Here is a 129,017-nt window from a genome sequence, read left to right as displayed (position 1 = left end):
CATTAGGTCCTATGGCCATTCCCCTTAAGCACTTTGATAACTCTCCCCAGACCCACAGCACTTATCCTTAATACTCCTCTATTTTTCCTATCCATAATAGATTTTAATGTCTTGTAATTACTTGTATTGTAATGACTTGAAAACTCCTTGTGGCCAGGGATCGTGTCTTCCAAGTCTATTATATAGTACTTTCCCAAGTTCTTAGTTCAGTGCTCTGCACATAGTAAGCACTCAATAAAAAACATTCATTGTTTGATTGATAATGGCCACGTGTCTATGTGACCTTGGGCAAGTCAGTTAACTTCTATTTGCCTTAGTTACCCCATCTGTAAAATGGGGATTAAGACAGTGAGCCCTATTTGAGACAAGAACTGTGTCCAACCTGCTTATCTTGTATCCACCTCGGTGCTTGGTACAGTGCCAGGCACATAGTAAGTACTCAAAAAAAACACAAAAAATAAAGAAAAGGTCCCCCAAAAAAGCCAATGCATAATGTGAAGGCCTGGTCCTGCAGGGTGAAGACCACAATCAATCAATAGTATTTACTGAACACTTAACTACATCATAGAGCACTGTCTTAAGTGCTTGGGAGAGTAGAGATAGTAGATAAGATCCCTGCTCACAAGAAGCTTATAATCTGCAAGGAAGGCTACCTTTTACTCATTCTCTGGGCAGAGCTACACAGAGCCAGGCACACTTTGAGTGATTAGTGGTAATGTTGGTATTTGTTAAGCGCTTACTATGTGCAGAGCACTGTTCTAAGCGCTGGAGTAGACACAAGGGAATCAGGTTGTCCCACTTGGGCTCACAGTCTTAATCCCCATTTTACAGATGAGGTAACTGAGGCACAGAGAAGTTAAGTGACTTACCCAAAGTCACACAGCTGACAAGTGGCAGAGCTGGGCTCCGAACCCATGACCTCTGACTCCAAAGCCCGGGCTATTTCCACTGAGCCACCTTTTGCATCACCTAATCTGATAGCAGAGCCAGATTTAGCAACAAGGTCCTCTGACTCCCAGGCCTGTGCTCTTTCCACTAGGCCACACTGCTTCTCTTGGGGGAAATGCCTCCACTTGTTTGGTTTGCATCTGTAATCGCCAGGGGATAACCCAAATCCTGAGTAGGAGGGATCGAGTGACCTACAATTCCAAGTAAGCTCACTGTGGGTAGGGAATGTGTCTGTTTATTGTTATAATCTCCCAAGCGCTTAAGAGAAGCAGTGTGGCTCAGTGGAAAGAGCACGGGCTTGGGAGTCAGAGGTCATGGGTTCTAATCCCAGCTCTGCCACTTGTCTACTGTGTGTCTGTGTGACTTGGGCAAGTCACTTAACTTCTCTGTGCCTCATTGACCTCATCTGTCAAAGGAGGATGAAGACTGTGAGCCCCACCTGAGACAACCTGATTACCTTGTATCTACCCCAGCTCTTAGAACAGTGCTTGGCACATAGTAAGTGCTTAACAAATGCCAACATTATCATTATTATTATTATTATTACAGTGTTCTATCCAAAGTAAGCACTCAGTACATACGATTGACTAACTTCCTTCATAATTTGATAAATATCAGTCTTGTTCCTTCTCAGTCTTTCTAGTTCCAGAATGAAGAGCCCTGACATTTTTTCAGTCTGTCACCATGCAGTAATTTCTCCATCCCCCCTTATCCTGGTGCCCCATTTGTGTAGCTTTTCCTGTTTGTTCATGTCTGTTTTTGGAAACAAAAAGTGCACATCATATTCCAGATGTGAATGTTCTATGGTTTTATATTGCGATCAAATGTTCTATGGTTTTATATTGCGATCAAACCCTTTCTTGTGTTTAAAGTTTTTTTGTGTGGCATGGTTGTGCATGTGCACTCTCTCTACCTCTCTGTCTCATAAACACGCACACATAGAACTGTATGTTCCTTGAGGGCAGGGATGTCTACTGATTCTATTGTGCTCTCCCAAGCACTTAATATAATGCTCTGTACAAAGTAAGTGCTTAGTAAATGCCACTGATGGATTAGACTACTGTTACGAAAGAACAGTCAACACTGACTCCAGGATCTTTCCTGAGTGGCGACTGCAAGCTCTGTGTCTATCATTAGGAAATTGTGACTTTTTTTCTCCCAACATGAATTATCTTGCACTTGCATTTGTATGGATAGGTTATCACTGTTTTTCACCTCACACCCTCAGCTGTCTGAGATCGTCCTGGCTTTTAGCCCCAGTTGTGTGTCATTTGCCACCCAGAGGAGCTTAGTGTCATCTGCCAACCTGGAAATCCTTTACGACGATTATTATAAATATTATCGACCTTTGCATAGGAATCTGCAGGACCCTATAATTTAAACTTCTCCAAACTGGAAAGTGACTGCTTCTTCCTCCCACCTGATTTCTCATCTTTCAGCCAATTTTCTCTCTCCGACAGAGCACCCTTTCAATCCCATGACTGTTCAGTTTGGGTTGACATCTTGTCAGAAACTTTGTGTGAATCTTAATCTAATATGTCCAATGGTTCCCCTCTCGACATGCTGGTTGAACCCTTAAAAGATCTCCAGCAGATTAATTGGGGAGTCAGTGTGGTCTAATGGAAAGAGCCCAGGATTTGGAGTCAGGAGACTTGGGTTCTACTCCTGGCTCTGCCACTAACCTGCTGTGTGATCCTGAGCAAGTCACTTGAGTTCTCTGGGCCTCAGTTGATTCATCTATAAAACAGGGTTAAAAAGTACCTGTTCTTCCTTTTAGACTATTAGCCCCACCTGGAACAGAGCCTGTGCTGATCTGATTATTTTGTTTCTACCCCAGTGTTTAACAGAGGTTTTGGCAGTAAGTGTTCACTAAATATAATAATTACATAATTTTCCCTTCCAAAAATTATGTTGTCTTTTTTTCTAAGTGTGCACTGGTTCATATCAATTCTAGGTTTGGAAGTGAGACCTACCAGTCTAGAATTCCCAGGATCATGTCTAGTGATTCCCTTTTCTAGCTGGGAGTGGCTTTGGCATCCTTCTGGTCTTCTGATAATGGAGCTCTTTATAATGATAGATATCCACTTTCTCCAGGAGACTTTCCTCTCTAGGTTTCTTTAGAACACCCACCCAACCCTGGTGTTGGGCTTGCAGCTGACTTAGCAATTTGATCCAGCTCCTCTGTCCTGTCTGCCCCAGGGAAAAAAAAATAGTGTGGGATTCTTTAACATCTTCCTCTGTAAAGACCAAACAAAAGAATTCAGTGTGCCTCTCAGCCAACTCCTTCTCATTTTGGAGCTCACTTTTTATTTCTTGGTCATCAAGCGGTCCCACTAGTTTCCTGTTCGAAGAAGCTTTTGTCATTATCATTGGCTAAGTGCTCTTCGAAGTGCTCTTCAAACTCTTTTTTGGCTTGCTTGATTTCCTGTTTGTACCTGTGCTACCATCCTTTAAGGACTTTCCTCCTCTCAGTTAATCAATGGTATTTATTGAGTGCTTACTACTACTACTATGACTACTACTACTAATAATAATTGTGGTATTTATTAAGCACTTACTATGAGCCAAGCACTGTATTAGGCCGGTGGAGGCACAAGATAATCAGTCTCTGTCTCTCATGGGGCTTGCGGTCTAAGTGGGAGAGAGAACAGGTATTGGATCCTCATTTTACAGATGAGGAAACTGAGGCACTAAGAAGTGACTTGCCCAAGGTCATAGACCTGGGATTAGAAATGAGATCTCTGTTTCCCCGAGCAGCGCACTTTCCTAAGCATTTGGGAGAGTACCATACTCTCTTCCCTGCTTGGGGGTTAAATGGGGTGCTTTCCGTTTGTGAGTGAATGACTTTCACCACATCTGATGGCCTACTTTACCCTACCACTTAGACAGGCAGGGTTTTGGTGGAGTTGCCTAGCACAGGGAGGCTGGGGTGCCATTTATCTTGAGATGTGGCTTTGGCAAGTTCCACCCCTGGGACTCTCTGAGGCAGAGAGTGGGGCCGCTGATCCAAAATTTGCTATGTCCCCAGCTGCCCTCTTGCACCTCTGCTGAAATCTACAGGGTGGGACTCCAAGAGGGGCTGTCAGGATAGATGTGAGATTAGGGCTTTTCTGCACTTGTTTCCATTTTTCCAGCCTCTGTTCTTCTCTCTGGACCATGGCCAGTCTGGTACCTTTCCCTGACCCGACCTTGGGTGAAATTCTTTATTCAGGCCTTAATCACTTCCTGTCTAGACTGCACTGCACTTCCTGCTTTCATGGTTTCCCCAATCCCTGTTTTCCCAACATTGAGGAGTTTTGAATGTTGCAGTTTGGTCTTTGGCCTTCCTTCATCCCCTCCATCTTCTCCCCATATCTCCTGATGGGTCCCTGGCTCCTTGGTTTCCCAGAAATTTCCTGTCTTTTAGCTTATACCTACTGTCCCTCCCTATCAGCCCAACCCAACCCCCTCATATAGGACACTTCTGTGTGACTCCGTCCTCGGTGAGAGGGGATAAGGTGAAACCCATGCTGCTCCTAGGATGCAGCCCAAACCTGCTCACTCCATTGTCTGAGGTTCTGAGTCATTTCCTCCTGCAAATCACCCTTAGAAACTTTTGTGTTCTATGAGCTTGCAGAATGTATGCCCCTTTCTTTTCCTCATGTCTCCTAAAGTGACTTTTAACCCACCCCTTGCACCCCAACTCTGTCCTCTTCCATTCACCCACCTCTGGGATCCCCCACCAGTTTTCCCACTGGCCACAGCTCAGCCTCGCACACTCCATTCAATGCTGTTGCCCAGCTCATTCCCTTAATTCCAGAATCCACACAATGTTCAAAACTCCTCAGGCAGCTTCAACCGGTAATGCTTCTGGACTGCAAAGATTCAGAAGCGAAACTGCTGCTTCCAGCCTTCTCACCTGACTCAGTTCCTCCTCCTCTCACCCTCACCACACCCCACTCAAAGTGTTTCTGATCTGGGCCCAGCACCCCCTTTTGAGAAGCAATGTGGCCTAGTGAGAAACAGTCAACAATCATATTTATTGAGCCTTTGCTATGTGCAGAGCACTGTACTAAGTGCTTGGGAGAGTACAGTACAACAGAATTAGCAGATACGTTCCCTGCCCATAATGAGCTTAGGGTATAGAAGGGAAGACAGACATTAATATGAATAAATAAGTAAATTATCATATATAATTTAAAGAGATGTATTTAAGTGCTATAAGGTTGGAGGTTGGGCGAGTATCAAATGTCCAAAGGTCACAGATTGAAGTGCATAGAGGACGCTGAAGTGAAGAGTAAGCTAGGGAAAAGAGGGCTTAATCGTGGAAGGCCTCTTGGAAGAGCTGTGACCTTAGTAATGCTTTGAAGGTGGAAAGAGTGGTAGTCTGGTGTACAAGAAGGGGGAGGGAGTTCCAGGCTAGGAAGAGGGTGTGGGAAAGGGGTTGGGGGTGTGAAAGATGAGATCAGGGGACAGTGAATAAACTGACCCTAGAGGGGAGAAGAGTGCGGGCTGGGCTGTTGTAGGAGATTAGTGAGGTGAGGTAGGATGGGGCCAGCTGATTGAGTCCTTTAAAGCCAATAGTAATGGGCAGCCATTGGAGGTTCCTGGGGAGTGGGGAAACATGGACTGAATGTTTTTGTTGATAAATGATTTGTGCAGCAGAGTGAAGTATGGCTGGAGTGGGGAGAGAGTTGCAGTAGTCAAGGCAGGATAGCATAAGGATCAGCATGGTAAGAGTTTGGAAGGGGAGGAAAGGGTGGATTTTAGCACTGTGGTCTAGTGGATAGAGCACAGGCCTGGTATCAGAATGACCTGAATTTTAATCCCGGCTCTGCCAAGTGTCTGCTGTGTGACTTTGGGTAAATCATTCAACTTCTCTCTGCCTCAATTACCTCATCTGTAAACAGAGATGCATTCCTACTCCTTCCTAGTTAAGCTGTGAGCCTCATGTGGGACAGGGACTGTGTCCAACCCGATGAATTGGTATAATAATAATTCTGGTATTTGTTAAGTATTTACTGTGAGCCAGGCAGTGTACTAAGTGCTGGGGTGGGTACAAGCTAATCGGTTTGGACACAGTCCCTGTCCCACATTAGGCTCACGGTCTTAATCCCCATTTTACAGATAAGGAAATTGAGGCATAGAGAAGTAAAGTGATTCCAGACAGGGAGCTGGGATTAGAGGCTGCGTTATGCTGCTTCTACCTCAGTGCTTGGTACATAATAAGCACTTAACAAATTGCATTAAAAAAATAAATTAAGACTGTGCATGGCCCCCTGGGTGAGGACACATTGTGGAACTGTGGGGAGGTCAGGCTTTACCCCGATAAAATGCCAAAGGTTTGAAGGTTTGGGTAACTGCTCTGGTATCATTCAGAAAGGGAGAAGGTGACAAATTTTTCCCCATCTCTAGGTGGCCAGTGCTTTGAAGCTGGTCCTGGATCAGGCTACCAGTCTGGGTTTATGGAGAGGGAGAAGGCAGTTGAGAGCTGGAACAATTAGAGCTGTTGCTGGTTGTAAAATCTGGCCTATTATCTATTTGGGCCAGTGTTTGTTGGGTGTATATGCTGGGTGATGCCCTGAGATGGTTTGTGGGTGGGAGAGGAAAAGGACATTTTTAAACCAGTTTATTCATGAAAAGACCTTCTCTCAGAATCTTCAAATCCCTTCTCCTTGGGCCGAGATTGCTTGCGGAAACCACCTTGTCTAACCCCCTGCCCTTGGGCCAAGATCCTTGGGCCAAGAGAGTTGTTCCTAATGTACTATCCCTTCAGATGAGTTTCCAGATCCTTCTCTGCAGCCCTTCCCAATCCTCCCTAATAATAATAGTAATTATGGTACTTGTTAAGTGCTATGTGCCAAGCACTGTTCTAAGCACTGGGGTAAGTACAAGTTAATCAGGTTGAACACAGTCCCTGCCCCACATGGGGCTCACAGTCTTAATCCCCATTTAACAGAGGAGGAAGCTGAGGCCCAGAAAAGTTAAGTGGCTTCCCCAAGATCACAGAGCAGATATGTGATGGAGCCAGGATTAGAACCCAGGTCCTTCTGACTCCAAGGCCTGTGCTGTATTCTCTAAGCCATGTTGCTTCGCTGTCCTGCCCAGGTTCCCTCCCTGGAGATGGTCCTGGGAAGAAAAAAGATGCTTGGGAGGTCTCCCTGGACCTCCCCACTCCAGAGGGCCAGGTTTCGGAAAATGGGGCCAGACCATTCAGAAATTCGCTTGCTACTTTCATCTAAGTTTTGTGAAGCCCAAGAGGAGTCAGGGGCTCTTTTTCCTGTTTCTTTCAGGGGGAGGAGGGGATGCGAGAGCAGGAATAGCTATTCCAAGGGTCAAGGCTGTGTCCTTTACCTTCTCTCTGCCATTCAGGAGAGGCTGGACTAGCCCTTGGGTGGACTGTGTTCCAGCTGCATTGTCTTTTGAGAAAGAGGGCTTTGGCAAAAACCTGAACATACATCCCCTGTCCAAAGGTGAGACCAGTGAGCTTTGATCCCGGTATGAGACTGGCTTTTTGTCCCCGCTGAGGGTTCCAGCTACCTCCCCATCCCATGGGGTTGGCCTGCATGGGACCAATCACTCTCAGCTGGATGGTCTGCAGTGCTGAGCGCTGTCAAGGGGGAGTGTGGGGAGGGAGCGTCTGAGGCCAGTGCCATGCACTGCTCTGACTCCAGTCTGGTCATCTTGTCTTCCCACTCAGGTGACCCTGTTCGTGTACTCTGACCTGCTGCTCTTCACTACAGAGGATGAGCCAGGCCGCTGCAATGTTCTGAGGAACCCGCTCTACCTCCAGAGTGTGACTCTGCAGGAGGGTGAGTATGTGGGAGCTGTCCCTATCCTGGACCCTCGCTCTCTCCTGTCCATCCATCCATCCATCCATCCATCCATCCATCCATCCATCCATCCATCCATCCATCCATCCATCCATCCATCTGTCCATCCGTTTATCCCAATGGCTCCCCAATGGAAGGTCTTGCGCTCCTGGGGGCTGCACATTGTCCCTGCTTTGGGGTCTCTTACTTCCCTGACTGCACCCCTGTTAGGATCTGAGCCTTGTTTGGGGAATGACCTGGGACGGGGGATCCTTGCCCTACTGGGGCCCTGATGGTTGGGCTCCAACATGCTCACTGAGGAGAGTGTGAATGAACGCCGAGATTCTATTTACATTGGCACTCTTGTCCCCTCCCTCATCTAGGAGAATGGGAGGGGGCAGGCTCCAGGGCAGTACTGTCCTCAGCATGCTGATGGCTTAGTGATGGGAAGGTGGGAATGAGGAGACCAGAAATCCCATATAAGAAGGATGATTCCAATTTTGGCGGCTCTGAAGGCCCCATTAGGAAAGGATTTGGGGCCGGGGACAGGAGGGCACCCCAAAGCCTTGGCCATAGTGACAGTGGCCCGGCAGCCTCCAAGAGGAGGAGACACTGTGCAGCTTTCTCCTCCTTTTCTGCTGCTCCTATTGTTGCTGGATCAGTCCACCCTGGGGCTGTGCCTGGCAAGATCAAGTGTGGCTGGAATTGAGTGGTTCCAGCCGGTCTGGCAACTCCCCCCGCTTGGCCCCAGGGAGGGGCCTCTCAGTTAAGGAGGTAGAGGGGGTGCCAACCGCAGTGACTGCTGCTGCAGTGGAAGAGAAGGAAGAGGAGAAAGGAGCCTTTCCTTGCCTCCTTTTCCTCCTTGCCATTTTAGGGCTCACCCCAGATGCAGATTAGAAATGGGGACAATAAGCAACAGCTGCTTGGCAAGTCAGCCTCAGTTCCCTCTTTCCTACCTACCTCACTCCCTTTTCTCTCCAGTCACCTTTTTTTCTGCTCTCCACCTCTTTGCCCCTTCATTCTCTCTCTCCTCATCTAAATCAGTAGATCAGCGGTATTTATTGAGTACTTACTGTGTGCATGAGTGCCTAGGGAGACTACAATACAATAGAGTTGGCAGACATGATCCCTGCCCACAAAGAGTTTACAGCCTAGAGACTTCGCTCCACTTCTTTCTTTCTTCCCTCTTTTTGCCCTTTTCTCTGACCCTCTCCCTTGGGGACTGGGAATCTAGCCCCATGAACTGGGCAAAGAAAGCTAACATCATGTGACTGTGGGGCACTTTCTTGGACTTGCCATCTCATTCCTGCCTGAGAAGAGAGGCTGCCTCCTAAGCCCGGGTCTTTTCCCAACTACACTTTAGTGGCGGTTGTGGTGGTGTGGCAGTGGCTGTACCGTGCGGATAGGGTGGAGGGCCTGTGCTCTGAGGCTTAAAGGCCCTTTTTCTGCCAGGCCATGCTAGATCTCCAGCTTCCTCTGACCTTTGATACCCAGACCTCTTTGTCAGGTGCTTTGAGAGCCCATTGTGCTCTACCTAGCTGAGTCAGGCCAATATCTGATTTAGCAGTAGTGGGCATCTGAGAAAGCGGCTAAGGTGCTTTGACAACCTGGATTCTTTTTTTTAATTTTATGGTATTTGTTATGGGGTGTTTTTTTTAATTTTATGGTATTTGTTAAGGGGTAGATACAAGCTGATTAGGTTGGACACAGTCTGTGTCCCACATGAGGTTCACAGTGTTAATCCCCATTTTACAGATGAGGGAACTGAGGCGCAGAGTAGTGAGGCAAGGAAGTGGCAGAGCCAGGTTTAGAATCCAGATCCTCTGACTCCTGGGCCCCTGCTCTATCCACCAAGCCATGCTCCTTCTCTAAGGGGCTGAAATTTCCTGAGGTTTCTGAAGGGGCTGAAATTTCCTGAGTCTCCTCCCACATTTTTGAGGGCAACTAAGGTCTTCTGGACCAGGGTGATCATGGGCCAGCAGACAGCTGGGCCAGCCACTCTCCAGGCACATCCTTTGGAGGGATTGTTTCAGGGGTGTGTCGGGGGGGAGGTGATGGGCATAGATGGAAAGCTGATGAAGGCAGAGCCCTAGTTTCAGCTACTTACCTTCTATTACTTATTTATATTAATGTCCATCTCCCCTTGTATACTCTAAGCTCGTTGTGGGCATGGAATGTGTGTGTTATATTGTTATATTGTCCTCTCCCAAGTGTATAGTACAGTGCTCTGCACACAGTAAATAATAAATATAATTGACTGGCTGACTGGCACCACAAGGAAGGAGGCAAAGGGCTAGCTGGTCCGCACTGGTCCCTGCCTGTGGGGTCAGCAAACAGCACACTTTTACCTGGAGCCCGGGATGGAGCAGAGGCACCTGGGCTTGCCTGGCCAAAGGCCCTGGAGTGTCTCCAGGAGATAAGCCACACTGAAGCCAGATCTTGGTCCCCCCAGTCAGCCCCCAGTCTCCCTTTGCCCAGGGGCTCTGCAGAGCGTTCCACAGTGGCCACACGGACATCTGCCTGCAGAAATGGGATAAGGAGCTGCTGGTGGCCAGTCCTCCTGTAGCTGGACAGATAGGGTCCTGGAGCCATTGACTAAACTCAGAGGAGAGGGAGGTGGGGGCGGAGGTGGACGGGAGGATGTGGGGGTGTGAATGGGTTTAAAATCCAAACTTTCCATTGGACCCTCCCCCATGCAGGGAACTTGAATCCGGCTGGGAATACATGTTCTGAGTTTAGTTTGGCGCTTGCGGCCTCTGCTCGAGAGGGACTTAATTTCCTCTCTGGGCTTTGGGAAAAACAAGGCTGTTTGAGCACCGAGGCCAGAGGAGGGGGAGAATGTTTTTATGTTAAATAATTCTGTGCCGCCACTGCCTGTTGCTACAGGAGAGTTTCCTGACTGTTTGTGGTCAGAAGGCTGTTTTGTCGCCTTAAACACACAGGCAGTGTGTGAACCTCGGCTCCCGCTTCTCTGCAGGAAACGGCTTACAACTTTCCTCTATCCGCCCTGGGCTTTGTTCTCCTTGCAGCAGCCTGCCCGGGCCAAAGTTACTGTACCCGTTAAGTTCCCAAAAAGAGAGAATCCTGGTTTGGGTGTCTGTCCTTCAATGGGGGTTGAGTCGGCTGGAGCCACTTGGGCTCTGCCTTGTTCCTTGGCTGCTCTGCTAGGCCCAACGCCCTGGCTTGTAGCTTCCTGGTGCTTGGGACCCTGGGAGCAGGAGGGTCCAAGGAGCAAGGGCCTTGTTAGGTCTCTTTACAGTCCTCCTGGCTTTCCCTTGTGGCCTTTGGACTTTAGCCCAGCTGGGCCCTTTATGTGGCTTCCAGCCATAGCCTGATTCTCCAGTCTCAGGGACTAGTATACTCTAGACTGTAAGCTCTTTGTAGGAAGGGAATGGGTCCATTATATTGTTATATTTTACTCTCCCAAACACTTAATATAGTGCTCTGCACATAGTAAATGCTCAATAAATACCACTGACTAACTGAATGACTAGTGTCTTCAGACCCTTCCCATCCCCTGAAGCAGAGATCTCCCCCGCCAACCCCACTATCTCCTCTCTGGGCCTCTCTGGAGTTAATCCTTGCAACCTGTTTCTTGCCACTTCAGCCTCCATCTCCCCTCTCCCTCCCTCCCCAGTGATATTTATTCATTGCCTACTGAGGGATCTGCAGTGTACAAAACACTCAGGAGAGTGCAACCCACCAATAATATTTATTGATCTCCTACTATGGGCTAAACCTTTGGAAGTGTCCAACAGTAAGAAGTCATGTTTCCAACCCTCAAAGGGGCATCTTCTTTGCATCGATTCCAGGAGCCTCCACGTAGTTTCACAGGGCTTGAGGAATTTGGGGTTCATTCATTCATTCAATTGTATTTATTGAGCACTTACTATGTGCAGAGCACTGTACTAAGTGCTTGGAATATACAATTCAGCAACATACAGAGACAATTCCTGCCCAACATAAGCTCATAGTCTGGGCAAGCACCCTGGCCCGGCAGGGGTGGGGGGTAAGGCAGAGGCTTGGTGATGGGTTCCGGGCCCCTCCCAGATGTGATTCAAATAATTATAATAATGATGATGATTATGGTACTTGTTAAGTGCTCCCTATGTGCCAAACACTGTACTAGTACTGGGGTAGATACAAGTTAATCAGGTAAGACACAGTCCCTGTCCCACATGGGGCTCACAGGAGAGAGTAGGATTTAATCTGCATTTTACAGATTAGGTAGCTAAGGCACAGAGAAGTGACTTGCCCAAGGTCACAGCAAACAAGTGGCAGAACCAGGATTAGAACCCAGGTCATTCAAACTCCCAGACTCATGCTTTATCCACTAGGACACACTGCTTCTCATTTTCCCTGAGATCCAGGTTGCAGGGAGACCCTCCCTCCTCACTCCTGCTGCTGGGCATGGCCAAGCTCCCGCCACCCCCCTATCTCTGAAGCAGGCTTGGAGGGCTGCAGACGGCTGACTGGGGCCCACTAACACTGTTTTCTGGTCATTTGCTGGAGGCGAAGGTCTGGCCTGGGAGGAGTTGGGTGACCCTGCCTGCTCGGAGCAGTTCCTTGCACTCGGGGTCAGCAGGGACATGAGCGTGGAGCTAAGTGGGGAGGAAACTTTGTGGTTTCACGTTCAGTTATGGTGGGACTCTCTGAATGGAGGGCGAGTTTCCTTTCTCCAGCTGAGGCCCAGTGACCTGTGAGCCTGTGACTTCCTCCTCCTCTTACTCTGGCCAGAGACTGTTTCCTCTCCAGTAGAGGCTGGGCAGCTGCTGCTGTGGCTCCACTGCCGCAATAAACACTTACCCCCTCCTTTGTTGCCTCCCTAACAGTCATCTGCAACTTTTTGCACGCTAATGGCTTCTTCCCCACTGCTTTCAAACATACCCATGTCTCCCCTATCCTTAAAAAAACCCCTCCCTTGACTCTACTGCTCCCTCCAGTTATCACCCCATCTCTCTCCTACCAAACCTCTACACCCCATGTCTACACTCACTATTTCAAATTCCTCTCCTCCATATCTCTTTCTAACCCCCTCCAACCTGGCTTCCAACCCCTCCACTTCACAGAAACCACCCTCTCAAAGGTCACCAATGATCTTCTTCTTGCCAAACCCAACAGCCTTTACTCCATCCTAAATCCTCCTCGACCTCTCAGCTGCCTTTGACACTGTGGAGCACCCCCTTCTCCTGGAAACATTATCCATCCTTGGCTTCATGGACTCTGTCCTCTCCTGGTTCTCCTCTTATCTCTCTGGCCATTCATTCTGTCTTCTTTGTGGGCTTTTCCTCTGCCTCCCGTCCCCTAACTGTGGGGGTCTCTCAAGGTTCAGTTCTAAGTCCCCTTATATTCTCCATCTACACCCCTTCCCTTGGAAAATTCATTCATGCCCATGACTTCAACTACCACCTCGGTGTGGATCATACCCAAATCTATATCTCCAGCCGTGATCGCTCTCCCTCTCTGCAGCCTCGCATTTCTGCTGGCATTCAAGACATCTCTACTTAATAATAATAATAATAATGGTGGTATTTGTTAAGCGCTTACTATGTGCAGAGCACTGTTCTAAGCACTGGGGGGAATACAAGGTGATCAGGTTGTCCCATGTGGGCCTCGCAGTTTTAATCCCCATTTTACAGATGAGGGAACTGAGGCCCAGAGAAGTCCAAGGTCACATGGCTGGAAAGTGGCGGAGCCGGGATTAGAACCCACGACCTCTGACTCCCAAGCCCTGGCTCTTTCAACTGAGCCACGCCGCGTGTCCTTCCATCACCTCAAGCTTAACATGTCCAAAACAGAACTCCTTATCTTCCTAGCCAAACCCTGTCCTCCCCCTGACCTTCCCATCACTGTAGGTGGCACCACCATCCTTCCCGTCTCACAAGCCTGTAACCTTGGTACTATCCTTGACTTCTCTCTCTCATTCAACCCACATATTCAGTCCCTCACTAAATCCTGTCGTTCCCATCTTCACAACATCACTAAAATCCAGACTTTCCTGTCCATCCAAATGCCAGCACATTAATACAATCACTATTCTCTCTCGCCATGACTACTGAATCAGCCTCCTTGCTGACGTCCCAGCCTTCTTGTCTCTCCCCACTCCAGTCCATACTTCACTCTACTGCCCAGATCATTTTTCTACATAAACGTTCAGGACGTGTCATCCTGCTCCTCACTAAACTCCAGTAGTTGCCTATCTACCTCCGCATCAAACAAAAACTCCTCACCATTAGCTTTAAGGCACTCAATCACCTTGCCCTCTCCTACCTCACCTCGCTGCTCTCCTACTTCAACCCAGCCTGCACACTTCTCTCCTGTATTGCCTGCACACTTCTCTCCTGTATTTTTAACCTTCCCACTGTGCTTTGATCTCATCTCTCTGGCTGCTGACCCCTTGCCCATGTCCTTTTCTTGTCCTGGAATGCCCTTCTTTCTCAAATCCAACAGACAGTGACTCTCCCCACCTGCAAAGCCTTATTGAAGGCACACCAAGAGGCCTTCCCTGACTAAGCCCCTCCTGTCCTCTTCTCCCTCTCCCTTCTGCCCAGGGAGAACAGGCCAGCCCAGTGATTCTTTTGCTTAGCTAATCAATCACTGGTAATTACTGAACACTTACTGTGGAAAGAGCACTGTACTAAGTGCTTGGGAGAGTACTATGCAATAGAGTTGGGAGGCATGATACCTGCCCTCAAAAATACCAAATACCACTCTGACCAGCCCCAGCGGCAACTGCCCACTGCCCAGACCCAATCACTTTTGGCTGCTTTCTTACCAGACCACTTCCTTCAGCCTGGTGGACTCTTCCAACCCCTGTCTCCTCAACCTGAGCCCCAGAACTTTCCCCCTCCTCCTCTTCATCCTAACTTCCCTCCCGTCCCCTTCCCCCTGCCGCCAGACTGTGGTATAAGCCAGATCTGCTCCCCCCTCCCTCCTCACCGCGCCCCACCGCCTTCCCCCCCAGCCCGACACCCCCCCACTCCCCGGCAAGCACTCTGTGCTGGTTGCCTACTGATTGAGTGGCCCTGAAATGGGAACAGGCAGAGTAGGGCTAAACAATTGAGACATCTCCGGTTCTTTGGGAGCCATTGTGAAGTTTCCTGCCTGCTGCACACTGCCCTGGGCCAGAGCAGATCTGCCCAGTCTGCTTCACAATGCTCTGTCTTCCTGCCTCTGAGCCCAGGCTGTGTGGCCCCACGAGGGGACAGCCCTCCCAGCGCTTCTCCCTGGCCCAGGACTCTGTCCTCTTGGGACGACATGGAAATTTCCACTGAGGAAAGGAATGGTGCTCTGCAGCCATGCCTATCCCAGAAGGAACTGTGTGCATGCGTGTGTGTGTGTGTGTGTGTGTGTGTGTGCGCGCGCATGTGGACCTGTGAGTTGTGCATGTTTTGTGTGTGTGCATGCATGTGTATGCTGGCTCTGCCACTTTCCTGCTGTGTGACCTCGGGCAAGTCACTTAACTTCTCTGTGCCTCAGTTACCTCATCTGTAAAATGGGGATTAAGACCGTGAGTCACATGTGGGACAGGGACTGTGTCCAAACTGATTACCTTGTATCTATCCCAGTGCTTAGAATAGTGCTTGGCACACAGTTAAGTGCTTAACAAGTACCACAATTATTGTTATTATTAGTGTTTACTGTGTGAGCACTGTACTAAGTGCTTAAGGGAGTTCAATATGACAGAATGGTAGATGTGATCCCTGCCCATAAGGAGCTTACAGTTTAGAGGGGGATACAGACATTAAAATAGATTTTGGAGAGTCTGGGAAAGGGACTTCCCATGCATTGATCCCAGTGCAGTCGAGGTGTCCGGAGTGAAGAACAGGGCAGGGGGGTGAAGTGGGGCGGAGCTGGCACGTGGGCACTGGACAATGTCGTCCAGTGGATTACTCCTGCCCACCCTGGTTTCTATCTTCTTGGGTCCATGAGGAGCCACTCTGTGGCCAAGAATGTCTCAAGGTCTTTTCCAGGAGCCTGCCCCCAGCCTGCTTATTCCGGACTTGCCTGTTGGCCTGTAGAGGGCTCTCCTCAGCACTCCTCCGTCCTTTCATTCATTCATTCAATAGTATTTATTAAGCGCTTACCAAGTGCAGAGCACTGTACTAAGCGCTTGGAATGAACAAGTTGGCAACAGAGACAGTCCCTGCCGTTTGACGGGCTTACAGTCTAATCGGGGGAGACGGACAGACAAGAACAATGGCAATAAATAGAGTCGAGGGGAAGAACATCTCGTAAAAACAATGGCAACTAAATAGAATCAAGGTGATGTACATTTCATTAACAAAATAAATAGGGTAATGAAAATATATACAGTTGAGCAGACGAGTACAGTGCTGAGGGGATGGGAAGGGAGAGGGGGAGGAGCAGAGGGAAATGGGGGGAAAAGAGGGTTAAGCTGCGGAGAGGTGAAGGGGGGGCGGTAGAGGGAGTAGAGGGAGAAGGGGAGCTCAGTCTGGGAAGGCCTCGTGGAGAAGGTGAGTTTTAAGTAGGGTTTTGAAGAGGGGAAGAGAATCAGTTTGGCGGAGGTGAGGAGGGAGGGCATTCCAGGACCACGGGAGGACGTGACCCAGGAGTCGACGGCGGGATAGGCGAGACCGAGGGACGGCGAGGAGGTGGGCGGCAGAGGAGCGGAGCGTGAGGGGTGGGAGGTAGAAAGAGAGAAGGGAGGAGAGGTAGGAAGGGGCGAGATGATGGAGAGCCTTGAAGCCTAGAGTGAGGAGGTTTTGTTTGGAGTGGAGGTTGATAGGCAACCGCTGGAGGTGTTTAAGAAGGAGAGTGACATGCCCAGAGCGTTTCTACAGGAAGATGAGCCAGGCAGTGGAGTGAAGAATAGACTGGAGCGGGGCGAGAGAGGAGGAAGGGAGATCAGAGAGAAGGCTGACACAGTAGTCTAGCCGGGATATAACAAGAGCCCGTAGCAGTAAGGTAGCCGTTTGGGTGGAGAGGAAAGGGCGGATCTTGGCGATATTGTAGAGGTGAAACCGGCAGGTCTTGGTAACGGATAGGATGTGTGGGGTGAACGAGAGAGACGAGTCAAGGATGACACCGAGATTGCGGGCCTGAGAGACGGGAAGGATGGTCGTAGCATCCACGGTGATAGGGAAGTCTGGGAGAGGACCGGGCTTGGGAGGGAAGATGAGGAGCTCAGTCTTGCTCATGTTGAGTTTTAGGTGGCGGGCTGACATCCAGGTGGAGACATCCTGGAGGCGGGAGGAGATGCAAGCCTGAAGGGAGGGGGAGAGGACAGGGGCAGAGATGTAAATCTGCGTGTCATCTATGTAGAGATGGTAGTCAAAGCCGTGAGAGCGAATAAGTTCACCAAGGGAGTGAGTGTAAATGGAGAACAGAAGAGGGCCAAGAACTGACCCTTGAGGAACTCCAACAGTTAAAGGATGGGAGGGGGAGGAGGTGCCTGTGAAGGAGACTGCAAATGACTGGCCAGGTGGTCACCAGAAACAAGAAAAATTGAATCCCAAGTCAAGCCCAAAGCTGATGTTTATTTTGTTTCTCCTTTAAGGTACTTCAGAAGACCTGAAGTTCTGCGTGCTGTACTTAGCCGAGGTGAGCCCTGGGTCTCTGGAGGGCAAGGGATAAAGTGGGAGGGGCCAGATTGGCTGTTTAACTGGGGATCCAGTAGGACTGAACTAGGGGTTACCTAGAAGATGGAGTTCCCCACCGTTCCCTGTCTGAGTGAATCATCAGTGCTCCTTCCCCACTGCCACAGCCCCCAGTGGGGTAAATCATTATCTGGCCTTCCACTGGAGCGGCAACATCCATTATCCTCTGCTTCTGGAGGGCTCTGTCTCTTACCTGGGTTTGGGTGGCCCTGTTGGGTTTTAGCATAGGTTGCATGGCAGTCAGGCTGAGAGTGATGGCCAGGACAAGGAACCCAAGCTGCTTCCTGCCTCATCCGGAGTCCAGGTTGATTTGAGGCTGATGGCTCTGATGGATACCAGAGCTGGAGCAGTCTAGGACCCGTGGAGGAACCTGAGCCCAGACCTTGACTCCTTTCTGTTAGTGAGGTAGGGGGAGGGGAAGGGACAGTAGTGACTCTCCTTTCCTCTGCCCTCCTCCCCTTGCACCCTGGGCACACATGCCTTGACTGCCTTTTGCTGCTGCCCATTCCCTCCAGCCTCCTGGGAATTCCCAAGTGAATGATGGCTGCCTCCCACCTCCCCCTTGCCATCTCCTACCACTCATTCCCTCCCTCTTCTTTGCCTTCGATGTGGCTGGGAATGGTTTAACTCTCTACCGAGGACGTGCCAGGATTGGCACTGCCACCCCAAGAGGCTCAGCTGGGAGGCCATTGTAGAATCAGAAGGATGTGGGTATTTGGGCCATTGCCTTGACCGTGCCCTGATCCCCAGAGCTACAGGCCACTGGTGGGGGTTGGGGTGGGGCCAAGGCAGACTGCACTGCAGTGCCTGGGATGCCTCCCCCTCTCCACCACCCTCCTGGTAGTGAGGGGCAGATTCTTCTTCCTCTCCAGTCTCTTTTCCCTGTCCAGTACAGTTGTTACAGTGTGCTCTCCCAGGTGCTTAGTACAGTGCTTTGCACACATTATGCATTCAATAGATACAATTGAGTGAATGAGTGGGCACAAAAATTGGCATCCTCACACTTGGGGCTAAAACCTGGTAGCCATAGCCTTAGAAGGTGATGAGAAAGGGAGGCACAGGTCCTGTCCAAACCTGCTCACCCCCAGACCCCACTTTACAACCTGAAATACTTTCTAGGCCCTTGAAACTTTCAGTCCGGCAGAGCCCTGGGACAAGGCATGGCCCTACTGGAGGAGTAGCCCAGCACTGTGGCAGACCATCTGGCCAGAAGGGGCTCTTGGGTTGCACAGAGTGGGTAGGGGGATGACATCATTTCCCTCCCTCCTCCCCACCTGGCTGCAGTAGCCCAGACCCCTCCGGTGCCCCCGAGGCAGACAGAGAAAGCTTGTCCCCATAGCCCCAGCTGGGAAACAACCCCATCACTTGTGTGTCCGATCCTGTGCTCTCTCCCGCCGGCACCACTCGGCCCGTGGGGGCACAGAGCCCTACTGTGCAGACGGCTCAGTGCGCTAGCCAGGCACGGTGGCTTTGTGCCGTGAGGGCATCGTGCTCACTTGGAGTGAGTCTGCTGGGTGCTGCGCCTCACCATCTCCCCTGGGATTGGCTGACCATCTGAAGATGTCATATGGTACTGGGTATCGGGGCCTAATCCTTCCGGGGCTAAGGAGGGAGAGCTCTCTGATTTATCTCCTCAGCCCCTCACTGTGCTCCCTGCCACCCTTTGGTGCCCCATGTTTCCTATCTATAATAATAATAATTATGGTATTTGTTAAGTGCTTACTATGTGCCAAGCACTGTTCTAATCGTGCCAAGCACTGTTCTAATCTAACCCAATGGACCACCTATGCCCTCTCTTGCCACTGTCATGTGGGTGTGGGGTGGGAGTGGCTGGGATCCTGGATGCAGTGGCTATTTTTGACCCCTGGATGGAGGACGTGGCTAGTCCTCACCCCTCAAGGCACATGCCCCCCAGAGAGGGCCTCCTAAATCTCTTGTAACAGGGTCACCATGGTTCAAGGACCTGGCCAGGCAGAGGCTAGGCTCCCTTGGAAGCATGGTGATCCCAACACAGTGGAAGGGCTGGGAAAGGGTGGTTACTTGATAATGATGGTATTTGTTAAGTGCTTGCTATGTGCAAAGCTCTGTTCTAAGCGCTGGGTGGGGGGGATGATACAAGGTGATCAGGATGTCCCACGTGGGGCTCACAGTCTTAATCCCCATTTTACAGATGAGGTAACTGAGGCAAAGAGAAGTGAAGTGACTTGCCCAAAGTCACACAGCTGACAAGTGGCGGAGTCGGGATTAGAGCCCATGACCTCTGACTCCCAAGCCTGGGCTCTTTTCACTGAGCCACACTGCTTCTCTGGTTACATGGGTTGCCCTGGCTTCATGCTGGCCAGCGGGATCCCGGAGCAATGCCCCAGCTCCTGAGCGGCAATGATGACACAGTACCCCAGGCTGGAGAAGAGTCCACTGGCAGGGGCTACCATGGGGTGTCACAATAAGAGTGGTTTTAGTGGGAGAAGGTCCAGGAGGGAAGCGGAGGCAGCCGGAATTTCGGTTGAGAAATGATTGCCCCACTGGTATTTGAGCTTTGACATGTTGTGAGGCAGAACAGAATGGGGATGAGGGCCTCAGACAGTGAACTCATAATGGAGAACTAAAACAACTAAACTAAAACAACACTTCCTGACCATTGCTGCAGAAGCAGTGTGGCCTGGTGGAAGAACACTGGTCAAAGAACACAAGTCCCAGCTCCTCCCCTTGTGACCCTGGACAAATCACTTCACCCTCTCTGCCTTAATTATGTATAAAATGGGGATTATGACTGTGAGCCACATGTGGAACATGGACGGTATCCAACCTGAATATTTATCTACCCCCAGCACTTAGTACAGTGAGTGGCTGACAGTAAGTGATTAACAATTCTATGAATAAACAACAGCATAGAAATAATTAATATAATTGTGGTATTTGTTAAGCACTTACTATATGCCAGGCACTGTACTAAGCACTGGGGTAGATACAGGCATATTAGGTTGAACACAGTCCCTGTCCCACATGGGGCTCACAGTCTCAATCCCTATTTTACAGATGAGGTAACTGAGACCCAGAGAAGTGAAGTGATTTCCCAAGGTCACACAGCAGACAAGTGACAGAGCTGGGATTATTCATTCATTCATTGACTAGTATTTATTGAGCACTTACTATGTGCAGAGCACTGTACTAAGCGCTTGGATTGTACAATTCGGCAACAGATAGAGACAATCCCTGCCCATTGACGGACTTACAGTCTAATCGGGGGAGACAGATGGACAAAAACAAGACAACTTAATCATGGTAAATAGAATCAAGGGGATGTACATCTCATTAATAAAATAAATAGGGTAATAAAAATATATACAAATGAGCGCAGTGCTGAGGGGAGGGGAAGGGAGAGGGGGAGGAGCAGAGGGAAAGGGGGCTTAGTTGAGGGGAGTTGAAGGGGAGAATGGGGAGGGAGCAGAGGGTGGGGGGAGCAGAGAGGGAGCAGAGGGAAAAGGGGAAGCTCAGTCTGGGAAGGCCTCTTGGAGGAGGTGAGCTCTCAGTAAGGCTTTGAAGTAGGGAAGAGAGTTAGTTTGGCGGAGGTGAGGAGGGAGGACATTACAAGACAGCAGTAGGATGTGGGTCAGAAGTCGATGGGATAGGCGTGAACGGGGGATGGTGAGGAGGTGAGCAGCAGAGGAGTGGAGTGTGCAGGGTGGGCAGTAGAAAGAGAGAAGGGAGGAGAGGTAGGAGGGGGCAAGGTGATGGAGAGCCTTGAAGCCCAGGGTGAGAAGTTTCTGTTTGGAGCGGAGGTCGATAGGCAACCACTGGAGGTTTTTAAGGAGGGGAGTGACATGCCCAGAGCGTTTCTGCAGGAAGATGATCCGGGCAGCGGAATGAAGAATAGACTGGAGCGGGGAGAGACAGGAGGAAGGGAGATCAGAGAGAAGGCTGACACAATAATCCAGTCGGGATATTATGAGAGCTTGTACCAATAAGACAGCTGTTTGGATGGAGAGGAAAGGGTGGATCTTGGTGATATTGTAAAGGTGAGACCGGCAGGCCTTGTTGACGGATTGGATGTGTGGGGAACCCACGTCCTAACTCCCGTTATGTGCTAGCACAAATACCATAAAAATATAATAAGTACTTAACAAGTACTGTGAAAAACAAAGAAACAAAAAACCCCCCCCACTTTTGACGTCAAAGAAAGCTTGAACCATAAACTCTCCCAACTGTTCTCCAAGGCAAACGGTTGATTCTTCCTCCCTTCTTTGGTTTTCTTCTTCCTGGTGAAAGGTCTCCCATGGAACCAGTTGCTCTGGTAGAAAAGCAATACTCCGGGAAGTTGGAAGGGGACAACAGACGCTGACCCTCAGCAGAGCAGTGCACCTCAGTCAGCACTATTTATTGTGCACCCATTTGGGGCTGCAAGCTATAGCTGGAATTAGAACATGAGGAAGCCATTGGAGAGAAGTGACATTTGAGGGAAAGAGGTTGGAGATACTTGAAAGGAGCAGAGAGAGAGAGGAAGAAAGGGAGAGGAGAACAAGCTCTCTCATTCATTCCATAATATTTATTGAGCACTTACTGTGTACAGAACACTACTAAGTGCTCTCTCATCACGTGAGGGGGCAGATCTGAAATGAAGTAGGAGGGCCAATGTGGCCTAATGGAAAGATCATGGGCCTGAGAGTCAGAGAACCTGGATTCTAATCCTGGCTCCAGCACTTGTCTGCTGTGTGATGTTGGTTGTGTAGTTCTCTGGGCCTCCATTTCCTCATCTGTAAAATGGGGATTCAATGCCTGTCTCCCTCCTACTTAGACTGTGACTCCATGAGGGGGAGGGACTGGGCCTGACCTAACTAACTTGTATCTGTCTTAGTACTTCGTAGAGTGCTCAACACATATCAAGCACTTAACCAAATAATTATTATTTTAATAATAATAATAAGGATAATATGAACATCCTGAAGAAGGAGAAAGAAGCGAGAGGGGTTGGAGGTGTTGAAGGAGAGGAAAGATCTTACTCTTCTCTTTGAAAAGTGCAGTGAATTGTTGGGCCTGGGGGGAAAGGGGAAAGGAAATCTATCCACTCCATCCAGAGCCCACAGCCCCAGTTTCTAAACAGGACCCACCTATCAGGGGGTTTCTAGCTAGAGTTTTAACAGATGTTAGGGAATCCCCTGCCCAGGGATTACTGGCACAGGCTGGGATGGAGAACCCCAATCTGGACCCATCACGAGCAATGAGACCTTTGATTTCTCCCCGGCTCTGAAACAGGGAAAGCACATTTCCACTTTGCCAACTGGGCCCTGCTTTATTCAGAAGATATGATTGTCCTCTGGTGCCCAGGCTCCAGAACTCTCTGGCCTGACTAAAGAACATTTATCCCGTAGTACTTTTCGGGGAAGGAATTTCCAGTCCCAGGTGAGAGCTGTGCCCAGCTGGAGGAGAGTTTGGTTCACTCTGTGTTCCAGCCAACCTCGATGGTCTATGAAGTTAGGGAGAAGGAGGCCGTGGGAATCTAGAATTTAGAAACTTCCTCCTGACTGAGAGTTTCAGCCTGTGTCCCCACTTCACCCTTCAGCCTTTCTCCAGTGTGGCAATAGGCGTCAGTCTGGACTAATGACTTTCTGCTCCTCTCTGCCTCCATCCATCCTTCTTTCTGCAGGGAAAAGGATGAGTGGTGAAATGGCCAAAGAGCGGGGAAGGTTGGAGCCAGGACGCTACTTCTGCAGGCCCTAGGCCACAAAGAATATGGGCACTCTGGTTCTTCCCGATAGAGAGAATTTAGCCTTTCTTTCCTGATATCCCAGAGCCCTATGGAACTGGTAGGGAAGGAGAATGGTGTCTGGGAGTTGTCATCCCCTAAACTGGGCCCCTCCCCCAGGTCAAGCTTAAGTCAAAGCTCAGGCCTCGTGCTTGTCCTACCCCCAGAGCTCAGTCCTCCCTGGCATTGCACTGAGACTACAGGAGGGATGGGACTCAGGCTTCTTCCACTCTTCCACCTTTGGCAATTTCCCATCCTTCTTCCCAGGTCCTTTCCTCCCTCCTACATCTCAGTGAAGCCCAATCTGGGGGAAACTGTCTAGATTACACCAGGTGCTGGACATCGTAGCAGTCTTCCTGGTGATTGAAATGACCTCTTCAGCCTGGAGGGGACACACCACTGAAAATCCATAAAGTCTGATTGGCAACCTGTGACCGAGGGATGCTGTGGGTGTGTTAGTCCAAGAGTGTGTATGGTGGCGAGAATGTCTGTGTTTGTCCATGGGTGTGTTGGGGAGGGGCTGGTAAGCCTAACTCTCTCCTGATGAAACTCAGTATCTTTGGTAATCAATTCATCATTGTTATTTACTGAGTGCTTACTGTATGCAGAGTAGTGGGCTAAGTGCTTCTGAGAGTTGGTAGGCACATTCCCTGCCCCCTAGGAGCTTGGTTTATCTCCTTCAAACTTTTCCCAAATGACTTCCCCATCCTCCTTCTGAGGGCGAAACTCAGGCAATGATGTGGCATTGATTGAGCACCCATTCGAGGTGGTACACTGTACGGGGAGCTTTGAAAGTCCAAGATAATCAAGCAGCCCATTCACCAGGCACAAGGAGCCAGTCCTCCCACTTTGCAGAGGGATATGCTCCAGGGGCAACAGTCTCTGCTTAGGAAACTTAACAGCAAGTTTTGGACCCTCAAACTAGCTGACCTTCCACTGTGGGTTGTGGAGGGGAGTGCCGATGATCTGGAGGCTTCAGGAGGCAAGTAGAGGCCAAGGACCCAGGGGTCCCTGAAGCTGGGTGGCCAACCTCTCCTCCTGCGATGCCAGCTTTCACTCTCAGCTTCCACTTTCAGTCCTTCCCCTGGAAAACTGAATCCCAGCCACTCGAGGGGCTCAGGCTCCCAGCCTGCTGATAGGTGAGAAAACATGCTTTTCCAAGGAGAAGTGCACATAGCTTAATTCTATAGCAACTTGCAGGAATCCTGGTGGTCACTTTATCTGCAGCTGAGCGATGGCCCCTCCATCTGCATCCTCCCTCCCATCTAGGCTGGCTCTAGTGCTGCCAAGGCTGCAGCCTTTGATGGAAAACAGCTCCCAGCAGTGGCCGAAGAAACGCAGTCGGGGCCAGCTGCCGGCGGACCCTTATCGAAGCGCTGTCCGGCCCAGAGCCAGGAGGGAGCCGGGAGGGGAGAGCCTGGGCACCACGCTGTTGAGATGCTGTTGAGCTGGAAAGCAAATTGTATCAGTGATGGGTCTGGGAACGGATTTCTGCTCAGGCTTCTTGCTAGCCTCCCAGGGTCAGAGATTTTCCCCAACCCTACAAAGTGTGATAGGTTCTACTCGAATCAGGCTATCCCCTGCCCACTGGGCTGGGCCTCCTCAGGGCCCATTGATTGGTAGCTCTAGAGATAAGGAAGTCTTCTGGGGTCACCAGTCTCAGGAGCCTATGGGGCACCCACAATTGGGTGCCCAACCCTCTGTGCCCCCTTCCCTTCCCAAAAGAGGCTGAGCCTGGTTTTGAGTTAGAGGCCAGGAGCAGGCCCCACCCTCTCGGGCTTGGTAAGCAGCCAAACTTTGGGGCCTGGCAGGGCACTGTGGTCTCGTCTCTCTCTCTCTCCCAGACCCAGGTATGGGAGGAAGCACTCTGTTTCCTCTTGGGGAACATCTGCTCCTGGATCTCCTTGGCCTCCCTAGCATCCGTCTTTTCTCCTCTTGCCCTGCTGTTACTCCCCAGCGTGGCCAAACGCTTCCTTTTATACTGTCAGTCCAGTTTCTAGCTGTCCTGACCCCTATCTGGTTCAGATTTGGTACCAAGCTTTTCCACCTTGGGTCAAGTTCTGCAGCTTGGACACTATGTCAGACTTCCTATTTTAGACTTCCCCTGGCTTGGGGATCCAGGGGTTCTGTGGTGAAACACTTCAGGATTGTGGAAAAGACCACCTATGATAATGCAATCACATGTTACTGTGTGCTCACCATAGCATGTATATGTTCATCTCTGTGCTGGAGAGCCATCACTGGCCACCCTAATCAATTAATAACATTCATTGGATGTCTAACTCTGTGTGCTGAGTACTGAACTAAGTAAGGGCTTGTGAGAGTACAGGAGAGATAACAGATGTAGTCCCTGCCTCAGGAATTTACAGTCTCTTCCCCACTAACCTTCCTTTTTTTATGGAATTTTTTTAAGTGCTTAATATGTGCCAGGCACTGAACTGAGTACTGGGGTAGATAGGAAGTAATCAGGTTGGTCACAGTCCATGTCTCACATGGGGCTCACAGTTCCCTTGAGGGAACTGAGGCTCTGAGAAATTAAGTGACTTGTCCAAAGTCACACAACAGACAAGTGGTGGAGCAGGGATTAGAACCCAGCTCCTCCTGACTTCCAGGCCCATGCTCTGTCTGATAGCCAATGCTACTTCTTGTCTTCCTATCTCCACCCCTGAATATTGCCCCTTGTCTGAACCCAGGGCAGCAGGGGGAAGCCTTGGGGTTAGTTTGCTGACCCTGGTGCCCCAGGAGGAAGCTGTGCCTCTAATAGACTTTCCCACTTTTGGAAACTGACATCGCCCATCCCTTCCAGGGCCATGCCACAGACTGGCTCTGAGAACCAGGAGTGGAGTGATTGGTTTCCCTTGCTCCCGGGCACTGAGCTAGTTCTGACTGTGGCAGGCACTGAGGGACCCAGGAGTTGGCCCGGCTGCCAGGTGGTGACCTGAGCCTTGGATTAAAGATCTGGATGCAGCTGCTACCTTGGTGACTGCATGTTTCTGGGGGTTGCTGGACAGAAGCAGCGGGCAGGGGTCATCCGGCCTGTTGTACTCCCAGCTACCCAGGTGTCCTGCTGGAGCGGCTTCAGGTGGAGATGGGAGTGGGTGGGGGGCGATCACCCAGGGCCACCGTGCGGGTTCTTGCTTTGCCATCAGGCAGGTTCTTGGGAGAACTTTGCCTTCCCGAGGTCTGATCTAATGTAGTGGACAGGCGAGAGGATGGGGGGGGCCAGGAGAGATGGGCTTCTCTTTTAGATTGGGAGACAGATTGTGTGAGGAAGACCTTTTCACCATCTTCCAGGAGAGGATTGCATCAAGGGCCTCCTGGGTATTGGCCCTCTGGCGTCCACCCCCGGCCCTCCACTCCCCAGAGGCCTCTGCAGAGGCTCTTAAGCCTATTAGAATCTATTGATTGCTTTTAAATGATTTGTGCTCTTGTTCCCTGGGCTCAGACGGTAAGGGCGCTTGTCACAGGATGCTCTAGAGATCTTAATGGGGCTGCTGACCTGGATGACCCCCTGGAGTCCCTGTTTAAGGTGGAGCCTTTGAAGTGCCTGTGTGGGCGTCCCAACCAGTCAGGGGCACTGTGCTCTGCCACCCATTGCATTCCTGACCTGGTCCCTGATCTGGCCCCTGATCTGGGCCCTGGGACAATTGCCTCGGGCCCTCACTGGTTGTGGGTTTGTGTGTAGCTGTGGTGCCCCTAACTCCACCACTGTGTGGGGAGGCTCAAGCAGGAGGAGGGAAGAGTTGGGTCCCTGAAGCTTTCAGCTTTCCAACCCTTGTTTCCCAGCTGGCCAGGGCTAGCCAAGAAGCACATGGTGGGAAGGGGGTTTGCAGGAGGGGTTAGGTGCTACAGATGTGGGGGGGCTGGACATCAATCTTGGGGAGGCACATCAATCAATCAGTGGTATTGAGCACTTAGTATGTCCAGAGCATTGTACTAAGTGCTTCAGAGGGTACAACAGAATTAGCAGATACATTCTCTCTCCACAATTAGGGTTTTGACTCTTTTTTTTAAATGGTATTTGCTACGTGCATACACACTATTCTGTCAGGTTGGATCCAATTGCTGTCCCACATGGGGTTCATGGTCTAAATAAGAGGAAGAATCCCTGTTTTACAATTAAGGAAACTGAGGCACTGAGAAGTTAAGTGACTTGCCCAAGGTCATACAGCAGATAAGTGGCAGAGTCAGATCCTCTGACTACCAGCCCCTTGCTCTTCCTACTAGGCCACCCTGCTTTCTGGTTGAGTTAGGATGGTTTTCACTCCTTGGTGTTGCCAAGGGCTCCACTGAAGACCTCAGAGATCACTCCTTTCCTTTAATGCTGCTGCTCACTGCAGCCTTTGAATAAAGTTCTTAGTCCTCTGCAGGTTTCAATCCAAATCCCCAAGCCCTCGTGCCCAAGGATGTTCTCACCATGAAGTAGCTGAGCTAGGTCCCTCTCCAGCCCCAGGGTGCGGTCTGTGCTGCACTTCAAGTTGGAGCAGCAAAAACTACACTCACCTTTCAGGGAGAGTGTGCCAGCTGGCTACTTTGGACTGGTCCTGATGGTTCCAGCTGCCTCCCTCTTCACGGAACAAATGCACACTTGTGGCTTTTCCCATTTGCTCTCATCCCTCTGAGATGGGCTTGGGGAGTGAGGGCTGAGAAAGCAAAACAGCCAGCAGGCGTGAGGAGTGACCCCCTTGTCTTCTCCACTTTGCTTTACGTCAGAAAGCCGAGTGCTTATTAACGCTGGAAGCCTACACGCGAGAGCAGAAGAAGAGGGTGTGTTGGTGCCTCTCAGAGAACATCGCCAAGCAGCAGGAACAGCTGCAGCAGCAACAGCAGCAGCAGCAGCGGCGGCGGCAGCAGCTGGTCACGACTCCTCCGGGGGGAAAGGTAAAGGGGATGGAAGAGCCGGCTGGCTTGTGAGCACTCGGGACCACCTTGTCCACAGGGACTCAGGGCTGGGAGCATCTCCAGGGGAGCCCTAGCCTTGAGCAACAGGTTGAATTGTTGAGCCACAGAAGCAGGGCCATAGAGCCCAAGTTACACCCTGTCTGGCAATTGGCTGCTCCTCTCCCTTTGGGCTTCTTGGCATAGGCAGAGAGGGGCCCGCTGTGGTCCCCCTTAGCCTGCTGAGTCCTGCCACCTCGTCAACCATTGGCTGCTGCCCTACTTCGGACCGATGGTCCTTCTGGGCTCAGCCCAGTGTGGGTTCTGGCCAGAGGCAGGACAGTGCGGGACCAAGATTGAGGCCGAGCCGGGACCGTGGGGGCCCTAGGGTGGCTCCTGGGCCTGGGGATTCCTTAGATTTCCCCTGGAGCTCCATCCTGGCTTGTCCCTGCCAGGGTTGAATCCTTGTGAGCCTTACCCTGGCTTGGGGGTGGGGTCTGGAGAAGACAGGGCAAAGGAAGAGTGGAACTGTGCAGAGTCCAGCTCTTGCTGGGAGGAGAGAGGAGCTGGTTTGCTCTGGGGGTTTCTGGGCCTCACCTTTTCACCACACAGCTGAACAAACCCCACACCTAAAACAGGTTCCTCTCCTGGCCTCTGGTTCTGCCATTGGGCTTTGCTGAGGTGGCGGGGGTGGCGTAGTCTCATTCCCCACCCCTGCACTGTGCTTCCCAGGTGATTTTGGAAGTACCTTGATCTGCTGGTGTCCGTGCAAATGGCTGTGTCCTCTGATTCAGGCTGACAGAGAGCACTTCCTAAAGTGAGCCTGCCTGGGTGGGCGGGCTGTTCCATGACCAGTCTCAGGGCTGCATTTCTGGTTGAGCTGTGGTCAAATGCTTACCCAGGCAGGGCTCTGGCCCCTGCAAAGGGAGGGCCTGATGGGCAGCAGACCCTGTGGGTGTTCTGCCTGGGATGGCTAAACCACTGTGGCCCACCTCATCCAACAAGGTGGGCAGGGCAAGAGACTCAGGCCTTTGGCTTTAGCCTGGGGAAATGTCCTGTCTGATTTATTCATGTACAGAGCTGGGAGGAAGGGTTTCCTCTGTCCTTTCTGGGATTGGCACAGTTTCCTCTGAGGCCGTGCGCGGGAGTTTGTGCGGTGGCTTGGCCTGGCCGAGACCTCTCCCAGTAGCCAATCTTCTCTTCCTGGCAAGCTCCGTTGCATCCACCTGACGTGTGGCATGAGAGGGCAGCTCGGCCTTGTTACTCGTAACCTGGGGGCTTCATGTGGTGGTGGATAGAGTGTCCTGGAAAGTTTGAACCCGCGAACATGAGAATACAAGGGACAGCTACTCCAAGCACACTATGTGGCCAGGAGCAAGGGCCCCTCACTGGCCATTTTGGTCACACTCACACTCATAGCTGCATTTCACTGTCAGCGTTGGTATCCTGGAATCTGCAGCTCAACCACCCATGGCCTGTCAGAAGTGACCGACGAGCCTCGGTCCTGAAACTTCGGGACCGAGAACCCATTGCAAGAGATTGGTTCCGTGCCTAGTAGTTTGCCAGTTGTGGCTGGAGGCTGGAAGAAGGGCAGGAATAAAGAGGTTGTGGTCACTGGCTATGGTAGTTGCCCAGCTGGCAGGGAAGGAGACTCTCTTTTTTTGCTCAGCTGTGGGGAAGGGCAGACTGGCAGGGTCTGCTGATGCCCTCTCAGGTGCTGGACCCCCAACTGACTGAGCCCCTGGGTAAGCTGTCTCATGTATCTGCTTGCAGCTCCTGAGCTGAAAGGGAGAAAAGAGTTTTGATCACCATCTTGGCTTTGGAGGGCTTTGAGTCTCTCTTCATGACAGTACAGGGAACAGGGAAGGGCTGCTGGTCCCCAAGGGAGTGGCCCCAGAGGCTGGCAGGGTGAATGGGAGAAGGAAGGAGGAGAGAGGCTCTGAATGCAGAATGCAAATGGAACAGACCTGGGAGGGCCTTGGGTGGAATCAGGGACCCTCCTGAGGCTGGGCCCTGAGATTGTTTCGGAGAGATCAGGGTGGATGGGGGAGATGGTGGCTTGGAACTGGCGAAAGCAGGCCAGAAAGCTGAAAGGGGAGGGGACCCTCACTGAAGAAAGCCAGAGCCCCTGTTGTCCTGAAGCCTGGAGGGGATGTCCTAGCTGCACACCCGAAGCTCATCCAGAGCCCTTTGAGAATTAGGCCTTCCCTAGTCACTTTCCCAGCCCCGGTAGCCTGGTCCTCCTCATCTGTCCATTTCCTCCACAACCAGGACCATTGTCAAAATTTCTCTGTCATCATAAGCTTTCCAGGAACCCCACAGTCCCAAGCAATCAATCAATCACATTTAATCAATCATTTATTGAGTGCTTACTGTATGCAGAACACTGTACTAAACACTTGGGAAAGTACAGGATAACAGAACTTGTAGATACATTCCCTGTCCACAGTGAACTGACAGTCTAGTGTCTACAGTCAGACCTTGGTCCTTTCCCTCTTTATTTTCTCCTTTCTCCCCATCCTTTTTCCCCCTACTCCCCCACTCCATGGCATCCTCCACTCCCACAAGGGTTCGAGTGGGCCCTGGGCTCTGGATGGGGCAAATTATACCTTAGGTGAATCATGAGGGCTGAAGGCCCAGGCTAAGACTGCCCAGTTGTCCTGTGCTGTAATCAGAAACAAAAGACAGACAGTGGCTGGTGAGGTGGGGTCCCCGCTTGGAAAAGTGGGGCTCAGTGGTAATGGTGGGGAGCAGGAAGGTGAGAAGATGAAATCAAACAAGGGGACGGGGGAGAGGGGAGTGACTAGAGGAAAGAAGGAATCATTTGAATTGATAGAGAAAGATCCAAGTGGGGGAGATGATTTTGAGAGGAGGAAAATAAATTTTAGTCAAAAACTAACAAAACTTTCCCAGTAGTAGGAATGTTTCAGTAAGGAAACTATCTTCTCCTCCTTCTCCCTGTCCTTGTCCACTTCCTTTTCCTCTACTTCCTCAGCAGACACCATTTATTACTTTCTCTTGTGTACCTACCTCTGTGCTCAATGCTCTGTGGAATAATTCGCACAATGCCGATCTACTGCTTATGGGTCAAGATGCTGTGGACCCACATTAAAGTGGGCTTGTTCAAGCCTAGAATTGTGGTGAAGCTGAAAGCTGCTCTGAGCGTGTATAAGATCGCGCATGCCACTGGTGGTGTCCCACTCCACTGCCCTCTGCCGACACTACTCCCTCACCCCCACCCCCACCCTTCTACTCCAGTGGGAGGACCAGGCCTAGACGTGGGCGAAGCTTTCCTCAGGAGCAGGGTCCCAGCACTAACTCAGGCTGCTTTTCTGGACTGAAAATGAAAATGGAAAGGCTTTTTGCAGACCCCAGAATTTCCCCATTTTTCTCTAAGGTGGCATGGCCCTGGTGCTATTAGGATTCTGTCAGATGCCCTTGGCCCCGTCTGCCCTGCCCCTCCTCCCGACCCTCTCACCACCCCTAGCCCAAGGACTCACAACCCGGTAGAGCTAGAGTTGGGGCAGCGGAGCGCTGAAAGCCCAGCTGCGGCCCTGGCTGCCGGCTAAGTGAGAGGGTGAAGATCCGCAGATCACTGAGCTCAGAAACCTGGGTGAATTCAGATGAGTTGAAATGAACTTGCACCAGTGGAGAGAGCGCTAATTCCAGTTCTGTCTGGTTCCACAGAAACTCCACCCCCACAGCTCTCTCCAGCAGGAGACAGCGCCAGCCAACTCCACCCCTGAACCCCAGGAGAGAAGCCTTTCATCAACGCCACAGACTCTCTTTGGCTGAGCAAGCCCAAGGGCGGGACTCTGCTTCTGGCAACTTAACCCTTCCTTGGGGGCCCCGCTGCCCAGTAACCTCACTTCGACGGCAGGCACTCGCAACCAGTCGGCCCATATGGAATCCGGGGCTGTGACCCAGAGGAGACAAATCTGAAGGGGCCTAATGGAAGAGTGCTTCCAACCAAGGAATTCCCTGCGCTCTGCATTTCTTGGCATGCATCACCCTCCCCGGAGACTGGAGAGGGAAGTCTCAAGGTAGCGGAGAGCCACGGGGCAGACCCTCCTCTGGCTCCCTGTTGCAGGAAGTGAGCCGGCGCCTCAAGAGGGCCTGCTAGGGGCGGGGAGCTTGTCAGGACTGTGATGAAGGAAGGCTGCAGGCCTGGAGAGAGAGGGGTCCTGTCCTTGGATGGCATTGCTGAGCCGTGAGGCTGGCAGAACTAGGATTTCCCCGTGGTCCACAGACCAGCCCAGTCAACAGGTGTGGTCGAGGGATCGGGGAGCTTCCATGTGCCTTGCCAGGACCAAGACTTTGTCTGTGCCAGGAGACTGAAGTAGCACATCACTTGAGGACATTGAACCAGCTCCAGAGTTGAAGCTTTGAAGAATGAACTGTCTTTTCCAGGACTTCATGCTGAAGTCCTTTTCTCATGGGACCCCGAAGGTAACCCAATCAAGAAAGAGAGGCCAGAAGTAATCCTTTTCTCTCATGTTTCCTGAAACCGCTCCATTTGTTGAATGTGAAAAGGGAGGGTTGAGAGGCCCTGGAGAATGATTTGATCGGCTGAGAGGCGCAGTGGCTGTGGCCAGTCCCTGCTGGCCATTTCCCTCCAATGTCAAAGGCTAATGGCCGGGAGTCCTAGGAGGCAAATCCACCCTCTGGGTGGTAATGGAAACAGTGCTGTCCTGCCCCCTCTGCATCCTGAAGCCAATGTTGTAGCTGGATGTCCCAGGCTCCTTTTTCAGTGCACGAACTCCTCCTGAGGTCAGGAGAGACTCATCATGAAGACAGAAAGCCCCCCTGGGTTGCCCCTGTATTCTGCGGTGGACTAGGTTCTCAAAGACCATTTTTAGAGGAAAAGTCTTGTCTGGGCCCAATGGAGCTGGAGAAATCCCAAGCTTATGTCAAGGGTGTTATATGCCCGGCAGACAGGCACCTCCATTTCTGCCTCAGCCTTCCTGAGTCTTTGGTGTGAGCACGTCCACATGATCGATGCCAGCTTGGCAGTGCAGTGGTTTGTGTTTTCCAATACAATAAAAACCCTAGTCGTCCCTTTGTCTGATTTGCCTGTACTGCCCGCAGTGCCTCAAGTGGATCAAGGGAGTCAAGTCTGGGAGCCCTGCCCCTGCTGCTGCCGAATGACTTCCAGATCAACCCTGGGGTCTCATTTAGCCTCAGGCCCTCCCTTTCTTTCCCTGGGCTGTTGAAGGCTAGTGGGGAAAGGGGCGGGCTAAAGCTCCAGCCAGTCTGCCAGTCCCTGTAGTCCCAGACCTAGAGAATGTGCTTTGGGGACTTTAGTGAACAGGCCCCAAACCTGAAAGTTCTGGAACTTTTAGGGGGTGCCAGCAGCTCTGTTTTCATGAGGGGAGGTCCACCTGCTGGACTGTGGCGGGTTTGGACCCCCACCCAAAAAAGGGTCACTCATGTGGGCTTCCTCCTGGCTGGAATGGGCCTCTCAGTAGGGTTTTTGGAGCCCTGGCCAGTCCTGCTTTCCCAATTACCAATCTGTTAGTCAATTATTAGTGTTTATTAAGTGCTTATCTGTACTTAGTGCTTAGGAGAGTAGAATAGAATTCGTAGGCATGATCCTTGACCTTCAGTAGTTTATAATCTAGCTGGGCAGACACACCAAAATAAATTATGGACAGAAAGAATTAATAAGGTATAAAGGTAAGTTCATAAATGCAACAAGGGGGTGGGCTGTGAGCATTTTGGCAGTTCCGTGCTACCCAAGTACTTAATGGGCAGATGGGGGAGGATATAATGTGGAGAGTTGAGAGGTTCGTTGGGGAAGGCCTCCTGGAGGAGGGCTTTCCTTTCAATCTTCTCTGAGCCCCAGAGTTGGCCACTCAATGTTGGGGCAGCAGAATTAGCGGGCTGGGAGCTGACCTATCTCTATCTCAGGGTGAGGAGCACTCACTGAGGGTGGGGGTTGACTGCTACTAATAGTTAAAGTGTTTTTGAATTGGTTACTCTAAGCACTGGGGTAAATGCAAGGCTGTGAGATTGGACAGGAAATCCTACTAGACTGCAAGTCCCTTGAGGGCAGAAATTGTATCTTGTTACTCTGCCCTGCACCCAGTAAGTGCTCAATAGACAGAATTTATTAAAGTAGAAGGGAGTTCCCGGAAGCAGCGTGGCTCAGTGGAAAGAGCCTAGGCTTCAGAATCAGAGGTCATGAGTTCGATTTCCGACTCTGCCACTTGTCAGCTGTGTGACTGGGCAAGTCACTTCACTTCTCTGGGCCTCAGTTCCCTCATCTGTAAAATGGGGATTAACTATGAGCCTCACGTGGACAATCTGATTACCCTGTATCTCCCCCAGCGCTTAGAACAGTGCTCTGCACATAGTAAGCGCTTAACAAATACCAACATTATTAGAGAGCCAATCATAGCTGTTGGGCGTGGAGGCTTGGTTGTCAGGGGCCAGTGAACGGTGTCTTTGCCAAGCATGAAGCGTTAGTGGGTAGGCAGCAAGTCACTGTGCTGCCCTCATCCCCACCTCCCTATTAACCCCTCTCCACTCCCCTCTTTCCCTCCACCTCACTTCTAGCCCCCTCTACCTCCCTCCTCCCCTTCTTCCCCTCTATCTTTCTCCTAACCTCCTCCCCCTCTCACCTTCCTTCTAGCCCCTTCCCCTTCCTCACCTCCCCTCTAACTCCCCCCGAACTCCATTTCCCCACTTACCCTTTCCCCCTATTTATACCTTGAGCCTGCACATCCATCCTGCCTTTGCTTCCAACTATTCCAGGTTTCTTTCCTGACTCTCCCATCCCCTCACTGCCAGGGAGGGACAGAGAGAAGGCATACATTGCAGATAAAAAGACTGAGTCCCTGAGGGAAAAAGGAGCTGGTAGGAGAGAATAACTCTTTGAGTCTCTGTCTAACCTGGGCCTGGATTCTGGAGCCGTCCCCAGGCTATGGGAATCAGAGCCTCCACAGGTGCTGAGAGGAGGCTGAGCTGGGACTGCCATTGGGCAATATTATCTGCCTCCTCCAGGCAGCAGGGAGGACTAATGCTGATCTGACCCGTGCAAATTTGGGCTTTGATGACTGAACCTGCACAGACCCTCCGCCCGGATCTGCACGGAGACAGCTAGATGCACTTTGATTTCATTTGATTCTATTCAGAAATGACATTAAATGGAAAGCGAGGCTCAAGAGAATTACATTTCTGGGAAGGCGGAGAGCTGGCTGCCTTGCTGGTGACCTATACTGTGTCTGTGAGGCCAGGGGCAGCTGGGGTCCTGGAGAGGACTCCAGGCCCAGACTCAGCAGGTGAAAGGGGCTAGAAGAGCAGGAACACTGCAACAGTGAGTAGTTGTGCTCTTGAAGCCTTCTCCTGGCCAATGGGGGAGAAGCAGGGATAGAACCGGGAAGGGTTTTATCACCAGCTTTCCTGGGCTCCCAAGCACCAACACAACTAGGGCGGGGACGAGAGGGAGGAGACCCTGCAGGGCCACACAAGGACGAGTGGGTGTCACTCCTTCAGCTGGCTCAGGACTCTGCAACCTCATTCCAACCCACAGCTGACCCTTGGGGACAGTGTGTTGCTGTAGCTCTGACTAAACTAGGTCCCCAGGTTTTGGCAGTGCAGACCCTGGTCCCCCAGCATAATGGAGCATGCGGTGAGGAGCATGGACCTGAGCTCCCCAGGAAGCCTCCTTGCATCAGTAACTGACTGAGGCCAACCACCAGGACCACCACCATTCCTTCAAGAAATATCACTGAACTGATTCATCTCCAGCACCAGCTTCTCCAGATGGGTCCTGAACCACTGCTGTTCAGAATGAGCAATGATGCACCATCACCAGCCAATCACCTTTGAAAATCCTAACTTCAGGAAGAACTTCCACCACCTCACCTGGATGTCAGCCTGCCAAGACTGCAGGGCCTTTTTTTCTGATGGTCTAAGTGCCCTAGTTCATTGTCAGGAGCCAATCACACTAGGGCCATTGAGTACCAAAGGATCATTGGTTCCTGTCCTAAAGAGATTTGTCCTGTTTTTTTTTGGATCTGCATCCCCTCCCTCTTATAAAATGTGTTATTTCCTAGTCTACTAGTTTTACCCCTGCCAGCTCTGTGGGCTTTGGGGACATGAGCCTGCTGGTTTACAAGTGGCTTTTTTTTATGTGAGCATGCATGATTCCAGCCTGCCCTGCCACCCTCCAGATGTAGGGCATCAGGGTTCTTTGGCAAAGGTCAGAGCTGTCTGCTTGAGGCCCTGCGACTGTGGGAGAGAGACAGAGTTTGACTGGCTCTTGGGTGCCCACTGCATTCAGCCAATGATGATGAGAGACTCTCCACTCCACATGTCCCTTTCATTGAGGTTTCTGTAATTGGGTGGAATTGCCGCCGGAATCCAGAGCATATTCAAACTGAACGACTGAGTTGGTGTCAAATGAATTTCAGATTCAGATTTCAACCTAAAGCACCAGACATGTTTCTGGAGAAATCTTTGAGTCAGAACTGTTGGCTGTCCCTTGGGCAAAAGGGGAGGGTGTGGGACCCCAGTGGGGACCCCCAGTTAGTAGCTCCTAAGGTGTGCTCCCTTTAGGGCTTTGCCCCTTCCCCTTTTATTCTCCTTCTCTCGGACTTCCTTCTTCCCTTCTTCCTGTCGCTTTTCTCTTTCGCCCGCCCCACCTGCCCAGACTTTTTGGTGAGGGGAAGAGGAAGCCAGGCCTCAAGCAGCTTGTTTTGCCAGGTGACTAGATGTCTGGCCCTCAGACTTGTTCAGTACAGCCAAGATGCTCTGCCTCTGACACTCTGTGACCAGGAAGTGGACTCCCCCCCAACCACCACCCTGCCCCTTGCCCCCAGGCCCTCCTGCCACTTCCTCTCCAGCTCAGTAGGAAAATCGGCCCTCTGGCCCACCTGTGTTCTGCAGGCTTGTCTAGAATCCAGGGCGGAGCCTGGCTGAGACACGTTACCGCCACCAACATTCTCAGTGCGTCAATTCCCCATCACCAGCGGACATTTACCGAGAAGTCGTTGGTGGGCCAGTACCCCAGGCATCACCTGAACTTGGGGAGTAGCCACGGCTCCCATCCTCAGAGAATTTGCAATCTAAGAAGGAGGCAAAAGGGAACCTAAGGACAACAGGAACATGTGTGACCATGTTTGACTCTTAGAGACCCATCCCATTACTCACACTACTTAGGGCAGGTAGATACACATGTAGTAGTTAGGTAGGTAGTGGATGTAGAGAGGAGAGCATGGGAGGTCTTCTAAGGGAAGCATTGGAGATTGCTCAGGCCAGGAAGGTAATTCTCACCTATGTCATTAGTGTTTAGTACAGTGTTCGGTACACAGAAAGCACCCAATAAATACTATTATTACTAGGGAATGGATTTGAACTAGTGGAGCAGGGAGGTTGTGCTGCGTTAGGAGGATGAAGGAAGATAGAGAAGTGGGGCACAGTGATTAGGTTTGTTAAGCGCTTAGTATGTGCCAGGCACTGCACTAAGTGCTGTGGTAGATACAAACTAATCAGGTTGGACACAGTCTTTGTCCCACATGGGGCTCCCAGTCTTAATCCCCCTTTTACTGATGAGGTAACTGAGGTACAGAGAAGTTAAGTGACTTGCCCAAGGTCACACAGCAGACAAGTGGTGGAATTGGGATTAGAATATAGGTCCTTTTGATTCCCACACCCGTGTTCTATCTACTAGGCCAAGCTGCTTCTCTCTGAAGATTCTGCTTGTATCTTAAATTCCCAATTCCCTTCAGGCGGGTACTCCTTTCACTTCTTGGAACTTTAATAGATGGGCTTCTGCCCCATTCATGGAATATTTCCTTGATTGGATTTGGAAAAGGGGCAGGATGGGTGTGAGTGGGAGGAGAGTTGCAACCAAAAAACTGCCACCCCAGCTACCAGCCCCACAGTGCAGCCTGAGGAGTGTTGGCCATGGGGCAATAGCTGGAATCTGAGAGGCCATGGTGCTTAGTGGTCCTGTGATGTTTTTGTGCGTCCAGGGATAGGGACCAGTCTGTGTACATACACTAATGGAGCTGAGTCTTAGTGTGTGTAGAGGAATGGAGATGAATCTTTGTGTGTACAGCGATGAAAATGAGCCTGTATACATACACTAGTGGGGACAAGTCCTTGTGTATACAGGAACAGAAATGACCCTGGATATATATAGTAATGGGGCTGAGTTCGTGTGCATAAAGGGATAGAGACAAGTGCTTAGTCCAGTGCTCTGCACACAGTAAGCTCTCAATAAATGCAATTGAATGAGTGAGATGAGTCTAGGCATAAACACTAATGGAACTGAGTCCAGGAGTGAACCAGAACAGAGATGAACCTGTGTATACATAATGGTGGAACTTAGTCTATGTGCAGACAGAATATACAGTAATGGGACTGAGTCCATGTGAATACAGGAATGGAGACAGGTCTGTGTATACTAATGAAGCCAAATTTATACAGGAATGGACACAAGTCCATGTGTGCACAGGATTAGAGATGAGTCTGTGTACATTACGAATTCATTCATTCAATCATCTTTATTGAGTGCTTACTTTGTGCAGAGCCCTGCACTAAGTGTTTGGAAAGTACAGTTCAGCAACAAATATGGAGAGTGGTCCATGTGTGTACAGGAGTAGAGATAAGCCTATGTTACAAACCGAACTGAGTCCATATATATTCAAGAATGGAGACAAATCTGTGTATCTATAATAATGGGGCTGAGTCCATGTGCGTTCAGAGATGGAGAGAAGTCTGGGTATATACACTAATAGGACAAATCAATGTGTGTAGAGGAACAAAGATGAGCTGATGAAGCTGAGTCCATGTGCATATATTCTCCCAAATGCTTAATACAGTGCTCTGTACACAGCTAGTTCTCAATAAATACAATTGATACAGGAATGGGTACAAATCTGTGTACTAATGGGTCAGAGTCCACATGCATACAGGATGAAGAAAAGTCTGTGTAAATAATAATAATTATGGTATTTGTTAAGCGCTTACTGTGTGCCGAGCACTGTTCTAAGTGTTGGGGTAGATAACAAGGTAATCAGTTTGTCCCATGTGGGGCTCAAAGTCTTAATCCCCCATTTTACAGATGAGGTAACTGAGGCAAAGAGAAGTTAAATGACTCACCCAAGGTCACACAGCAGACAAATGGTGTAGCAGAGATTAGAACCCTAATCCTCTGACTCCCAAGCCTGTGCTTTTGCCACTAGGCCATGCTGCTTCTCCATACACTAAGGGTCCACCTGTGTAAAGGAATGGAGACAAGTCTCTGCATATACACCAGTGGAGCTGAGTCCATGTGCACACAGGAACAGAGATGAGTCCCTGTGTGTACAGTAATGGAGTTGAAACTATGGACATTCCTTACTGAGTCTGAATCCCGGCACATTCAGGAATAGAGAGAGCAGGGCCCTTGTCCGGAGACACACGGAACCTTTGCCATCAGCTTAAAGAGGCTGAGCAGGGATCTGGAGAATGGGGATGACTATTGTTTTCCCAGTTAGGGAGCATTTTATGGGCTTGATGCTGACTGGTAGAGGGGCTGGTGGGGGCGAGGGGTGGGACTGGTGGGTGGGAAGGGGAGTGGCCTGGTATCCAGGAGGGGAGGGGCTGAGCCCTTGCCCCTGGGCACTGCCCTTGGAAATGCCAGTGACCTGCAGGCAAAATAGCAATAGCAGGGAATAGCTGAGCTCACCACTGCTCAGCAAAGTTTTCCAAGTGTGCTGGTTCGGCTATAAATTCCCGGTTGCTTTGTGGGAACTGAACGAGTGTTGGGGCCAAAGCGAATCACCTGGAACTTGCAAACCTCAGTCTGGGGAAGAGGCCTGCTGTGAAGGCAACTCTAAAAATAGCCACTGGGATGGAGCAGAGCAAAGGAGGAGGTGCAGGTCAGAGTGCACAGAAGCCTCTGGTCTGATACCTAAATGGCTTATCTGCATTGGAGAGCGGTTCCCACCCCCCACCATCCCGCCACACCCTCCTCCTTCCACAAAGAGCCAGGCTGGGCTCTCTCTCCCCAGATAACAAGGCTATTTTTTCCTGCTGTTTCATCAGAAGACTCCACATTTGGAAAGGGTTTTTTCTCGTTGACACTGGCAACTCTCGTGGAGCCTGGGAAATACTTTGGGCCGGATGCGAAGACACTTCCTGCGAAACCGCCTGCCGCTCTCCTTGGCCCGGGCGAGAGGCCCCTTGGCCTTGACCCCTACCGAAGTCCTTATTTCATCTTCAATCTCTTCCCATTCCAGGACTGTCTCTCCCTCTCTGAGCCGTGGTGCTGCTACCTAGGCTGGGCTTTTCTGGGGGGAGGGGGGACCTGGCCACCCCCACCATTCCTGAAGCAGCGTGGCTCAGTGGAAAGAGCACGGGCTTTGGAGTCAGGGCTCATGAGTTCGAATCCCGGCTCTGCCACTTGTCGGCTGTGTGACTGTGGGCAAGTCACTTAACTTCTCTGTGCCTCAGTTCCCTCATCTGTAAAATGGGGATTAAGACTGTGAGCCCCACGTGGGACCACCTGATTCCCCTATGTGTACCCCAGCGCTTAGAACAGTGCTCGGCACATAGTAAGCGCTTACCAAATACCAACATTATTATTCCTCCAGCCAGTTGGCCATCAGTCAGATGAGCCTTTCTGGCAGAACTTCCATTATGAGGGGTCACTGACTCATTCCTGCCTGGTTCCTGGGTAACCGCTGTTGGTAAGCAGGGCTGCCCCCTGGTCATTTATGGGGCAGCCAGCCGGAGTGTGGAGGGAAATCCCACCAATTTGCCTGGAGGATCGAAGCATCGGAACACTGAAAGGGGTGGGGGACGATAAGGAGGCTCAAGGTAACAGGAATTAGTTTTTTTTTCATTTAAGTCCCAACCAGGTGATAGAGTATGGATCTTTTAGGGAGTTGCAACTCCTCGTGGGTTTATCCCAGTGATGTGTGACTGCTGCTTGAAGTGCCCTCTGGGCACAGAACTCTGCCTTCTGGATACCCCTCCCAGCATGCTCTGCTCCTCTTCTTCTAAGTGCTGAGGGCAGCTAGAGGAAACATAGACACTCTCCCTAACTTCCTAATGGAACCAACCGAATCAACACAATTACAACAAGCAAGCCCACAGAAGTTAAACATAAGTGGCAGGATCATGAAATATAAAAGATAGAAGAACATAATCAATTGTATTTATTGAGCACTTACATTGTGCACAGTACTGTACTAAGCACTCGGGAAAGTACAGTAGAACAGAATTAACAGACAGGTTCCCTGCCCGTAACGAGTTTACAATCTAGAAGGAGAGACAGACATTAATATGAATAAGTAATTTATAATATATAATTTGACAGAACAGAAACCCACACCAACACGTTATTACCGAGCTATCTACTCATACTCAGGGATTTTTGGAATAGCAGAAGCATTGGGAGCTAGGTGGGCTTAATCTGGCAAGGTTTCTAGGAGGAGGTGGGTTTTAATGGGGGAATGGGGCCCAACTGGTCAAGTGACTTCCAGCACTGGGTTTTCTGAGCCCCTGTGCTGCTTGCAGAGAGTGCATCTCCCATCTGATGGGCAGACGGTTGGACTGCTTTCCCCAAATCTGCTAGGCATGTTCCCTGGGAGCTAGGCCCCTGGCCAGGTATCTGATATTTCCGAGGGGTGGGATTAAGAGTAGGACCAAAGCACTGCTGGTCCCTTGGCTCCCTTTCTGGAAAAAGATGCAAAGCTCTGCCTATTCTCTGCAGGCCTCCTTCCCTGGCCAGCTTCCCCTGGGTAGTCCAAGTCTGGCCAGCGAGTCCAAAGCCTCACAGGGCTTTGAGAAGCAACTGGCCTAGTGGAAAGAGCCTTGGCCTGGAAATCAGAAGATCTGGGCTCTAATCCCGACTCTGCCACTTAGCTGCTGTGTGTGACCTTGGGCAAGTCACTTCTCTGGGCCTCAGTTCCCTCATCTGCAAAATGGGAATTCAATACCTGTTCTCCCTTCTATTTAGACTATAAGCCCCATGGAGGACTTCAGTCAATTGATCAATCACTGAGCGCTTACTTAGTGCACGGCACTATACTAAGCGCTTGGGAGAGTTCAATATAATGGAGTTGGTTATTTAGTGTCTTCCCCAGTACTTAGTACAGTGCTTAGTATATAATAGGTACTTAACAAATACCATAATTATTATTATTTTCAAGGGCTGCTCTACATCTGATTTCTGCCATTTTCTGCCCACACAGCAGGGAAAACAGCAGCCAAGTGAGGTTGGGTTGGGGTTGGGGTGACGGTAAGGCCCAGAACTCATAATAATAATATAAGTAATAATAATGGTATTTGTTAAGCATTTACTATGTGCCAAGCACTGTACTAAGCACTGGGATGGATATAAGCAAATCAGTTTGAACATAGAATGCGCTTATCCCCATTTTACAGATGAGGTAACTGAGGCCCAGAGAAGTGAAGTGACTTGCCCAAGGTCACAAAGCAGACAAGTGACAGAGTCAGGATTAGAATCCAGGTCCTTCTGACTCCCAGGCTCGTAATCTTACCCACCAAGCCATGCTGCTTCTCCATTTAGGCAGCGTGGTGCAGTGGAAAAAGCACGGGCTTTGGAGTCAGGGCTCATGAGTTCGAATCCCAGCTCCGCCACTTGTCAGCTGTGTGACTGTGGGCAAGTCACTTAACTTCTCTGTGCCTCAGTTCCCTCATCTGTAAAATGGGGATTAAGACTGTGAGTCCCACGTGGGACAACCTGATTCCCCTGTGTTTACCCCAGCGCTTAGAACAGTGCTCTGCACATAGTAAGCGCTAAACAAATACCAACATTATTATTATTTAGGCACCATTCTCAGCAATGGGGTAGATTCAAGTCAATCAGGTTGGACATAGTCTCTGTCTCCACGTGGCCCCCGATCACTGTCCTCAGCAGCTTATGCTCTGTTGGTTCCTTCCCTTCTGCCCATCTGTTGTACACACTTGCCTCCATTTCTTCTCTTCTAACTCCCTTCTTAGTGCTCACAGTCTAGAGTCCCAGAGGATCCTGGCTCCTGGTCCAGGGCCAGTTGTTAGTGAGCAGTCTGGAGCAGGGCTTGTTAGGGTTAGATCATCTTGCTTGGAGTTCCGGTGGGCCTAGTAGGAGGCTCAGAGCCAGAAGTGTGTCTGTCGACCACCCAAGATAGGGCACTTGGGAGAGTCTGATACATTAGAAGCAGCATGGCTTAGGGGAAAGAGCATGGGCTTGGGAGTCAGAGGACCTGGGTTCAAATCCTGGTTCTGCCACTTTTCTGCTGTGTGACCTTGGGCAAGCCACTTAACTTCTCTGTGCCTCAGTCACCTCATCTGGAAAATGGGGAGTAAGACTGTGAGCCCCACTCAGGACAACCTGATTACTTTGTATCTATCCCAGTGCTTAGAACAGTGCTTGGCACATAGTAAGCGCTTAACAAATACCATTAGTAGAGGTAGTAGTAGTAGCACATAGATCGAGTAGATCTCTGCCCACAAAGAACCTACTTAGACATATACTCATGTATATATGCCCATTTTCTTCTTCATCCTGCCCATAAATTATCTGTGTCTGTTTTCCCTGGTAGACTGTAAACTACTTCAGGGCAGAAATTTACTTGATCTGTGTAATGTATCGTACTCTCCAAGTGCTTAGTATAGTGCTCTGCACACAGAAAGCACTCCATAAATAGACTAGATTCTAAGACAGTTAGTTTGTCCTCTAGACTCCAAGCTCATTGCTGGGAACGAGTCTGCTAATTCTGTTATGTTGTACTCTCCCAAGTGCTTAGTACAGTGCTTTGCACACAGTAAGTGCTCAATAAATACTATTAATTGATTGATTAGATATTGATTGATTGGTGGGCTGGCTGTCCTGCTGGATTCCCACTTCCATGGCTAGGGATGGGCCACCCTAAACCCCCAATTCTTCCTTCCCCATCCCTGACTGGTTTCCCCCCACTCTCCAACCAAAGTGGCCCCACCAGGGACCACTCATTGATGGATTGACCCAATCCTCCCCCACCCCTTAGCCCCCGGGGAATTGCTGGATTTTCCATCTGCATGGCTTCCCGGAGAGAAGGGTTTCGGGGTGATTACTTGCCCCCGGCCTTGGGAGGAAACTTTCTTTGTTTCCTGCCACTATGCAGTTTCTATAAGTGCCCACTGGTGCCTCTGTTGAGTGGTTTGGTGAACAAATAAGCCCCAGATTTCCAACACATTCAGACTCTTCCTTCACTCTGATAGGAATCTGCTTTGGAGCTGGAGCTGGGACAGTACAAAGAAGCGGTAAAGTAATGTAGTTAAAGTGGACCAGAGGGGCAAAGTTAATCGATCAATGGTATTTTTTGGCACTTCCTATGTGCAGAGCACTGTATTAAGCACTTGGAGAGTACATTACAACGAAATTAGCCGACAAGTTCCCTGCCCATAACGAGCTGAAAAATAAGGGAAATCACATTTGTTCAGGTAGAACAAGGAATTGTAGGGAAAAGAGTATAACGTGGACTTCACATCTAATCTGGAATATAATAATCACAGCAATAACAATTGTATTATTTATACAGGTATTTAAGCCATGTTTTAATCATTGGTATTGATTGAGCACTTCCTGTATGCAGAGCACTGTATTAAACACTTGGGCACTTGGGAAAGTACAGTACAATGGAGTTGATAGACATTATCCCTGCCTACATGGAGCTTACAGTCTACACCAGAAAGTTAATAATAATAATAATAATGTTGGTATTTGTTAAGCGCTTACTATGTGCCGAGCACTGTTCTAAGCGCTGGGGTAGACACAGGGGAATCAGGTTGTCCCATGTGGGGCTCACAGTCTTAATCCCCATTTTACAGATGAGGGAACTGAGGCACAGAGAAGTTAAGTGACTTGCCCACAGTCACACAGCTGACAAGTGGCAGAGCTGGGATTCGAACTCATGAGCCCTGACTCCAAAGCCCGTGCTCTTTCCACTGAGCCACGCTGCTTCTCCGACTTGCCCAAGGTCGCACAACAGGCAAGTCGGGTAGCTGGGATTAGAACCCAGATCATCTGACTCCCAGCCTGTGCTCTTTCCTCTTGCAGCCTAAAGGCATCCTGGAAAGGAAACTGGCAGCAGAGAATCAGTAACATCTCCCCGGTGGAACTGAGAGCTGAAGAGTTGCCAAGGGCGGGCAGAATCTCACATGTTAGGAATTGAAAATGCGCAGACCCAGTCATTGATGTTGTGTTGTCCAGACACACTGGGCTCTCTGCTGGCCCTGATTCTGGATTGCCTTTTCCAGAACCTTCCATGATCCTACCTGGGACCGGCAGGCAGGGGTCTGGGCTTGGTTCGTGTTGGTGGATGGGTACACTGTGGGTCAGGGACTCTGGTGTCCACTCAGGCAGCTGGGCTGCCTGCTCTGATGTGAAATGGAAACAGTGTAGGTTCAGGAGGTCCAGGCAGTTGGAGGGGGTGGCAAGAGGAGGGCGCCGTGAACATGCCCCATATGCCACATCCTTGGCACCGTTGGGTCTGGAGAAGCACTCAGGAACTGAGGAGAAAGCTGCCCCTTGGAAGTTAGCCATAGTCAGGGGTAAATCTGGGGGTGTGAGAGGTAGGGAGAGTAAAGCTGAGCTGTGGTTGGAATAGGGCCAAAGGAACAGGTCCTGAGAGGGTGAGAGCAGAAGGTCAGAAAGCTGTGGTCTTTATTTTATTTTGTTTTATTTCATTATTTTTTTAATGGTATTAGTTAAGCACTTGCTATGTGTCAAGCACTGTTTTAAGCACTGGGGGAGATACAAGTTAAGTCTGACACAATCCCTGTCTCACATGGGTCTCACAGTCTAAAAGGAATAGCTATTGAATCTCATTTTACAGATGAGGTAACTCAGGCACTGAGAAGTAAAGTGACTTGCCCAAGGTAACACAGCAGGCAGGTGGCAGAGCTGGGATTAGAGCACAGGTCCCCTGACTCCCAGAACCATGTTCTTTCCACTAGAACATAAATGGTAAAGACGACGGTTGGTTGGACACAACCGGAAAAAGTGGAGCTTAATAAGAGCATGCCCCCTGGAGTGGGGTTTTCAAGAGCACTTTAAAGTCAGGGAAAGCTGTGCTTGGTGGATTTCAAGTGGGTGGAAGTTCCAGATAGGAGAAAAAGGGTGAGCAAGAGGCCAGAGGTGGGAAAGTTGAAAACAGAGGTGGGAGAGTGGTCTCCTGAGGAAGTTGTGTTCCATAGCATATCAAAGGGGTTTTCAATAGTCTAACCCAAGTGAAACCTGTGCAGGGGGTCAGATAAAGCAGCAGTGACTGAGAAGCTGCTGAGAGCTGGGCATAACTGCTAAGAGTTCCTGGAGTGATGCTATAGTTTGAGACATGTGAGGCTTATCTGAGACACTTCAAGGAACAGGTATATATATATATATATATATATATATATAGGTATTTGTTAAGCGCTTACTATGTGCAGACCACTGTTCTAAGCACTGGGGTAGATACAGGGTAATCAGGTTGTCCCACATGAGGCTCACAGTTAGTCCCCATTTTACAGATGAGGTAACTGAGGCACCGAGAAGTGAAGTGACTTGCCCACAGTCACACAGCTGACAAGTGGCAGAGCCAGGATTTGAACCCATGAGCTCTGACTCCAAAGCCTGGGCTCTTTCCACTAAGCCATGCTGCTTCTCTAACAGATGAGGTGGAGGAACTGAAAGGACACCGTTTGGCAAATGTGGTGAACGGGCAGGACACGGGATGCTTGCAACAGAACCATAAAGATGCTGTGGAGTCTTTAGCTACTGCCAGGATACATCCAGCACCTAGTAGGAGTAGTAGCAGCATTTATCGAGTGCCTACTTGGGGCAGCACACTGTCCCTGCTACATGGGAGGACAGGATAAAAAAGTGCCACCTTCCCTGTCTCCTCAAAAGGAAACCTAGCATCCAAGTCTGAATCTCCGGTCTCCTGATGGCCCAGTCAGTTTTTCCTTAGGGTCCATCATGACCTCACTCTGGTAGTGTGAACCATCAAAATGGCTGCCACATTTCCGTGTGGTCCTGGAATCCCTGGATTTCCTGGCTGCCTGAGTGCTCGGGCAATGGTGGATTCTCTCACTTGCTGCTTGCCATGCTGTGTTCTGTCATGGGTTCACCCTCTTAATCAATGGGACTGAGAGCTCCCTTAGGCCCTTTCATCTGCGATCTTCCCTTTCTAGTGATGTGAGTGATTTCCCTGGGCTGGCTAGGGCAGCCGGCAGGGCTCTGGGCCCTATCTGCTCTGATGGGACTGAGCGGGCACCCGCAAGGCTGTCAGGGCACCACCACCATGAAAACCCAGGGGAGCAGAGGGATAGGAGATAGTAAACAGGTGTACCAACTCTTTGTATTATATTCTCCTAAGCACTTAGTATAGTGCTCTGCACAAAGTATGTGCTCAATACCATTGATTGCTTGATTGATTAAGCCAGACAGAAAAGGATGCCCAGGCATGCCCTTTCAGCATTTTATTCCAGGCTCCCACAAAGTCCTTCTCGTGCAAACACCGGGGCAGGGATGAAAGTGTAGCTCTCCCCTCTGCCTGGCAGTCAGCCCCAGTGGCCCTGGTTCTGCATCCCAGACCCTTGGTTACTGACCTGCAGTGTCTCCACACGAAGGGACAGCTTCTGGATTCTTAGGGCCTAAAGTACATGGGACAAAAGTCTGGGGGATGGACAAGGTCACCGCTCACAGCCTCTTTCACCCCCAGCGGAAACTGCAGACAGTTAAGGGAGGACAGCTAGCCCAAGCCTGGGTTTTCTGCCTAGTTGGAAAATGAGACTTTTGCATGCAAACTAGCCAGATATAGAGGTTGTGGTAGGGATGGTCGCCAGATTCTGGGCCTGTAAAATCACCCCCCTGAGACCTAGAGGAAGAGTAGAGGAAGCTCCAGGGAGCGCCTCACTGTGCCAACTGCCATGGGCACAGTGTGCCCCTGGACCAGAGTAGGGACTATGGGATGTAGGGAGCTGGAGCCGGCAATGTCCTGAGAGCAGGGCAGGGAGTTACCTCGGGTTGGCCCCCTCCTCAACCACTGTCCCCCTCAAAAAAAGCGATTTGAGTTGAACTGTAAGTTTCTTGTTGGCAGAGATCCTGTTTAGCAACTCTAGAAGTATTGTGGCCTAGTGGATAGAGCACAGGCCTGAAACTCAGAGAGTTTTAATCACAGCTCCACCACTTGTCTGCAAGTCGCTTAACTTCTCTGTGTCTGTTACCTCATCTGCAAAATGAGGATTAAGACTGTGAGCCCCATGTGGGACGTTGATTGTGTCCAACCTGATTAACGTGCATCTGCCCCAGCGCTTAGTATAGTGCCTGGCTTATAGTAAGTGCATAACAAATGCTATTAAAAAAAAAACCTCTACTGTATCGTACTGTCCCAAATACCACAGACTCACCTACTTGCTTCTTCCTTTCGTGTTCTGTCTCCATGCTGCTTCAGCGCCCCCCCCCGCCGCAACCCAGGTAGCCTCTTTCCCTCTCCCATCCCAAGAGTCAGCTGTGGTCCTGGTGAGTTCTGCTACCTCAGCTGTAAAAAGCAGGCCCCTGAGGGGTCCATCCCCAGAGTCCTGTCTGCTTGGGCACTTCCCATCCTGCTGTGCCAGGTCACTGCCTGGCTGGGAAGAGTCTTCACCCCAGTGCCATTGACTAGCCGTAAGCTCATTGTGGGCAGGAATGTGTCTGATATATTGTTGTGCGGTAGTCACCCAAGTGCTTAGCACAGTGCTCTTTGCACAGTAAGTGTCAAGAAATATGATTGATTGTTGATGCTCATTTATCTCCCCGTTTTCCCCACCCCCATATCCCTCAGCACTGGTTGGCCAGCTGGTTGCTGGAGGAAGGAGAGAGGAGAACCAAGGGAATGAGAATGAGAGCAGCCAATTGTCATGTGTCCAGCAGTACCCCTCCCCCACAGTGCAGTGCTCTCCCTGCCACTCACCCAGCCAGCACTCTCCCTCCCGGATCTCCCTCCCCCTCCTCCTCAGCCTCCTCTGGCCAAGGCCTATGGCAGGGCCCCCTTGTACTTCCGCAGAGGCTGAGGAGGCTGCGCAGCTGCACTTCCAGCTCACCCTCTCATCCTCCTGCTTAGCCTAAGAGTTGCTCATTAGCACCTGAAGAACATCTGACTGAGACTGTTAAGCCAGTCTTGGGTGTTTGGGAAGGAGGGGGGGGAATCCATCCTTCAATTAATGCTATCAGTATTTTTCCCTATGATAGGCCAGGGCAGACCAGCATAAATCCTCTGGTCACTCTGAAGAGGACTCCCTTCCCTTGCTGGTAGTTCTGGAAACACTGGGAACCATCAGGAAGGGGATAGGAAACAAAGCAAAAGACCCAGTTCTGCCCCATTAGAAATCACATCACATCTGCCCCTGGAATACCATGTGTTGTTCTGGCTGCCTCATCTTGGGAAAAACCAGAGCTAGAGAAATTGTAGGGGAGGGCCCCTGGGATGCTCAGGGGGGTGGAGCAACTTCAGATCAGGATAAATTGAGGTCAGAACTCTTCAATCTGGATGCAGACAAAAAGGTGACTGGATTGAAGGCTAGTAAACAAATAATCTCTAGAATCCCCCTCTTCCTTTCCATTCAAACTGCTATACCATGCTGATTCAAGCACTTATCATATCCTGCCTCGAATCCTGCATCCACCTCCTCACTGACCTCCCTGCCTCCAGTCTCTCCTCACTCCTGCTGCCTGGATCATTTTTCTAAAAAATCATTCTGTGCACATCTCCCCACTCCTCAAAAACCTCTAGTAGTTGCCCATCCATCTCGGTATCAAACAGAAACTCCTTGCCATAAGCTTTAAGGCATTCCATCAGCTTGGCCCCTCCTACCTTACCTCACTCATCTCCCACTACAACCCAGCCCACACACTTCACTCCTCTAAAACAGTCCTGCTTATTATATCTCAGTTTCATCTTTCTCATCACTGTCGTCTTGCCCCCCCTGCCTGGACTCTTTCCCTCTTCATATCCAACAGACACCACTCTCCCCAGCTTTATATCCGTACTAAAAGCATATCTCCTCCAAGTAGTCTTCATTGATTAACCTATGTTTTTCCCATCCAATTTGCCCTTTCTTCTAGTAATTATTATTACTGTTATGGTATTTAAGTGCTTATTATGTGCCAATCTCTGTTCTAAGTGCTGGGGTAGATACAAGGTTATCAGGTTGGATACAATCCCTGCCCTGCATGGGACTTCTGTGTCACCTTTGCATTTGGGTCTGTATTCCTGTAGCATTTTGATACCCCATCCTTAGCCCCCCACTGCACTTGGGTACATAACCTTATACTATGCTACTTCCTCTGTCTGTAATGTATTTTAATGTTTGTCTCCCCCACTAGATTGTCGGCTCCTTGGCAGGAATTGCATCTGCCAGTTCTAATGTATTGTACATTCCTAAGCATTTAGTACAGTGCTCCTCACACAGTAAGTGCTTAATAAATACCATTGATTGATTGATTAATTAGTAGGAATGGGAGGTACAGGGTAAACATGTGATTGTTGTTCCCTAAATTCCCTCTCCATGGACGAGGAAATTTACATAAACTGAGGAGTGTCAGCTTCAACACCAGCACAAGCCAGAAGCCTGATCCTGTGGAATCTGTTTCCCCCAAGTAGCCGGGAACAGCAGCAAGGTCCGGACCTGTTTGCATAGTCCAGGAACTAGCGGTCCTTGCTCAGACTATGGTAGTGAGAGACTTTTCAGCCTGATGCACATCATATTTAGGATGTTGACAGTGAACTTTTCACTGGAAAGGGAGTGAGTCATGTCATCTGAAATGTGCAGAGCTATCAGACACCTTGTAGAGGAGGATGACCGACACGTGGTCCCGCTGAGTATTCTGGGGGGGCTGCTGTCACGGACTGAGGGAACATCAGGCTGATCCAAGAAAATATCTCCCACGGCCACAGTTCCTGAGCTAGATGACTTTGGGGATAGGCTATTGACTTAGAGTAGAAACTGAAGTCAATTCTGGGGAGGTTTTGTGGGGTTGTGGGGAGTTCCAGGTGGTTATTGCACCTTCTTGAACTGTTTATGGAAGCCGTTATTTTTCCATCTCTCCCATCCAGAAGCACCACGTAGTGGTGCCTGGGGTGGACCTGCAGTAGCTTAACAGTAGAAGAGGATTTCCTGGATTGTCGATTGAGCTGGTTGCACAGTCAGTTTGCCCTCTCGTTCTATTGAGCAGCGCCTGTGACTTTAATCTTTCTCTCTCAGCCTGGCTCACCCAAGGCAGAAGGAGCCCAGCCAGAATGCACTGAACCATATCTGGCTCTCATGGAACATTAGCGAATGGGAAAGGTGCTGATTTGGTGCCAGGTCCTCACTGAGTGTGAAAGATGGATGCCTCTCTTGCTCGGGAGCAGTGTCCTAAGCCACCAGGGTCCAGGCCAGCAAAAGCTTGGCACACTAGCTCTCAGCGAGCAACTGGCCAGGACCCTGCATTTGTGCAAATGCTGGATAGTTAGAGCTACAGTGTGTGCGGTGTGGTGTGTCTGTGCCAGAGAGGGGAGAATGTGAGAGAGTGTGTCTGAGAAAATGTTTGTGTGTGTGAGTATAGCAATTGCAACTTTGTGATTCAGTCCCTCTGCGGGGTGAAGAGCCATCGTTTCCTTGGCTTGAAATCTTTAATTTTCCCCAGTTTGATCGGGACAAGCCTGGGGAAGGTTGCTGAGATCAGAAAGGTAAATTACAAGGAAGAAAGGCGGTTTGGGTTGTGACTTCACATCCCGTAGCATCAGATATGACAGTAGTTTAGAAGACAACTATGTAGTTTTGTTTTCAGGAGCAACTAAAATTGGTTTCTTCCTTTCCGTTGCCAGAGGGCAGGACGGGCTGGGAAAGTGGGGGGGGCGAGGCGGGGGATGGGGGGAGCCAAGGCTGGAGGAGTCATGCAAGGGTTTGAAAACGATCCATAGATCAGGAACAGAGAGCTAGCTGCTCGCTGCTTTTATCAGCAGGTAATGGTCCTCTGGGGAACTCGGGCAGCTCCATAAATAGCACGGCGGACACAAAGACTCCCTGCCTAGGGACCCTCTTGCATGTGTGTGAGGCTTAGCGTTTGACAGCAACACCAGGCACTGCTGCAGCAGCGGCAACAGCAGCAGCAGCACAGCACAGCTCTCTGCTGCCAGAGACTCTGCTGGAGCTCGGAGGTGGCCACGGTCCGGACACAGGCATCCTTCCGCCTGGCCGAGCTTGTGAGCCCGCGGCTTGGAGGCTCCTGCTGGGAGAAACTGGATGTGTTCCCCGTCTCTCAGGACCACGGGCTGGAGCTAATTGCTGGGCACAGGAGTTGGGTATGTGTTTGGAAGAGTTGCTCGCTCACAGACGCTCTTTTCCTCTTCTCTGAGTCGGCCATTGATGCAGATGCTTCCCGAGCCGGACTGGGTGGGTGGCTTTGTGTCTTGTGTGGGTGGGTTTGTGGGTGTGTGGGTGTATATGTATGTCTGTGTTGCGGAGGTGACAAATGGTTTGTTTATAAAGCACCCAGCTCCACTTGATTTCCTCGTGGAACTTGTTCCCTGCTTTCTGCCTTTTTGGTCTCAGCTTGTTGGGTCACCTCATTCCCAAGTAAAGGGGAGAACACCATATTGCAGGTGGTTACCAGGCAGCCTCGTGGTGGGGCTCTGACTATTGAACAACTTTGCAAGTGGTGTTGAGGCAGCTGGGTTCAGAGGCAGCAGTTGGGAACTGAAGGAACAGTTCATGCCATGGAGTGAGGCTTGCCAGGTGTCAGGGAGGTGAGAAAGTCTAGGGTGCAGCCCGAGTGCCCAGTAAATCTTGATTTTGCCCTGGTCCTGGGCCCCTTTCCTTCCCTCCCCCCGAAGGGCACCTTGCAACCCAGCAGGAAGGAGACAGCTGACTGGGAAGCTTAGCTGGGTCCTGCCCGAGGCCACAAAACAGTTCAATGGCCCGAGCCGACCGAGACCCAGGCTCCTGATCTCGCACCACTTCCCTTGGAGCAGAGCTGAACTGGAGCATGGCAGGTGCTTCTCAGTCTCTGGCTCCACTGGGCAGGAGCTGACCTGGAAGACTAGGAGAGTTGGGGAGTCTCGGGGATCCTTCCAGTCCATCGATGATGTTTCAGCACAGTGACTGGAAAGGAGCAGAAAGGGAGAGGAAAATCTCTGGGGCTAGATGGGCACTTGTGGCAGGACAAATCCCTCCTTGGTTTCTTCTTCATCATCATCATTATCATCATCATCGGTATTTATTGAGCGCTTGCTGTGTGCAGAGCACTGTACTAAGCACTTGGGAAAGTACAGCCCAGCAAAATTAGAAGAGTGGGGGGTCAAAGAAATAGGGGTCGTGTCTCACTTGGTCCAATTAGCCATATGATAAAGCTGAAGCCTTGATTTTTCTCCAGTGTTCCAGCCAGCCCCAGCCAGCCTCCCCTTCCCCATCCAGGGGTAGCCCTGCTCTGGCTGAGGTGGCCCACTCCTCCTCCAGCCTTCCCTCCAACACTTATCATGCCTGTTGTTTTCCCCAGGTAGGAGGGAGTCAGGAGGCTATCGCTTGGTTCCTCCCTCTGGCCAGCAGAGATCTGGGGCCCTTGGGACTGTCCACTGCACTGCTTCCTCTCCCCCATGTTGGTCTCCTCCTGGGGATCCCTGTGGGACTAGGGATAGATGTTGCAAGTCACCCTTCAGGAGCGGGAGTTCCGCTGGAGGTTGCTTGCCTTGCACATGGTGTCTGGAACTCTTCCTTCTCTTGTCACCTTGCCCGGCCTGAGCCCCCTGCCCCCCAAGCTGAGGCCCTGGCCAGATCCCTGGCTCTGGGGAGCCCTGCTTGGACAAGGCAAGGACACCACCTCGACACTGGCTGGTCAGTGGATCCAGGTGGCTTTGGTTCCCGGAGCCACGGAGACATTTCGATTTGTGGTTTAAAGATAAATTCGGGTGTCTGGGGCTTGGGGAAGGGAAGGAGGGGTCTGAGGCTGGGGAAGGGACAGAAAAGACAGAAAATTGATCTTGGGAGGGGTTATCGGTCAGTCAACCAGTCAATCGTATTTATTGAGTGCTCACTATGTGCAGGGCACTGAATTAATTGTTTGGGAGAGTGTAACTATTTAACAGACACATTCCCTGCCCGCAATGAGCTTAAAGCCTAGAGGGGAAGACAGACATTAATATTAATAAATAAGATTACAGAGAGGCATATAAGTGCTGTGGGCTGGATGAATAAAGGGAGTAAGGGCAACGCAGAAGGGAGTGGAAAAAAGGAAAAGAGAGCTTAGTTGGGGAGGTCCTCTTGGAGGAGGTGTGCCTTCAATAAGGCTTTGAACAGGGGAGAGTAATTGTCTGTCGGATATGAAGGGGGAGGGTGTTCCAGGCCTGAGGCAGGACGTGGGTGAGAGGCCGGCAGTGAGATAGATGGGTAAGTAGGTAAGCATTAGAAGAGCCAAATGTGTGGGCTGCATTGTAGTAGGAGAGCAGTGAGGTGAGGTAGGAGGGGGAAAAGTGATTTAGTGCTTCAGAGAAGATGGTAAGGGGTTTCTATTTGATGCAGATATGGATGAACAACCACTGGAGGTTCTTGAGGAGTGGGGAAACATGGCCTGAACATTGTTGTAGCAAAATGAATCTGGCAGCAGAGTGAAGTATGGACTGGAGTGGGAGGAGACAGGAGACTGGGGGCAGGAGGCTGAATAGAGTAATCAAGGTGGGGTACGATAAATGATTGGAAATTAACATGGTAGCAGTTTGGATGGAGAGGAAAGGGTGGATTTTAGTGATGTTGTGAAGGTCGAACTGACAGGATTTAGTGATGGATTGAATATGTGGGTTGAATGAGAGAGAGAGAGAGAGAGGAGTCAAGGATAACATCTCTGGCTCCTCCCAGCACTGCTCCCCACCACCGCCCTCAGAAGGTGTCTGTGTTTTTCAGTCTGATAGATGGAGGAATTCTGAGGCCCCAGGCTGGCCTGAGCCAGGCTTCTACTGGATCCAGAGGCCCTCTGGCACCAGGCCTTGCTGCTGGGTGGGAGCACAGAGCCCAGAGCATGGCAGGGGTGACAGCTCTTGACACGGCAGAGAGCTGCTACTATCTCCTCAGCCTGCGGATGCTCAGGATGCGGGCAGCGGACCACTCTGGCAGCTAGACCCGACCTTGCTGGCAAACTTCAATAGCAGTTGTGATCAGGCTCAACTAGAACCCCACAGGATCAGGAGAGGCTGTGTGCTAAGTGTTGGCGAGGGCGGGGCCTGTGGAGTCTGGGATATGGTTAGCTTGGGCTGGGGTGGGGCAAGCTTGGCCTGGGATCTGGCTAGCCAAGGTTGGGAATTGGGCTAGGGGAAATGATTGGTGTTTGTTTTGACTCAGCCTCGTGGCTTCACCATCTTCCTAAACCATTCTATCAGTCAGTGGTATTTACCGAGCTCCTACTGTGTGTGGCACCTATTGAGGTATAAGAGAGCTAAGCAGACACAATTCCTACCTTCCAGGTACTTACAATCAAGTAGGAGAGATGGGCATTAAAATAATTTTTAGGAAGAGAAGGAATAGTGGCTTTATTTTTAAGTTAGTGCTTAAGTAATAGGACATATAAAACTATAGGCCCTATCCCTCCCTCTTCATATCCAACAGACATTTACTCTCCCCACCTTCACAGCCTTATTGAAGGCACATCTCCTCCAAGAGATCTTCCCAGACTAAGCCTTCATATCTTCTTTTCCCACTCCCTTCTGCGTCACCTTGATTTGCTCCCTCTCTTCATCCCCCCTCCCAGCCCCACAACCATTATGTACACATCTGTAATATTTATATTAATGTCTGTCTCCCCCTCTAGACTGTAAACTCATTGTGGACAGGGAATGTGTCTGTTTATTGTTGTATTATACTCTCCCAGGTGCTTAGTACAGTGTTCTGCACACAGTAAGCTCAATAAATATGACTAACTATAGGGTACATGAGGTATGTATAGAAGTGCTTTGGGTGTCTGTGAATGCACAAATGTGTAGGTAGTGCAAAAGCACTGAGGTGGGTAAAATGAGGCATGTAACCCAGGGGGAATAAAAATGAATCAGGGAAGATCTCCTGGAGGAGGTGTAATTTCAGAAGGACTTTGAAGACGGGGAGAGCTGTGGCCTGCTGGATTTGGAGTGGGAAGGAGTTCCAAGCAGGAGGAAGAGCAAGAGTATTATTTCGGAGGTGGGAGAAATGAGAATGAGGCCTGGTGAGAACGTCAGCTTGAGGGGAATGAAGAGGGTGGGCTGGGGTGTAGTGGGAGATGAGAATGGATAAGTAGGAAGAGAGAGCTGATTGAGTGCCTTAACGCCAAAGGTTAGGAGTTTGTGCTTGCTGTGAAGAAGAGTGGGCGACCATTGGAGGCTTTTGAGGATTTGGGAGATGTATGCACATTGATGTTTTAGAAAAATAATTCATTCACTTATTCATTCATTCAGTCATATTTATTGAGTGTTTACTGGGTGCAGAGTACTGTACTAAGCGCTTGGAAAGTACAATTTGGCAACTGATAGAGACAATCCCTGCCCAACAGTGGGCTCACAGTCTAGAAGGGGGAGACAGACAACAAAACAAAACAACTAGACAAGCATCAATAAATGATCAGGGCAGTTGAGTAATGTATGGACTGGAGAGGGAAGATACTCAAGGCAGAAAGGCTGATGCAGTAGTTGATCAATCAATCAATAGTATTTATTGCTCACTGTACGCTTACCCTACTAAGCACCTAGAGAAGCCATGTGGCTTAGTGGAAAGAGCACGGGTTTGGGAGTCAGAGGATTTAGGTTCTAATCCCAGCTTTGCCACTTGTCTGCTGTGTGACCTTGGGCAAGTCCCTTAGCTTCTCTGTGCCTCAGTTACCTCATCTGTAAAATGAGGATGAAGACTGTGAGCCCAACGTGGGACAACCTGATTCTTGTATCTACCCCAGCGCTTAGAACAGTGCTTGACACATAGTAAGTGCTTAACAAATACCATAATAATAATAATAATATATAATAAACAATTAAACAAATTTGTTAATCAATTGTTAATTGTTAATTTTCTTGATAAATATAATAATCAGTAATCAATAGTAATGCATAATGATCAATATGATTGATTGATTGATTATTGATAAGTAGAAGCAGCATGGTCTAGGGGCAAATTCATTCATTTATTCAATAGTATTTATTGAGCGCTTATTATGTGCAGAGCACTGTACTAAGTGCTTGGAATGTACAATTCAGCAACAGATAGAGACAATCCCTGCCCAATGTCAGGCTCACAGTCTAATCGGGGGAGACAGACGGCAGAGCAAAACAGAACAAAACAAAAACAATACAACATTGTCATGATAAATAGAATCAAGGGGGTGTACACCTCATTAACAAAATAAATAGGGTAATAAGTCATATATACAAATGAGCACAGTGCTGAGGGGAGGGGGAGGGGGGAAGAGCAGAGGGAAAGGGGACTCAGCTGAGGGGAGGTGAGCAGAGGGTAGAAGGGGAACAGAAGGAAAAGGGGGTAGTTCAGTCTGGGAAGGCCTCTTGGAGGAGGTGAGCTCTCAGTTGGGCTTTGAAGAGGGGAAGAGAGTTAATTTGAGGAGGCAAAAGCTTGGGCCTGGAAGTCAAGAGGACCTGGGTTCTAATCCCAGCTCTGCCATTTGCTTGCTCTGTGATTTTGGGCTAGACACTTATTTCTCTCTGCCTCACTTTCCTTGACTGTAAAATGGGGATACTTGTTCTCCCTCCTGCTTACACTGTGAGTTCCACGTGAGACAGGGACTGTTTACAAGCTAATTAATGTGTACCTATTCCAGCACTTAGAGCAGTGTTTGACACATAGTGAGTGTTTAACAAATACCATGAAAAAAAAAAGTTCCTGGGCCAGCATGGAGGCAGTTTGGATGGAGAGGAAAGAGTTGATCCTGGAAATGTGTGGAGGAAAAACCAACAGGATTTAGCAACAGACTGAATATTGGGGTTGAAAAAGAGGGAGAACTCGAAGATAATGGCAAGTTGGCTTCAGAGTCAGGTGGAATAATGTGTCGATTAAAATGGGAAAGTTAGCTGGAGATGAGGATTTGGAAGGAAAGATGGATTTGCAGTTTAGTTTTGGACTTGTAGAGGCTGAGGTGCAGGATGTTTCTATATTGTAAACTTCTTGAGGGCAAGTATCCATTCTACCAAGCTTTTTGTTCTGCACTGTCCCAAGCACTCAGTGTTGAAAACACAGTAAATCCGGTTGAGATAGACAGGGTGGACAGAGTTGAGGGAGTGGGTCTCTGAATCCAGAGATTAAAGGTTGGGTAGGGAGACCAACGGGGACATGATGACCTGGAATAAATGGAGGGTGCCTAGAGCTTGGAAGTTTTAGTAAGGCAGAGGGTGGTTTGGCTTGAAGGGAGAGGGTGGTTGAGATGGCAGGGGAGGGGGTTGTGGTTGGAGAGTGAGATTTCAGAGTTGGTGAGGTTAGAGTAATGATGATGAGATCCAGGGTGTGTTCACAATGGTGGTGGGTGAGTTGGAACAGGGTGGGGGTCTAGCTTCTGGCCTGTTGGATCAGCTGCTCTAGGTGCCCCTGGTGCCAGCAGGTCCTCCTGCCACTACCTGCTGCAGTGGTGCTGAATCACCCCGTCCTGCCTCCATCCTGGCCCCGTTCTGTCCCCATTGTTGGATTCCAGCTCACCGCAGCAGCAGGTGGGTTCTATTCTGGCTGCCTCTGGGGGATCCTGAGCCAGGTAATAATAATAACAATAATAATAATAATGGTATTTGTTAGTTGCTTACTATGTTGATGATGGTATAATTGTATTTGTTAAGTGCTTACTATGTGCCAAGCACCGTTCTAAGCACTGGGGTAAATACAAGGTAATCAAGTTGTCCCACATGGAGCTCACAGTCGTCATCCCCATTTTACAGAAGAGGTAACTGAGGCACAGAGAAATTAAGTGGCTTGCCCAGGGTCATATTGCAGACAAGTGGCGGAGCCGGGTTTAGAACCTACATCCACTGACTCCCAGGCTTGTGCTCATTCCACTAAGCCATGCTGACAGGTTTTTTCCATGCCTCATTTTCCCCACCTGTAAGGACCCTCCCTATAGGGTAAGGGTGATTTCTATATCATACTTTCTGCTTCTCAGGATGGATGGGTGGATATGGGGAAGTCACAGCTCAGTACATTCTCCATCTGCCAACACTCCCATTGCCTGGCTTCTGGAGCCCGGGTCAGGAGGGGTGGTGGGGAGAGCATGGTCCATAGCTGGGAGAAGGAAAGGTAAGCCATTTGACTATCTTTCAGCAGTATTGTCCCCTGCCCAGGACTGTGTGAATGTGTGTGTAGGTGTTGGCAAGGGGGTAGCAGGTGTTTTTGAATGTGCCTAGAAGAGGGAACCAAAGCTTAGTGGGGAGCCCAGGGACCTGACTTGTCCAGAAAGGTCTCCCTCCCCTTCTTTGGCCCCTTGCCCCCTCTCCCTGGAGCCCTTTGGGCTGACCCTGGCGCTTCTCTGTCCTCCCCACCCCTACAGAGGTAGGGGGCTGAGGGGAGCTGGGAAGAGATAGGTCCAGATGTAGAGGTGGGATTGGTGGTGGAGCACAAGCAGTGCCGTCTCCAGGATGTAATCACTCTGGGGAAACCGAAGTTTGTTTACCTTTCGGTCCCAAGGAGCAGAGTGGCTGGTGCCACCCAGGGCATTCTGCAGTGCTGTTGGTCTGGGGAGATACTGATTGGGGGATTTCCACACTGCAGCCCACTACCCAAGCAAAGACATTTTGCCCATTTTGAGGATCCAGTGAAGTCTTTGCCCACCCAGGAACCCCCTAGGAACCTCAAACCCAGGGTGAAATCCAGCCTGGTATCCCACTGACAGCAGGGAATGCCGTTGGTGTGCTGCTTTTTGGGATGGGCTGGGTGAGATATTAGGAAGGGGATCCTCTCCCTACTCCTCCTTATCCCTTTAAGAAGAGCAGAAGATATAGCTGTGACATCCATTTCCCTTTTCTCGGCGGATCCCCTAACCCAAGGTTGGTGGCGAAAGTTCCTCTGGGAGGAAAAGTTGAGCTTTGAGAGGGCTAGACGATGACGATGATGATGATTGATGATGATGATGATGATGATGATGATGGCATTTGTTAAGCACTTAAGCACTGTTAAGCACTATTCTAAGCAGTGGGGGAGATACAAGGTAAACAGGTTGTCCCACATGGGGCTCACAGTCTTAATCCCCATTTTACAGATGAGGCAACTGAGGCACAGAGAAGTTAAGTGATTTGCCCAAAGTCATACAGGGACTGACCCCTCCTACTCAGCCTCATCCCTGCCCCATCCCCTCCTGGAGCCTCCTGGCTCCCTCCTGTCCAAAGGGCAGTTGGACCAGCGCTGATGGGCCCAGGCCACAGCGGTCTGGCAGCCATCCAGAATGTGGGTGGGCAGGGGCCTTGAGCCCACTCTCCGCTCCCTGGAGGTGTCAGGACTGAAGGGAGGCGGGAACGGGTGCGAGGTCCACACTGGAGCTTCCTGGTCGGGAAAGGCTTATTCCAGAGAGGCCCCAGCAGACCGGGCTGGTCCAAAGACCAACTGAAAGAGGCTGGGTTTGTCCCAGGTCTCTCAGTGCCCTCTGTCTCAGAGGTGAATGGGGTGGGGTTGGGACTGGCTTTCCCAGTCCTGGCCCGAGCTCGAGAGTGTCCCGTAAGACTCTGCCCTGGGAGGCGCGCAGGGAATTCTGCTGATCGGCTGCCAGCTCTGGGATGCAGCTGACCCTTAGTTGGTCCTGGGAGGTGAGTCCGGCTGGCCTGCCCACTCCAGTGCTGTTTGGGCTAGCTTTGTGCAGTCTAGCAGGGGAGACAGACACTAAATAATAATTATAATGATGATATTTGTTAAGCACTTACTATGCTTCAAGCACTGTTCTAAGCGCTGGGGTAGATGCAAGCTAATCAGGTTGGATACAGTCCCTGTCCCACATGGGGCTCACAGTCTTAATCCCCATTTTACAGATAGGTAACTGTGGCACAGACAAGTGAAGTGACTTGCCCAAGGTCACACAGCAGACAAGTGGCGGACCTGGGATTAGAACCCAGGTCCTTCTGACTCCCAGGCTCTATCCACTAGGCCATGCTGCTTCGTTGTTAAATAATTTACAAGTAGGAGGGAGGAGGAAGGGGGTATAAGGATAAAAGTGAGAACTTAGGAAGTAGGTCACGATATGTACTGAAGAACTACAGGTGGCTGGGAGTACACAAATGCTTAATTGTTAGGTGGCGGGCAGATGCTGACCTGGCAGTTGGGGGCTCTAAGGAGATTAGATCAGGGAAGGCCTCCTGGAGGAGGTGTGTTTTCAGAAGGGCCATTGATGATGGGGAGAGCTATGGTCTGGTGGATTTGGATGGGATTGGTGTCCCGGACAGGGGAAAGAGAGCAACAGATCAGAGGCAGGAGAGATAAGTACAAGACACAGTGTGTAATTTAGCTTGAGAAGCATTAAGGTTGTGATCTGGGGTGTAGTGTGAGAAGAGTGTGAATAAGGTGAGAGAGAGCTGATTGAGTGCCTTGAAGCCAATGGTCAGGAGTTTGTGATTTCAGAGGAGAGAAATGGACAACCACTGGAGGTTTGGGAGAGGTGGAGAGATGTGTACAGAGTGATGTTTAGCGTGGCTCAGTGGAAAGAGCATGGGCTTTGGAGTCAGGGCTCATGAGTTTGAATCCCAGCTCTGCCACTTGTCAGCTGTGTGACTGTGGGTAAGTCACTTAACTTCTCTGTGCCTCAGTTCCCTCATCTGTAAAATGGGGATTAAGACTGTGAGCCCCACGTGGGACAACCTGATTCCCCTATGTCTACCCCAGCGCTTAGAACAGTGCTCGGCACATAGTAAGCGCTTAACAAATACCAACATTATTATTATTATTATGTTTAAGTAAAATAATCCAAGAGCAGAGCAAGGCATAGACCAGAGAGGGAAGAGACTAGTCAGGGAGATGACTGAGAAAGCTGATGCAGTTGTCAAGCTGGGATATGACTAGCATCCAGGCACTTGTGTTGGCCACTTGGACAGAGAGGAAGGAGCCGATTCTGGAAATGTTGTGGAGCAAAAATGGACAGGATTTAGTGGCAGACTCAATATGGGGGTTGAAGGAGAGGGAAGAATGGAGGCAATGCCAAAGTTGTGGGGGCTTCACAGATGGGGAGGATGGTGGTGTTCTCAACCAGGATGGGAAATGTAGGTGGAGGAGGGGATTTGGGACAGACTCCTCCTTGCGCCTCCGTGGTTCCCCTCCTAGACCCCGAAGACATGTCAGCAGGGGCATTTTGCACACATTTCTCCCTCGTTCTCTGCCAATCACACTGTGCCAAACTGGATTGCTTGCTCCCCTGTGTCTGCTTCCTGCTGGGAAATTTTGTCTGACTTGTGACTTCCCATTTGCCTGCAGTCTTCCCAAGCTCCCTGCCCCACTGCTGTCCTAAAGTCCCACCTTGGGCAAGGTCCAGATGCTCTTTCATATCAGTGTCCATATCACACCAGTGTGGACTGAGCCTACAGTGTGCTGAACACTATTGGACACTTGGGGGGGACATACAAAAGAAGAAAATGACAGGGTCCCTGCCCTCAAGGAACTTAGAGACTAATGGGAGCAATAGAGGCTATGGATAAGCATAGTTCAAAGTGAGCAACTAGATAAGAATAATACCCCAAATAATACATCTTGTTCTATCACCCTTGTGGGGGGCGTTGTGTTCTCACTAAGGCCTGGGGTTAAGAACAGCCTGTTGTGTTGCCACATGATAGTGCAAACTGTTCTTTTCTACACCACAGCCCGCTGTTTCCAAACATACTTGTCTTTTACAAATGTTGTTCCAGCTAAGCTTATAGTGAAAATTCACCTTATGACAGAACAGAATGTAGACCCAGGTGATAAATCAATCCATCTCAAATGTACAGACAGATACTCACAGCCTGAGGGAGATGGGTGGCTGATGGGAAAGAGGAGAATCAGGAAGGTGACAGGATTAATCGGGGAAGGAATCCTGGAGGAGGAGGAGATGGTTTTTGAGGAGAGCTTCAGAGGAGGAATGATGTGATTTGGTGAATTTGGAGGGGGAGGACATTCCTGATGCAGGGAAAGGTGGGAGCAAGGGTCAGGGATTGGACAGTCACACGTGAGATGCCAGAAGCAGGTGAGCTTGAGAAGGGTTAGGAGCACAAGCTGGGGAGCAGTGAGGACAGAGGTTACAACAGGAAGAGAGGCCTGAGAATCCCATGGTGTTTGGTTCCAGTCCCCTCAGAACTGGACAGGGGTTTGGCCAGTGTGGGAGTACAGCACCTTGGCCCTCTTCCCTGCCCTTCCTTGCCCTGCCCAAGGAGGAAGGAGAGAAGGGAGCAAGCCTCATCCCTCACTGCTCTCTGCTCCCAGAGGCCAGGCTAATGCCCTAGCCCCATGGCAGGGGCATCTCCTTGCCTTCTGACCCAAAGAGGAAACTGGGGGCCAGCCCTGGGGCCATGGGGAATGAAGGAGGGCAAGTCCAGGTGACGCAAGGGCGTTTCCAGGAGGCTAGGACAGAGGTGTCAGTGCCCAAAGTGGAACTCTCAGATCCCTGGGGAAGAAGACTTTCCAAGTTACCTCACTCTGGGTGGAAGGCGGACATGAGTGGCTGCTTCGAGAGCTCTTCTGCTTCTCCCAGGAATAGGAAGTAGTTTCAGAAAAACCTGAGCTCCCTAGATCCCCAGCAGCGTGAGCCAGCAAAGCCCAGAACACTGGTGGCTCTCAGGGGACTGAGGGAGCAGGGAGCAGCAGGGGCAGCCTCCCTTGCCCCAATGTCCCCAGCCCCCAGGAGGGAGTTGAGAGGGCAGAGCCTAGTTAATAATAATAGTTGTGGTATTTGTTAAATGCTTACTATGTGCCAGGGACTGTACTAAATGCTGGGGTAGATACATGGAAAACAGATTGAACACAGGCCCTATCCCACATGGGGCTCACAGCCTCAATCCCCCTTTTACAGATGAGGTAACTGAGGCCCAGAGAAGTGAAGTGACTTGCCAAAGGTTCACACAGCAGACAAGTGGCAGAGATGGTATTAGAACCCATGACCTTCTGACTCCTACGCCCGTGCTGTATCCAATATGCCACGCTGCTTCTGGTAGGCATCCCCCCTTCGGCCTTCTGAGTGGGGCCGCCCAACTCCCCCAACTCAACTCCCCTCATTTCCCCAAACCACTTTTTGGGTGCAGGAGGGCACTGGATCCCAGGGAACCAGCCCAGCTCTCAACAGCATGAGAGATTTCTGACTGCACCCCATGATCAAAGCTGACCCTCACCCAGGCAGCAAGGGGCAGAATGGTCTAGTGGAAAAAGCATAGACCTGAGAGCTAGAGGGCCTGGGTTCTAATCCCAGCTCCCCCACTTGTTTGCTGGGTGAATTTAGGCAGTTCATGTAACTACTCTGTGCCTCAGTTACCTCATCTGTAAAATGGAGATTAAAGCTTTGAAGTCCCATGTAAGACAGGAAGTGTGTCCACTGTGATAATCTTGTAACCCCAGTGCTTAGTACAGTACCTGGCCCACAGTAAGCACTTAACAAATACCATAGAAAAAGAGAAAGTAGAGGAATAGCTTGGACTCTCCCTGGCTAGGCTGGGGACTCGACCCTTGACTCTCATGTGGTACCAACCCATTTCTGTTTTCCTGTTTCAGAAAGCCACAGGGCCAAACACCATTGCTTCTGCTTCCTGTTTTGAGGGCTGGGGAGAAAGTTCCTACTTGGTTACCACAGTTGGTGTGGGGGATGAGGCGAGCGGGGGCTGGGGCCAGGCTGGGGCAGACTGTCCTTCCCAGAGAGCACGGTGGGCCAGGCATGAGGAGCCACTGGCCCAGTGAAGCAGATGCCATCGGGGACAGCCTCTCTGGAAGGTCAGAGTGGTGGCAGCTGTGCACGCCTGCAGAGAGCTGTTAGTAAGTGATGCTTCTTCTCTCTGGGTTGTGGATGGTGGGGTGGCTGGGGGGTGGAGGGGCGGGGAGGAGGAGAAGAAGAACCTGGAAGCAGATTCCTCTCCCCCGTACGCTGCCCCCCACCAATCCATACTTGCCCCTACCCACCAGGTAATTCTCTTTTACCCTGGGAACTGCCTCCAGGACCTCAGTTTCTACATCCATAGAATAGGTCTCTGACTCATCCCTCATCTCATGTTGAGAAAGGCAGCAGTGATCTGAGGGAAAAGCAGAAAGGAAGGGTAAGGTGGGCTGTGAGTCTTTAGCCTGTGGGAGCTTGGAGCCCACGTGAAAGAAATTCCTCATTCTCCCTTGGGTGTCCTCCTCCAGCTGGGCAGCAGTTGGCAGAGTCACAGAGTTGCCATGCACAGCCCATCACAAGGGGATTGGCTTGGGGAAAGTCTCTGGGCAACTTGTTCTCAACTTGTGTGGGCCAATGCCCTGGGGGGTGGGTCTGTGCCCTGGGAGGTGGATCTGTCCCCTGGGGGGTGGAGCCATGCTCTGGGAGATGGATCCATGCTCTGGGGGATGGATCCATGCCCTGGGGGATGGATCCATGCCCTGGGGGGCCCTGGACACACCTGGCACTTTCAGAGGGATCCTGCCCCCACACTAGTACCCAGTTGCTGGTTTTGGAAGGGAGAGTGATTGATTCTCTCCTTCTACAACCCAGCCCACACTCTTCACTTCTCTAGTGCTTAACTTTTTCACTGTGCCTTGATCTCTCCTGGCTTCCTGCTGAGCCCTGGCTCATGTCTTATATCTGGTCCGAAACACCCTCCCTCAAATCCACCAATTACTCTCTCCTCACTTCAAATTCTTACTGAAGGCACAGCTCCTCCAAGAGAACTTCCCATACTAAGCCCCACTTTTCCTCATCTCCCACTCCCTTCTGCATCTCCCAGACTTGCTCCCTTTGTTCCTTCCCCCGTCCCTGCCCCAGAGCACTTATGTATGTATATATGTATAAATATGTAATTCATTTATTTATATCATCTGTTTATTTATATTGATGTCTGTCTCCCCGCCTCTAGACCATGAGCTCATTGTGGGCAGAGATTATCATTCTTTATTGCTGTATTGTACTTTCCCAAGCACTTAGCACAGTGCTCTGCACACAGTAAGCACTTAATAAATATGATTGAATGAATGAATGACGACCATGGGACTGAGGGGAGGAGGAGGAGGGCCTGGGGTGGTAGGGAGTCTCAGCAGCTCTTAGGCACAGCCTTATCTACTCTCAGTATCTGCTTAGAATAAACAAATGGTATTTATTGAACACTTACTGTACTAAGCTGTTGGGAGAGTATAGTACAACAGAGTTGGTAGGCATGATCCCTGTCCACAACGGGCTTAGAGGTTGGAGGAACAGAGATGGGCCGATTTCCGCCCGATTCCAATAGGGTGATCAGACCTCCAGCCTGGACCGAGGGGCCAGAAGGAGAGGCAGCCTTGGCTTGGGGCCCCAGGATGAGGCAGGCAGCCCATCTCTGCCTTGGAGTTGTTTTGGAGGCAGGTGGAAGGGGAATATCCCAGTTTCAGTGAGGTGGGCAGGGAGGAGTAGGGGTGGCAGTTGAATCCCATTCTCCACACGGTCCCCAGCCCCTCCCAGTAGGCACACTTGTCCTTTGCCCTCCCTCTGCCTGGGGACATTTGACACCACTTGGGACTAGGCTCCCCTCAGTGGGTGGGTATCAGGGCTGGATGTGCCTGGGAGTGGGGAGGGGAAGATATGCCAGGTCAGGGATGAGGCCATTCATGTTCACAAGACCTTCAGGACAGCAGGAAGAATGTTTGAGGGAAGGGAGAAGCAGCATTGCCTAGTGAATAGAACACCAGCCAGAGAGTCAGAAGGACTTGGGTTCTGATCCTGGCTCCACCAATTGTCTCTTGTTCATTCATTCAATAGTATTTATTGAGCGCTTACTTTGTGCAGAGCACTGTACTAAGTGCTTGGAATGAACAAGTCGGCAACAGATAGAGACAGTCCCTGCCCTTTGACGGGCTTACAGTCTAATCGGGGGAGACAGACAGACGAGAACAATGGCAATAAATAGAGTCAAGGGGAAGAACATCTCGTAAAAACAATGGCAACCAAATAGAATCAAGGCGATGTACATTTCATTAACAAAATAAATAGGGTAATGAAAATATATACAGTTGAGCAGACAAGTACAGTGCTGAGGGGACGGGAAGGGAGAGGGGGAGGAGCAGAGGGAAATGGGGGGAAAAGAGGGTTAAGCTGCGGAGAGGTGAAGGGGGGGTGGTAGAGGGAGAAGAGGAGCTCAGTCTGGGAAGGCCTCTTGGAGGAGGTGAGTTTTAAGTAGGGTTTTGAAGAGGAGAAGAGAATCAGTTTGGCGGAGGTGAGGAGGGAGGGAGTTCCAGGACCGCGGGAGGACGTGGCCCGGGGGTCGACGGCGGGATAGGCGAGACCGAGGGACGGTGAGGAGGTGGGCGGCGGAGGAGCGGAGCGTGCGGGGTGGGCAGTGGAAAGAGAGAAGGGAGGAGAGGTAGGAAGGGGCAAGGTGACATAGAGCCTTAAAGCCTAGAGTGAGGAGTTTTTGTTTGGAGCGGAGGTTGATAGGCAACCACTGGAGGTGTTTAAGAAGGGGAGTGACATGCCCAGATCATTTCTGCAGGAAGATGAGCCGGGCAGCGGAGTGAAGAATAGACTGGAGTGGGGTGAGAGAGGAGGAAGGGAGATCAGAGAGAAGGCTGACACAGTATATAACGAGAGCCTGTAGCAGTAAGGTAGCCATTTGGGTGGAGAGGAAAGGGTGGATCTTGGCGATATTGTAAAGGTGAAACTGGCAGGTCTTGGTAACGGATAGGATGCGTGGGGTGAACGACAGAGACGAGTCAAGGATGACACCAAGATTGCGGGCCCGAGAGACGGCAAGGATGGTCGTGACATCCACGGTGATAGGGAAGTCTGGGAGAGGACCGGGTTTGGGAGGGAAGATGAGGAGCTCAGTCTTGCTCATGTTGAGTTTTAGGTGGCGGGCCGACATCCAGGTGGAGACATCCTGGAGGCAGGAGGAGGTGCGAGCCTGAAGGGAGGGGGAGAGGACAGGGGCGGAGATCTTGTGTGACCTGGGGCAAGTCACTTAGCTTTTCTGTGCCTCAGTTATCTCATCTGTAAATGGGGATCAAGAATGTGAGCCCCACATGGGGCAGGGACTGTGTCCAATCTGATTAGCTTGTAACTGTCCCATTAATTAGAACAGTGTCTGGCAAGCAGTAAGCACTTTAACAAATGCCATAAAAAAGGGAGGGGACTCTCCCAGGCCTCCTGTGTGTCCCCTGCCTGATGTGTGGATTCTGAATCTGGTTGAAGCCACACTGGACATAGGCCTGAGTGGAAGAGGAAGTCCTTGACTTCCCTTGGTTAGGGGGAGTGTTACCCTCATGATGGTTTCATGCATGGGAAGTAGTGTGGCCTAGTGGAAAACATGGGCTTGGGAATCAGAGGACCTGGGTTCTTGTCCGCTGTGTGACCTTGGGAAAATGACTTCATTTCTGTGGTTCCTCATCTGCAAAATGGGGTTTGTCATACTCCTTCCTCCTTAGACAGCAAGTCCCCTGTGGGACAGGAACTGTGCCCAACTTATCATGTATATACTCTGGCACATAGCTCAGTGCTTGGCATATAGTAAGCGCTTAATAAATACCATAATCAGTCATCATATGTAGCTTCTTTTTGCTCCAGTCGTGTCATGGGAGTACCCCTGCTTCAGCCAAAAATGGTCATAAAGGGAGAAGCTTCAGGGAGTGCCTCAGCCAGGCCAGGCCAGCTTTGAGCCAGCTCTGCCAGGGTCTGGTGCTGAATGGAGCTCACACAGTACCTCCCTCCCTCCCATCCCTACCATGGGCCAGATAGGCATTCCCAAGACAATCTGGGAAAGGTCAGTATGTGGGGTTAGAACAGGGATGTAGGTCCTCACTGACAATTAGGTTGATGGCACTTGGGCCACTCCCATTTGCAAAGTCTTTCCTGCCTGCCCTTGCCCTGCGCCCACAGCTTTAGAACAGTGCTTGAGGCATAGTAAGTGCTTAACAAATACCATAAAATAGGAAGGGCAGGGCAGGAGCTATTACTCCCCTGGACTCTGCCCCTCTCCTCCCTCCCCTTCCCTAAGGGCTGCCCCTCAGGGCACTATCTGGTCCAGAAAGCCCCATTCCTGGAAAGGGCCTGGTATCATGGGAACTGGACTGCAGGCAAAGGAAGTGCAATTCTGACTGGCTTTCAAAACCAAAGCTATGTGGTTGGTTCAGAGGCCAGTAGTCGCCAAACTTGCAAAATTACTTTCCGGTCCCACCTCCACTTCCACTTTCTACTACTGGCTCTCTCCCTAGTTGGCCACCTGGAGCAGAGACCGAGCCTTCTGGAAACTGACAAATAGACCATGGGAAGGAGAAGCAGCTCTCAGCTGCCTTTGACACTGTAAACCATCCCCTTCTCCTCCGCACCTTATCTCACCTTGGCTTCACGGACTCCGTCCTCTCCTGGTTCTCCTCTTATCTTTCTGGCTGTTCATTCTCGGTCTCCTTCGCAAGCTCCTCCTCCCCCTCCCATCCTCTAACTATAGGAGTTCTTCAAGGGTCAGTTCTTGGCCCTCTTCTGTTTTCCATCTACACTCACTCCCTTGGTGAACTCATTCGCTCTCATGGCTTCAACTATCATCTCTATGCATTCATTCATTCATTCAATAGTATTTATTGAGCGCTTACTATGTGCAGAGCACTGTACTAAGCGCTTGGGATGAACAAGTCGGCAACAGATAGAGACAGTCCCTGCCGTTTGACGGGCTTACAGTCTAATCGGGGGAGACGGACAGACAAGAACAATGGCACTAAACAGCGTCAAGGGGAAGAACATCTCATAAAAACAATGGCAACTAAATAGAATCAAGGCGATGTACAATTCATTAACAAAATAAATAGGGTAACGAAAATATATACAGTTGAGTGGACGAGTACAGTGCTGTGGGGATGGGAAGGGAGAGGTGGAGGAGCAGAGGGAAAAGGGGAAAATGAGGCTTTAGCTGCGGAGAGGTAAAGGGGGGATGGCAGAGGGAGTAGAGGGGGAAGAGGAGCTCAGTCTGGGAACGCCTCTTGGAGGAGGTGATTTTTAAGTAAGGTTTTGAAGAGGGAAAGAGAATCAGTTTGGCGGAGGTGAGGAGGGAGGGCGTTTCAGGACCGCGGGAGGACGTGACCCAGGGGTCGACGGCGGGATAGGCGAGACCGAGGGACGGCGAGGAGGTGGGCGGCAGAGGAGCGGAGCGTGCGGGGTGGGCGGTAGAAAGAGAGAAGGGAGGAGAGGTAGGAAGGGGCAAGGTGATGGAGAGCCTTGAAGCCTAGAGTGAGGAGTTTTTGTTTGGAGCGGAGGTCGATAGGCAACCACTGGAGTTGTTTAAGAAGGGGAGTGACATGCCCAGATCGTTTCTGCAGGAAGATGAGCCGGGCAGCGGAGTGAAGAATAGACCGGAGTGGGGCGAGAGAGGAGGAAGGGAGGTCAGAGAGAAGGCTGACACAGTAGTCTAGCCGGGATATAACGAGAGCCCGTAATAGTAAGGTAGCCGTTTGGGTGGAGAGGAAAGGGCGGATCTTGGCGATATTGTAGAGGTGAAACCGGCAGGTCTTGGTAACGGATAGGATGTGTGGGGTGAACGAGAGGGACGAGTCAAGGATGACACCGAGATTGCGGGCCTGCGGGACGGGAAGGATGGTCGTGCCATCCACGGTGACGGAGAAGTCTGGGAGCGGACCGGGCTTGGGAGGGAAGATGAGGAGCTCAGTCTTGCTCATGTTGAGTTTTAGGTGGCGGGCCGACATCCAGGTGGAGACGTCCCGGAGGCAGGAGGAGATGCGAGCCTGAAGGGAGGGGGAGAGGACAGGGGCGGGGATGTAGATCTGCGTGTCATCTGCGTAGAGATGGTAGTCAAAGCCGTGAGAGCGAATGAGTTCACCGAGGGAGTGAGTGTAAATGGAGAACAGAAGAGGGCCAAGAACTGACCCTTGAGGAACTCCAACAGTTAAAGGATGGGAGGGGGAGGAGGCTCCAGCGTAGGAGACCGAGAATGATCGGCCAGAGAGGTAAGAGGAGAACCAGGAGAGGACAGAGTCCGTGAAGCCAAGGTGAGATAAGGTATGGAGGAGGAGGAGATGGTCGACAGTGTCAAAGGCAGCAGAGAGGTCTATGCAGATGACACATAGATCTACATCTCTGCCCCTGTCCTTTCCCCCTCCCTTCAGGCTCATAGCTCCTCCTGCCTCCAGGACGTCTCTACCTGGCTGTCTGCCTGCCACCTAAAACTCAACATGTCCAGAACTGAGCTCCTTATCTTCCCTCCCAAGCCTTGTCTTCTTCCTGACTTCCTTATCGCTGTGGATGGTACTTCCATCCTTCCCGTCTCTCAAGCCCGCAACCTTGGTGTCATCCTTGACTCCGCTCTCTCATTCACCCCACACATCCAATCCGTCACCAAGGCCTGCTGGTCTCACCTTTATAATATCGCCAAGATCCACCCTTTCCTATCCACCCAAATGGCTATCTTACTGGTACAGGCTCTCATAATATCCCAGCTGGATTATTGTGTTAGCCTTCTCTCTGATCTCCCTTCCTCCTGTCTCTCCCTGCTCCAGTCTATTCTTCATTCCACTGCCCGGCTCATCTTCCTGCAGAAATGCTCTGGGCATGTCACTCCCCTTCTTAAAAACCTCCAGTGGTTGCCTATCGACCTCCGCACAAAACAAAAACTTCTCACTCTAGGCTTCAAGGCTCTCCAGCACCTTGCCCCCTCCTACCTCTCCTCCCTTCTCTCTTTCTACTGCCCACCCCATAGACTCCGCTCCTCTGCCAGCCACCTCCTCACCGTCCCCCATTCTTGCCTATCCCGCCGCCGACCCCTGACCCACGTCCTCCCGCTGTCCTGGAATGCCCTCCCTCCTCACCTCTGCCAAACTAATTCTCTTCCCCTCTTCAAAGCCCTACTGAGAGCTCACCTCCTCCAAGAGGCCTTCCCAGACTGAGCTTCCCTTCTTCCCTCTGCTCCCTCTGCTGCCTCTCTACCCCCCTTCACCTCCCCTCAGCTAAGCCCCCTTTTCCCCCCCTTTCCCTCTGCTCCTCCCCCTCTCCCTTCCCCTCCCCTCAGCACTGCCCTCATCCGCTCATTTGTATATATTTTTATCACCCTATTTATTTTGTTAATGAGATGTACATCCCCTTGATTCTATTTATTGCTATTGTTTTAATGAGATGTCCCCTTGATTCTATTTATTGCTATTGTTTTTGTCTGTCTCCCCCGATTAAACTGTAAGCCGGTCAATGGGCAGGGATTGTCTCTATCTCTTGCTGAATTGTACATTCCAAGCACTTAGTACAGTGCTCTGCACATAGTAAGTGCTCAATAAATACTATTGAATGAATGAATGAGAAGCAGAAGGGAGCAAATGTTTTCTAGGTCCAGCGTTGACTTTCCCTCAGGCCTTGGGCGGGCCAGGGCTTACTCCAAAGCCAGTAGACAGGCCCCCCCCCAACCCCACCCCCACACCTCCAGGCTCAGGGGACTGGGCCTCAGGCCATGTGTAGCTCAGAGAGCTTTGCAACCTGCCCTTGTTCCTCCCTTTTCTGCCTGGGGTAGCTTACCTTCTCCTCCCCGTTTTGGAGGCATAGAAGCTAGGGCCCAGTCTGGGCAGGGGTTTCCCAGCCATGCAGTGAGCTAAATCCAGGAATTTAATAATAATAATGAATAATTAAAACAATAATAATTGTGGTATTTCTAAAGTGCTTACTATGTGCCAGGCACTGTACTAAGCATTGGGGTGGATACAAGCAAATTGGGTTGGACGCAGTTCCTATCCCAGTTGGGATTCACAGTCTTAATCCCTACTGTATAGATGAGGAAACTAAGGCCCCAAGAAGTGAAGTGACTTGCCCACGTTCACACAGCAGGCAGGTGATGGAGCCGGGGTTAGAAACCAGGTCCCTCTGACTCCCAGACTTGTACTCTACCAACAAGCAAATCGTGTTGGACATAGTCCCTGACCCATGATGGGGCTCACAGTCTTAATCCCCATTTTACAGATACGGGAACTGAGGCACAGAGAAGGTCACAGCAGGCAGATGGCGGAGCCGGGATTAGAACCCAGGTCCTTCCGACTCCCAGGGCTGTTCTCTATCTAGTAGGTATTTGTAAAGCACTTATTATGTGCCAAGCACTGGGCTACTCACTGGGGTTGATGCAAGTTAATCAAGTCACCCACAGTCCCATGTCCCATATGGGGTCCAGTCTAGAAGGAAGAAGACATATTTTATCCCCATTTTACAGATGAGGAAAGAGAGCCACACAGAGGTTAAATGAATTGACTTAGGTCACACGGGAAGCAAATGACCAAGTTGGGACTAGAACCCAGGTCTCCTGACACCCAGTTTATTTGCTCTTCACCCTGTCTCTCATGCTGTGGAGCAGTGTTGTATAGAGGAAAGAGCCTGGGCCTGGGTCTCAGAGGACCTGGATTCTAGAACCATCTCTGCCACTTGATTGCTGGGTGACCTTGGGCAAGTCTTTAATTTCTCTGGATCTCAGTTACCTTATCTATCAAAGGGGGATTAAGACTATGAGCCCCACATAGGATATGGACTACGTCCGATGTAGTTGCCATGTGTCCACCCCAGCGTTTAAAACAGTGCTTGACACATAATAAGGGCTTTAAAAATACCATCATTATTATCATTATTATTATTATTTTCCTGTGTAGCATTACTGTCAACTCTTGTTTATTCAGTATTGAAGATTGGGAGCCCCAAGTGAAACATGGACTGTGTCCAACCTGATTATCTTGTATCTGCCCCAGCGCTTAGAATAGTGCTGGGTCATAGCAAGCACTTAATAAATATTATATGTGTGCATATATGTAAATATATATATTTAAAATCAACAGTCGATTATACAGGCCTTCTGCTCCTTCTCCTCCTTGCCTTTTGGCCATTCCATTGCTCTTTAGCCTCTCCACCGGAAGGTAGGCTAAGGTGGGAAAGGGGATATTGTATATATTTGTATTACCCTATTTATTTTGTTAATGAGATGTACATCACCTTGATTCTATTTATTGCTATTGTTTTAATGAGATGTACATCCCGCTATTGCTTTTGTCTGTCTCCCCTGATTAGACTGTAAGCCCATCAATGGGCAGGGACTGTCTCTATCTGTTGCCGATTTGTACATTCCAAGCACTTAGTACATTGCTCTGCACATAGTAAGCGCTCAATAAATACTATTGAATGAATTCATTCATTCATTCATAGTCCCGTAGACACTGACCTTTCTCATTTGGATGCATTTACCTCCAGCAGCTCTTAATACCATTTTCAGATTTGCCTCTGGGTCTCCTTGCCTTTCTGAAGTTTTACTTCCAAGACAGCAACCCCTCTCCCCAAGACATTTGGTGATGCCGCCAAGCTAGAGGAGCTTCCTGGAGGATGGGAAGCCTACCGCGATGGTGGCCACTGGCTTCTGGTCGCCTTGTCAACAGTGGTGGCAGGGACTGGGATGGACTGGGTTGGGCCAACCACCCAATCCGGCTCCCTAAAAGGGTCGACCGGCCATCTTCAACTTCATCGACAATGCTATCATGAGGTCTTTGGGGGCCTTCTTGCAACAGCCAAATTGTTTCATAATTGGCCGAGCTCAGATCTGCTGGGAGCATGAAATGCTAACAGAGCTTGGTGGGGATCCCTGCCTGTCTTGGTTGTGCTGCACAGATCATGCCTACCACCAGGCTACACTTTTGTCTGAGGTGTGCTGGTCAGTCAGCAGTGTTGTGAGAGCCTGTCCAGAAGGTTTGGGCAGGTCAGACCTTCATGATTTGGCCAGCAACTCTCTGCTTCCCGCCTGTTGGGAGGAGGTGAGCTTGGAAGGTCATCGCCCTCTCTGCAGGGTTCCCTCCTTGCCTGGAATGAGGGAGGCCCATCAGAACTCCACCCTGGGGTGCTCTGGGGGTGGGTAGGGGTTCCTCCAGCTTCTCAGTTTGGTGGTGGCCATCGTCACCTGGGCCTCATCACCCCAGCCTCATCGGTTTGTCTCCCCACACCTAACTTCTCCCCTTCTAAACTGTAAGCTTGTTGTGGGCAGGGAATTTATCTGCTATATTGCACACTCCCAAGCACTTAGTACAGTGCCCTGCAGACAGCACTCAATAAATGCAATTGACTGACTGACTGACCTTGGGTTGCTCTCATAGCTTGGTTTTGCTGTCCCGGCAGAGTCAACAGTGGACATGTGGCCTGAGCCAAGGACGGCAGGCAGCCAGGCAGACAGTCTCAGAGAAGAGGCCACTCACTGTTCATACTGGAACCGAGTGATGGGCCCCTGTCCAGTGGAGTAGAGAAATGTTGGCTCTGTGGACAACAGTGGTGTGAGGTGTTTGTAGGGTGGGCACAGAGAGGTCGGACTGGGCTCTAGGACAAAGTAGTGGGTTTTGGTGATTTCCATTTCCAGGCTCTTCTGCCCTCCCCAGCCCCCAACCCACCCCCCAACCCACCCCAATCCCAGTATCAGGAGCCATTGAGTAGTGGGTACAGCCGAATGGGAGGGGAAAACTTGGATTTGGGCAGCCAGTTTTTTTTTGGAGTCTGACATAAATAGATATTGGGTCTTTCTTTTCAAAAGGTTCCCAGGTCTGCCCCCGAGGTGTATGGAGTCAGCGTCACACCCCAAATAAACTTCCCCCTCATGCCTGGCGCCCTGCTGCCTGGCTGACAGGGGTGCCAGTGATGGGGTTTGAAATTCTAATGAGGTCTTTCCCTTCCCCCTGCCCCTTTAATTTAATGTGCTCATATCTGTGTGCCTCCTCAGCCAGCCTGTGCTCTTCTTATGGAATTAGACAAAATCACTTTTGCTCTTTATTGTCTTTTTCATTGCTTTTCCATTTCCTGGGCCTGCTCGTTCTCTAAGGGCTTCCATTGTGGCTGGTCCCCGCCAAGGGCACATCCTAAGGGTGTGGTGGAGAGGCCTGGGCTTGACCCCAACCAAGGGTGCCCAGAAGGAGAAGAGTGGGGAGGGCATAGCACTGAATGAACTGCCAGGAGACTGGGGCATGGGCAGCAGAGGAGTCCATGGACTGCTCTGAGGCCAACTGGGCACCCTATAGCAGAAGCTTCTCTCTCACATCCTGCCACTGACCTGGATTGCCCTCCCCTCCTCTCTCATACTCTTCCCCCCTCTTCACAGTCTTATTGAAGGCACATCTCCAAGTGGTCTTGCCTTACTAAACCCTCCTTTCCTCTTCTCCCACTACCTTCCGCGTCACCCTGACTTGCTCCCTTTATTCATTCCCCCTCCCAGCCTTATGTTATTTATGTTAATGTCTGTTTCCCCCTCTAGACTATAAGCTTGTTGTGGGCAGGGAATGTGTCTGTTTATTGTTGCATTGTACTCTCCCAAGCGCTTAGTTCAGTGCTCTGCACAGAGTAAGCACTCAATGAATACATTTGACTGACTGACCTAGTTTTGCACCCAACCCTGCCCAACTGAAATTGAGGCATGTGAATCTGCCACAAGAGCAATAAGAATAATAAACCTTATTAAAATCCCATCTCCTCCAAGAGACCTTCCTGACTGTGCCCTCATTTCCCCTACTCCCTTTCCGTTCTCTATCACCCTTGCACTTGGATTTGTACTCTTTTTTCACCCCATCGTCAGCCCCCAGAGCACTTAGGTACATATCCGTAATGTATTTATTTATATTAATGTCTGTCTCCCCCTCTGAACTGTAAGCTCCTTGTGATCAGCGAATGTATCTACCAGCTCTATGGTAATGTACTCTCCCAAGTGCTTAATACGGGCTTGGACTCAATAAATACCACTGATTGATTAAGAACATCAAGAATACACCCCCTCCCCCCCCACCAAGCTGGAGCTGGTGGAGACCATATTAGCCCCCTTTAGGTGGACTCTCTGGACAGTGAGACCAAGGTCCGTGCCATGGGCTGACAGCATTGTCCCACACATGCCTCAGGGCACTGGTGGAGGGGGCATTGCCACAGGCCATCTGGGATGAACCACTCGAAGTCTCCTGGGGCCACATCTGACAGTGTTTTTCGCCCATTCACTTCTCCCCTCAGAGAGTGACGGTGTAACCCATCACTTTTCCCCTCAGAGAGTGACAGTGTAATCCCTGTCTGCCTATATCTACACCCCAACCCAACTGAGCTGCAGGGTCTCCGGGCTGGGGCTGGGGCTGGGGAGGGGACCGTGGGGCTGGCTTTGGGTCAGGCCACCCTGAGGTCAGGCAGGAGGAAGCGGGCTTCAAGGAACCCACAGGCTCCTGCCGGCAGTATCTGGCTCTCCCCTGCCCCGAGGCTCTGAGCGGGCCGGCCGAGCCAACAGGCCTTCCACTTCATATCCTGCACCCTCTCCGTCAGCCCCGAGTCCAGGATTCAATTTGGAAAGGGATTTAATGAAATCCTAAAGTGCAGCTCCTCTAAAAGGCGCTTGTTAATTTCCTGTTTTGCCCTTATCTGATGTGGGCATCAAGGATGGTGCCGGGAGGGAGTTAAATAATCACAGAGGCCAAAGGAAAACCAGTTTGAGGCGAGGAGGTGACTCAGATATGGATCAGCCAGTGGTGGTGGTGGTGGTGGTGGCATTGGCAGTGGTGGGCCAGCGGTAGCCCAGCCTCATACTCAGACCCCTGGAAAGCCGCCTGTTCAGGCTGCTTACTGTGTGCGGTGGGCTGAACCTAGTGCCTTCTGTGTGAAAAGAGACTTGTCATGGGTGCCTACTCTGTGCAGAATGCTGGACTGTGCATCTGAGTCCCAGCCCCTCCTATGTATAGAATGCTGTACTGAGTGCTTACTGTAAGCAGAGCCCTCTGTTTGCAGCCTGGGGAATGCAGAAGAAGTAACAGTCACAGTCAGCTGCCCTTAAGGAATTTACAATACCAACTCACCCCTAATGACTAATACTGGGAAGCATAGTGTCCTAGTGGAAAGAGCACAGGCCTGGGAGTCAAAGAATCTGTGTTCTAAGCCTGGCTCCGCGACTTGTCTGCTGTGTGACATTAGCAAGTCACTTCACTTCTCTGTGCCTCAGTTACCTCATCTGTAAAATGGGGATGGAGACTGTGAACCTCATGAGGGACAGCGACTCTCACACAGTTATCTTATATCTATCCCCGAGCATAGTACAGTGCCTGGCACACGGTAAATGCTCAACAAGTACCAAAATAAATAAATAAATAAATAAATAAATAAATAAATAAATAAATAAATAAATAAATAAACAGCTTTGGGCCAGACTGAACTTTGGAACTCAGGTACAGTGAACCTTTGTCTCCGGCAGGTTCCAAGTTCTCTCCCCAAAGGTTATTTCTTGCCTTTCCCTGTTGCTCAGCTTGTAGGGGATGTCCTCAGGGGCTGGGTGGACGTGCCTCTCTGGCAGAGGGGTGACTCCCGCCAAGCAATCCAGGTGTGCCCGTTTCAGAGGGGCGCAGGTAGAACCCAGCCAGCTGAGCTGACATTTGGCTCGGACTTTCCTGGAAATGCCTGTGGTGGGCAAAGCAGGAAGAAGCGCAGCCCTATCGGTACTGGAGGGGGGCATTCCCAGGAGTGGGCGATTTTGGAGGGGCACTTCCCCTTCCTTGCCTGTTTGCTTTGCTCCGCTCTGGCTCTCTGGCAGGACGAGGGAGAGGCCAGACAGGCCGGTCTGGTTTTAACCCATCCCATCTACTCCCCCCCACCCCCACTCAGCCTGTCCATGGCCCAGCCAGGAACCCACAGACTGCCGCTCACTGGAGAGACTATGGAGGCCAAGGCTCTGCCTCCCCCAGATGGACATGGAGGAGGAGGGTGAGGGTGAGGACGGAGGCAATGGTGGCCCTCTGTGAGCCTCTGCAACTGCCCCTGGCTGGGGTGGACAGGTGGGTGGGTGGGGGGAGTCAGGAATTTGGCCTGCCGACCTGCCCACTTTCCTGCTTTTTGAGGAGCTGGCTGGAGTGCAACACTTGAGCCAGCTAACCCAAGGGCTTGGCGTGGCCTGGTCCTGAGGTCCCAGCTCCAGTCTCATTTTATCATTGGGCTGTATAGGGGGGTCCGTTCCAGCAGCTCCTCAGATCCCCTTCCTCATCTCCTGGCACCATGGGGTTGGAGATGATTCACTGGCCTGTGGATCAGGACTGGGTTGATCCTGGGGCAGGGGTTGGGGGTGGGGGGCACTTCCTTGGTCGGAGCAACTAGCAAATAGCAAGTGGACAGGGGAGCCCTTCTTTCCAGGAGGCTCCATTTAGCATGAGCTGTACTCACTACCATCCCTTGAGAATGGGAAGAGGCCAGGGGGCTAGGGGCTGGACCTAGAGTGGGACAGGGTGATGCATCTGCGAAAGTCAGAGGTGCTTCCAGATAGCAAGGAAAGATCGGGGATCACCCCAGTCAGCCCTGCCGTCGGGGTCTCCCGAGGCCTCCTCGGGCCATCCAGCTGAGGTGTCAGTCAGCACTGGCCAGTGCTGGCACCCTGGCCGGGGGCTCCGCCCCCACCCACCATACCAGCTGCTGACTGGATTCGTCACTTCCCATTAACCGACTTCATTCCTACCTCGGGTTTGGCACGACCCAGCCTGTCCTGTGACCCCGAGCGTCCGACTTAGGACCTCCCTCCTCTTCTTCCCTGTTCCCTCTCCCTCTGCCCGGCCAGTGTACACAAGGGGGCTGGGGGGCTGAGGAGTGGAGAGTATTTTTCTTGCTCCAAACCCCGGAGCCTGCTTGCCTGTTTGGTCCATAGGCTGCAGTCTCACGCTAAAACTTTGCTCTTTCACTTTCACCATCTCCTTATCAGCCAACACCTCTCCACTGACTTTCTCTGCTTCACACCCTCTCTGGCATTCAGGTGACAGGCAAAGAGCAGGCCTGGTTGCTAGGGCCCAGCCTGTCCCACAGACGCATTTCAAGATGTATGCCCTAACTGGACCCTAGAGAAGAAGCATGGCCTACTGGATAGAACATGGGCTGGGGAGTCAGAAGGACCTAGGTTCTAATCTTGGTCCCGTGACTTGTCTGCTGGGTCACCTTGGGCAAGTAACTTCTCTGTGCCTCAGTTACCCTGTCTGAAAAATGGATATTAAGACTGAACCCCACGTGTGTCCAACCTGATTACCTTGTATTACCCAGCCTTTAGTACAGTGCTGGGCACATAGTAAGTAGTTAAATACCATTAAAAAAAAATTGGACTCTGCTATGCCTCATTTTCCGGTGGTTCCGCTCCCCACATTCCGCCTACCCAGTGTGCCTGATCCAGATCCCTTCACTAATGCAGAGAGCATAGGTCTGTTTCTAAGACCTTCATCCACCCCAAATCCTTCCCTAGGGCAGCCAGCAGTCAGGGCCAGTCCCTCACCCAGTGGACCCGCCTGGATTCCCCCCAAGACCATGGCCTGTCTGGGCTCTTGTGGACTGGAACTATTTCCCCAGATTGCGTGAACAAATGAGGCGGGTGCTCGGACCTGGCCCAGGATTCAGGTGTTCCCACTTTGGCTTTTTCAGATGCTGGAGACCGACAGGGAGGAGCAGGGAGTGATGACCTCTGAAGCAGAGAAGGCAACAGCCCCCCAGTCTCCCCTGCCTGAAGAGGGCCTGGCTAGCGGAGGGCTGAAGGGGTCTGGGCTTCCGGCAGGCGACGACCCTCCAGTGGGAGAGACTTCTGCAGAAGAAACTTCTCCCACAGCACCCGCAGCACAGGCTGCAGTAGGAGAGACAGAGGCTGATGCTGGGGAGGCCTCTGCCAGGGAGGCTGTCACTGGGGAGGTTGCTGTCGGGGAGGTTCCCGGAAAGGAGGCTGCGGTAGGGGAGGCCCCCAGAAGGGAAGCCTGCAGTTCTGGAGCCAGCAAGCCCTTCATCATCCCCGAGGTGCGCCTGGACTGTACTTTCAGCCAAAGCCCCGAGCAAGCAGAGTCGGAGCTCAGCCATGGCGCGGATGGAGATGAGTACAATGAAGGAGACGAGGAGGAGGACGGAGAAGCGGAGGAGGAGGAGGAGGAGGACGAAGAGGACGAGGAGGAGGAGGATGGTGGTGGGGAAGACGGAGGTGAGAGCGATGACAGTTACCTGGAGCAGAAGGAGTTGAAGCGCTGCAGCATGATGGAGCCATCAGGATGTGCGGAGGGCTTCACGTTGTCCGTGCAGAATTCGCTGCGTCGCCGCACTCACAGCGAGGGTAGCCTCCTGCAGGAGGCCAAGGGCCACTGCTTCGCCTCAGACACCACCCTCAACTGCTCCGACAGTGAGGGCAAGCAGGGCGGCTGGGCCCTCCCCTCCCCCAAGACACTGAAGAAAGAGCTGACGCGAAATGGCGGCTCCATGCACCAGCTCTCTCTGTTTTTCTCAGGACACAGAAAGGTAAGTAGAGCCTCTGGTGGGCCAAGGCGGGGCAGGGACTGAGTGGGATACTCACCTGAGTGTCCTGGGGATGGGGAGGGCTGCCCCTCTAGGGGCTTGGCGGAGAGTTGGGCATGCCTGAGGCCCTGGTGCCCTGGCGTCCTCGAAGCCTTCGTTCATCCACCCGGCCCTCCGGGAAGCAGTGGTAGCTCCTAAAGGGCTAGTGTCCTCCTCTCACTCATACAGTAGCCCAGGATACAGCTGGGGCTGGATCATGGAACCAGGAGTCCTGGGACCTGCTGCTTGGTCCCCGGGAGAGAGGAGGAGGAGACTGGGGCCCCAGATCTGTGGTCTCTGCCTGGACCGTGGCCCCAGAGCCCCTGGGTGATGTCCCCAGACTGGCCATGTGGCTCCTAGACCGGCCATCGAGACCAGGAGGATGGAGCTTGCTTAGAAGCTGACTTCGGGAAAGGAGAAGGAAGAGGAGGAGGAGAGGGCGGGGGTTGGGAGAGGGGGGAGTCTGGGAGGCTTGGGATCAGATGGCTGCTTAGACCCAAGGGCAAGGCTAATTGGGGGCCTTGGGACCACTGGTCAGCAAAGTGGGGAGGAAGGGCCCCTGTGAGGTTTTGGTTTCTCTCACTTCCTCATCATCTGTTACATTGTACTCTCCCAAGAACTTATTACAGTGTTACACAGTAACACTGCTTACACAGTAAGCACTTAATAAATGTGATTGACTGACTCAGTGCTGTACTTGGCACCTACTATGGTCTAGAATGCTGAACTGATTACCTACCGGTTGCAGAGCACTGTACTGGGCGCCTCTTTGGTTCAGAAGACTGTTCTGAGCCTCTACTAAGTGCAGAACATTGCACTGAACACCTATTAGGGCCAAGTGCTGTATTACTGTTTGCAGAGCACAGTACTAAGTACCTACTGGTTGTAGTCAGGCATTCGTATTTATTGAGCTCTTACTGTGTGCAGAGCACTCTAGAGTGCTGAAATGAGCACCCGCTGGGGGCAGAGCACTCTACTGAGCACCTATTGTGTGCAGAGTACTGCCCTGAGCACCTGCTAGGTGCAGAGTGCTGTACCGAGCATCTACTCTGTGCAGATTTCTGTACTGACCACTTATTGGGTGCAGAGCATTAATCTGACCACCTACTTGTACAGAACACCTATTCATTTCAGAGCACTGTAATGAGCACTACTCTGTACAGAGCACTGCACTTACAGATCTACTGATTGCAGAGCGCTGTACTGTGTATCTACTAGGTTCAGATCACTATAATGGGTACCAACTGGGTGTAGAGCACTATACTGACTATCGGGCATTGCAGTAAGCATAAATTGGGTTCAGAATACTATTCTGAGGACCAACTGTGGCAGAGAACTGTACCAAGCACCTACTGGGTTCAAAGCACTGTAGCGGGCACCTAAAATGCTGAAGCCTGTGTTTAGAGCACTGTACTGAACAGCTAGTGAGTACAGAGCATTGAACTGACTACCTATTGGATGCAAAGCACCAATCTGAGCACCTGCTAGGTACAGAACACTGTATTGAGGACATAGTGCAGAGCATTATGCTGAGGACCAACTGTGTGCAGGGCTCTGTTCTGAGCATCTATTGGGTGCAGAGGGTTGAACTGGGCACCTGCTTTATGTAGAGCACTGTGCTAAATGTTTGTTTTTTGCAATACAAATAGATGCAAGTGGGAAGAGGCTAGAGGCAGGGAGGCCAGTAGTGAGGCTGATAGCCAGTCCACCCTGGAGAAAGTAGTTCAGGTGGAGCAGGAGGGGCGGATCTGGAAAATGCTATGGAGGAGGAACCAGCTGGGTTTCAAGACAGGCTGAGTGTGGATATTTCTTTCCGTTCCAAGAAGTTGTAGAGAGTTTTGAGTGTGGTCCGCTGCAATGGAGGACTGCCCAGATGCTGGTTATAGCCTAATGCCAATTGCCACTAGGCTCAACTGTGCATCCTGGGCGCATGGGGCAGGGAGGCTTCTACCACATGGGTGAGGGGCCCAGGTCCCTTCTCCCTGCCCGCTCCCCCCCGCCCCCCAGGCACCCTGGGTCCTGGGCAGGACCAGACTGCCCGGGCTGATAGATGTCCTGCTTTGGGCCAGGAGCTGCTGAATATGACCCACTGGGCCCCGGACTGGGCAGAGGGCAGCAGGGGCTGCTGGGGATGGAGCGGATCCCAAGTGGAGGAGCAGAGGCTGCAGGGCAGGGGCCAGTTTGGGGGCAGTGGCAGTGTGGCAGTGGCAGAAGCAGGATTAGGGGTACAGCCAGGGCACTGAGACTACCCGGGGGTGGGAGGGTGTCAGGTGAAAGAGGTGCCTTCAGATAAGCCCTAGGGGAGGCTGCAGGCACTGACCTCCCTCTCTGGGATATAGGGTTCCTTATACCAGCAGCGGGCACCTCACCTGGGTGGTCCAGAGCCCTGGGCAGGCTGGGGTACTCACCTGTATTATAGGCTTTTCTCTGCCAACATATCCTTTCCCTTGCTAACAGCCTCAGCCCACAGACTCTGCTCACAGGGCACTTAGGCTGGCTTTCCACTTCTCTCTTAGGAGGTCCCCGGCCCCCTCAGGTCACCCACAGTCAGGCATTTGTATTTATTGAGTGCTTACTGTGTGCAGAGCACTGTACTAAGCCCTTGGGAGAGTATTAAGAACAATATAACAGACCCATTCCCAGCCCACAATGAGCTTACAGTCTAAAGGACTTCAGTCTAGAGTCCCAGTGCTGGCTCTGTGGGTGGTAGCCCCAAGGGTATCCGTAGAGTCGGGGCAGGGGCCTGGGTGCTTCTGCCAGGGGCTCTGGATCCCAGCCCCTGGTTCCAGGCTGGCCAGCCGGCCCCAGCAGCTATGACCTCTTGGCGGTCCACCACTCCCCACCCTGTCTGGAAGAGCCCCATTGGGCTGGAGGGTCCCGCACCCGGCCCCAAGGTGGGTAGATCAGATGGGCACCAGGCACAGTCATGGCTGGTCCCAGCCCCTGAAGCAGGAGTCAGGGAGGGGAAGGGGTTGATTCTACAGCTAAATTTCTTCTTCTTAACAATAATATTAATTGCAGTATTTAGATGCTTGCTATGTGCCAAACACCGTACTAAGTAGATTCAAGAGAACCAGATTAGACCCATTTGCTGCTTCACACGGGACACCCAGTCTAAGGTGGAGGGAGAACAGGTATGTAATCCCCATTTTACAGTTGAGGAAACTGAGGCCCAGAGAAGTGACACTCAGTTGGCAAGTGGCAGAGCCAGAATTAGAACCTAGGTCCTCTGACTCCCAGGACCAGGCTCTTTCCACTAATCCCCACTGCCCTCCTTCGGGCAGTGTGGTCCCGAGGTCAGTCCAGTGCTGGCCCCCAGAAGCTCGTCCCATGCCCACCCCTAGTTGGCTCCCCCGTAACCTCCAAGGCCAGGGCTCATTCAGCAAGGGACTCGACTCTGAGCAAGGGGCGAGGGCGAGCCTAGAGTCTCGGAGGGCAGGGAGGCGCTGAGCAACTCTTCACTGCCACCCAGTGGCTGGAGACGCCCTGCCAGTCCGGCCCACAGGGTCTGGACCGTCCTCCCCTGGCCTGGTCATTACATGGGTCCAGGCTTATGCTGGGCCATTCTGTTTCCGGCTGGCCCACTGGGCAGAGTTACAGTACTGGATGCTTTTATGAGCGGCATTTTAGTTTTCAGGTACGCAGTCCCTGCCAAGTTCCACAGCTCTGTCGCCGTGCCCGGGTTCCCACGGCCCCGAGGAGGGATGATAAAACCTTTAGAGCAGGTGTGGGTTCCCCCTGGAGAAACACTCAAGGATTGGCCAAACTCTGTGAACTTCTACATAATGGCACCAGTGATGTCAGTCAGTCATATTTTTCGAGTGCTTACTGTGTGCAGAGCACTGTACTGAGTTCTTGGGAGAGTACAATATAATAATAATAATTATGCTATTTGTTAAGCATTTACTATGTGCCAGGCACTGAACTAAGCGCTGGTGTAGATACAATCAAATCGGGTTGGATTCAGTCCCTGTCTTACATGGGGCTCAAATCCCGGCTCCGCCGCTTGTCAGCTGTGTGACCGTGGGCAAGTCACTTAACTTCTCTGTTCCTCAGTTACCTCATCTGTAAAATGGAGATTAAAAATGTAAGCCCCACATGGGACAACCTGATCTCCGTGTATCTACCCCAGCACATAGAACAGTGCTCTGCACATAATAAGCGCTTAACAAATACCAACATATATATGGGGCTCACATTCTCAATCCCTATTTCACAGATGAGATAACTGAGGCACGGAGAAGTAAAATGACTTGCCCGAGGTCACACAGCAGACAAATGGTGGAGCTGGGGTTAGAATGCTTGACCTTCTGACTCCCAGGCCCATGCTCTATCCACTATGCCATGCTGCTTCTTCAATATAACACACACATTCCCTGCACACAACAGGCTTGCAGTCTAGAGGAGGAGACAGACATTAATATAAATAAATTACAGATATGTACATAAGTGCTGTGGGGCTGAGGGGGAGCAAGACAGGGAAAAATATGTAACAGTTTGCGAATTTGCATGTCATCATTGCTCAGCGAAGGATACATTTTACAGTTGAGGAAACTGAGGTACAGAGAAGTTAAGTGACTTGCCCAAGATCACACAGCAAACAATTGCTTCCCTGGTTTCTTTTACCTCCCCAGTTCTCCTCTCTCCCTATGCCAAGGAGGACCCAGGTTTCTTCCGGTCCCTAGTTCCCCATTTGGTGTCCAGAATCAACTCACTCCCCTCCTGGGATGGTGGCGGGGCCTCTGGGAGACCCTTCTGACTGCTTCTCCCTGTCCAACATGACCTCCTGGCAGCCATCCCCTTTAATGAAATGCCCTCACCACTTCTCTCCTTTCCTAGGTCCGGCTTGGTAACTGCCCCAGATACCAGCAATGCCCCGCCCACCCCCACCCCCACCCCTTGCTGCCATGCAGAATCAGTGTAGTTATCCTTGGGACTATTTGGGAAGTGCCAGATGCTGCTGCTTCTGCTTCTGTGTTACCTTCCAAGATGATCTTCCTCCAAAAATCCCAAACATCCCAGACAGGGAGAGGGCTGGCAGGAGGGCCGAACTCTGCAAGTGGGTTCAGATGATCAGGCACCCTGTGTTGGGTGAAGTATCACCATTTGGAACTCTGTCCTGTCACCTGAATGACCCATGGTGGAACTCTTGAACACCTGCTTGAGGCTGGGGGTTGGTGATGAGGCAGGGCAGCAGTGAGGAGGGGGAGAAAGAGGAGGAAGAGAGGTGGGCTGTCCAACCCCCTCCTTCTCCTTAACAGTGGCCGGAATAGTGGTCACCATGGCCACCAAGATTTCTGTCCCCAAGGCTCGCTGGCCCCAGGCAGGAGACACTGCACAGAAGGGGACAGGGCATCCTCTTTTGTTTCTCCCTGGCTCTTTCCTGACCTCTCTCTTTCTCTCTCTTTCACTCTGTTCAACTCTCCCTAACCCTTACTCCCTCTGACTCCACCCTTGCCCAGAATGGGCAGAGGCCTTCAGTTCCTTGGACCCCAGCCATTGTGGGGAGAAGTGGGAGGGCCTGGCCTCCGAGAGGCAGGTCTGGACTGGAACCCAAGCCCTAAGCACTGTCCCAACCCCAAGATGTGGGTCTGATCCCTGGGCAACTGGTCTGTTCTTATCGAGAGCAGCTCATTCAGTCCGAATCAAGCACAGATCATTTTGATTGTGATCATGGAAGCTCCTCGAGGTCTTGGTGTGAGTCCTGGGTGGGGGTCATCCTCCCCAGCTTCAGTTTCTTTCCACTCGGTACAGAGGCAGAGGAGCCAGCTCTGGGGGAATGATGAAGGGCAGCACCCCTTGGGTAGAGGGGGGAGTTGGGGTGGGAATTGGGGGCTCCTCTCTGACATTTCCAGTCACTTTGAAGCTTGGACAGGGTCCTTTTTCCCTGGTACGGTCCTGATAAGGACTTTCAAGGCAGCCCAAGATTACTCCAGGCAGCTCTTCCACCCCTCTCCCACATGACACTTAGCTTTCGAGCCACCAGAAGGCACGGGAAGCAGTCAGGGTTCAGGTAGCCAGTCTGGCAGCATAAAGGCCGGCTGGTAAGGGTGGAGGAATGCCAAATGATTTCTCCCTCCTGTGATAGTGAGCCTTGTTATTGTGGGTTACTCTCTCTCTCTCTCTCTCTCTTCACTAGTAGCAGGAATAGTGGTGTAATAGTCATAATATTTACTGAATGTCCACTGTGTGCAGTGTACTGTACTAAGTGCATGGGAAGTTTGAAAGGAGCCCAAGCCACGACTCCTACCCACAAGGAGCTTCTACTCTAATTTGATTACAAACAGCTTATATTCACCTAGTTAAGGATTTCCACAATGACGGTCGTTGTTTCAAAGACTCCAAAATCAGATCCAGGGAATAATGACTTCTCCCTTGTCAGGGCATTGTGTTTAGCTGAACCCCAGGGGTACCTGCCCGCCTCTCTCCACCTCCGCGAATCCACTCCTCTGTTTTCCTTAGTTCAGCCTGCTGAGCCCTCAACCTTCACAGCTCAACGAACCTGCTCCCTTTAGATGCCTAAAACAGTTTCCCCTTCTGGCTCAGAATAGTTTCTCCCCAGCCTAGCTTGCCCCCACTTCCTTGCCCAAACCTCCCCTGTAATTGGCTGTACCCACCTGATGCCACTAAGTGAGGAACTGCCATGTTATGCATGTATTCTTTCCCAGTGCTTAGCACAGGGTTCTGCACTCAGTAAGTGCTTACTAAATATGATTACTGCTCTTACTACCACTAACCTCTGAGGAATGAGGAGTATTGCTATTCTGGAAATTTGTAGGATTTTTGCCATTTAATCTGAACCAGACTAGTGTGTCTGGGATTGTCAGAGAAGCAGCGTGGCTCAGTGGAAAGAGCCCGGGCTTGGGAGTCAGAGGTCATGAGTTCAAATCCCGGCTCTGCCACTTGTCAGCTCTGTGACTGTGGGCAAGTCACTTAACTTCTCTGTGCCTCAGTTACCTCATCTGTAAAATGGGGATTAACTGTGAGCCTCACGTGGGACAACCTGATTACCCTGTATCTACCCCAGCGCTTAGAACAGTGCTTGGCACATAGTAAGCGCTTAACAAATACCAACATTATTATTATTGTCACACCCTTGGTTTCCCAAATTTTTCTTATGGTATTTGTTAAGTGCTTACTATGTGTACAACACTCTTCTAAGCACTGGGGTAGATAGAAGTTAACCTGATTGAACATAGTCCCTGTCCCAAATGGAGCTCAAAATCTAAGTAGGAGGGAGAAGAGATGAACTGAGGCACAGAGTAGTTCAGTGATTTAACCAAGGTCACAACAGCAAGGAATTGACAGAGTAAGGATTAGAACCCAAGTCCTCTAACTCCCATGCCGGTGCTCTTTCCACTAGGTCATGCTGCTTCACCAGTTGTGGGGTAATGGGGGCTTGGTGCCTTTTGAGTCCCAATCTAGGGGGCATTTTCCCAACCACTGTCTGGGCTGGACTTCCAGCCTCACTGCTCCGGGTCTCCAACAAGATTGAGGCGCTTCCCAGTAGGGCTAGAAGAACCCAGGTTCGGTGTTTCTGACCCATTGGCTTTCCACAGCCTGGAAATTTAGGCACCAAGGCCTGAGGGGATCAGGGAATGGGTACACTGGATTCAGGCCTGTAGTGTGGGGGGGCTTTCCTTGGCTAAAGCCCCTTAGGGATGGGAATGTTTACTCATTCAAGAAACACTATTGGGTGGGTGGGTGGATGAGCGGGTAATGAATGTATGAAATAGACAGGTAGATAGATAAATGGGTAGATGGCTGTTCTAAGGACTAAAGGTTTCTTCTAGTTCCTTTTTTTAGGCTTATCTCAGATGGGCACTCCAACCCAAACAGAGAAGATGGCTTGGCATGACATGGCCCAGGGGTGTACCCCAAAGTCCTGGTCAAGTCCCCACTTTTGGAGCCCTTGGCCATGCCCTCAAGGCCAGCAGCTTCAACCCTGGGCCAGGGCCCAGCCCAGACTGAAAGCAGGGAACAGCCAGAACTGGGGCTCCTTCTGGCCTCCACCTCACCCCATTTAGCACCCAGGGCTCGTTCTTGGATTTCCCCTTCCTGGAGGGTTCAGGGCACTCCAGGTTGCTGCCAGTGGTCCCTTGTGAACTGGGGGCTTGTCTACTGCCAGAGACTCACCTTGGCTAGAAAGCCAAAACCTGGTGCCCACCTGACTTCCGCTTTGGGCACTGGGCATAGCCCTGGGCAGTTTGGGGCACTGCTCAGTGGCTGCATTCCAGGGTCCTAAGTATTGCGCATTGTGAACACAGATTTTTGTCCTGAAAGCAGAGCTCAGAAATCTCTACCCCACCCCACAAAGGGCCTGCCGGGTCCTGAGCGAGTCCTTAGGGTTGGACCTCTGGGCTCCACTTCCAGAACTGTCATGGTGCTTGCTCCCTGAGCTAGCTCCCTGAGCTCCCTGAGGACACCAGAGTCCCCATATGAGTTCCCGTTATGAAGGAAACGAGCCCCGCTGAGGCCCCAAGAGTGGACCCATGCCAGAATCATCGGGGCTGGAGGGTGTGGGTGCCTGGCTTTGAGGGCAGGGGTCATCTCTACCCTGTTCCCTCCCACCACCCTGCCACAGTCCACCTCTGAGGGCCTGTTTCTCCAGAACACAGGAGCTGGGGATTTGGGGGAGCCAGAGGGAATAGGGCAGAGACCCTGCCTCTCCTGTCCTGAGCCAGCCCAGAACCTAGAGCCGTCTACCAACAATGGAAGGAAGTTTCCTCAGCGTTTGAACTGGCCCCGTTTCCAGCCTCAATGTGAGGCCTGAGCTGCAGGGGCGGGGCGGAGGGGGGGCCGGAGGGGACAGGGCCCCATTGTGCAGGGCTGATAAACTGCGGAAGACGAAGGTTAGAATGGGAGGAAGTCCAGCGCCGGACTGTGGGCTGGGGGTGGGAGGGGGGGTTTGGCCGTTCCCACGGGAGAGAGCTGGGCTTTGGGGAGAGGGAGGGGCACCCCAGAGAAGAGAGCCCACACCCAGCAGGAAGGGGCCAGGTGGGGTCGGCCCATGGGAGGGGCCAGAGGAAGAGCAGGGCCAGCAGCTCCCGCGGGGAGTGGATCCGAACAGGAGCAGGAGAAGGGAGTAGCAGTAATCACTCAGCTCTCCCCAAGTGTGTCTAGTTGGCCGACATAGATGGAGGCCCAGTTCAATGACCAGTCTGATGGGCCACCACCACTCTGGTGGGAGGGGGTGGGAGAGGGGGCCTCTGTCCAGCGTTCCCCACATTTTCCTGGGGTGAAATCCCTGCCAGAGGCTGGGCCCCAGGGGGAACAGATGGTGTAGCTATGCTCTCCTGGCTGTGGGTTTAGATCCAGACCCCAGTGTGCAGGCGAGCGGGGAGGGCTAAGGAGGGGGCCTGGTTCTCACTTGGGCCAGGAAGCCCAGCGCACAGTCAGGCTCAGCAACTGCTGTACACTCTCCAGGTGGATTTGAGTTCAGAAAAAGCATCAACTGATCCCTCTGGGGAAATAGCCTGAGAGGCCCATTACAAAACTCACAAGAGCCTTGGCTAAGAGAGCCCCAGGGCCTATGGCAGCAGTGAGACAAGTCCAGTACGGAGCTCTTCACTGTAGTGTTCATTCATTACCTGAACCTGTACACAGTACAGTACCCTCCCAAGCATCCCCATGGCATTTAACCCATCTAGCTTTATATTCTATTGCTATCCCCTGCTTTTAAATTAACTTAGGATCTAGTTCCCCTGCTAGATTGTAAGTTCCTTGAGTTTTGGATCATGTCTGCTACATCTATTGTACTCTTTCAAGTAATAATGTTGGTATTTGTTAAGCGCTTACTATGTGCCGAGCACTGTTCTAAGCACTGGGGTAGACATAGGGGAATCAGGTTGTCCCACGTGGGGCTCACAGTTTTCATCCCCATTTTACAGATGAGGGAACTGAGGCACAGAGAAGTTAAGTGACTTGCCCACAGTCACACAGCCGACAAGTGGCAGAGCTGGGATTCGAACTCATGAGCCCTGACTCCAAAGCCCGTGCTCTTTCCACTGAGCCACGCTGCTTCTCCAAGTGCCTAGTACAGTGCTGTGCACAGAGTACTGTTCAATAAATATTATTGATTGATTGATTACAGTGCTGTACACACAGAAGGGACTCAATCAGTGACGTGGAGGAGAAGGAGGAGGAAGAAGAGGAGGAGAGACGCAGGCAGCAAGGCAGGGACAGAACAGCTAGGCACTCTGGATTCCGGGCAAGGACAGGGGCAGAGATGGAGGAAGGCTTTCTCTTTGAAGTCTCTGGGCCCTCCAACTCCACAAATCTTGCAGCTGAGGCCAGTGGCTCCTGCATTACCTCAGAATGTCCATGGACATTACTTCAGCCAAAGGGAATGGGGTGGAAGATGGATGAGCTTTGATGTCCTGGGTCCCCCTTTCCCCCTTCCTTTCTTTCCCCCTCCCTCCTCCCTTTCTGGGAAGCATTTTTTCTGCCCACAGTGCTCTGCACACAGTAAACACTCAATAAATACGATTGATTGATCAATTGCCCTAAAAGCAGAAGGTTATGCAATCTTCCCCCTAATGGACAGCAGTTGCTCCGGGGAGGGAGCTCTGCGGGCAGGATGGCAACCAAAGTCCCCCCATCACGCTCTGCACTTGGTTCTGTGCTTGATCTGCCACTGAGGCTGGACTCCTTTCAGCCTCACCATGGGCCTGTAGCTAGGTAATCCTGAGAGAGCCTGTCTGTCCAGACTCCTGCCCGGCCTGGTGGATTTGAGGGACCGCCTCACCCCGCCTCAGATGCCTTTCCTCTATGGGAACTGTTGCAAACTGTCTCTTCTCTCTCCCCAGCTGAGTGCCCCGGAGGCTGACTTAAGCGGCGATGAAGGGGATGACGCCTCTCGGAAGAGAAAGAGCAAGAACCTGTAAGTCTGGGGTCCCTTGGGTGGGGTCTTTCAAGCTACCAGCAAGGTCCCACTCTTCTCCCTGGTCTTGGCTCTTCTACTGTGTCCTGCATGCAGTGAACTCCCCCTGGAGGAGAGAGATATCTGGCCCCAGCCCCTAGCCCCTGGGGGAAGGATCCACGCTCCATTGGTTCCCCTCCAGGAGACTTGCTGGGGGTCAACAGCAACCCCAACCACACCCTATCCAATCTCTATGGTTCCCCACATTGTTGCTGCAGAACTGATCTGGCTGGCCCTGCAGGAGGCCAGGAGAGAGGTCCAGTTGGGACGGCACTGCATTCCTTGGTCTTTCTGGATAGCAGATCAAGACGACCCCTGCCCAGACCCTCTGGCCTGGTGGGCTCTAGAGGTGTGAGGGCCTCAACCGGTCCTTGCAATGTACGGATCACCATAGGTCGCGTCTCTGGCCGGGAGATGGGCGGGTTTTTTGGCAGGAGAAACGGGGCTGAGAGGCACTGTCCATACTCTTCCACTATACTGTCAACTATGCCAGAACCTAGCCAGGCATGCCCCTGAAGAAGGCCCAGTACCGCAAGGCCCAGGGAGGGGCTCACTGTGGGGCAGGGAATGTGTCTACCAACCCTGCTATATTGTACTCTCCCAAATGCTTAGTTTAGTGCTCTGCACAGTTATGTGCTCAAAGACTTATAATCAATTCGATTGAAGGGCCTCAGAGCTCTGGAAGCAGCTGAGCTGTCCAACAGCTTGTCTCTCCAATTTATTCATTCATTCATTCAATAGTATTTATTGAGCGCTTACTATGTGCAGAGCACTGTACTAAGCACTTGGGATGAACAAGTTGGCAACAGATAGAGACAGTCCCTGCCGTTTGACGGGCTTACAGTCTAATCGGGGGAGATGGACAGACAAGAACACTGGCAATAAATAGAGTCAAGGGGAAGAACATCTCATAAAACAATGGCAACTAAAAAACAATGGCAACTAAAATTTTAGACCTCTCTCTGCTCCCCACCTTCTGTGGCTGCTTGCAGAGTGGGGCTTAAGGGCTTGGGTAGTCTCTGTCCCACATACCTTCCCCTCCAGGCCCACCTCAGAGGGCATCCATCTCCTGCTGGCTTCGGGGAGGTGCCTGGCCTGAGGAGATACCCGCGCTACTCTAGAAGCAGAATGGTGGTCCACTGTAGGGGCCAAGTTCCCTGGCCAGATGCCAGCTTCAAGCCTGGCCTCCAGTGAGCCTAAAGAAGGAACTCTTAGTTGTGAGCCCCTGATGAAGAGGGACCAGATCTAATACCCTCATCTGGGTGTTCTTTCCAGTGCTTAGTACAGTGCTTTGCACACAGCAAGTGCTTTATAAATACCAACTATCATCTACTGCAGCGGTTAGTATTACTACTGCTGCTACAGGAGAAGCAGCATGGCGTCGTGGATAGAAGCGTGGGCCTGGGAGTCAGGAGGTCATGGGTTCTGATTCTGACTGGGCCACTTGTCATGCTGTGTGACCTTGGGCAAGTCACTTCACTTCTCTGTGCCTCAGTTACCTCCTCTGTAAAATGGGGGAGAATGGAGACTGAAGAGCCCTGTGTGGATGGGGAGAGTGTGTCCAACCCCGATTTGCTTGCATCCACCCCAGCACTTAGGTACAGTGCCTGGCACATAGTAAGTGCTTAAATTACTGTAATAATAAAATCATAATTACTACTGCCTGCGCCCAGCAAAGGGCTCGACAGATACCATCGACTGACTGACCAACTCCTACAAGTCAGGGGTGAGCGCCCCGAAGCTTTCCCTTTGCCCGGAGGGACGAACGGGCGGAGCCCTGCAGTTCCACATCCAGCAGGCGTCCTTGGGTTGGGTGGGTCGGGATGCGGGGCGGCCGGGGCGGCTCGCGGCCACTCCACGGGCCACCTCCACCGGCCACCCCACGGGCCACCCCACGGGCCACCCCACGGGCGACTGGTGGGACGAGCGCGAGGGTAATTGCCGAGGTCAAGCGTGATCCCGGGCCCCGCCAGCAGGGGCCGCTGACCGCCCAGGAGCTGAGCGGAGCGGCGGATGGCCTTGCCCGTCTGCCCGCATGCCCGCCCGCCTGTCCTGCTCCTGCTGCCATCTCAATTTCTCCGCCGAATAACGAGGTCGCGCCCAGCGGACACTTCGGGACAAAGACGCGGTGTGGCCGGGGGGAGGAGAGGAGTTGGGAGCGGGGTCTTGGGCGTGGGGGAGAGGGCTGGGCGGGGGCCAACGGCCTCGCACCGCAGAGCCTCGGAGCAGCCGGGCAGCTCCTCCGCGGGCAGCCGGTCCCGCCAACTTATTGTGGCCGCAGCGGTCGGCCGGGCGCCCGGCGGCTCCCGGCGCGCGGCGCAATGGTTGACTTTTCAGAAAAGTATCTGGAAAGGTAGGACTTGGCTTCCTTTCTTCATCCGGGAGTCCCAGCCAAGGGGACCTGGCCGGTGGGTTTGGGGATTCGAAGGGGCTTCGTTCCTGCAGAAGGAGCGGTTCTCACAGCGGCAGGAGTGCGACAGGCCAGTGCCCGCCGCCCGGGACTGACGGTGGACGGTTTTCCGGGGACCGAAACTGCCGGGATGGGGGAGGGGGGTCTTGCCCGCCCCCGGACTCCTGGGTTCTGGGTATAGCAGGGGTTGTGCCGCAATGGCACTTTCTGACACCCAGCTTTGGGGCAGAGATGAAGGTTTTGCGTTTGCGTGTTGGAGAAAAGAGTTTTCCCTTCATGGGGTAACTGCAGGTCCGGGGATGCAGATCCACTGGATTCGTCAATCAATCAATCAATCAATCAATTGTATTTATTGATCATTTACTGTATGCAGAGCTCTGTACTAAGCGCTTGGGAGAGTTCAGTAAAGCAGACACATTCTCTGCTTTACAACCAGCTTACGGAATCATCCAGCTCTTTAGGTCCAGAGACCCCAGCGGAAGTTTCCTAGCGGAAAGGCACCCTTCTCTGCCTCAGAGCGGCCTTTCCGCCTTCCGGAGGTGAGACAGTTTGTCTGCAAAGGAAAATCTGCGTGGATTCGAGACCCCATGTGGGCAGCCTGACTGAACCGTGGGCTGTGGTGGTTAATTCGTTATTCACAACTTGGTATTTCCGCTAAATCACCGCTTTGGTCTCCTGCCACTTCGTGATACCGGAACTGGGTTCCTTTTTCTTTCCTAGCTCTTTCGGTCCCGGCAGGGGTCTTGGATTGCTTCCTTCCAACTGTTCAACTTACCCACCTGTGTTTCGGGATACTGGAATGCAGATATTGTGGGTCGAGTGTAGTGAAGTGTTGTGATGTCTATATTTATCCTCTTTCCCCCTTTTCCCTCTTCTTCCTCCTATGCCTCCCACCCCCGGCATTCCTCCCACCCCGGCAGAGGCCCAGAGCAGGGTAGGGTTGTAACATGACAAGAAGGTGGACAGTTTATTTGGCTGAGGTTTGAGGCCTCCTCCCTAGCCAGGAAACAGTGGGAGTGAGCCCCGGCTGTGGTGTCTGGGTCTCGGGTTTGTCGAGTTGTTTTCTCAAGGGTGTTTAGAGAGATCATTTATCCCAGGCCCTACCTGGCCTTGGATAAGAATCAGCTCCACGAGACTGAGTCTGAGCAGGAGGTTGGATTGTGGCTCCAATAGGAGGGTGATGATGAGGTATGTTCTCAGGTGCCGGTGCCCAAGGCTGTACTGTCAGTGTGTGCCTCAGGGAGAGCTGGTGCCTGGGATCACACCCTGCCTCTTGGGTACACGAGAGCTAGAGTCAACTCCTGTGTACCCAGGAGCCAAGCCATCTGTGGATTATCCAGCCCATCTCTGTTTGCTCTTCCCTTCTTTCTGGACCAAAGTGTCTCTGTACAAGAGGGTGAGCAGGGACAGAGAGAGGAGGGAAACTCAAAGATATCCAGTCATTCCACCAAAAATACTAAACGCTATTATTTTAACATCCATCTCCTCTTCTAGGTCGCAAGTTCCTTGTGGGCAGGGCATGTATCTCGGCTTTGTTGTATTGTACTCTCCCAAGTACTTAGTACTCTGTTCTGTACACAGTAAGTGCTCAATAAATGCCACTGATTGATTAATCGTAATTATGCTACTTAAGTGCTCCCTCTATATCGACTGCTGTTCTAAGTGGTGGGGTGAATAACAAAATTATCAGGTTGGACACAGCAGTGCTCATTGAATACCACTGATTGATTCAAAACAGCAGGAGAAAAACACATGTCTGCGTCTATCCACTTGGCACCTGGCAAGGGCCTAATAAGTCCCATAATCAGTTAGCTGTGTCTCAGCCTCTTGGTTCTTGCTCTTTTGTCCTCTTCCCCTTACAAGCGGGGGGCCCCGCGCAGCTGTCCTGTGCCCTGCTGATGCTTACAGCAGATTTTTCTAGGGGAAAAGGTTGAAGCATCCTCTTTGGCGGGATGGTTGGATTGTCGGTTATCTGATTCACCACACGACCCTATTTTCAGGGACACAAGGGGCTGTGTGCAAGAGCAGCGAGGGGTGGGGTCTCGGCCAGAAGTGTCGGAAGGAGGAGCATCGTGGCCCCCGTCCTCCTGCCCCAAGAGGTGGGCGCCCTGCCGCACCCGTGTCAGGACCGCAGCCTCCTGGGTGGGGGGAGGGGGAGGGGAAAGGTCACCTCGCTCTTGGGGTGAAGTCGATGGACCGTTCGCATGCAGGAGAAATGGCCATCGGCTGGCCCCTCCCGGCTCCGGCTGGCACGAGGCTGAGACTGGGGCCCTGCTCTGCCCCTGCGCTTGGCCCGGGACAGTGAACCCCTTGAATAATAAGGGTGGTACTTGTTGAGCGCTTACTATGTGCCAAGCACTGTTTTAAGCGCTGGGGTAGATAGAAGGCCATCAGGGTGTCCCCCGTGGGGCTCACCGTCCCAATCCCCCTTTTACCGAGGCCCAGAGCAGTGAAGTGACTTGCCCAAAGTCACACAGCTGATAAGTGGCGGAGCGGGGATTAGAACTCACGACCTCTCGACCCCCCAAGCCCGGGCTCTTTCCACTAACCCACGCCGCACCCGTTCCCTGCCCGTCCCGGGCCTCCTGCAGCACTTGGCCCTCCCCTCTGGTGTTGGGGGGAGATGCTCAACCGGCTCCCGCTCTAAAAATAGCCCCCGGCGGAGCCCTGGAAATGGTCCTGCCGCTGTGATTGGCTGAGCTCGCTGGTCCCACCGCCTTCGCTGCTATGGCAACCGGGGCCACCGGCTCCTCATCTAAACGGTGCCAGCCGCCGACTGGGAAAGGGGAGGCAGAGGCAGGGCGGCCCGGACGGGAGGGGCCCCCGCCCCCCGGTCACGCCCCCTCGGGCGTGCCCGCCTCCCCGATTGGCTGAGCGCGGGCGAGGGGCCGGGCAGAGGGCTTGGCCGACCGCCCACTTGGCCGCTGCTCCGGTGGGACTAGCAGCCCCGCGGCGGCGGCGGCCCGCACAGTCTCCCAGCTCGCCCGGCGGCGCCGCCCTTCGTTCGCTGCCCATTTCGGAACGCCGCCCCCCTTCCCCGGCTCGCCATGCCTTTCTTCCGAGACCTGTCCGGGGCCCGGCCCCGCGAGTTCCCAGCCGAGGTGCAGCTGAACTTGTACTACCCCCGCGGCGGGACCCTGCAGCGCCGGCACACCGTGAAGGAGTGCGTGTCTCCGCGGGGCCGGGGGCAGGGGGGCGGTCCGGGCCGCCGCGGGGACCGATCTGCTTCTGTCCGCGGGACCGCACTGGGTCGCGCTGACGGCCTTGCTCTCTCGTTCGCAGGGCCAAAGACATGAAGAACCGACTGGGGCTCTTCCGCCGGAGGAACGAGTCCCCCGGAGCCAACCCCGTGGGAAAGCTGGACAAAGTGATGAAATCTCTCAAGTAGGTCCCCTAGACCCTCTCTCCCACCCCCAGATCCCCCGGGTCAGGGCGGGGAGGGGGGCACCCAGGCCGCCGGACGGGCTCGGACACCCTGCCAAGGCGGCTCAGGTGCCGGAGGGGACCAGGGGCGGGCGGAGGGCGCCGGCGTTTCCTCCCCACCTGCCCTGCCGGACGGTGTGGCACCCGGCACTCAGCGCACCTTTCTGTTGGCAGACCCACCCCGGAGGAGGCGCTCAAGTGGGGGGCATCTCTGGAGAAACTGCTGTTCCACAAGTGTAAGTGTGCCGGGGGCCCGCGTCCAGATCCCACCCCCAGCACCCTCTCCCACTTCCCCAGGCTGGGCCCAGCTGCCCGAGGCCTGGATCCAGGCGGGCGGTCCTCCGGCCTCGAGCCCGCGCAGCCCTGGGGAGCCGGGGTCCTGGTGGGCGCTGCCAGAGGACGCTGGGGCGGGGCCCCTGGCTGCACCCTCGTGTTGGAATGAGGGGCACGCTGGGACTCGCCCTCCTTCTGCGAGAGCTCTCCCCAGAGCTGCCCGGGGCCCACGTGGGGCGCTGGGGGCTCCCTGGCCCCTGGAGGGAAGAGGGCGCGGACCCTGCACAGACCCCACGAGGGAGGGGAGGAGGCTCACCGCTGAGGCCCGGCCAGTCCCCTGACGAGGCCCCGACCCCGCTCTCCGCAGACGGGCTGGCGGTGTTCCGAGCCTTCCTCCGCACGGAGTTCAGCGAGGAGAATCTCGACTTCTGGCTGGCCTGCGAGGACTTCAAAAAGGTCAAGTCCCAGTCGAAGATGGTATCCAAGGCCAAGAAGATCTTCGCGGAATACATCGCCATCCAGTCCTGCAAAGAGGTAGGGGTGGCGGCAGGGAGCTGAGGGGGCACTGGGCCAGGCTGGCTTCTGTGCGAAGGGAGGTAGTGTCCAGTTTGGGGATGCTTATTGGAGGCCTCTGCGGTGTGCCCAGCCCGGCGAAGAGAAGTAGCTCAGAGAGAAATGGCTGGGTCTGTTCGAGGAATAGCTCCCCCTTTTCCTGGCCCCCTGCCAACAGAGCCAGCATATGGCTCAGAGCCCCACTGAGATTTAAGGGCTGGAATAGACACTAGTGGGGGAGGCTTGGGGGTGGGGGGTGGGGGCGAGGCACAAGACAGCCGCTGGCCTGGCCACCACGCACCCCGACGAACGAGAAAGGGGACTGGGGCAGCGTTTGAGGGATGGGGGCTGACCCTCCCCTGCCTGTTTCCAGGTAAACCTGGACTCCTACACGCGGGACCACACCAAAGAGAACCTGCAGAACGTGAGCCGAAGCTGCTTTGATCTTGCTCAGAAGCGCATCTATGGGCTGATGGAAAAGGACTCTTACCCCCGCTTCCTCCGCTCGGAGCTCTACCTGGACCTCACAAACCAGAGGAAGCTAAGCCCTGCCCTGTAGGGGCCTGGCCGCTGCAGGGCAGACTGCAAGCTTGGTGTTCACATCCCGCCAGCCAGCGGTGGCCCTGCCTCTCCCTCCCTTGCTGCCCCGTGTAGGATGGGAAGCGGGGAGGGGCCGCCCCGCTGGCAGCTCTGGAAGCCATATCCCCGCCGTGTGCGTGAGGACCAACGTGGGTGCCGCCCGGAAGAGGCTTAGGGACCAGAGCGGACGACCCCCGGGACCTCCCCCGGCCGTCCCGTCCTATCTCGTCCCTGCCCGTCATCTCTCCGGTACGACATTCCAGGCTGCCCTCTTTGGGGTAGTGGGCATGAGGACTCGGACTTGGCTCCCGACGGAGGCCGAGGCAGCCCTGGGCCCCCAGGAAGTGTGCCCCTGGAGCTGGGGAAGGCTGTGCCCGGGGCCAGTCTCTTGCCAAGACCAAGATGCTGTGGGTTCCTTTTCCTAAGCGGAACCCCCTTTCTCTTTCTTTTGGAGAACTCGTAGCGACCAAGTTCCTTAAAGGACTGGATACAAAGGCAGGGTTCCTGAGCCAGGCGGCAGCCCCTTGGAGGGGCACCTGGCTCCTCTTCCTCTGTAGCTCCTTGTCTTTGGAAGCCCGAGGCTGAGGATCCTGCCACCTTGTCCCAGCCCCTGCTTCTGGTTTGTTTATTTATTTAAACACTGTAGCTGGATGCTTGATGCATTGTTGGATAATAGGAAATACTCGCCTCTTTATTTTCTTAATTGTCATGTGCAATATTGTTACTAGGTTTCATTGAAAGCTAGAAACAGAGTGCCCATTCTATTTTAAGAGTATGTACAAAATTTTCTAAGTTGGAGGGGTGAATTTTTTTTTTTTTTTTTTTGCTGGTGGGCCCCAGCAGCAGGCAGCTGGGTTTCCTGAATATACGTATTGTTTCCGGAAGCTCTCTGGTCTGGTGATCCAGCTGGACGGCTGCAATGTCCGACGGTCCCTGCCCTGAAGGAGGCCTGGGCTTCTAGCCGGGTTGGGGAGCACAAGCTTCCGGGCCCGTGCTGGAGTGCTGGACTTCGGGGCGTGGCCCGGGCCCTTCAGCTCAAGGTTTCAGAGGGAATAAAGGGCCAATATTGTTTCTTGTACTCACGCGTTTCTGTTCATTTGTAGTCATGCCCCGGGACCTGCCAGCCTGTGGCCCCTTGCCCCCTCTGACACGTTCTCCTTCCTCCTCTCTCCTGCCTCCTTTCCCAAGGATCTCACGTCCAGTTGGGCTGCCCTTCCTCTCTGCCTGATGGTCTTACCTGTCTCTCTCTTTCTCTGCCTTTGGGGGCAGATGATACCTACTGTGGGATGGCGGGATCTGCGATAGGTGGGGGCAGCACCTAGGGGAAGGGTTAAAGAACTCACAATTTGCCCTTGCCACTCCTCTCCCTTGCTTCCTCCCTTCCTTGCATCCTACTGCCTCTCCCTGCCCCCATTCCTGTTGGGAGCCTGCCCTCTCCTGACAAGTGGAATAGCATGGATGAGGGGCAGGGGCAGGTGACATAGGCAGCAGTGTCCCTGGTGGCTCCTTTCCTCTCCCTCACAACTCGCTGGAGTCCCACAGGTGGGAAAGGGACCCCTGGCTCTAATGGTCCATATTGCCCCCAGCCTGAGGATGGTCAATCAGTCGGTGATATTTATTGAGCCCTGTACTAAGCGTTTGAGGAAGTATAGTCAACAGGCTCAATCCTTATTCACAAAGAGCTTACATGAGGAGGTGGGCTTTAAAACAAATTAGGGTTAGTCTCAAGATCGGGGATATGGGAAATAGAGTGTGTGAAGAATTACTGCTCAGGCAGGTGTTTACTCGGGGCCCAAGCGCCATGCAGACCTGGGGCCGAGTCAGTCCCACTGGGTGCTGTAGAGCAGAGCTTTCCATCCTGAGCTGTCCTCCCGCGAGGCTGCCCAAGGGAGCTGGGTGGGGAAGTCCAGACAGCTGACTTGAACCTGTTGCTCCCTTCTCTTCCCACTGTCAAAGGGCAGAGAGGAGTGAGATTGCGAGCACAGCAGAGGAAAGATGCAGGGCACGAGGGAAGTCTACCCACTTGTGAAGGATAAGAACAGGGTGAACATGGAACTGCTATTCAGATTTCACACCAGTGGGGCAAAAGTCCCCTGTTGATACTGCAGGGTGACAGGCTCAAACCAATCATTTGTATTTACTGAGCATCTACAGTGTGCAGAACATTGTATAATAGAGATGGTAGACTTGATCTCTGTTTTTAAGGAGCTTATACTCCAATAAGGGAGACAGGTAGGAGGAAGCAGTAGCTTGTAATGAAAGGCACAGCAATGCCAGGCGAGGTGTGAGTACCAAGTAATTTTAAGTGACAAAAATGTCACAGTGAAGCATTGAAGTCTAATGGGAAGAGCACAGGCCCAGGAATCGGAGGACCTGGGTTCTAATCCCTGCTCTGCTACTTGCTTGTTGCGTGACCTTGGGCAAGTCACTTAACTTCTCTGTGCCTCAGTTACCTCCTGTAAAGTGGAGATTATATCCTCCTCCCTCCAACTTTGATTGTGAGCCCCATGTGGGATAGGCACTGTGTACAACCTGATTAACTTATATCTACCCCAGTGCTTTAGAACACACGAAAAAAAAAAACAGTGGCAGTTGGTGGGAGAAGAGAGAGCAAACAGAAGGAAATATATCTTTGCCCAGAAGGGGACTGAGCACATTAATTTTGTTCCCACAGGAAATGGTGCAGCCTAAAACAGCAATGTGTTCCACAATCACGTGAGTGGGCATTCCAGCATTCAGTTCCTCCCAGGATCCTGGTGCTCCTGTCAGAGATGGGCCTGGAATAGGTGGAGCACAGTACTGGTCCAGAAATGCCCTGGAGAGGGAGGTCTTAGAGGGGATCTGAAAGTCTTTTTACTATATTGCTGTTGTGGAGTGATGGTGAAGAACCCACAGTGTGCAGAGCCTGGCCCTGTATGCTGGGCCAGTTACAGCCAAATCTAGAAGACACCTCAGACCACCTCTGATGCAGAGTGCCAAGCTGGGAGCTAGCACCCCCAAGCTCCTAGTCTCCTGCTCCACACCACCGCTCACCACTGGGCACTGAGGGCACAGGGGAAACCGAGCTGATTTCTGGTCATGTCTAAGCCCCTGCCACCTCCCTTAGAAAAGCCATAGCTTCGGCTCCACGGGGGCTCCATGCCTCAGGTAACATCTGTTCCTTGGAGATGGGGCCCTAAATCTTGATGCCCAGAACCTCTCGAGGTTGTCCTCTAGCAACTTGCTTGAGGGCACAAGTCCTGCCCCTGAGTCCTCTCAGTTGGGCCCAATACAGGCCTGCTTCCCAAGGGGATTCTGGGAGCTGAATTAACCCCTGCCATCTCATTCTGCTCCAGGCCCAGTGGCATAACAACCTTCACTCTGCATTCCTAGCCTTGGTTTGGGAGGGGCTGATGGCTGCCCACCCTGGTTTGGACTGTTTTCCCAGGTACTAAAAATATAGCAAAGGCTCACTTCAGGCCAAGTGGCCACTCATGGAAAGCCCTTTTGCTCCCTCCCATGGTGCAGGGGAACAGTTTTGAGCAACACAGCTGTTGGGACACAGGCAAGAGAGCATGGATCCCATCAACCCAGGGCGCAGGATAGTGGCTGCAGGCTTCTGGACCAGTGTGGCAGGTCCCCGAGTCACACAGAACTTAGTCCTTGGGCAGCTCCAGCCATGGGGGACCAGGATGAAGGAAAGGGAGGCTCAGTAGCCATTTGACCAGGGTGGGTGAGAAGCCCCGAACCATGGGCACCTCTTCACCTCCCTCTCCTTTTCCCCCTGAGGTAGCTGGTATCATTTCCTCACATGCGTCTCCCTGGCCCACCCAGGGCTGGCTTCAGATAAGCAAGGTAAGCCATTACCGCAGGCTGTGGCTCTTCTCCAAGATGGAGTAAGGATGGAAGCAATCTGCTACTGGGGCCTAGGTCAGGGTTGGAGCCAGGCAGGGGTGAGAGGCAGTGTTGGGGCGGAGTGGCAGAAAAATACTTCTCTGACAACACCGTGTACGACTCTCTTCTGTCCTGTTGCATGCATGCGCAGGGGTTAAACACTGACATTATTTGGGGCAGGGCAGGGGTGGCTTTTTTCCTGCCCAGGGTGTGTGTGTTTGAAGCCAGCCCTGGCTCCTCAGCCCCATTCCTGTGCCAGTGTTTACCCTCTGTTCCTTGGGTTCTCACCAACCTCCAAGCCCCCCACCCCTTCTCTCACCTGCTCAGGCTCTAGTTCCATTCTGCTGATCAACCCACAGAGAAGAAGTGTGGCACAGGCCTAGGAGTCAGAAGGATCTGGGGTCTAATCCTGACTCCGCCACTTGTCAGCTGTGTGACCTTGGGCAAGTCACTTCATTTCTCTGTGCCTCAGTTACCTCATCTGTAAAATGGGGATTACTGTTGTGAGCCCCATGTGGGACATGGACTATGTCCAGCGTGATTAGCTTTGTATCTCCCCCAGCACTTAGAAAAGTGCTTGATGCCTAGTAAGTGTTTAACAAATACTATCATTGTTATTACTACTATTAGCTCAGTGCTTCACAAACATTCTTCTCCCATCTTCCATCCCTCCCCTCAACTCCAAGGTTCCTATCCCCATCTTCATCCACTACCCCTTGACCCCAAGGGCAGAACCTGTTCCCTCATGGTGCCCAGCACTGGTGGGACCTGGCAGGCAGAGGACCCTGGTTGCCTGGCTCAACCCCTCCTTTAGGGCCCACTCTGCTCTGCCCCTAAAAGCAGCTCAGACCCCTGCAGCCCTCCTTCCCATTGAACACCACCTCACCAGTCACGCCGACTGCTGGGTGGGTCAGGTGGTGCTCAGCGCGGTTCACTCTCCTTGTGGGAGCGAGGGCCGCCACCTGACATCTTGGACTGGTCAAGTTCAGCGTTGCCTAGTGGAAAGAGGAAGGGCTTGGGAGTCAGAGGCCCTGAGTGGTAATCCCAGCTCTGCCACATGTCTGCTGCATGACCTTGGGCAAGTCGTTTAACTTCTCTGTGCCTTAGTTACCTCATCTGTAAAATGGGAATTAAGACTGTAAACCCCATGTGGGACAGAGACTGTGTCCAACCTGATTACCTTGTATCTACCCCAGGGCTTAGACCCATGATCGGCACATAGTAAGCCCTTAACAAATACCATTATTATTATTACTGCTATTATTATTATTGCTCTGGGCTGCTGGACTTGCTCTTCCTGCCTCCCTGCTCTCGTGCATGTTCTCAGCCAGGTAGGGGGAGAGCTGGGAAGAGGCTGAGGAAGGGGAGGAATGGGAATCCTCGTGTTCGGAGGAGCAGGGCTGCCAATGTGGCTCGAGTCCTCGTTCAGGGATGAGAACTTGGAGCTCTGGGTTTCTCATTGCTCATCTCTGGGGGTTCCTGTAGCTCCTGTCCCCGCAAAGTGTCGTGTCAAATCCCACTGCTGACCACAGGCAGAGGCTGGTTCTCTGTGGCCCATGTTGGCGGCCGGGAGTTTGGCACAGTTGAGGTAAACACTGTGGCCGGGAGCAGGAGAGACCTGTAGGGTCCCGGAAGCATAAGGTTTGTTGGGGGTCTTAGGTGGGTCTAGGAACGTCCATGTCACTGGGTCCCCAGGGGCTGCAGGGTCCAGCCTCCCCTTCCTGCAGAGCCCTGTGGGAACCAGGCCCTGGGAGAGCACAGAGCACACTGCACACCTTTATGAGCATCAGAAGGCCATGACTGCTCTTGGCCACGGTCAGTGTGCCTGGATCATGGAGGAGCCTGTGGCCTGAGCCCGAGCCTGCTGTTTGGCTCCTTCATTCCTTACACAGATGCCTCATCATTAAGCAATGACTTGTTCTCACTGGCCACACCGTGTGTTCTTCAGTTCTACAGGGCTCCTCCTCCCACAGCGGTTGGGGAAGCCTTGGGGTTGGGGGTGGGTCAGAACTGCTTGAGTCCCACACGTGGCTCCTGGCACAGGGTCAAGGCCAGGGAGAACAACAACAATATTTGTCCCTTTGACTCCAGAGCCCAGAGAACGTTGCTCTGGCCCAGGCCTGACCCTGGGCCCCAGAGGCTTGACCTGCCCTGCCTGCTGCCTGACGGGCGTCCGGGGATGAGGAAACAACAACAGCGTAATTTGCTGCTGCTCGTGCTGGAGAGGGGCACCGGCCCTACCTCGGGCCCTGGGCAGCTCTGGAAATCTGCACGAAAAGTAGTACAACACAGTTCTCGGGCAGGTCCATGGAAGCTTTGCGCTCAGCCATTTGTGTCTCAAAGAGACATTTGTGTCCTGGACTTCTGGGCTATGTGGCTGGCCCGGTTGGACCTGTAATGGGGGTTCAGTGCCTAGGGGAGGCGTGCCAGTCCGCCCCTTTACCCAAGCTTGGTTCTCCAACACTTGCGATTTCGGGATCGCTCCAGTGATTGAGCTCCGGTCTGTGCAGGACTGGGCAGTCCATGAGCCAGTCCCAGAGGGGCAGATGAGCCCCAGCAAGATGGTTGGCTTGGTTCTGGGAACTCTCCCTCCTGGTTCCTAGCAGGGTGGGCCAGCCTGAAGATGCCAAGCTGGGGATGTTGTGCAAGGCTGAAGATGTCAAGCTAAGGATAATTCACAGGGGATTCCGGGAGAAGGAAATACTGAGCTGGAAATACCAGAGTGGGACTGTGCCAGGCTGAGTGCCAGGCTGGGATTGCTGAGGATGAGATTTCAGGCTGGGGAGTGCCAGACTGGAGTTGTGGTGCCAGGCTAAAGATATCAGACTGGGGATGCTGGACTGGGAATCCCAGGAAAGGTGCTGTGCCAGGCTGAGGATGTCAGACAGGTGAAGCCAGGGTAGTGACTGTGCCTCACTGGGGAATGCTGGGTGGTGGATGCCAGGCTGCAGATGCCAGTTTGGGATGTGCCTCCAGACTGGAGATGCAGATTTAGGACATGTGGTAGACTGGGTAGCAGGTAACAAGGAAGTGAAGTATAGCCACATGCTACAAGAACTCCGGAGGCTGGCGCAGAGAAACCTATGAGGTGCTGATGAGTCTCTGTAGCTACTGAGGGCCCAATGCAGACCAGCACTAGCCAAGCCCTTAAGGGACTCAGGCAGGTGCCCTGAGGCTAGGGCCTGGCCCACACTCTTTGGAAAGGGAGCAGGCCCAGTGGCAGCCAGCCAAGGAGATTTACCCTTTTCCCCTGTGGGTCAGAGCCCCTTCCTGATCCCAGAGAGGAGGGGCAGAGGACTGACAGGAAATCCCACCCCCTGGGACCTCCACAGAGCTGGCAGAGGCAGCCAGCTGAGCTGCTCAGTTCTAGAGCCTAAATGAAGTGCAGACATCAAAAAGCAACCTGCACCACACTTTAACTTCTGAAGTGATGCTGAGGAGGAAGTGACCCCATTCCATCTGTGGCGGCCCTTTCCAACCCTCCGGTCTCTCAGTCCCCAGACCAGAGGCTACTGTCTTGGAGTCGATGGCATGGTGTGGACCAGTATCCCCAAGTAGTGCCAGTATTATGTGACAGATCACCACTCTCCCCACCTTCAAAGCCTTATTAAAATCAAATCTCCTCCAAGAGGCCTTCCTTGACCTAGTCCTCATTTCCTTTATACTTCTTCCTTCTGCATCACCTATTCCCTGGGAGCTGTTTCCCTTAAGCACTAGGTCTTCACCCCACCCTCAACCCCACAGCACTTATGTATGTATCCGTAATTTATTTCAATGCCTGTCTCCCCCTCTGGACTGTAAACTCCTTGTGGGCAGAGAATATGTCTACCGACTCTGTTCTAGTAAATAAATCCCATCCACATGATTTGTTAGGGGCCGATAGCATATTGAGGGCTGCTAGCATGTTGTTGGGTCATCGGTGTGGCTGATAAGTGTGCCTGGCACATCATTAGAGAAGTAGCAAGGCTTAGTGGAGTCACTCCCGGATTTAGGAGTCAGAGGTCATGGGTTCTAATCACAGCCCTGCCACTTGTCTGCTGTGTGACCTTTGTTAAGTCACTTCACTTCTCTGTGCCTCAGTTACCTCATCTGTAAAATGGGGATTAAGATGGTAAGCCCCACATGGGACAACCTGGTTACCTTGTGTCTATCCCAGCGCTTAGAATAGTGCTTGGCACACCGTAAGCACTTAACAAATACCATCATCATCATCATTTGAGTGATGGCAAGTCATGGAGTTGATGGTGTGTCAAGGGCTGGTGGCATGTTTTTTGTCTATAGCATGTCATGGGACCATTACTATTACTGACAGTGTGCTCTGGAGGACAGATGCAGGTGTCAGAAGCCAATCGAGGACCTGATGATGGCAGGGACCCTTGCCATCCAGTGTGAAGGCAGTGGTGCTTCGGGAGCCAGTGGCCTGATGAGGAGCCAGTGGCATGTTGCTAGGAGGATGGTGGGTCGTGAGATCAATGGTGCGCCATTGGACCGATGCGTCTCAGGAATCACTGGTAAGTGCTCAATCAATACAATACACTGACTGATTGATGAGGCTGAAGGTGTGCCGTAGGGCTCTAGGAGTGACTTGGGGCTAGTCAGCCAGGGTCTGCCCCTCCCAAATGGAATCCAGGAGCAGAGTGGAGCCTCTAGAGACTGAAGCAGAGAGTCAGTGGTTCGTTCATTCTTTCAGTCATACTTATTGAATGCTTACTGTGTGCAGAGCACTGTACTAAGCTCTTGGGAGAATACAGTGCAACAACAGACACATCATCTCCCCACAGCGAGCTTACATTCTAGAGGCAGGGGACAGATATCAATATAAACAAATTACAGTAGTTAACCAGGCAGGGCCAGACTAGCCAAGGCTATCCTGGGGATTCAGGGAAGCCTTCTCAGAGGTCACCACTGTTGTTCTTCTTGTCAAATCCAATTATCTCTACTCCATCCTAGTCCTCCACGACCAACTCAGCTGCCTTCGACACTATTGACTACCCCCTTCTCCTGGAAGCATCTTCCAACCTCAGCTTTACTGACAATGTGGCTTTGGTGTTGAGTTCCCTTTTAGTCTCCGTCTACATCCACTCCCTTGGAGAACTCATTCGCTCATGTGACCTCTAGGTGGATGATTCCCAAATCTACATCTCCAGCTCTTATCTCTCCCTCTCTGCAGTCTCACATTTCCCGTTGCCTTCAAGGCACCTCTATTTGGATGTCCTCTCATCATCTCAAACATAACATGTCCAAAACAGAACTCCTTATCTTCCCACCGAAACCCTGTCCTCTCGCTGCCTTTCCCCTCACTGTAGACGGTACCACCATCTTTCCCGTCTCACAAGCCTTTAACCTTGGCATTATCCTTGACTCCTCTCTCTCAGTCAATCCACATATTCTGTCCATCATTAAATCTTGTTAGTTCGATCTTCATAACATCGCTGAAATCCGCCCTTTCCACTCCAACCAAACTGCTACCATGTTAATCCAATCACCTATCCTCTCTCATCTTGACTATTGCATCAGCCTCCGTGTTGACCTCCCGGCCTCCTGTCTATCCCCACTCCGGTCCATACTTCACTTTACTGCCCAGATAATTTTTATACAAAAATGGTCAGGCCATGTTTTCACTCTCCTCAAGAACCTCCAGTGATTGCCCACCCACCTCCGCTTCAAACAAAAACTCATCACCATTGGCTATAAGGGACTCAGTCACCTTACCCCTTCCTACCTCACTTCGCTACTCTCCTGTTACAACCCAGCCTACACACTTCACTCCTCTAATGCTAACCTTCTCACTGTACCTTGACCTCGTTCGTCTTGCTGCCAACCTATCGGCCAAGTCCTATCTCTGGCCTGGAATGCCCTCTCTTCTTGTATCTAACACGATTGCTCTCCCCTGTTCAAAGCCTTATTGAAAACACACCTCCTCCAAGAGGCCTTCCCTCTCTAGGCCCTCCTTTCCTCTTCTCCCACTCCCTTCTGTGTCACCCTGATTTACTCCCTTTATTCATTTCCCCTTCCCAGCCCCACAGCATATCTGTAATGTATTTATATTAATGTCTGTCTCCCCCTCTAGACTGTAAGCTAGTTGGGGGCAGGGAATGAGCCTGTTCATTGTTATACTGTACTCTCCCAAGTTCTTAGTACAGGATTCTGGACACAGTAAGTGCTCGATAAATATGACTGAGTGACTGACTGGTGGACCGACCGACTGACAGTTTTGGCACACCCTCAGAGCGGACTAAAAGAGCGAGCCGAGCTGCTGCCATTCATCAGACCTCCCAAGTATACTAGGTTATCTTCCTAGAGGCCATTCCCTTCCTTCTGCCCCCTTCCCACATCCTGGCTGTCCAAGAACTAGCGAGACCACAAACACACACCCGAAGAGTTCCAGAGGTTCCCATTGCCTGGTTGGGTGTGGGCTGCAGTAGCCCCTTTAGGGACAAAGTAGCTTCTGTTTCAGGTTGTGGATCCCTGAGATTGGAGAGGAAGTGGGTATGAGCGCAGGCGGCCAGGCAGGTGGTGAAAAGGGAGGCAGGGCCCCTGGCGCTTTTCATTAGTTCAAGCCAGCAGCCATTTTGAATGCATGGATCCTCCTCCCTCCCTGGGATAAGATGACACTTTGAATGAGGAAGTCCTATTCAGGCAATGGAGGCTGAAGAGACTGATGTACGATTGACAGTCCCTCACACATTGTGTGTTCAAGAGGTCAGGGCTTTTTGCTGTCCTAATGGGATTGTCTCATGCAGGTTGGACAGACATAGCTAACCAGGCCCACTCCCTGGAGACAAATGGGGCAGTAGCCTGCCTGTGGTGATAGTCAGGATGGGTTCCCAGGCTGCTCTCTCAGCCGGATCTGCCCAGGATGATACTTAGTCTGTATCTCACCAGAATACCCCAACTCCCTCTCCTTGGGGAGATCCCCAGCCTACACCTTGCAGTCCTTACTTTCAAAGATGGCACGGCTCTCAAGGGGAAGCAGTGGGACCTAGTGAATAGAGCATGGGCCTGGAAATTAGAAGTACCTGGGTTCTAATCCCTGCTCAACCACTTGTCTGCTGCTGTGTGTCCCTGGGAAAGTTACTTCACTTTTCTAGGCCTCAGTTACCTCATATGTAAAATGAGCATTAATACTGTGAGGCCCATGTGGATCCTGGACGGTGTCCAACCTGATGATCTTGTATCTTCCCCAGCACTTAGTACAGTGCCTAGCATATAATAAACGCTTAACAAATACCATTTAAAAAAAAAACAAACCTCGAAGTCCATCCACCAGTTTGCTTGTGGCTAGAGGGACTCTGGCTGGAGGCTGCTGGGATCATTTTGGGGGGCTGCAGTTGGTACCAATGCCTGCTTCCTTATTCTGATATCTAGTTCCCACCCTGGCATCAAGGAGCAGGCATTATACTCAGCTCATCCCACTGCCCTACCCTGGATCTCTGTTAGAGAGTTCAGACTCTGTGCTGATTCCCTCTTGGCTGGAACCCTGTGCACTGAGGCGAGGGGCCAAATCCGAGACCCTCCCTGCTCACTCCCTGAGCCTGCTCCAGATCTGACTCAGCCCTGGGGAATGTGCAGACCGTTTGCTCCGGGTGACCCCACCCTAGATCATTCTTGCCTGGAGGGTTCGCTGGGGACTCAATGCCAAACCAAGACCATTCTAAGGGCTGAACCAAGACCATTCTCCTGGCCCTCAGCAGTCTTGGGAAATGGCTTATCTGTGCCCAGGTCAGGCTCTGGGCCTGAACCCAGGTGGGTAGGATAGGAGAGTTTCAGCTGGATGCTTGACTCAAGGGCCGGTCACTGACTAGTCATTGACCAATCAATACATTCATATCTCCTTCAGGAAGCCTCCCTGACTAATGCCTCATTTTTCTCCCTACTGTGTCACCTATGCACTTATTTCCATACACCTCAGCACATAGATGCCTACCCTATCCTCTCTCTTCACAGCACTTATGTACATATCCTTATACTTATGCCCTGCTGTAATTCATTTTAGTGTATGTCTTCCCCACTAGATTGTATACTTTCTAAGGGCAGGGAAAAAGTTTACTTACTCACTTGTATTCTTGTAAATACTTAGTACAGTGCTCCGCACACAGTCATGATCAAAAATTACTGGTTGACTTCTGCAGCTGTTTGGCTCTGCCACTTGCTTTGCAGGTTCATTTCCCCATTGACATCGGTTGGGCAGACTGTTATCAGGTAGAAGATGGGTCTGGGGGAGGGGTGTAATGAGGCCCTCTCTGAAGCTCAGAGTGGGGACCCTTTCTGCCAGAGCCCAGATGATGTCTTCAGGACTTGTGTTACCACAATGGGGGCAGGGTCTACGTGTTACAAAATCTGAGGTTTTGTTTTGTTTAATGGCATTTGTTTAGCGTTTACTATGTGCCAGGTACTGTACTAAGCACTGGGGTAGATACAAGGTAATCAGGTTGGACAGAGTCCAAGTCCCACATGGGGCTCAGAGTCTTAGTCCCCATTTTACAGATAAGGTAACTGAGGCACAAAGGAGTGAAGTAACTTGCCCAAGGTCACACAGAACGCAAGTGGTAGAGCGGGGATTAGAACCCAGTTCCTTCTGACTCCCAGTTCCATGCTCTATCCATTAGACCACACTCACCAGAGTCCTCAACCCCAGGTGGGGGATGGCTGAGCCTTTCCCTGGGTCCCTCCTACCTCCCCTGTGTCTGAATTCTGTGGTAAGGGATGGCAGAGGTTTGGGCTCAAGGGTTCTCTCTTCAGGAAGCAGTGTGGCCTATGGAAAGAGCACCAATCTGGGTTATCAGAAGACCTGGCATCTAATCCCAGCTCTGCCGTTTGCCTGCTATGTGATCTTGGACAAGTCATTTCACTTCTTCGTGCCTCACTTTCCTCATCTATAAAGTGGGGCTGAAGTATTTGTTCTCCCTTCTACTTAGGCTGTGAGCCCCATGTGGGACTGGGACTGCATCTGTCCAACCTGATTATCTTGTAACTACTCCAATGCTCAGTCTGGTACTTGGCAAGTAGTAAACTCTTCACAAACACCTCTGTTATTATAATTACTCAGGGTGGGGTTCTGGCTCCTCTCCATGCTCGGCTGGAGGCGACGCGGATGGGCCCGGGAGTTGGAAATCCCTTTCTAAAATAACAATTTCTTTCTTCCTCTTTGGCATGGTGGTCCGTGATGGGCTGGTCCATGTCAGGCCAGTCACAGTTTGCCCTGTTGTCCGGGATGGTTTCTCTTTGTCTCGCCTCTGCTCCCCACCCCCAGCCTGCTTTCTGCTCAGAGGCGTCTGGCCCGTTCTGCTATTGCCTGTCCAATGAAAGGCTGGCTCCACTCTCAGGGAAGCCCGCCAAGTCCAGCTTCAGGCATCTGGCCACCTTAAGGTAGGGGAAAATTTGGCCCCCTCCTGGGAACAGGATGTGATGATGTCATAGCAAACTCTGCCCAAGCCTTCCAGCCGGAGAGCATTTCTTCAGGGGATCTTTGATCTCTGCCATGCTTCGCAGCCTTGCTCTAGAACCAGTGTATTTCCTCCCCAAGGTGCCACTCCCAAGCTGGACAGGAGGCGGGTAGGGTGGTCACATGTCCAGTTTGGGGCTGGTCTGTCCCCTGTCTGCTGTGTGTGTGGGGGGGCATCAGATGCACTTATGCCTGATATTTTTTTCTGGTATTTTTATTTACATATGGTATTTGTATTTATGGTATGGTATTTTATGTCATTTTTAATGGTATTTGTTTATGCTATTTTTATGGTATTTGGCATAATATTTTTACTGTGTTTCAAGCACTATTCTAAGCACTGGGATAGATACAAGTCAATCCTGTTGCATACAGTCTCTGTCCCACATGGGGCTCACAGTCTTAGTAGGAGGGAGAACAGTTATTGAATCCCCACTTTACAGTTGAGGAAATCGAGGCCCAGAGAAGTTGAGTGACTTGCCTTAGTTCAAACAGCAGGCAAGTGGAGAAGCCAGGATTAGAACCCAGGGCCTCTGCCTCCCAGGCCTGGGCTCTTTCCACTAGGCGATGCTGCTTCCACTGTCAGCGCTGGCTCCCTCCACCCCGGTACTGCGGCTGAGGTGCATCACTGGGAAGCCAGGTGCATGTTCAGGGGGACCCGGGAGGAGATCACAGAGGCTCCCAAGCCAGTGTGGGGGCCAGGGGTCCCCTGGAGAAACTTGTTGGAATTAGGCAAACACAGTCAGATTTACACAAAGTGATACATGTGATACCATCCCGTTACACATGGGTCCAGTACAATGCATATGATGTCACATGCAGCTCATTGTCCTGAATCCCTGATGGCAAGAAGTCACCAGCTTATCAATCAATAGTATCTACTGAACACTTACTGTTTGCAGAGCAGTGCACTAAGTGCTTGGGAAAGTAAAATACAACAGAGTTGGTAGACACGTTCTCTGCCTACAATGAGCTAGATGGAGAATAGAAGGGGACACAGAACTGAACCTTGAGGGACACCCACAGTTAGGGGGCAGGAGGCAGAGGAGTAGCCCGCGAAGGAGACTGAGCATCCAGAGAGTTAAGAGGAGAACCAGGAGAGGACAGTGTCAGCGAAGTCAAGGTTGGATAATGTTTCCAGAAGAAGGGGTTGTTCAACAGTGTTGAAAACATCTGAGAGGTGGAGGAGGATTAGGATACATTAGAGGCCATTGGATTTGGCAAGAAGGAGATCATCATTGGTGCCCATGGGTGGTGGGCTGGAGGGGGTGGGGGAAGGCCCTCCTTCTCAGCCTTAGGTTCCCAGATCCCGGTCACCTCCAGCCCAACAGGGCAACTACCCCCTTCACATCCTGCCCTGTGCTGGTCTGCATCTAAGACTGTACGCCTGTGGTCATGGATAGAGTGGAGTCCCAGAATTTCCTAGGTTCAGTAGCCTCCAAAACAGTGTGGCCTAGTAGATAGAGCACAGGCCTGTGAGCTAGAGGACCTGAGTTCTAATCCTGGCTCCACCATTTGCTTGCTATGTGACCCTGGGCAAATCATTTACCTTTCTGTGCCTCAGTTTTCTCAGCTGCAAAAAGGGGAATCAATACCCATTCTTCTTCCTACCTAAGACGGTGATCCCCATGAGGGACAGGTACTGTGTCTAACCTGATTTATTTGCATGCATCCCAGTGCTTAGAACAGTGTTTAACACCTAGTAAATAACTAATACCATAGAGAACAAAGAAAAAAGAGAATGGGTTTTCACAGTCCTTGTCCCACATAGGGCTCACTGTCTTAATCCTTATTTTCCTGCCTTATCTGCAGTTTTGGATTTTCTCCTGCTTTCAGGACATCTCTGACACCTCAAAAAAATATGCCCAAAACAGAACTCATTCAATCATTCATTCATTTGTATTTATTGAGCGCTTACTGTGTGCAGAGCACTGTACTGAGCTCTTGGAATGTACAATTCGGCAACAGAGACAATCCTTGCCCAACAATAGGCTCACAGTCTAAAAGGGGGAGGCAGACAACAAAACAAAACAAGTAGTTGGGCATCAATACCATCAAGATAAATAGAATCATATATACACATCATTAATAAAATAGAGTAATAAATAATATATACAAATATGCACAAGTGCTGAGGGGAGGGGAAAGGGGTAGAGCAGCAGCGTGGCTGCTGAGAAGAGAAGCAGCGTGGCTCAGGGGAAAGAGCATGGGCTTTGGAGTCAGAGGTCATGGGTTCAAATCCTGGCTCAGCCACTTGTCAGCTGTGTGACTTTGGGCAAGTCACTTCACTTCTCGGTGTCTCAGTTCCCTCATCTGTAAAATGGGGATGAAGACTGTGAGCCCCACGTGGGACAGTCTGATTCCCCTGTGTCAACCCCAGAGCTTAGAACAGTGCTCGGCACATAGTAAGTGCTTAACAAATACCAACATTATTATTAGAGCAGAGGGAGGGAGGAGGGGGAATGGGAGGGGAGGAGGGGGGAGGGAGAGGGAGGGCTCACTCTGGAAAGGTCTTCTGGAGGAGGTGAGCTCTCAGGGCTTTGAAGAGGGGAAGAGAGTTAGTTTGGCAGGTGTGAGGAGGGAGGGCATTTCAGTTCAGTGGTAGGACGTGGGCCAGGGGTCAATGGTGAGACAGGCAAGAACGAGGCACCGTGAGGAGGTTAGCAGCAGAGGAGCGAAGTGTACGAGGTGGGCTGGAGAAGGAGAGAAGGGAGGTGAGAGAGGAGGAAGCCAGGTGATGGAGAGTTTTGAAGCCAAGAGTGAGGAGTTTTTGTTTCATGCAAAGGTTGTTAGGAAACCACTGGAGGTTTTTGAGGAGGGGAATGACAAGCCCAGAGCATTTCTGTAGAAAGATAATCTGGGCAGTGGAGTGAAGTATACACTGGAACAGGGAGAGACAGGAGGAGGGGAGATCAGAGAGGAGGCTGATGCAATAATCCAGTGAGGATATTATGAGAGCTTGTATCAGCAAGGTAGCAGTTTGGATGGAGAGGAAAGGGCAGATGTTGGTGATGTTGTGAAGGGGAGACCGGCAGGTTTTGGTGACGGATTGGATGTGTGGGGTGAATGAGAGACCAGAGTCAAGGATGACATCGTGGTTGTGGGCTTTTAAGATGGGAAGGATGGTAGTGCTGTCCACAGTGACGAGGAAGTCAGGGAGAGGACAGGGTTTGGGAGGGAAGATAAGGAGCTCAGTCTTGGACATGTTGAGTTTTAGGTTCATTCATTCATTCATTCATTCATTCAATAGTATTTATTGAGCACTTACTATGTACAGAGCACTGTACTAACGCTTGGAATGTACAATTTGGCAACAGATAGAGACAATCCCTGCCCATTGATTGACTTACAGTCTAATCAGGGGAGACAGACAAAACAATAGCAATAAATAGAATCAAGGGGATGTACATCTCATTAACAAAATAAATAGGGTAATAAAAATATATACAAATGAGCAAGTGAGCACAGTGCTGAGGGGAGGGGAAGGGAGAGGGGGAGGATCAGAGGGAAAGGGGGGGGAGAAGGGGGGCTTAGCTGAGGGGAGGTTGGGGGGGGCAGAGAGGCAGCAGAGGGAGCAGAGGGAAAAGGGGAAGCTCAGTCTGGGAAGGCCTCTTGGAGGAGATGAGCTCTCAGTAGGGCTTGGAAGAGGGGAAGAGAGTTAGTTTGGTGGAGGTGAGGAGGGAGGGCATTCCAGGACAGTGGGAGGATGTGGGCCAGGGGTCGATGGCGGGATAGGCGAGAACGGAGGACGGTGAGGAGGTGGGCGGCAGAGGAGCGGAGCCTACGGGGTGGGCAGGTGGACATCCAGGTGGAGATATCCTGAAGGCAGGAGGAGATAAGAGCCTTGGAGGGGGGAGAGAGAACAGGGGAGGAAGATTTGGGTGTCATCTGAGTAGAGATGATAATTGAAGCCTTGGGAGCGAATGAGTTCACCAAGGGAATGAGTATAGATGGAGAACAGAAGGGGACCAAGAACTGACCCTTGAGGAACCCCTACAGCTAGGGGATGGGAGGGGGAGGAGGAGCCCATGAAGGAGACTGAGAATGAATGGCCAGAGAGATAAGAGGAGAACCAGGAGAGAACGGACTTGGTGAAGCCAAGGTTGGATAAGGTATTGAGAAGAAGGGGATGGTCGACTGTGTCAAAGGCATCTGAGAGGTCGAGGAGGAATAGGATAGAGTAGGAGCCATTGGATTTGTCAAGAAGGAGGTCATTGGGGAACTTTGAGAGGGCAATTTTGGTGGAGGGATGGAAGCCAGATTGGAGGGTGTCCAGGAGAGAGTTCGAGTTGAGGAATTCAAGGTAGCGAGTGTAGATGACTCGTTTTAGGAGTTTGGAAAGGAAGGGTGGGAAGGAGATAGGAGGATAACTGGAAGGGACAGTGGGGTCAAGAGAGAGTCCCAACCAAATGTTGTCCTCCAATGACTTTCTGATTACTGTTGACAATATCACCACTCTTTCTGCCATGAAAGATAGAGCATGGACCTGGGGATCGGAAGGACCTGGGGCTCAGAAGGACCTGGATTCCAATTCTGGCCCTGCCACTTGTCTGCTGTGCAACTGTGGTCCAGTCACTTCACTTCTTCATGCCTCAATTACCCCATCTCTAAAATGGGGATTAAGACTGTGAGCCCCACTTGGGAGAGGGACTGTATCCAACTTGATTTGCTTGTATCCACCCCAGCACTTAGTACAGTGTCTGGCACATAGTAAGTGCTTTACAAATACCACATTTATTATTATTATTATTATTATTATTATTATTATCATTCTTGTCTCACAAGTCCAAAACCTTGATGTATCCTCTACTTAAGTATCTCGTTCACCCATGCATTCATTCTGTCACCAAATCCTGGCAGTTTGACCCTCACAATATCGCTAAAATCTACCTCTCCCCTCCCATCCCCCAGTTTCTTCCCCTGGCTCAGCTCTACATCAGCTCCCCTCTAGACTGTAAGCTCACTGTGGGCAGGGAATGTGTCTGTTATACTGTTGTATTGTAGTCTCCTGTGCTCTTAGTACAGTACATAGTACACAATAAGTGCTCAATAAATACAAATGACTGACTGTCTCTTAGCCCCACTTCAGGTCCCAAGCCTCATCCTAGTGCACAGTTGTATGTCTTGTTTGTCAGAGGGAGTGTGTGTGTGTGTTAGAGTGGGTGTGTATGTATGTCTGCGTGGCAGTGGGAGTTGTTTGTATGCTCTTGTGTCAATATTTATATATCCTTCTGGGTATCAATGCAAGTGAGTATGTGTTTCTGTATGACAGTGGGGAGTGGCGGTGTGCATGTGTGTGTGTGTGTGTGTGTGTGTCTGTGAGTGTGTATTCGATTAAAAAGTTGGCTATCTAGGCAGGCTGGGGCAGGGGCAGACTCTGGAAGAGTCAGCTCAGGGAGAGAAGAGAAAATTTTTTCTCTCTGCTCTAACTTCTTTCTCTCTGCCATATCCTCTCCTATTTCCCTCTACATTTCCCCTGCTCCTTAACCCCCCCCCCCCCCCGGGACACCCTCCCGTCCCCTGGCTGTCCTTTGCCTGTCCTGGGTTCATCCTTCCCTGGTTCCAGTCCTGGTCCCAAAGCCCCAGGAGTGATGTTGCCTACAGGGTGAAGAGGAGTTATTGAAAACCCACCTCCACAGTGGCTCCCACTTTCCGCCCACCCACACACCAACCCACCAACCAGAGGCCACAAGGAGGGGCCGCAGTCCAGGCCAGAGGCAGCAGTGCTCCCATTGGAGGCAGAGGGAGGTCAGGGCTGGGAAAGTTCAAATTCTGACCACATGCCAGGCTGGGGACCCACAACATGTTTCCTCCTCATCTGTTTGGCCTCTGCCCAGCTGTCCGGCTGGCTCCCAGGGAACTATTCCAGGGACGTACACAGGGAACGCTTTCCAAGAACCTGCTGGGGACAGGGCCTGCTCTCCACCCCCTGGGGCTCCCCGCTCCCAGGTGAAAGAGCAGCTCAGAGCTGGAGCAACTACTGAGGTGCCTTCCGCTCTAAGTGAGCAAGTTCTTGCCTTGGGGTGCTCCAAGAGAAGTGCTGTCAACCTTCTAGCCAGGGCCCCACCCACTGAGAGCCTCCTGGGGCCAGGGTAAGGCAGGGGAATGGGGAGGCCACAGAGACTTGTTTTATTTCTATGCTAGACAACTTGTTTTGCTTTGTTCTGTTTTGCTGTCTGTCTCCCCCGTTTAGACTGTGAGCTTGTTACTGGGCAGGGATTGTCTCTATCTGTTGCTGAATTATACATTCCAAGCGCTTAGTACAGTGCTCTATACATAATAAGCACTCAAAAAATATGAATGAATGAGAAGCAGCGTGGCTCAGTGGCAAGAGCCTGGGCTTGGGAGCCAGAGGTCATGGGTTCGATTCCCGGCTCTGCCACTTGTCAGCTGGGTGACTATGGGCAAGTCACTTAACTTCTCTGTGCCTCAGTTCCCTCATCTGTAAAATGGGGATTAACTGTCAGCCTCATGTGGGACAACCTGATTACCCTGTATCTCTCCCAGCACTTAGAATAGTGTTCTGCACATAGTAAGTGCTTAACAAATACCAACATTATTATTATGTTCCAGAGGAAGAGGGGAGGGAGAAGGAGGAGGAGGAGGAGGAGGTAAGCGAGGGGATTAGGAGGTAGAAGAGTGGGAAGAAGAGGAGAGACAGGAGAGATCAATAAATAAATCAAAAAAATTTATTGAGTGCTAGAGGAAGAAGACGTAAAGTGGGAGAAGGAAGAGGACAGGAAGGGGGAGGAGGGGGAGCTGGAGGAGAAAGTGGAGAAATGGGTGGAGAGGGGAGGAAGTGGCAGCAACATGGCCAGTGGATAGAGCACAGCCCTGGGAGTCAGAAGGTCCCGGGTTTTAAACCTGGCTCTGCCACTTCTCTGCTGGGTGACCTTGGTGAAGTCACTTAAATTCTCTGTGCCTCAGTTACCTCATCTTTAAAATGAGGATTAAGACAGAGCCCCATGTGGGACAGGGACTGTGTCCAACCTGATTAGCTTGTGTCCCACCCAGCACTTAGCATAGTGCCTGGCACATACATACTCAACTAATGCCATAAAAAAAGGAAGAGGTGGGGGAATAGTGCCACTGCCACCACGGCCACAAGCCCCTATTCCTCATGTCTCTACCATGCTCAGCAGGGCCACTTCCTACCTTGCACTGGGTCTGGGGCCTCATTCCCAGCGCCGCCACTCAACCTGGCCCCACCTCTTCTTTGGGCCTGGACTGCCTCGCCCCACGTCCTGTTCTAGACTGGTGGCAGGGGCAGGGATGATGGCTGTGGGACGAGAGTGGACTCAGCTTCCCCTGATGCTGAGGGTCTAGGCTGGAAGGACAGGGCCCTCTTTCCCCTGTGGGCTGGAAGATTGTGGTGGGTCGTGGGATGTGGGGGAGAGGGGCAGGCCTGGAGGCCCATTTCCTGTCCAGCACAGGGGCAGGAAGCTAAACTGTCTGGTACCCCCTCAGTCTTTGGCTGGGAGCTGGGGAACTGTTGAGGGCTTTGCCTCCTCTGACCAGGCCAGAGTTGTCCTGAGTGGGCCAGTTTTGACTGCCGTTGGAGGCCTTTGGTCTCTGGGAGGAACATGGTGGTCCATGAGGTTGGCTATTCTTGGTCTTCAGCTGGGCAAACCTGGATGACTTCTCTTGCCTCAAGGGGCAGTGTGGGGGCCCTTACTGCATTTTGTTCCTTCTGGCCTGGGCTCTGAGGCAGCTGCAGTCTGATGCATCTCCCAGTAGGGCCAAACCGATGGTAAGCCAGTCACCAGGTTCAGCCACCCTGGGGCGGGGCTGACTAGGTGCCCTTGGGCAGGGCTGGCTGGGTGCCAACCAATCTTGCTCCCCATTCTTGGAGGTAAAGGAAGGGGATAATAATTATATGTAAGCACTTACTATGTGCCAAACGCTGTAGTAAATGCTAGGATAGAGGGGTGATAATCCGGTTGGACACCGACTCTGTCCAACATGGGGCTACCAGTCTAAGTGGGGAAGAGAACAGGTCTTGAGTCCCCATTTTACAGGTGAGGCAACTGAGGCCCAAAGGAGTTGAGTGACTTGTCCAAAAATCACAAGCAGATGAGTTTTGGAGTAGGGATTAGAACCCAGGTCCTCTGACTCTCTGACCCACACTCTTTCCATTAGGACTTGGTGCTTGCTTCCCCTTCTCTGCTCTCAAGGGCTCCCCCAGCAGCTTGTACAATGCCATCCCTCATATCTTGTCCTCAAAATTGTCAGAGTTTCATTCTTACTGTGCCCTCTGATCCCCTCTGCCCTCCTTGGGGCCCCTTTCTCCCGACAGCCTGTCGCCTCGCCCAGTCTGTTCGCTCCTCATCTTTCACATGTGGGAGGAGGAGGAGGCGAGGAGGATTCACACGGAAAATGTGAACAAAATTGGGGTTGTTGCACTTGGAAACGGCCTCTGAAATGAATGCCGCTCTTTCTATGTGCCAGCAAATCAAGTGAGCAGTCCAATCCCACCTCAACCACCCAAGGCCCGCCCCCTGACGCAGGGAGATGGATAAGGCTGACCCAGAGAGGAGGAGTGGGAAACAGCAGTCGGGCCAAGAGAGTAACCCCCAGGTTCTGTCTGCAAGGGAGACTGCTGCCCATTTGCAGTTGTGCAACAGGCCCCTGCTCTGAATTGGATGTCCTCTGCTGTCCCAACTCCCAGAGAAAACACTCTCTGTTTACTCATTTGTAGGAGATGTGGCCTGTTCAAATCCGCAAATTTAATCCAGGCCAGAGTTCGACTGCTCCCTGCAGCTGGGGGGAGGCAGGGAAAAGGCTGGGAGCCAACCTAAGTGTTTGGATCCTGGGCAGGAACCGGAATAGTTGAGTCGTGGGCAGAACTGACCGAGATCAAGGAGACAGAGTTCTTGAGGATGGGAAAGGACAGGGGTAGTGTTGGGGAGGGAACTATTTCCAGTTACGGGAGAATAGGGTGTACTGGGCTCTTACTGCGTGCAGAGCACTGTACTAGTTATTTGAGAGAGAATAATGAAAGTAGAAGATGTAGTCCCTGTCCTCCATCCTGGAAAATGACCTGGATACCTCCAGGGAGAACAGGAGTTGAAACAGATTCAGTGAGTAATAGCAAAGGTTCAGCAGAAAAAAAAAAGGAAAGAACAAAGAAACACACAGATACACAAGGAGCACTGAGGAAGACTGATGGAATGACTGCATAGGTGGGGATAAGTCAGGAAGGCCTCCTATCAGTCAGTGGCATTTATTGGGTGCTTACTGTGTGCAGAACACTATACTAAGTGCTTGGGGGAGTACAATACAATAGAGTAGATAGGCACAATCCCTGCCCACAAGGAGTTAACTGACTGGAAGAGGAGATGGACATTAAAAAAAATTCCAGATTGATATCTACATAAGTTGTGGGGTGAGATGAAAACTAAAGCGTTTAAGGGGCACAGACCCAAGTGGATAGATAACTTTAATAGAAGAGGAGAATAAGGGAAGTGAGACCTTAATTAGGGAAGGCCTCCTGGAGGAGATAATATACTGGGAGAAACAGACATTGTGATACATTACAAATAGGGGAAATGGCAGATTATGGGGATAGGTACATAAGTATAGGGGTTGGGATGGGGAGAATCTCAAAGTCCTTATGGGGTACAGACCCAAGTGCATAGGTGATGCAGAAGGGAGGATGAATAGAATGGGGAAAGGAGAAATTAGTCAAGGGAGAGACAGGACTTTAGTAGGGGTTTGAAAATTGAGAGAGTGGTGGTCTGTTGCTTGTGAAGGAGAGAGGGAGCTCCAGACCCAGTGGGCAAAGAGTCATTGACTAAAGACACAAGGCCAAGGCAAGGTAAGTAGGCTGGTGTTAGAAGAACCAAGTGTGGGAACTGGGGTGTAGTGGGAGAGAGGCAAGGTTAGGTAGGAGAGGGAGAAGTGGCTTTTCAGGTGGTTTTGAGGATGGGGAAGAAGGTGATGCCTTCAGGTCTGCACTCCTAGGTGAGATGGCTTCCCCTTTTGACTGATCCCTCTAACATAATAATAATGATGATGGTATTTGTTAAGTGCGTAGAGAAGCAATGTGGTTCAGTGGAAAGAGAATGGGCTTGGGAGTCAGAGGTCATGGGTTCTAATCCCAGCACTGCCACTTGTCAGCTGTGTGACTTTGGGCAAGTCATTTAACATCTCTGTGCCTCAGTTACCTCACTTGTAAAATGGGAATTAAGACTGGGATCCCCATGTGGGACAACCTGATTACCTTGTATCAGCCCCAGGGCTTAGAACAGTGCTTAGCACATAGTAAGTGCTTAACAAAAGCCATCATTATTATTATTATTACTATGTGTCAAGCACTATTCTAATTGCTGGGGTAGATGCAAGCTAATCAGGGTGGACAGAGTCCCTGTCCCATATTCATTCATTCAATTGTATTTATTGAGCATTTACTGTGTGGAAAGCACTGTTCTAAGTGATTGGGAGACTACAGTGTGACAATGACTGGACACATTCCCTGACCAAAAGGAGCTTACAGTCTATACGGGGCTCACAGTCTTAATCCCCATTTTATAGATAAGGTAAACGAGGTACAGAGACGTGAAGTGACATACCCAAGGTCCACACCACAAAGCAGTGGTGGAGCTGGGTTTAGAACCCAGGCCCATGGACTATCGGTCTGGACTAGGCCATGCAGTAACAGTCTGGCCTAGGGTAAGCCAGGGATCCCACAGCTGCCCCCACGGGGCCAGCACACCCTCTCTCAGCTGCAGACAATCTGAGGAGAGCTGAACAGTGGTTTCTGACTCCCTGTGGCAGCTGGCTAGTCCCTCAGGCCCTGGTTGGTCCACCTCACCCTATGCTGTTGTCAGCATGCCCCCACAACGACTCCACTCTTCTCAAGGGCACTCAGCTCATGGGATTGGCTCTGGAGACCCGCTGCCACCACACTCCCACCCCTATCCCACTCCACCACCATTCAGCACCAAAGCTGGGGCGGGGGGGGGGGATCAACTACCCTCTTTTCCAGGATAAAACCATCTTGCCTAAGAGTGCAGAGCCCAGTGCACCGAGCATAGCGCTGAAGGTATTGCTTTCTTCCCCATTCTCAAAGCCTCCTGAAAAGCCACGTCTCCCCCTCCTACCTAACTTCTCTCCCACTACAACCCAGCCCACATGCTTGACTCCTCTAACACCAGCCTAATTATCATGCCTTGTTCTTGTCTCTCTCACCATTGACCACTCACCCACATCCTCCCTCTGGCCTGGAACTCTGTCTTGAAGTTTAACAGACCATCTCCCTCCCCATATGCTGGCAGGTGACACTCCAAGCCCCGAGGCTGGATGCCCACAGGCAGCAGTCCACACATCCAATCCATCACCAACACTGGTGATCTCACCTTCATAATATCTCCAAGATCCCCCCCTTCCTCTCCATGCAAACTGCTACCTTGCTGGTATGAGTTCTCATAATATCCCGACTGGATTATTGTGTTAGCCTCCTCTCTGATCTCTCTTCCTCCTGTCTCTCCCCACTCCAGTCTATTCTCCATTCCGCTGCCAGGCTCATCTTCCTAAAGAAATGCTTTGGGTAGGTCACTCCCCTCCTCACAAACCTCCAGTGGTTGCCTATCAACCTTCACATGAAGCAAAACCTCCTCACTCTTGGCTACAAAGCTCTCCATCACCAGCCCCTTCCTACCTCACCTCCCTTCTCTCTTTCTACTGGCCACCCCGTATACTCCGCTCCTCTGCCGCTCACCCCCTCACAGTCCCCTATTCGCGCCTGTCCCACTGTTGACCCCTGGCCCACATCCTACCGCTGTCCTGGAATGCCCTCCCTCTTCACCAAACTAAGTCTCTTAAAGCCCTCTTTAAAGCCCTAGTGAGAGCTCACCTCCTCCAGGAGGCCTTCCCAGACTGAGCCCCCCCTTTCCCTCTGCTCCTCCTCCCTTCCCCATTACCCCCTCTCCCACCCTCTGCTCTTCCCCCTTCCCCTCTCCTCAGCACTGTACATATTTGTATATATTATTTATTACCCTATTTATTTTATTAATGATGTGTATATCTCTATGATTCTATTTATCTTGATGTATGCACTAGGCTGCTTGTTTTGTTTTGTTCTGTTTTGCTTTGCTGTCTGTCTCCCCCATTTAGACTACGAGCCCATTATTGGGCAGGGATTGTCTCTATCTGTTGCTGAATTGTACATTCCAAGCGCTTAGTACAGTGCTTTGCACATAGTAAGTGTTCAATAATATTCAATACTATTGAATGAATGAACTGGCCTGTGGGCATCCCCCTGTGACCCTAGCTCAAAGCTGCCCAAGTGTAGCTTTAAATGCTTCTGGTTTGGCACTGGGATGACGAGGTCTGCTGAAAGCCCCAGGGGTTTGGGTTTGCCAACTCTGTGCACTTTCTATCTGTGCCAGCCCTGCCCCTAGGGAGAATGGGGCCTCTAGGAAGGGGTTGGGGGAAAACAGGGGAGAGCAAAGCAGGGAGCTCTAGCTGTGCTTCCTTAATCACACTGACATGGCCGGTTTCTCCAGGAGGAGATGGGTCACCCAGCTGCAGCAAACACACATCTCCATGGTAACCAAACAAAAATGGACGAGAAATGAGGAAAAATTCACCACTTTCCTTTAAGACCTGCATCCTGCTTTCTTTCTATCCTTGGCCAAGGGGCGCATAGGAATTTCCATGGCAAGTTTGATCCATTTTCATTTGGATTCTTATTTCTCTTCACTTTAGCCCAAAACTACGAGACTATGAGCCCCATGTGGGACAGGGACTATGCTCAATCTGATAAACATATCTACCCCAGCACTTAGAACAGTGCTTGAAACAAAGTAAGTACATAAATACCATATAAAAAGGTTTGCTGCCGGTTATCTCCCTCTTACTTCTCTTCTCTCTTCTCCCCCCATACCCTGTCTTACACTTTCCCAAGCTCACCTTCTCACTGAGCTTGCTTTAAGCTCTTCCAACTCCCTGCCTGTTGCTCTTGCCCTTCCACCTTCCAGTAACTCTCTCCTTCTTCAAACCCACCAGTCCACAGCTCTCCCTGTTCTCCAAGTGTCCTGAAAACCCCGCTCCTCCAACCCCACCCAGCCCCATCCTCAGGCCCAGCTCCACAGCTCCAATCCCAAACCAGCCCTAGCCTCAGGCTCAGCCCCAATAATAATAATAATGATGGCATTTGTTAAGTGCTTACTATGTGCCAAGCACTATTCTAAACCAAAACCCCATCCCAGCCCCAGTCCCAGTCGTCATCCCAGCAGCAATCCCAATGCCAGCCCAGCCATGGAATCAATCATATTTATCAAGTGCTTATTGTGTGCAGAATCTCTAGACTGTAAGTCTTAATAGGCATGGTTAGAGTGTGCTAATTCTGTCGTATTGTACTCTCCCAAGCACTTAAAACAGTGCTGTGCACATAGTAAGCACTCAATAAATGCCTTGATTGATTGATTGAGGTAGATACAAGCTAATCAGGTTGGACACATTCCGACATGGGGCTCATGATCTTAATCCCCATTTTATAGATGAGGTAACTGAGGCCACAGAAGTGAAATGATTGCCCAAGGTCACGCAACAGACAAGTGGAAGAAGGGGAATTAGAACCCTGGTCCTTCTGACTCCCAGGCCCATGCTCTATTTACTAGGCAATGCTGCTTCTCTGTATTGTATTAGAGAAAATGCAATATACCAGAGTTGGTAGACAGGTTAGCTGATCACAGCAAGCTTACAGTCTGGAGGGGGAGACAAGCATTAATGTAAATATACTTACAGGTATATACATAAGTGCTGTGGGGCTGAGGGCAAGGTGAATAAAGGGAACAAATCCAAGTGCAAGGATGACACAAAAGGGAGTGGAAGAAGAGGAAATGAGAGCTTACAGGGGGAAGGCCTCTTGGAAGAGATGTGAATTTAGTAAGGCTCTGAAGGTGGAGAGAGTGTTATCTGTTAGATATGAAAGGGGGAAAATGTGGGCAAGGTGTTAGCCCGAGATAGATGAGATTGAGGTACAGTGAGTAGGTTCGTTCCGCTCAACTGTATATATTTTCGTTACCCTATTTATTTTGTTAATGAATTGTACATCGCCTTGATTCTATTTAGTTGCCATTGTTTTTACGAGATGTTCTTCCCCTTGACTCTATTTATTGCCATTGTTCTTGTCCGTCCGTCTCCCCCGATTAGACTGTAAGCCCGTCAAATGGCAGGGACTGTCTCTATCTGTTGCCGACTTGTTCATCCCAAGCGCTTAGTACAGAGCTCTGCACATAGTAAGCGCTCAATAAATACTATTGAATGAATAGGTTGGCAGTAGAGGAGTTTAGTGTGCAGGCTGAGTTGTAGTTGGAGAGAGCAAGCTGATGGAGTGCTTTAAAGCCAATGGTAAAGAGTTTCTGTTTGATGCTAAGGTGGATGGGTAACTACTGGAGGTTCTTGAGAAGTGGGGAGATACAGCAGCGTGGCTTAGGGGATAGAGCAAAGCCGTGGGAGACAGAAGGACCTGGATTCTAGTCCCAGCTCTGCCACATGTCTGTTGTGTGACCATGGGTAAGCCACTTCACTTTTCTGGGTCTCAGCTACCTCATCTGTAAAATGGGTCTTTAAAATCCAAGCCCCATGCGGGAGATGGTCTATGTCCAACCCGATTAACTTGCATCTACTCTAGTGCTTAAAACAGTGCCTGGCATATATTAAGCTCTTAACAAGTTGCCATAATTGTTACTATTATGTGGACTGAATGGTTTTGTAGGAAAATAAGCCAGGCAGCAGAGTGAAGTATAGACTGGAGTGGGGAGAGACAGGGAGGTCAGCAAGGCAGGAAGAGAGATGGGGAATGGATGGGGCAGGCTGGGGTCAACTGTTAATACAGTGGCACTGCCAGCTCATTATTCATGCCACCTCCCTTTCTCCCCTCCCAATCAGTCAATCAATTAATGGCATTTATTGAGCAGCTACTGTGTGTTCTCGCATGAATCAATGCCTTACCGTAGCAGGAGAGTTTGCATGCACCGTTGAAGTTTAGAGTTATGCCACTGAGAGATATTCTCATAATGGAGAGGTCTCAGCTGAAGCAACAAAGTTGATTCAGTTGTGCTGGGCAGCAGCAGCATGGGAAAGAGTTGAAGGCAGATGATCAAGTGATTGAAATGTTGATCAAAGACAACTGCAGAGACTTAAGGTTTTTTAACCATGTAGAAGAAGACAATGATAAGCCACTCCTGTATTTTTACCAAGAAAACTCTATGGATTAATGTCCATAAAGTCACTATGAATTGGAAACAACTTGATGGCAAGAAAAAAAAAATGTGTGCAGAGCACTGTTCTAAGGGCATGGAACAATATAACAGAGTTGGTAGTCATTTTTCCTGCTCACAATCAGCTTGCAATCTAGATGGGGTGCCAGACTTTAATATGAATACATAATTGGTAATATATAATTTATAGACATGTGAATAAGGACGGTTGGATTGATGATGGGGTGAATTCCAAAAGCCCAAAGGACATAGAGCCAAGGGCATAGATGACACAGAAGGGAGAGGGAGTAGAGGAAATGAGGGCTTAGACAAAGTTCCTTGGAAAAGATTTGATTTTAATAAGGCTTTGAAGGTGGGGAGAGGTGGTGCTCTGGCATATATGGAGGGGGAGAGTGTTCCAGGCTAGGGGGAGGACATGGAAAATGGGTCAGCTGTAAGCTAGACAAGATGGAGGTAGAGTGAGTAGTTGGTGAAAGAGGAGCAAAGTCTGAGGGTGGGATGTAGTAGAAAATCAAGGAGACAAAGTAGGAGGGGGTAAGCAGATTGAGTGCTTTAAGAACTTTAAAGATAGCAAGGAGTTTCTTCTTGATGTGGAGGTGGAGGGGCAACCACTGGAGTTTTTTTAGGATTGGAAAGACATGGACTGAATGAATGATTTTGTAGAAAATTGATCTGGGCAGCAGAGTGAGAAAGCAGTGTGGCTCAGTGGAAAGAGCATGGGCTTGGGAATCAGAGGTCATGGGTTCGAATCCTGACTGTCACTTGGCAGCTGTGTGACTGTAGGCAAGCCACTTAACTTCTCTGTGCCTCAGTTCCCTCATCTGGAAAATGGGGATTAACTGTGAGCCTCACGTGGGACAACCTGATTACCCTGTATTTACCCCAGTGCTTAGAACAGTGCTCTGCACATAGTAAGTGCTTAACAAATACAAACATTATTATTTATTAAGTATGGACTGGAGTGGGGAGAGACAGGGAAGTCAGTGAGGAAGCAGA

General features: G+C 51.5%; 1 protein-coding gene across 3 annotated transcripts; it reads left to right on the top strand.

Moving 5' to 3' along the window:
* The first annotated feature begins 7,631 nt into the window (after positions 1–7,631).
* RGS3 (regulator of G protein signaling 3) lies at positions 7,632–100,554 on the top strand. 3 transcript variants are annotated; one of them, XM_029063202.1, is made up of 9 exons: positions 7,632–7,739; positions 17,260–17,303; positions 27,813–27,980; positions 80,431–81,282; positions 92,127–92,200; positions 97,932–98,033; positions 98,247–98,308; positions 98,713–98,879; positions 99,271–100,554. In XM_029063202.1, exons 4-9 carry the CDS (start codon positions 80,431–80,433, stop codon positions 99,454–99,456), a joined length of 1,443 nt encoding a protein of 480 aa, XP_028919035.1. In that variant the 5' UTR covers positions 7,632–7,739; positions 17,260–17,303; positions 27,813–27,980; the 3' UTR covers positions 99,457–100,554. The 3 variants fall into 3 exon arrangements, with proteins under 3 accessions (XP_028919035.1, XP_028919036.1, XP_007655707.1); XM_029063203.2 differs by lacking the exons at positions 7,632–7,739; positions 17,260–17,303; positions 27,813–27,980 and adding an exon at positions 51,910–52,264; XM_007657517.4 differs by lacking the exons at positions 7,632–7,739; positions 17,260–17,303; positions 27,813–27,980; positions 80,431–81,282; positions 92,127–92,200 and adding an exon at positions 97,599–97,812.
* The last annotated feature ends 28,463 nt before the right edge of the window (positions 100,555–129,017 follow it).

This window comes from Ornithorhynchus anatinus, chromosome 4 (assembly GCF_004115215.2).
Source record: "Ornithorhynchus anatinus isolate Pmale09 chromosome 4, mOrnAna1.pri.v4, whole genome shotgun sequence".
Classification (NCBI taxonomy): domain Eukaryota; kingdom Metazoa; phylum Chordata; class Mammalia; order Monotremata; family Ornithorhynchidae; genus Ornithorhynchus; species Ornithorhynchus anatinus.
Note: the sequence above shows the minus strand (reverse complement) of the source record. Positions and strands in the feature narration are given on the sequence as shown.

Excerpts from the sequence above, each read along its gene's own strand:
- RGS3 (XM_029063202.1), top strand. The coding sequence starts at position 80,431 with ATGCTGGAGACCGACAGGGAGGAGCAGGGAGTGATGACCTCTGAAGCA. Across the intron at positions 81,283-92,126 it reads TTTTCTCAGGACACAGAAAG|CTGAGTGCCCCGGAGGCTGA; the intron begins GTAAGTAGAGCC and ends CTCTCTCCCCAG. Across the intron at positions 98,880-99,270 it reads CCATCCAGTCCTGCAAAGAG|GTAAACCTGGACTCCTACAC; the intron begins GTAGGGGTGGCG and ends GCCTGTTTCCAG.